General features: G+C 41.0%; 4 protein-coding genes and 1 pseudogene across 4 annotated transcripts; 3 read left to right on the forward strand and 2 right to left on the reverse strand.

The window, feature by feature from the left end:
• The first annotated feature begins 23,103 nt into the window (after positions 1–23,103).
• Positions 23,104–36,752, forward strand: LOC135499625 (beta-mannosidase-like; annotated as a pseudogene).
• A 5,451-nt stretch (positions 36,753–42,203) lies between these two features.
• On the forward strand, positions 42,204–44,669 carry LOC135499855 (uncharacterized). The gene is made up of 3 exons (XM_064790839.1): positions 42,204–43,249; positions 43,724–43,893; positions 44,354–44,669. The coding sequence occupies exons 1-3, from the start codon at positions 42,217–42,219 to the stop codon at positions 44,363–44,365; spliced, it is 1,215 nt and encodes a 404-aa protein (XP_064646909.1). The 5' UTR covers positions 42,204–42,216; the 3' UTR covers positions 44,366–44,669.
• Positions 44,670–47,399: 2,730 nt separating this feature from the next.
• On the forward strand, positions 47,400–68,845 carry LOC135499949 (beta-mannosidase-like). Its single transcript, XM_064791020.1, has 17 exons — positions 47,400–47,514; positions 48,116–48,268; positions 48,424–48,572; positions 48,849–49,048; positions 57,862–57,929; positions 58,349–58,524; positions 59,410–59,569; positions 60,067–60,233; positions 61,395–61,532; positions 61,964–62,043; positions 63,539–63,729; positions 64,057–64,236; positions 64,836–64,933; positions 65,127–65,271; positions 65,668–66,152; positions 66,742–66,927; positions 67,455–68,845. The coding sequence occupies exons 1-17, from the start codon at positions 47,400–47,402 to the stop codon at positions 67,695–67,697; spliced, it is 2,934 nt and encodes a 977-aa protein (XP_064647090.1). The 3' UTR covers positions 67,698–68,845.
• Positions 68,846–94,208: 25,363 nt separating this feature from the next.
• LOC135499524 (serine/threonine-protein phosphatase 6 regulatory ankyrin repeat subunit B-like) lies at positions 94,209–106,837 on the reverse strand. The gene is made up of 4 exons (XM_064790331.1): positions 104,380–106,837; positions 103,168–104,214; positions 101,672–102,684; positions 94,209–94,226 (listed from the first exon to the last, which is right to left on the reverse strand). The coding sequence occupies exons 1-4, from the start codon at positions 106,835–106,837 to the stop codon at positions 94,209–94,211; spliced, it is 4,536 nt and encodes a 1,511-aa protein (XP_064646401.1).
• A 20,881-nt stretch (positions 106,838–127,718) lies between these two features.
• On the reverse strand, positions 127,719–139,874 carry LOC135499896 (serine beta-lactamase-like protein LACTB, mitochondrial). Its single transcript, XM_064790930.1, has 6 exons — positions 139,837–139,874; positions 137,229–137,367; positions 133,363–133,620; positions 132,327–132,561; positions 129,162–129,327; positions 127,719–128,631 (listed from the first exon to the last, which is right to left on the reverse strand). The coding sequence occupies exons 1-6, from the start codon at positions 139,872–139,874 to the stop codon at positions 128,028–128,030; spliced, it is 1,440 nt and encodes a 479-aa protein (XP_064647000.1). The 3' UTR covers positions 127,719–128,027.
• Positions 139,875–144,179: the final 4,305 nt, after the last annotated feature.

Raw genomic sequence — 144,179 nt, forward strand, 5'->3', positions numbered from 1 at the left:
ACAGTTGTACCACTCTTTGAAATGTCTCTCATTTCTCCAAAAATGTCCAGATATGACTTTCCTTTGTTGGAGAGTTGTGGGATGTCATGTACATTAGTTTGAAAAAAATCTCAAAATGTTAACCCCTGAAATGTACCTTCATTTACACTACATTTTGGGTCAATATAGTGAAAAATTTGAATGTGCTCAAATCACTCTAATTCATTTAGAATATTGTATTGCTGATGATTTAAGGTCAAAACAAGCTAAAATAATGAGAAAAAAACTTAATTTGACCCAAATAAGAGTCAACCTGACCCCGGTCTAAGTTCGGTTTCATTTTTACAAGTCTTGTTGTGTTGCCATTCATTTTGTAATTTCTTTGAAACTACTTAGGCCTTGATTCTGAAAGTTGTGCCCTGAGCAGCAAATATATTCCTAAATCACATCCTAAATTTTCAGCTCCATAGCTTGCTTATTCTGGCCAGGGCAGGTCTTTGAATTTGGTGCTGTTGGCTGCAAAATCATGACTTTTTGTCGATTTTGTCCTCTTTCGTCGCTTTGGCACAGTTGTACCACTCTTTGAAATGTCTCTCATTTCTCCAAAAATGTCCAGATATGACTTTCCTTTGTTGGAGAGTTGTGGGATGTCATGTACATTAGTTTGAAAAAAATCTCAAAATGTTAACCCCTGAAATGTACCTTCATTACACTACATTTTGGGTCAATATAGTGAAAAATTTGAATGTGCTCAAATCACTCTAATTCATTTAGAATATTGTATTGCTGATGATTTAAGGTCAAAACAAGCTAAAATAATGAGAAAAAAACTTAATTTGACCCAAATAAGAGTCAACCTGACCCCGGTCTAAGTTCGGTTTCATTTTTACAAGTCTTGTTGTGTTGCCATTCATTTTGTAATTTCTTTGAAACTACTTAGGCCTTGATTCTGAAAGTTGTGCCCTAAGCAGCAAATATATTCCTAAATCACATCCTAAATTTTCAGCTCCATAGCTTGCTTATTCTGGCCAGGGCAGGTCTTTGAATTTGGTGCTGTTGGCTGCAAAATCATGACTTTTTGTCGATTTTGTCCTCTTTCGTCGCTTTGGCACAGTTGTACCACTCTTTGAAATGTCTCTCATTTCTCCAAAAATGTCCAGATATGACTTTCCTTTGTTGGAGAGTTGTGGGATGTCATGTACATTAGTTTGAAAAAAATCTCAAAATGTTAACCCCTGAAATGTACCTTATTTACACTACATTTTGGGTCAATATAGTGAAAAATTTGAATGTGCTCAAATCACTCTAATTCATTTAGAATATTGTATTGCTGATGATTTAAGGTCAAAACAAGCTAAAATAATGAGAAAAAAGCTTGTTTTGACCTAAATAAGAGTCAACCTGACCCCGGTCTAAGTTCGGTTTCATTTTTACAAGTCTTGTTGTGTTGCCATTCATTTTGTAATTTCTTTGAAACTACTTAGGCCTTGATTCTGAAAGTTGTGCCCTAAGCAGCAAATATATTCCTAAATCACATCCTAAATTTTCAGCTCCATAGCTTGCTTATTCTGGCCAGGGCAGGTCTTTGAATTTGGTGCTGTTGGCTGCAAAATCATGACTTTTTGTCGATTTTGTCCTCTTTCGTCGCTTTGGCACAGTTGTACCACTCTTTGAAATGTCTCTCATTTCTCCAAAAATGTCCAGATATGACTTTCCTTTGTTGGAGAGTTGTGGGATGTCATGTACATTAGTTTGAAAAAAATCTCAAAATGTTAACCCCTGAAATGTACCTTCATTGAGACAAGACCACTAATGAATATTCATAGGTTGGAGGGTCGAGGCCTATCAATTAGACGAGTGCATGTTTTTTACTCTCAAGTACATATTTGGAGAGGTATTGAAAAAATATTTGCTGTGGCAAGTCTACAGATATAAAGAAATTATTTGATGAAAAAATTAATTTCGAATTTTGCTAATTGGGTAATAGGGGGCGTGTTTTGAGTTTTTTCTGCCAGTTGGCTGAAAACAGTGGAAATATCAAAGTCTGTCTAATTTGTCGATTATAAAAAAATTTCCGTGGTCAATCACCAATTTCCATCGCACCAGTTACTCGCAAGACTAACCCGTATATCATATCCGAATTTCAGTTTCACTACTTGACGCGTTTGTTGATGCGTCGCGGTCAAACATTGACAATTTAACTGCTAAAAGGCTTAAAAAATCAATTGTGGTCTTGTCTCTATTTACACTACATTTTGGGTCAATATAGTGAAAAATTTGAATGTGCTCAAATCACTCTAATTCATTTAGAATATTGTATTGCTGATGATTTAAGGTCAAAACAAGCTAAAATAATGAGAAAAAAACTTAATTTGACCCAAATAAGAGTCAACCTGACCCCGGTCTAAGTTCGGTTTCATTTTTACAAGTCTTGTTGTGTTGCCATTCATTTTGTAATTTCTTTGAAACTACTTAGGCCTTGATTCTGAAAGTTGTGCCCTGAGCAGCAAATATATTCCTAAATCACATCCTAAATTTTCAGCTCCATAGCTTGCTTATTCTGGCCAGGGCAGGTCTTTGAATTTGGTGCTGTTGGCTGCAAAATCATGACTTTTTGTCGATTTTGTCCTCTTTCGTCGCTTTGGCACAGTTGTACCACTCTTTGAAATGTCTCTCATTTCTCCAAAAATGTCCAGATATGACTTTCCTTTGTTGGAGAGTTGTGGGATGTCATGTACATTAGTTTGAAAAAAATCTCAAAATGTTAACCCCTGAAATGTACCTTATTTACACTACATTTTGGGTCAATATAGTGAAAAATTTGAATGTGCTCAAATCACTCTAATTCATTTAGAATATTGTATTGCTGATGATTTAAGGTCAAAACAAGCTAAAATAATGAGAAAAAAACTTATTTTGACCCAAATAAGAGTCAACCTGACCCCGGTCTAAGTTCGGTTTCATTTTTACAAGTCTTGTTGTGTTGCCATTCATTTTGTAATTTCTTTGAAACTACTTAGGCCTTGATTCTGAAAGTTGTGCCCTAAGCAGCAAATATATTCCTAAATCACATCCTAAATTTTCAGCTCCATAGCTTGCTTATTCTGGCCAGGGCAGGTCTTTGAATTTGGTGCTGTTGGCTGCAAAATCATGACTTTTTGTCGATTTTGTCCTCTTTCGTCGCTTTGGCACAGTTGTACCACTCTTTGAAATGTCTCTCATTTCTCCAAAAATGTCCAGATATGACTTTCCTTTGTTGGAGAGTTGTGGGATGTCATGTACATTAGTTTGAAAAAAATCTCAAAATGTTAACCCCTGAAATGTACCTTCATTGAGACAAGACCACTAATGAATATTCATAGGTTGGAGGGTCGAGGCCTATCAATTAGACGAGTGCATGTTTTTTACTCTCAAGTACATATTTGGAGAGGTATTGAAAAAATATTTGCTGTGGCAAGTCTACAGATATAAAGAAATTATTTGATGAAAAAATTAATTTCGAATTTTGCTAATTGGGTAATAGGGGGCGTGTTTTGAGTTTTTTCTGCCAGTTGGCTGAAAACAGTGGAAATATCAAAGTCTGTCTAATTTGTCGATTATAAAAAAATTTCCGTGGTCAATCACCAATTTCCATCGCACCAGTTACTCGCAAGACTAACCCGTATATCATATCCGAATTTCAGTTTCACTACTTGACGCGTTTGTTGATGCGTCGCGGTCAAACATTGACAATTTAACTGCTAAAAGGCTTAAAAAATCAATTGTGGTCTTGTCTCTATTTACACTACATTTTGGGTCAATATAGTGAAAAATTTGAATGTGCTCAAATCACTCTAATTCATTTAGAATATTGTATTGCTGATGATTTAAGGTCAAAACAAGCTAAAATAATGAGAAAAAAACTTAATTTGACCCAAATAAGAGTCAACCTGACCCCGGTCTAAGTTCGGTTTCATTTTTACAAGTCTTGTTGTGTTGCCATTCATTTTGTAATTTCTTTGAAACTACTTAGGCCTTGATTCTGAAAGTTGTGCCCTAAGCAGCAAATATATTCCTAAATCACATCCTAAATTTTCAGCTCCATAGCTTGCTTATTCTGGCCAGGGCAGGTCTTTGAATTTGGTGCTGTTGGCTGCAAAATCATGACTTTTTGTCGATTTTGTCCTCTTTCGTCGCTTTGGCACAGTTGTACCACTCTTTGAAATGTCTCTCATTTCTCCAAAAATGTCCAGATATGACTTTCCTTTGTTGGAGAGTTGTGGGATGTCATGTACATTAGTTTGAAAAAAATCTCAAAATGTTAACCCCTGAAATGTACCTTTATTTACACTACATTTTGGGTCAATATAGTGAAAAATTTGAATGTGCTCAAATCACTCTAATTCATTTAGAATATTGTATTGCTGATGATTTAAGGTCAAAACAAGCTAAAATAATGAGAAAAAAACTTAATTTGACCCAAATAAGAGTCAACCTGACCCCGGTCTAAGTTCGGTTTCATTTTTACAAGTCTTGTTGTGTTGCCATTCATTTTGTAATTTCTTTGAAACTACTTAGGCCTTGATTCTGAAAGTTGTGCCCTAAGCAGCAAATATATTCCTAAATCACATCCTAAATTTTCAGCTCCATAGCTTGCTTATTCTGGCCAGGGCAGGTCTTTGAATTTGGTGCTGTTGGCTGCAAAATCATGACTTTTTGTCGATTTTGTCCTCTTTCGTCGCTTTGGCACAGTTGTACCACTCTTTGAAATGTCTCTCATTTCTCCAAAAATGTCCAGATATGACTTTCCTTTGTTGGAGAGTTGTGGGATGTCATGTACATTAGTTTGAAAAAAATCTCAAAATGTTAACCCCTGAAATGTACCTTCATTACACTACATTTTGGGTCAATATAGTGAAAAATTTGAATGTGCTCAAATCACTCTAATTCATTTAGAATATTGTATTGCTGATGATTTAAGGTCAAAACAAGCTAAAATAATGAGAAAAAAACTTAATTTGACCCAAATAAGAGTCAACCTGACCCCGGTCTAAGTTCGGTTTCATTTTTACAAGTCTTGTTGTGTTGCCATTCATTTTGTAATTTCTTTGAAACTACTTAGGCCTTGATTCTGAAAGTTGTGCCCTAAGCAGCAAATATATTCCTAAATCACATCCTAAATTTTCAGCTCCATAGCTTGCTTATTCTGGCCAGGGCAGGTCTTTGAATTTGGTGCTGTTGGCTGCAAAATCATGACTTTTTGTCGATTTTGTCCTCTTTCGTCGCTTTGGCACAGTTGTACCACTCTTTGAAATGTCTCTCATTTCTCCAAAAATGTCCAGATATGACTTTCCTTTGTTGGAGAGTTGTGGGATGTCATGTACATTAGTTTGAAAAAAATCTCAAAATGTTAACCCCTGACCACTAATGAATATTCATAGGTTGGAGGGTCGAGGCCTATCAATTAGACGAGTGCATGTTTTTTACTCTCAAGTACATATTTGGAGAGGTATTGAAAAAATATTTGCTGTGGCAAGTCTACAGATATAAAGAAATTATTTGATGAAAAAATTAATTTCGAATTTTGCTAATTGGGTAATAGGGGGCGTGTTTTGAGTTTTTTCTGCCAGTTGGCTGAAAACAGTGGAAATATCAAAGTCTGTCTAATTTGTCGATTATAAAAAAATTTCCGTGGTCAATCACCAATTTCCATCGCACCAGTTACTCGCAAGACTAACCCGTATATCATATCCGAATTTCAGTTTCACTACTTGACGCGTTTGTTGATGCGTCGCGGTCAAACATTGACAATTTAACTGCTAAAAGGCTTAAAAAATCAATTGTGGTCTTGTCTCTACACTACATTTTGGGTCAATATAGTGAAAAATTTGAATGTGCTCAAATCACTCTAATTCATTTAGAATATTGTATTGCTGATGATTTAAGGTCAAAACAAGCTAAAATAATGAGAAAAAAACTTAATTTGACCCAAATAAGAGTCAACCTGACCCCGGTCTAAGTTCGGTTTCATTTTTACAAGTCTTGTTGTGTTGCCATTCATTTTGTAATTTCTTTGAAACTACTTAGGCCTTGATTCTGAAAGTTGTGCCCTAAGCAGCAAATATATTCCTAAATCACATCCTAAATTTTCAGCTCCATAGCTTGCTTATTCTGGCCAGGGCAGGTCTTTGAATTTGGTGCTGTTGGCTGCAAAATCATGACTTTTTGTCGATTTTGTCCTCTTTCGTCGCTTTGGCACAGTTGTACCACTCTTTGAAATGTCTCTCATTTCTCCAAAAATGTCCAGATATGACTTTCCTTTGTTGGAGAGTTGTGGGATGTCATGTACATTAGTTTGAAAAAAATCTCAAAATGTTAACCCCTGAAATGTACCTTCATTGAGACAAGACCACTAATGAATATTCATAGGTTGGAGGGTCGAGGCCTATCAATTAGACGAGTGCATGTTTTTTACTCTCAAGTACATATTTGGAGAGGTATTGAAAAAATATTTGCTGTGGCAAGTCTACAGATATAAAGAAATTATTTGATGAAAAAATTAATTTCGAATTTTGCTAATTGGGTAATAGGGGGCGTGTTTTGAGTTTTTTCTGCCAGTTGGCTGAAAACAGTGGAAATATCAAAGTCTGTCTAATTTGTCGATTATAAAAAAATTTCCGTGGTCAATCACCAATTTCCATCGCACCAGTTACTCGCAAGACTAACCCGTATATCATATCCGAATTTCAGTTTCACTACTTGACGCGTTTGTTGATGCGTCGCGGTCAAACATTGACAATTTAACTGCTAAAAGGCTTAAAAAATCAATTGTGGTCTTGTCTCTATTTACACTACATTTTGGGTCAATATAGTGAAAAATTTGAATGTGCTCAAATCACTCTAATTCATTTAGAATATTGTATTGCTGATGATTTAAGGTCAAAACAAGCTAAAATAATGAGAAAAAAACTTAATTTGACCCAAATAAGAGTCAACCTGACCCCGGTCTAAGTTCGGTTTCATTTTTACAAGTCTTGTTGTGTTGCCATTCATTTTGTAATTTCTTTGAAACTACTTAGGCCTTGATTCTGAAAGTTGTGCCCTAAGCAGCAAATATATTCCTAAATCACATCCTAAATTTTCAGCTCCATAGCTTGCTTATTCTGGCCAGGGCAGGTCTTTGAATTTGGTGCTGTTGGCTGCAAAATCATGACTTTTTGTCGATTTTGTCCTCTTTCGTCGCTTTGGCACAGTTGTACCACTCTTTGAAATGTCTCTCATTTCTCCAAAAATGTCCAGATATGACTTTCCTTTGTTGGAGAGTTGTGGGATGTCATGTACATTAGTTTGAAAAAAATCTCAAAATGTTAACCCCTGAAATGTACCTTCATTACACTACATTTTGGGTCAATATAGTGAAAAATTTGAATGTGCTCAAATCACTCTAATTCATTTAGAATATTGTATTGCTGATGATTTAAGGTCAAAACAAGCTAAAATAATGAGAAAAAAACTTAATTTGACCCAAATAAGAGTCAACCTGACCCCGGTCTAAGTTCGGTTTCATTTTTACAAGTCTTGTTGTGTTGCCATTCATTTTGTAATTTCTTTGAAACTACTTAGGCCTTGATTCTGAAAGTTGTGCCCTAAGCAGCAAATATATTCCTAAATCACATCCTAAATTTTCAGCTCCATAGCTTGCTTATTCTGGCCAGGGCAGGTCTTTGAATTTGGTGCTGTTGGCTGCAAAATCATGACTTTTTGTCGATTTTGTCCTCTTTCGTCGCTTTGGCACAGTTGTACCACTCTTTGAAATGTCTCTCATTTCTCCAAAAATGTCCAGATATGACTTTCCTTTGTTGGAGAGTTGTGGGATGTCATGTACATTAGTTTGAAAAAAATCTCAAAATGTTAACCCCTGAAATGTACCTTCATTACACTACATTTTGGGTCAATATAGTGAAAAATTTGAATGTGCTCAAATCACTCTAATTCATTTAGAATATTGTATTGCTGATGATTTAAGGTCAAAACAAGCTAAAATAATGAGAAAAAAACTTAATTTGACCCAAATAAGAGTCAACCTGACCCCGGTCTAAGTTCGGTTTCATTTTTACAAGTCTTGTTGTGTTGCCATTCATTTTGTAATTTCTTTGAAACTACTTAGGCCTTGATTCTGAAAGTTGTGCCCTGAGCAGCAAATATATTCCTAAATCACATCCTAAATTTTCAGCTCCATAGCTTGCTTATTCTGGCCAGGGCAGGTCTTTGAATTTGGTGCTGTTGGCTGCAAAATCATGACTTTTTGTCGATTTTGTCCTCTTTCGTCGCTTTGGCACAGTTGTACCACTCTTTGAAATGTCTCTCATTTCTCCAAAAATGTCCAGATATGACTTTCCTTTGTTGGAGAGTTGTGGGATGTCATGTACATTAGTTTGAAAAAAATCTCAAAATGTTAACCCCTGAAATGTACCTTATTTACACTACATTTTGGGTCAATATAGTGAAAAATTTGAATGTGCTCAAATCACTCTAATTCATTTAGAATATTGTATTGCTGATGATTTAAGGTCAAAACAAGCTAAAATAATGAGAAAAAAACTTAATTTGACCCAAATAAGAGTCAACCTGACCCCGGTCTAAGTTCGGTTTCATTTTTACAAGTCTTGTTGTGTTGCCATTCATTTTGTAATTTCTTTGAAACTACTTAGGCCTTGATTCTGAAAGTTGTGCCCTAAGCAGCAAATATATTCCTAAATCACATCCTAAATTTTCAGCTCCATAGCTTGCTTATTCTGGCCAGGGCAGGTCTTTGAATTTGGTGCTGTTGGCTGCAAAATCATGACTTTTTGTCGATTTTGTCCTCTTTCGTCGCTTTGGCACAGTTGTACCACTCTTTGAAATGTCTCTCATTTCTCCAAAAATGTCCAGATATGACTTTCCTTTGTTGGAGAGTTGTGGGATGTCATGTACATTAGTTTGAAAAAAAATCTCAAAATGTTAACCCCTGAAATGTACCTTATTTACACTACATTTTGGGTCAATATAGTGAAAAATTTGAATGTGCTCAAATCACTCTAATTCATTTAGAATATTGTATTGCTGATGATTTAAGGTCAAAACAAGCTAAAATAATGAGAAAAAAACTTAATTTGACCCAAATAAGAGTCAACCTGACCCCGGTCTAAGTTCGGTTTCATTTTTACAAGTCTTGTTGTGTTGCCATTCATTTTGTAATTTCTTTGAAACTACTTAGGCCTTGATTCTGAAAGTTGTGCCCTAAGCAGCAAATATATTCCTAAATCACATCCTAAATTTTCAGCTCCATAGCTTGCTTATTCTGGCCAGGGCAGGTCTTTGAATTTGGTGCTGTTGGCTGCAAAATCATGACTTTTTGTCGATTTTGTCCTCTTTCGTCGCTTTGGGCACAGTTGTACCACTCTTTGAAATGTCTCTCATTTCTCCAAAAATGTCCAGATATGACTTTCCTTTGTTGGAGAGTTGTGGGATGTCATGTACATTAGTTTGAAAAAAATCTCAAATGTTAACCCCTGAAATGTACCTTCATTACACTACATTTTGGGTCAATATAGTGAAAAATTTGAATGTGCTCAAATCACTCTAATTCATTTAGAATATTGTATTGCTGATGATTTAAGGTCAAAACAAGCTAAAATAATGAGAAAAAAACTTAATTTGACCTTAAATAAGAGTCAACCTGACCCCGGTCTAAGTTCGGTTTCATTTTTACAAGTCTTGTTGTGTTGCCATTCATTTTGTAATTTCTTTGAAACTACTTAGGCCTTGATTCTGAAAGTTGTGCCCTAAGCAGCAAATATATTCCTAAATCACATCCTAAATTTTCAGCTCCATAGCTTGCTTATTCTGGCCAGGGCAGGTCTTTGAATTTGGTGCTGTTGGCTGCAAAATCATGACTTTTTGTCGATTTTGTCCTCTTTCGTCGCTTTGGCACAGTTGTACCACTCTTTGAAATGTCTCTCATTTCTCCAAAAATGTCCAGATATGACTTTCCTTTGTTGGAGAGTTGTGGGATGTCATGTACATTAGTTTGAAAAAAATCTCAAAATGTTAACCCCTGAAATGTACCTTATTTACACTACATTTTGGGTCAATATAGTGAAAAATTTGAATGTGCTCAAATCACTCTAATTCATTTAGAATATTGTATTGCTGATGATTTAAGGTCAAAACAAGCTAAAATAATGAGAAAAAAACTTAATTTGACCCAAATAAGAGTCAACCTGACCCCGGTCTAAGTTCGGTTTCATTTTTACAAGTCTTGTTGTGTTGCCATTCATTTTGTAATTTCTTTGAAACTACTTAGGCCTTGATTCTGAAAGTTGTGCCCTGAGCAGCAAATATATTCCTAAATCACATCCTAAATTTTCAGCTCCATAGCTTGCTTATTCTGGCCAGGGCAGGTCTTTGAATTTGGTGCTGTTGGCTGCAAAATCATGACTTTTTGTCGATTTTGTCCTCTTTCGTCGCTTTGGCACAGTTGTACCACTCTTTGAAATGTCTCTCATTTCTCCAAAAATGTCCAGATATGACTTTCCTTTGTTGGAGAGTTGTGGGATGTCATGTACATTAGTTTGAAAAAAATCTCAAAATGTTAACCCCTGAAATGTACCTTTATTTACACTACATTTTGGGTCAATATAGTGAAAAATTTGAATGTGCTCAAATCACTCTAATTCATTTAGAATATTGTATTGCTGATGATTAGGTCAAAACAAGCTAAAATAATGAGAAAAAAACTTAATTTGACCCAAATAAGAGTCAACCTGACCCCGGTCTAAGTTCGGTTTCATTTTTACAAGTCTTGTTGTGTTGCCATTCATTTTGTAATTTCTTTGAAACTACTTAGGCCTTGATTCTGAAAGTTGTGCCCTGAGCAGCAAATATATTCCTAAATCACATCCTAAATTTTCAGCTCCATAGCTTGCTTATTCTGGCCAGGGCAGGTCTTTGAATTTGGTGCTGTTGGCTGCAAAATCATGACTTTTTGTCGATTTTGTCCTCTTTCGTCGCTTTGGCACAGTTGTACCACTCTTTGAAATGTCTCTCATTTCTCCAAAAATGTCCAGATATGACTTTCCTTTGTTGGAGAGTTGTGGGATGTCATGTACATTAGTTTGAAAAAATCTCAAAATGTTAACCCCTGAAATGTACCTTCATTGAGACAAGACCACTAATGAATATTCATAGGTTGGAGGGTCGAGGCCTATCAATTAGACGAGTGCATGTTTTTTACTCTCAAGTACATATTTGGAGAGGTATTGAAAAAATATTTGCTGTGGCAAGTCTACAGATATAAAGAAATTATTTGATGAAAAAATTAATTTCGAATTTTGCTAATTGGGTAATAGGGGGCGTGTTTTGAGTTTTTTTCTGCCAGTTGGCTGAAAACAGTGGAAATATCAAAGTCTGTCTAATTTGTCGATTATAAAAAAATTTCCGTGGTCAATCACCAATTTCCATCGCACCAGTTACTCGCAAGACTAACCCGTATATCATATCCGAATTTCAGTTTCACTACTTGACGCGTTTGTTGATGCGTCGCGGTCAAACATTGACAATTTAACTGCTAAAAGGCTTAAAAAATCAATTGTGGTCTTGTCTCTATTTACACTACATTTTGGGTCAATATAGTGAAAAATTTGAATGTGCTCAAATCACTCTAATTCATTTAGAATATTGTATTGCTGATGATTTAAGGTCAAAACAAGCTAAAATAATGAGAAAAAAACTTAATTTGACCCAAATAAGAGTCAACCTGACCCCGGTCTAAGTTCGGTTTCATTTTTACAAGTCTTGTTGTGTTGCCATTCATTTTGTAATTTCTTTGAAACTACTTAGGCCTTGATTCTGAAAGTTGTGCCCTAAGCAGCAAATATATTCCTAAATCACATCCTAAATTTTCAGCTCCATAGCTTGCTTATTCTGGCCAGGGCAGGTCTTTGAATTTGGTGCTGTTGGCTGCAAAATCATGACTTTTTGTCGATTTTGTCCTCTTTCGTCGCTTTGGCACAGTTGTACCACTCTTTGAAATGTCTCTCATTTCTCCAAAAATGTCCAGATATGACTTTCCTTTGTTGGAGAGTTGTGGGATGTCATGTACATTAGTTTGAAAAAAATCTCAAAATGTTAACCCCTGAAATGTACCTTCATTACACTACATTTTGGGTCAAATATAGTGAAAAATTTGAATGTGCTCAAATCACTCTAATTCATTTAGAATATTGTATTGCTGATGATTTAAGGTCAAAACAAGCTAAAATAATGAGAAAAAAACTTAATTTGACCCAAATAAGAGTCAACCTGACCCCGGTCTAAGTTCGGTTTCATTTTTACAAGTCTTGTTGTGTTGCCATTCATTTTGTAATTTCTTTGAAACTACTTAGGCCTTGATTCTGAAAGTTGTGCCCTAAGCAGCAAATATATTCCTAAATCACATCCTAAATTTTCAGCTCCATAGCTTGCTTATTCTGGCCAGGGCAGGTCTTTGAATTTGGTGCTGTTGGCTGCAAAATCATGACTTTTTGTCGATTTTGTCCTCTTTCGTCGCTTTGGCACAGTTGTACCACTCTTTGAAATGTCTCTCATTTCTCCAAAAATGTCCAGATATGACTTTCCTTTGTTGGAGAGTTGTGGGATGTCATGTACATTAGTTTGAAAAAAATCTCAAAATGTTAACCCCTGAAATGTACCTTCATTACACTACATTTTGGGTCAATATAGTGAAAAATTTGAATGTGCTCAAATCACTCTAATTCATTTAGAATATTGTATTGCTGATGATTTAAGGTCAAAACAAGCTAAAATAATGAGAAAAAAACTTAATTTGACCCAAATAAGAGTCAACCTGACCCCGGTCTAAGTTCGGTTTCATTTTTACAAGTCTTGTTGTGTTGCCATTCATTTTGTAATTTCTTTGAAACTACTTAGGCCTTGATTCTGAAAGTTGTGCCCTAAGCAGCAAATATATTCCTAAATCACATCCTAAATTTTCAGCTCCATAGCTTGCTTATTCTGGCCAGGGCAGGTCTTTGAATTTGGTGCTGTTGGCTGCAAAATCATGACTTTTTGTCGATTTTGTCCTCTTTCGTCGCTTTGGCACAGTTGTACCACTCTTTGAAATGTCTCTCATTTCTCCAAAAATGTCCAGATATGACTTTCCTTTGTTGGAGAGTTGTGGGATGTCATGTACATTAGTTTGAAAAAAATCTCAAAATGTTAACCCCTGAAATGTACCTTCATTGAGACAAGACCACTAATGAATATTCATAGGTTGGAGGGTCGAGGCCTATCAATTAGACGAGTGCATGTTTTTTACTCTCAAGTACATATTTGGAGAGGTATTGAAAAAATATTTGCTGTGGCAAGTCTACAGATATAAAGAAATTATTTGATGAAAAAATTAATTTCGAATTTTGCTAATTGGGTAATAGGGGGCGTGTTTTGAGTTTTTTCTGCCAGTTGGCTGAAAACAGTGGAAATATCAAAGTCTGTCTAATTTGTCGATTATAAAAAAATTTCCGTGGTCAATCACCAATTTCCATCGCACCAGTTACTCGCAAGACTAACCCGTATATCATATCCGAATTTCAGTTTCACTACTTGACGCGTTTGTTGATGCGTCGCGGTCAAACATTGACAATTTAACTGCTAAAAGGCTTAAAAAATCAATTGTGGTCTTGTCTCTATTTACACTACATTTTGGGTCAATATAGTGAAAAATTTGAATGTGCTCAAATCACTCTAATTCATTTAGAATATTGTATTGCTGATGATTTAAGGTCAAAACAAGCTAAAATAATGAGAAAAAAACTTAATTTGACCCAAATAAGAGTCAACCTGACCCCGGTCTAAGTTCGGTTTCATTTTTACAAGTCTTGTTGTGTTGCCATTCATTTTGTAATTTCTTTGAAACTACTTAGGCCTTGATTCTGAAAGTTGTGCCCTAAGCAGCAAATATATTCCTAAATCACATCCTAAATTTTCAGCTCCATAGCTTGCTTATTCTGGCCAGGGCAGGTCTTTGAATTTGGTGCTGTTGGCTGCAAAATCATGACTTTTTGTCGATTTTGTCCTCTTTCGTCGCTTTGGCACAGTTGTACCACTCTTTGAAATGTCTCTCATTTCTCCAAAAATGTCCAGATATGACTTTCCTTTGTTGGAGAGTTGTGGGATGTCATGTACATTAGTTTGAAAAAAATCTCAAAATGTTAACCCCTGAAATGTACCTTCATTACACTACATTTTGGGTCAATATAGTGAAAAATTTGAATGTGCTCAAATCACTCTAATTCATTTAGAATATTGTATTGCTGATGATTTAAGGTCAAAACAAGCTAAAATAATGAGAAAAAAACTTAATTTGACCCAAATAAGAGTCAACCTGACCCCGGTCTAAGTTCGGTTTCATTTTTACAAGTCTTGTTGTGTTGCCATTCATTTTGTAATTTCTTTGAAACTACTTAGGCCTTGATTCTGAAAGTTGTGCCCTGAGCAGCAAATATATTCCTAAATCACATCCTAAATTTTCAGCTCCATAGCTTGCTTATTCTGGCCAGGGCAGGTCTTTGAATTTGGTGCTGTTGGCTGCAAAATCATGACTTTTTGTCGATTTTGTCCTCTTTCGTCGCTTTGGCACAGTTGTACCACTCTTTGAAATGTCTCTCATTTCTCCAAAAATGTCCAGATATGACTTTCCTTTGTTGGAGAGTTGTGGGATGTCATGTACATTAGTTTGAAAAAAAATCTCAAATGTTAACCCCTGAAATGTACCTTCATTACACTACATTTTGGGTCAATATAGTGAAAAATTTGAATGTGCTCAAATCACTCTAATTCATTTAGAATATTGTATTGCTGATGATTTAAGGTCAAAACAAGCTAAAATAATGAGAAAAAAACTTAATTTGACCCAAATAAGAGTCAACCTGACCCCGGTCTAAGTTCGGTTTCATTTTTACAAGTCTTGTTGTGTTGCCATTCATTTTGTAATTTCTTTGAAACTACTTAGGCCTTGATTCTGAAAGTTGTGCCCTAAGCAGCAAATATATTCCTAAATCACATCCTAAATTTTCAGCTCCATAGCTTGCTTATTCTGGCCAGGGCAGGTCTTTGAATTTGGTGCTGTTGGCTGCAAAATCATGACTTTTTGTCGATTTTGTCCTCTTTCGTCGCTTTGGCACAGTTGTACCACTCTTTGAAATGTCTCTCATTTCTCCAAAAATGTCCAGATATGACTTTCCTTTGTTGGAGAGTTGTGGGATGTCATGTACATTAGTTTGAAAAAAATCTCAAAATGTTAACCCCTGAAATGTACCTTTATTTACACTACATTTTGGGTCAATATAGTGAAAAATTTGAATGTGCTCAAATCACTCTAATTCATTTAGAATATTGTATTGCTGATGATTTAAGGTCAAAACAAGCTAAAATAATGAGAAAAAAACTTAATTTGACCCAAATAAGAGTCAACCTGACCCCGGTCTAAGTTCGGTTTCATTTTTACAAGTCTTGTTGTGTTGCCATTCATTTTGTAATTTCTTTGAAACTACTTAGGCCTTGATTCTGAAAGTTGTGCCCTAAGCAGCAAATATATTCCTAAATCACATCCTAAATTTTCAGCTCCATAGCTTGCTTATTCTGGCCAGGGCAGGTCTTTGAATTTGGTGCTGTTGGCTGCAAAATCATGACTTTTTGTCGATTTTGTCCTCTTTCGTCGCTTTGGCACAGTTGTACCACTCTTTGAAATGTCTCTCATTTCTCCAAAAATGTCCAGATATGACTTTCCTTTGTTGGAGAGTTGTGGGATGTCATGTACATTAGTTTGAAAAAAATCTCAAAATGTTAACCCCTGAAATGTACCTTCATTACACTACATTTTGGGTCAATATAGTGAAAAATTTGAATGTGCTCAAATCACTCTAATTCATTTAGAATATTGTATTGCTGATGATTTAAGGTCAAAACAAGCTAAAATAATGAGAAAAAAACTTAATTTGACCCAAATAAGAGTCAACCTGACCCCGGTCTAAGTTCGGTTTCATTTTTACAAGTCTTGTTGTGTTGCCATTCATTTTGTAATTTCTTTGAAACTACTTAGGCCTTGATTCTGAAAGTTGTGCCCTAAGCAGCAAATATATTCCTAAATCACATCCTAAATTTTCAGCTCCATAGCTTGCTTATTCTGGCCAGGGCAGGTCTTTGAATTTGGTGCTGTTGGCTGCAAAATCATGACTTTTTGTCGATTTTGTCCTCTTTCGTCGCTTTGGCACAGTTGTACCACTCTTTGAAATGTCTCTCATTTCTCCAAAAATGTCCAGATATGACTTTCCTTTGTTGGAGAGTTGTGGGATGTCATGTACATTAGTTTGAAAAAAATCTCAAAATGTTAACCCCTGAAATGTACCTTTATTTACACTACATTTTGGGTCAATATAGTGAAAAATTTGAATGTGCTCAAATCACTCTAATTCATTTAGAATATTGTATTGCTGATGATTTAAGGTCAAAACAAGCTAAAATAATGAGAAAAAAACTTAATTTGACCCAAATAAGAGTCAACCTGACCCCGGTCTAAGTTCGGTTTCATTTTTACAAGTCTTGTTGTGTTGCCATTCATTTTGTAATTTCTTTGAAACTACTTAGGCCTTGATTCTGAAAGTTGTGCCCTAAGCAGCAAATATATTCCTAAATCACATCCTAAATTTTCAGCTCCATAGCTTGCTTATTCTGGCCAGGGCAGGTCTTTGAATTTGGTGCTGTTGGCTGCAAAATCATGACTTTTTGTCGATTTTGTCCTCTTTCGTCGCTTTGGCACAGTTGTACCACTCTTTGAAATGTCTCTCATTTCTCCAAAAATGTCCAGATATGACTTTCCTTTGTTGGAGAGTTGTGGGATGTCATGTACATTAGTTTGAAAAAAATCTCAAAATGTTAACCCCTGAAATGTACCTTCATTGAGACAAGACCACTAATGAATATTCATAGGTTGGAGGGTCGAGGCCTATCAATTAGACGAGTGCATGTTTTTTACTCTCAAGTACATATTTGGAGAGGTATTGAAAAAATATTTGCTGTGGCAAGTCTACAGATATAAAGAAATTATTTGATGAAAAAATTAATTTCGAATTTTGCTAATTGGGTAATAGGGGGCGTGTTTTGAGTTTTTTCTGCCAGTTGGCTGAAAACAGTGGAAATATCAAAGTCTGTCTAATTTGTCGATTATAAAAAAATTTCCGTGGTCAATCACCAATTTCCATCGCACCAGTTACTCGCAAGACTAACCCGTATATCATATCCGAATTTCAGTTTCACTACTTGACGCGTTTGTTGATGCGTCGCGGTCAAACATTGACAATTTAACTGCTAAAAGGCTTAAAAAATCAATTGTGGTCTTGTCTCTATTTACACTACATTTTGGGTCAATATAGTGAAAAATTTGAATGTGCTCAAATCACTCTAATTCATTTAGAATATTGTATTGCTGATGATTTAAGGTCAAAACAAGCTAAAATAATGAGAAAAAAACTTAATTTGACCCAAATAAGAGTCAACCTGACCCCGGTCTAAGTTCGGTTTCATTTTTACAAGTCTTGTTGTGTTGCCATTCATTTTGTAATTTCTTTGAAACTACTTAGGCCTTGATTCTGAAAGTTGTGCCCTAAGCAGCAAATATATTCCTAAATCACATCCTAAATTTTCAGCTCCATAGCTTGCTTATTCTGGCCAGGGCAGGTCTTTGAATTTGGTGCTGTTGGCTGCAAAATCATGACTTTTTGTCGATTTTGTCCTCTTTCGTCGCTTTGGCACAGTTGTACCACTCTTTGAAATGTCTCTCATTTCTCCAAAAATGTCCAGATATGACTTTCCTTTGTTGGAGAGTTGTGGGATGTCATGTACATTAGTTTGAAAAAAGTCTCAAAATGTTAACCCCTGAAATGTACCTTATTTACACTACATTTTGGGTCAATATAGTGAAAAATTTGAATGTGCTCAAATCACTCTAATTCATTTAGAATATTGTATTGCTGATGATTTAAGGTCAAAACAAGCTAAAATAATGAGAAAAAAACTTAATTTGACCCAAATAAGAGTCAACCTGACCCCGGTCTAAGTTCGGTTTCATTTTTACAAGTCTTGTTGTGTTGCCATTCATTTTGTAATTTCTTTGAAACTACTTAGGCCTTGATTCTGAAAGTTGTGCCCTAAGCAGCAAATATATTCCTAAATCACATCCTAAATTTTCAGCTCCATAGCTTGCTTATTCTGGCCAGGGCAGGTCTTTGAATTTGGTGCTGTTGGCTGCAAAATCATGACTTTTTGTCGATTTTGTCCTCTTTCGTCGCTTTGGCACAGTTGTACCACTCTTTGAAATGTCTCTCATTTCTCCAAAAATGTCCAGATATGACTTTCCTTTGTTGGAGAGTTGTGGGATGTCATGTACATTAGTTTGAAAAAAATCTCAAAATGTTAACCCCTGAAATGTACCTATATTTACACTACATTTTGGGTCAATATAGTGAAAAATTTGAATGTGCTCAAATCACTCTAATTCATTTAGAATATTGTATTGCTGATGATTTAAGGTCAAAACAAGCTAAAATAATGAGAAAAAAACTTAATTTGACCCAAATAAGAGTCAACCTGACCCCGGTCTAAGTTCGGTTTCATTTTTACAAGTCTTGTTGTGTTGCCATTCATTTTGTAATTTCTTTGAAACTACTTAGGCCTTGATTCTGAAAGTTGTGCCCTAAGCAGCAAATATATTCCTAAATCACATCCTAAATTTTCAGCTCCATAGCTTGCTTATTCTGGCCAGGGCAGGTCTTTGAATTTGGTGCTGTTGGCTGCAAAATCATGACTTTTTGTCGATTTTGTCCTCTTTCGTCGCTTTGGCACAGTTGTACCACTCTTTGAAATGTCTCTCATTTCTCCAAAAATGTCCAGATATGACTTTCCTTTGTTGGAGAGTTGTGGGATGTCATGTACATTAGTTTGAAAAAAATCTCAAAATGTTAACCCCTGAAATGTACCTTTATTTACACTACATTTTGGGTCAATATAGTGAAAAATTTGAATGTGCTCAAATCACTCTAATTCATTTAGAATATTGTATTGCTGATGATTTAAGGTCAAAACAAGCTAAAATAATGAGAAAAAAACTTAATTTGACCCAAATAAGAGTCAACCTGACCCCGGTCTAAGTTCGGTTTCATTTTTACAAGTCTTGTTGTGTTGCCATTCATTTTGTAATTTCTTTGAAACTACTTAGGCCTTGATTCTGAAAGTTGTGCCCTAAGCAGCAAATATATTCCTAAATCACATCCTAAATTTTCAGCTCCATAGCTTGCTTATTCTGGCCAGGGCAGGTCTTTGAATTTGGTGCTGTTGGCTGCAAAATCATGACTTTTTGTCGATTTTGTCCTCTTTCGTCGCTTTGGCACAGTTGTACCACTCTTTGAAATGTCTCTCATTTCTCCAAAAATGTCCAGATATGACTTTCCTTTGTTGGAGAGTTGTGGGATGTCATATACATTAGTTTGAAAAAAATCTCAAAATGTTAACCCCTGAAATGTACCTTCATTGAGACAAGACCACTAATGAATATTCATAGGTTGGAGGGTCGAGGCCTATCAATTAGACGAGTGCATGTTTTTTACTCTCAAGTACATATTTGGAGAGGTATTGAAAAAATATTTGCTGTGGCAAGTCTACAGATATAAAGAAATTATTTGATGAAAAAATTAATTTCGAATTTTGCTAATTGGGTAATAGGGGGCGTGTTTTGAGTTTTTTTCTGCCAGTTGGCTGAAAACAGTGGAAATATCAAAGTCTGTCTAATTTGTCGATTATAAAAAAATTTCCGTGGTCAATCACCAATTTCCATCGCACCAGTTACTCGCAAGACTAACCCGTATATCATATCCGAATTTCAGTTTCACTACTTGACGCGTTTGTTGATGCGTCGCGGTCAAACATTGACAATTTAACTGCTAAAAGGCTTAAAAAATCAATTGTGGTCTTGTCTCTATTTACACTACATTTTGGGTCAATATAGTGAAAAATTTGAATGTGCTCAAATCACTCTAATTCATTTAGAATATTGTATTGCTGATGATTTAAGGTCAAAACAAGCTAAAATAATGAGAAAAAAACTTAATTTGACCCAAATAAGAGTCAACCTAACCCCGGTCTAAGTTCGGTTTCATTTTTACAAGTCTTGTTGTGTTGCCATTCATTTTGTAATTTCTTTGAAACTACTTAGGCCTTGATTCTGAAAGTTGTGCCCTAAGCAGCAAATATATTCCTAAATCACATCCTAAATTTTCAGCTCCATAGCTTGCTTATTCTGGCCAGGGCAGGTCTTTGAATTTGGTGATGTTGGCTGCAAAATCATGACTTTTTGTCGATTTTGTCCTCTTTCGTCGCTTTGGCACAGTTGTACCACTCTTTGAAATGTCTCTCATTTCTCCAAAAATGTCCAGATATGACTTTCCTTTGTTGGAGAGTTGTGGGATGTCATGTACATTAGTTTGAAAAAAATCTCAAAATGTTAACCCCTGAAATGTACCTTCATTACACTACATTTTGGGTCAATATAGTGAAAAATTTGAATGTGCTCAAATCACTCTAATTCATTTAGAATATTGTATTGCTGATGATTTAAGGTCAAAACAAGCTAAAATAATGAGAAAAAAACTTAATTTGACCCAAATAAGAGTCAACCTGACCCCGGTCTAAGTTCGGTTTCATTTTTACAAGTCTTGTTGTGTTGCCATTCATTTTGTAATTTCTTTGAAACTACTTAGGCCTTGATTCTGAAAGTTGTGCCCTAAGCAGCAAATATATTCCTAAATCACATCCTAAATTTTCAGCTCCATAGCTTGCTTATTCTGGCCAGGGCAGGTCTTTGAATTTGGTGCTGTTGGCTGCAAAATCATGACTTTTTGTCGATTTTGTCCTCTTTCGTCGCTTTGGCACAGTTGTACCACTCTTTGAAATGTCTCTCATTTCTCCAAAAATGTCCAGATATGACTTTCCTTTGTTGGAGAGTTGTGGGATGTCATGTACATTAGTTTGAAAAAAATCTCAAAATGTTAACCCCTGAAATGTACCTTCATTACACTACATTTTGGGTCAATATAGTGAAAAATTTGAATGTGCTCAAATCACTCTAATTCATTTAGAATATTGTATTGCTGATGATTTAAGGTCAAAACAAGCTAAAATAATGAGAAAAAAACTTAATTTGACCCAAATAAGAGTCAACCTAACCCCGGTCTAAGTTCGGTTTCATTTTTACAAGTCTTGTTGTGTTGCCATTCATTTTGTAATTTCTTTGAAACTACTTAGGCCTTGATTCTGAAAGTTGTGCCCTAAGCAGCAAATATATTCCTAAATCACATCCTAAATTTTCAGCTCCATAGCTTGCTTATTCTGGCCAGGGCAGGTCTTTGAATTTGGTGCTGTTGGCTGCAAAATCATGACTTTTTGTCGATTTTGTCCTCTTTCGTCGCTTTGGCACAGTTGTACCACTCTTTGAAATGTCTCTCATTTCTCCAAAAATGTCCAGATATGACTTTCCTTTGTTGGAGAGTTGTGGGATGTCATGTACATTAGTTTGAAAAAAATCTCAAAATGTTAACCCCTGAAATGTACCTTCATTGAGACAAGACCACTAATGAATATTCATAGGTTGGAGGGTCGAGGCCTATCAATTAGACGAGTGCATGTTTTTTACTCTCAAGTACATATTTGGAGAGGTATTGAAAAAATATTTGCTGTGGCAAGTCTACAGATATAAAGAAATTATTTGATGAAAAAATTAATTTCGAATTTTGCTAATTGGGTAATAGGGGGCGTGTTTTGAGTTTTTTCTGCCAGTTGGCTGAAAACAGTGGAAATATCAAAGTCTGTCTAATTTGTCGATTATAAAAAAATTTCCGTGGTCAATCACCAATTTCCATCGCACCAGTTACTCGCATGACTAACCCGTATATCATATCCGAATTTCAGTTTCACTACTTGACGCGTTTGTTGATGCGTCGCGGTCAAACATTGACAATTTAACTGCTAAAAGGCTTAAAAAATCAATTGTGGTCTTGTCTCTATTTACACTACATTTTGGGTCAATATAGTGAAAAATTTGAATGTGCTCAAATCACTCTAATTCATTTAGAATATTGTATTGCTGATGATTTAAGGTCAAAACAAGCTAAAATAATGAGAAAAAAACTTAATTTGACCCAAATAAGAGTCAACCTGACCCCGGTCTAAGTTCGGTTTCATTTTTACAAGTCTTGTTGTGTTGCCATTCATTTTGTAATTTCTTTGAAACTACTTAGGCCTTGATTCTGAAAGTTGTGCCCTAAGCAGCAAATATATTCCTAAATCACATCCTAAATTTTCAGCTCCATAGCTTGCTTATTCTGGCCAGGGCAGGTCTTTGAATTTGGTGCTGTTGGCTGCAAAATCATGACTTTTTGTCGATTTTGTCCTCTTTCGTCGCTTTGGCACAGTTGTACCACTCTTTGAAATGTCTCTCATTTCTCCAAAAATGTCCAGATATGACTTTCCTTTGTTGGAGAGTTGTGGGATGTCATGTACATTAGTTTGAAAAAAATCTCAAAATGTTAACCCCTGAAATGTACCTTCATTGAGACAAGACCACTAATGAATATTCATAGGTTGGAGGGTCGAGGCCTATCAATTAGACGAGTGCATGTTTTTTACTCTCAAGTACATATTTGGAGAGGTATTGAAAAAATATTTGCTGTGGCAAGTCTACAGATATAAAGAAATTATTTGATGAAAAAATTAATTTCGAATTTTGCTAATTGGGTAATAGGGGGCGTGTTTTGAGTTTTTTCTGCCAGTTGGCTGAAAACAGTGGAAATATCAAAGTCTGTCTAATTTGTCGATTATAAAAAAATTTCCGTGGTCAATCACCAATTTCCATCGCACCAGTTACTCGCAAGACTAACCCGTATATCATATCCGAATTTCAGTTTCACTACTTGACGCGTTTGTTGATGCGTCGCGGTCAAACATTGACAATTTAACTGCTAAAAGGCTTAAAAAATCAATTGTGGTCTTGTCTCATTTTGTTGTTTTCCTTGTTATTTTGGCAATAACTCTTATTTCTGGCGTAAAAATCAACCTTGGTGGTAGCTGGGCTGTCGAAGATGAAGGTGGGTAGGTTGTTCATAGAACTGCCAGTCACTCATTGTGAGTAACCGGTGGGTAATTGCCAAGTTTGTGCTTACTATATGTAAACAGTCGTCCAAGACCAAGAAGAAAGTAGTAAAAAAAGTAAAACTATCTGCATGCCTGAGCTGGCTGTACTGTGGCACGCCCTTGGCTTTACCCATGACGTCATGATCATAATGTTGCCGGCTTTCATGGCTTTGGCTTTATGAATATATGTCACTTTCACCCTCAAGGAGAATAAGACGTTATAGCTAGGAGAAGGAGAACTTGTGCAATCTTGGGGTTCATCATGTTGATTGGAAACTTAACTGTGCAGTGTGCTGGCCTACCTACGTATAGAATCGCCCCGACTCAATGTATGATTTCTCTGACCAATCCAGTCTCCAGCTAAAGGAGAACAGTAAGCTGGAAGCATGCTGGTTAGTTTGCCTTGGTGCACAGCATAATACGCTCATGTCAGTGTCATGTTTTCAAAAGTATTGAGTTGATGAAGAACATGCTTATGACAAGTGATATATGACATGTGAATCGTATGTTAATGCAGCTCAAGGTTCTAATATCTGTCATCTAATCTGTTCATTTTTCAGCACGTGAGATTGTCACACTTGCCACAGTGCCTGGAGAAATCTTTATGGATCTGGTCAATGGCGGCTTCCTAGACGACCCCTATTATCGATCCAATTACATTAAGTATCGTTGGGTGTCATACAGGAACTGGACGTATTCAAGATCTTTTCTAGGTATGTAGTCGCAATCCAGGTGACTTTATTTGCTAAATCCAGTTGATCTTAGTGGTCCTATCCAGTCTCACTTTGAGGGCCATAATAACTCTTCTTGAAATGCTCTTGAAACTCGAATCAGTTTTCCTTAATTTGAAGCATATCCTTGTATTATTTCAGTATCTCAGGATGTGTACGACCGCCCCCACCTTGACCTGGTCTGTGAGGGCTTGGACACGGTCGCAGCTGTTTACATCAACGATAAACTTCTCGCCAGAACAAAAAACATGTTCATCAAGCATCGCTTTGATGTCAAAGGCCTCCTTGTGGTAAGTTGATTGACTAAAATCCTTGTCATTTCATCCAGATTCTTGATAAGGAATCAAATTCTTTTTGTTGGAAATGATGGCCATCATGTTTTCTTTACTTCAGAAGGCGGAATTGAAACTTAGCACAGAGTGTGATTTAGAAAAATTAAAAAATAGTGCGGAGTGAAAATAAGGAAAATCTTTTTCAGGATTTTGGTATGGAATCCTTCCTTTCTGTTGTTGGATCCCTTGCCAAGTTGTTACCAGCAAATATACTTGTGTCCTCTTTTTTTGTAGCCTGGCAAAAATATAGTGAAAGTTGTGTTTACATCGGCCGTCCTGTATGCGGCTGAGCAGGCTAAAGCTCATGCGTATCCAATCCCTCCTGCTGACAGGAATCCATGTGAACATAGCGAGAAGTATCATCAATTCATACGCACTCGGCAGTCAGTGTTTTCTTGGGATTGGGGTCCTGCTTTCCCGACAGTCGGGATTTGGTGAGTTTTAAACTTTGGGTTCATTCCTAGAGTGAGGTGGTGTACTGGTGAAGGTTTTATACTGTCAAACCAGCAGTGGCAGATCCAGAAATTCCAGGATCCAGGATCTTGGAAATGTGCAGGGTCTGATGGTTCTCCCTCCACGAGGCGTCTTGAAAAAGAATTGCTCTCCGACCAAAGGGGGAGGCGCGTCTCTTCAACTATCCCTCAAATCCCCCAGTGGTCACAGGATCTGGTTGCCACTTTGTGCCTTTGACTGAGTTTTCGTTTACTTAATTGAATAACCCCCCCCCCCCCCCCCCCCTCCCCGCGACTGAAGTGATGAAAATTGAAATAGGAAAATGTGCTTTAATAGATTGACAAATAGACAGATGACCTGCTTATTTGTTCATTAAATTTGTCTGTTGGACTTTTAATTATGCCTGAAAATTATATCTTTGCTGTATATAAAAACTATTCATGTGATCTCTCTAATTCCCTTCCATTCAGCAATTCAAGTGAATGGCTAGCAGTTAGGCCTTGAATAGGTTATGAAGATGAGTTTACTCTCTAGTAACACATAAGGGGCAGTACAATCCTTCAATTCCAGGAAGCCTATCTACATCGATGGCTACACAGAGGCAAGAATTGGTGAAGTCACTGTCGCTACCTCAAAAAGTAAGTAGCCTATAGACGGTAGCGATATTATTGTAGACAAAAACTATAACACACGTACACAAAAATTCAAAAGAAAAATGAAAATAAGGATGATTTCAGTTCTTAATTTGCATATTTTATACTCTACAACAGTGTCAAAGCACTTTGAATTCATTCACCAGTCACTCCAGTCAAATCCAGGAGCCTGTCTAAAGAAACCAAGGGGTGTCCATACAGTGTTACATGTGGCGGTGCATGGTGGCAGGTCATTACATTATCCTCCTGGTCACCTTAATCCCATGTCTGGCTGGCCCTTTAATAAAAGGAGAAACTTATCTGTTACAAATGTAGCACATACACTATAAAAGAACCAGACTCAATAGTCATAATTCTAAAGTGCATGCCTTGCCAAAAGTGATTATAATATGACGTCATTTCAGCGACCAACTCCAGTTGGGTCGTGAGCGGGAAGGTGCACTTCCACGTCTTGTCTGACGTCACCATCGATCTTGTGATCAGTATCCCGGGGCTGAAGAAAATTGAGACGTTCAAGGTCAAACTCTCGCCAAAGGTCACGGGAGGTCAGGAGTTTAAGTATCGTCTGTCTATTACAACTGTGAGTATACATTAGTACCTCTCTATTAAGGACATCCCCTGCACTGATGTTCCTGCTGTTGAAATTCACATTGATGCGATGTGTCCATTTGAAACAGGATTCTACAAATATTAATCACTTCAGTACTGATCTTTCTGTTGTGTGCCACTACAGTTGGACCCCCCATTTACAGGGTAACTGGGTAAAGGAGTCAATCTCAGGCTACTGTCCACTTAGACAGAGTCGTTTACTTTCCCTAGCATATTGGTACATGAGCAGTGAATCTCAGTTTCATGTAACGTCTCATTAAAAAGCCAACACAATCAAAATAAAGTGACTTGCCCATGATCACAAGCAGCATTACAGTGTGTGGTGTCAAACCCACCGTGTTTGCCCACTGCCATCCTCTTAATGATAATCTATCAGACTAATAGACGCTTTATTACACAAAATTAGAAAAGAGCTCTCATTGTCTTTCAGCCAGTTGAACTCTGGTGGCCAAACGGACATGGAAATCAGAAACTCTATAATATAAACGTACAAATTACAGACGATAGTTTGGACCCGGTTGATAAGAAGTCGTTACGGTTTGGATTCCGTACAATCAAGTTGATCGAGAATGATATACAAGGTGGCAAAGGTTAGTGGTCGAGGAGAGATCTTCTATTGGCCGATCATAGGCCAATGAAGATATCTTATAGTACTCCCCCAAACCACCGGTCCATCAAGCTATATTGTTTGTGTCTACTGAGGCTTGATCCATGCGTAGCTCCTTGATCAGCCGGTGGGTGATAGCCTGATTGGGCACGGTCCACCAAGGATCTTTTCTCGTCCGGTCAAAGTTAGGTGACCACTAATGGAGGTTTCACTCTAGTTCCTCGATGAAGGTTGATTGCTATGAAGAACTTGCATCCAGAATATGAACAAAATGAGGTTCGTTTACGCGATTACCTAAACCTCTGTCTGCGATCAGTGATGTTCTGGAGCCCATTTCAAGTCTGCAACTTCTCAATGAAAATCTATACAAACCTTACTGATCATACTTATTCCTTGTCTCTGCGAGGAAAAACTGTTGATGAGTTGTTGGAGACCTATGCATGCTTGAATATCTATCATAACTTTCTGGCTTTATTTCAGCGACCACATTTTACTTCATGATCAACGACAAGCCGATCTTCATGAAGGGCTCCAACTGGATCCCTGGTGATGCGTTCCAAGAGAGAATGACCCCTGAGAGGACGAGGAACCTGCTGCAATCAGCTGCTGATGCTGGCATGTGTATGATGAGGGTCTTGGGAGGAGGGGTAGGTTGAATGTGATAGATAGTCAGCTGCTGATGCTGGCATGTGTATGATGAGGGTCTTGGGAGGAGGGGTAGGTTGAATGTGATAGATAGTCAGCTGTTGATGCTGGCATGTGTATGATGAGGGTCTGGGGAGGAGGGGTAGGTTGAATGTGATAGATAGTCAGCTGCTGATGCTGGCATGTGTATGATGAGGGTCTGGGGTGGAGGGGTAGGTTGAATGTGATAGATAGTCAGCTGCTGATGCTGGCATGTGTATGATGAGGGTCTTGGGAGGAGGGGTAGGTTGAATGTGATAGATAGTCAGCTGCTGATGCTGGCATGTGTATGATGAGGGTCTTGGGAGGAGGGGTAGGTTGAATGTGATAGATAGTCAGCTGTTGATGCTGGCACGTGTATGATGAGGGTCTGGGGAGGAGGGGAAGGTTGAATGTGATAGATAGTCAGCTGCTGATGCTGGCACGTGTATGATGAGGGTCTGGGGAGGAGGGGAAGGTTGAATGTGATAGATAGTCAGCTGCTGATGCTGGCACGTGTATGATGAGGGTCTGGGGAGGAGGGGTAGGTTGAATGTGATAGATAGTCAGCTGCTGATGCTGGCATGTGTATGATGAGGGTCTGGGGAGGAGAGGTAGGTTGAATGTGATAGATAGTCAGCTGCTGATGCTGGCATGTGTATGATGAGGGTCTGGAGAGGAGGGGTAGGTTGAATGTGATAGATAGTCAGCTGTTGATGCTGGCATGTGTATGATGAGGGTCTGGGGTGGAGGGGTAGGTTGAATGTGATAGATAGTCAGCTGCTGATGCTGGCATGTGTATGATGAGGGTCTGGAGAGGAGGGGTAGGTTGAATGTGATAGATAGTCAGCTGTTGATGCTGGCATGTGTATGATGAGGGTCTGGAGAGGAGGGGTAGGTTGAATGTGATAGATAGTCAGCTGCTGATGCTGGCATGTGTATGATGAGGGTCTGGAGAGGAAGGGTAGGTTGAATGTGATAGATAGTCAGCTGTTGATGCTGGCATGTGTATGATGAGGGTCTGGGGAGGAGGGGTAGGTTGAATGTGATAGATAGTCAGCTGCTGATGCTGGCATGTGTATGATGAGGGTCTGGGGTGGAGGGGTAGGTTGAATGTGATAGATAGTCAGCTGCTGATGCTGGCATGTCTATGATGAGGGTCTTGGGTGGAAGGGTAGATTTGATCAATAAGCAGAGTTATGATGCTTCCAAACTTGTAGTTTCCTCACGTTTTCCAGTTGTAAAAAGGCCCAAAAAATCAATTTTCTAAAAATGTTGAAATGCGCTGTATGCCGTTTGCTATGCGAGGGCGCACAACTTTCACTTTTCAACTTAAAAATCTCCATCTGATTCTAGATCTATGAAACGGATGTATTCTATGACCTGATGGATGAGCTGGGCATCATGGTCTGGCAGGACTTTATGTTTGCTGTAGCCATGTACCCGGCCGACCAGGAATATCTTGATACGGTCCGTGAAGAAACCACATACCAAGTAAGCTGTATTCATGAGTTTACAAATAGTATCGTAGTACATGAGAAGTAGTATTCATCTGCTAATACCTTACCACAAGGTCCATGGAAGTGCTTAGTCAATGTACTGCTGCAGTAATATCTACTCCATGAGAGGTGTGGTAAGCCGCCATTTTGAAACATTTTAACACTGACGCCTGGAAGATTATACTCCTCGTATCGCCTGTGATGCCCTGAAATTCAACAGCACTCAGCTGAAAGAGAGATTGAAGCTGCTCACTGCCGGTGCCTGCCTGCTGTAAGGGGCTTTAATAATCTCCATGGACATAGATGTGCATACCTCTCCTTGGCGAGTGACCCCCCCCCCCCACTGTTTATACTTGGACGCCACTGAGAGGTCTATTTATGATTCCAACTTGATTGTCATCTCTCTCCGTCTTCATCGCAGGTGCGTCGTCTGCAGCATCATGCCAGTATCGCCATCTGGAGTGGTAACAATGAATGTGCTGGTTGTCTCGCTAGTAACCGGTAAGTCACTCTCATTGGCCAGGTAACCGGTAAGTCACTCTCCTTGGCCAGGTAACCGGTAAGTCACTCTCATTGGCCAGATAACCGGTAAGTCACTCTCATTGGTCAGGTAACTATCAAGTCACTCTCATTGGTCAGGTTACTGATAAGTCACTCTCATTGGCCAGGTAACTGATAAGTCACTCTCATTGGCCAGGTAACTGATAAGTCACTCTCATTGGCCAGGTAACTGATAAGTCACTCTCATTGGCCAGGTAACTGATAAGTCACTCTCATTGGCAAGGTAACTGATAAGTCGCTCTCATTGGCCAGGTAACTGATAAGTCACTCTCATTGGTCAGGTAACTGATAAGTCACTCTCATTGGCCAGGTAACTGATAAGTCGCTCTCATTGGCTAGGTAACTGATAAGTCGCTCTCATTGGCTAGGTAACCAGTAAGTCACTCTCATTGGCCAGGTAGCTGGTAAGTCGCTGTCATTGGCCAGGTAGCTGGTAAGTCGCTGTCATTGGTCAGGTAGCTGGTAAGTCGCTGTCATTGGCCAGGTAGCTGGTAAGTCACTCTCATTGGCCTTTAGCTTGTACGCTTTATATTGTACAACTTTCTCAAACTCATCACATTTTTTCCCCAGTCTTCCCTGAAACCTTTCAGCAACCCGACCGCACTTTAAGATCTTCAGATGGTTTGCTTTTTGACCAGCCAAGGGCTAGGTTGGTGACCTTTGGCGACAGAGCCTGTCTTGCGTCGTTCCCAAGCTGTGGAACCGACTGCCAATCAGCTTGCGGACACTGACCAGCACCCCTCTCTTCGCGGGTCACTGAAAAACCTATCTCTTTTCTCGGTATAATGTAAAGTGTCACTGATCCCTTCAGTGGATACTGGCACTATAAACACCCTCATTTGGTTGATATGATTGATTGATCTCCGCTGCTCAATCAACGCTACAAGCTCGCATTTCCCTCCTTCAAACTAAGAAATAATCATTGAATGTCTTACTTTCCAGTTTTGGGACGGCGGCCCATTACAAACGTTACTATAACGACTATGTCGCCCTCTATATTGGCGTGGTGTTGAATGTGACGGCCCAGGAGGACCAGAGTCGGCCTATCGTCAGTACGTCACCCAGTAATGGCAAGCTGACGCCTGGAGCTGGTTGGATCGATAAGAATGTTTATGACACTCACGACATTACAAACGTTACTATAACGACTATGTCGCCCTCTATATTGACGTGGTGTTGATTGTGACGGCCCAGGAGGACCAGAGTCGGCCTATCGTCAGTACGTCACCCAGTAATGGCAAGCTGACGCCTGGAGCTGGTTGGATCGATAAGAATGTTTATGACACTCACCATGGTGACGGTAAGCCAGTGTTTACAGTTTCAAAACAGAAGACCCGGTCAGTGTGCAAGGGTTAAAATCAATGTTCAGAATTAACCATGGTAACCGAGCGGTAAAGTTATCAATGTGCATGCGTAACATGATGCCAAAACCTGGAAATTTTGTACAATTTTGACAAAGTGATCTTTTTAGATACTTGAGATTTTGATTTTTTTTGTGTGTAATAATACATTTTGTTCAACTGTGGTTTTCTGTGGGATATTACCCAAAATTAGAGTGCCAGTTTCGTGTGAAATCAACAATCCACTCATCATAACTCATGACAGATCTTCTCTTCATTTTGGTTCAGTCCACTTCTACACGTACTCGGGGAATCTCTGGGACTGGCGTCGCTTTCCCAAACCCAAGTTCTGCTCGGAATACGGCATCCAATCGTACCCGTCATTTGAGGTGTTGAAACAAGTCTCTCAGCCCGAGGATTGGTACTTCAACAGTACGTTTATTGCAGACAGGCAGCATCATTGTGGCGGTAGGTCAAATCTGAATATCATGATCCGGTCCATTTTGCATTGCATCATGGTTAGGCACCAGGCGCGCTGGGTTCAGACATCCTGTGTTAACCCTGTTCAACCAGTTGAAGGGTAAGTCCTATATAACGTGTGATAGGCCTATGTAAAAAAGATGCCTTAAGACCGGCTAAATAGCTTCTACAGTGTCAGTATCTGATAAACTGTCCTGGTAGGTACACATGCTTGATAGTGAAAAGACACGAGCAATATCAGGGGAGGCATGTTGATGTCTTGGTCTCACTTTTGTAAATATACGAGGGGGGGGGGGGGGGTGGATGATATCCAAAAACTACCACGGCAATATTCCTGAAACTTACATGGATGACACCATGGCCAAAGACGTTAATTATGATAAACAATGGATTGACTTTGATCTAATTAATTTCAGGCCCTTTGTGGTCAAAATTTATGAGACATTTCATGAGTTATGAAGAATTCTGAAAATCATCAAATATTTGAGAATGGTGATTTAGTTTCTTATTCCCTTACTACAAGAATATCGCACACTTTCTTGCGTTGAACTTCATCTATTTTCTCGAAATTTACATTTTCTGGTAATTTCAGGTGACAAACAACTTTTTGATATGGTGAAAGCTGTGATGCATCTCCCCAACTCGACAGACCACATCAAACTATTCAGTGATCTTCTCTATGTCTTCCAGGTAGGTATTATAGGCACTTGTGTCACATAGAACCTCAAGTGACATTTTGTTGACAGAGCGTTACATTATTCTTTGGGTTTTCTAGAACAGAACACATTATCACTTGCTGAAAACAACATCAGCTGCTGGCTGGTGCATGCGAATTGGACATTCTGTGATGATGTTAAAGTTCATCTTGCCTTGTCACTTTCAGATTAATCAAGCAATGTCCATCAAAACAGAGAGCGAAGTCTATAGAAGGATGCAGGGTGTCATGAATGGTCTTGGTGGTTACACGATGGGATCACTCATCTGGCAGCTCAATGATAACTGGCAGGGGCCTTCTTGGGCGACGTTAGGAAAGTTTCAGTGTCGACAGTCTCGTTTCTCATTCTTTAGGACTTTCTTTAACCAAATCCTCCACAGACACCCAGGTAAATGCCTTCACTGTTCGTTTGATATTTGAAATTTGTAATTGAATTAGAAAATTTCAAACTGTGTAGATGTACACAGGATTATGTGGACAGATAAACAAATACAAATAAACATTTGAGCAAAACTCATCTGCATCTGAACTGGACTACTGAATTGTGTGGAACTGCATTTCTATTCTGTTTATTTTTTTCATGTATTTTAAGTTCGACCAGAGCACAGATGTGATTGTTTTGTGAGCTATTCTCACTCAAAAAACTAGCAAGATTTTGTGCCTCTATTCGCTTTTGAAATTTCTCAAATGTCTAATTATCAATTTTCAGAGTACACTGGCAAATGGAAGATGCTGCATTACTATATCAAAGACTTCTACAATAAGACTGTGGTCGTCCCGTGGGAGGATGGGGATACATTCAAGATCAGCTTCGTCCAGGAGGATGTTCAGCTGCCGGCACCAGGGGAATCGGTGGAAATCCTCAAAAGTAAGACGGGTATCCCTCTTGGGTCGTCTTACAGAAGTTCTGGGCAGGACCAGTACTCACAAGAGACGTTTGAATGGCAGCAGTCATCGGCTGAAGAGGGCAAAGATCTGAAGTGGGTTAGGAGTGTGGTCACAGAGGAGGCGGAGGGTCAGAGTCCAGGGGTGGTCCACATGGGGCAGCAGAAACTACTTGTCGTGGAGAAGGCTGCCGGTGATAAGGATTCGTCGTGGTATTGCTCAACTGCCAAGCCGTGTGTTCTAGTCCTCACATTCAGGCCGTGGGATCTCACAAAATCTCCACTTAGAATTCAAACAATTATCAAACAGGTTTGTAAACAGTTTAAAATTGAGCAGTTTCATGAGAACTAGGCCTGGTGATTATCGTCTCATCTTGATTATCATGTTGCATGTATCATACACAGGGCCGCAGTGCCTATTGTTTTGTTTGTGGTGCACACATTTTCCCAGGTCTCCCCCAGGGCAGGCTGCTCAGGAAGTTGGAATGCCTGTCTGGAATACACAGAATTCTCAGTCAGTTGGGGGACTGAAGCTTTAGGGAGAATCAATAATTTCTGGGGTGTCTTATTTTTCAAATGCATTTTTTCAGTCCACCATCTTACCATCCATGGTTATATTCAATAATAAGTTGGGAAACAATCATTTCTGAAGAGAAGGGATGTTATATTTTCCAACTGCACCTATTTTTTCAGTCCACCATCTTACCATCCATTGTTATACTCAATAATAAGTTGGGAAACAATCATTTCTGAAGAGAAGGGATGTTACATTTTCCAACTGCACCTATTTTTTCAGTCCACCATCTTACCATCCATGGTTATACTCAATAATAAGTTGGGAAACAATCATTTCTGAAGAGAAGGGATGTTATATTTTCCAACTGCACCTATTTTTTCAGTCCACCATCTTACCGTCCATGGTTATATTCGAAGCGGAGACATCCACGATGTTGGGTCAGTTGAAGAGAGAAGATTACATGATCGAGATTACCGTCCAAGACGAGGCCAGCGTGACACTGGCCTCAAACTTTTACTTCCTGACCGTTCCTAAAGCTGCCTGGGGGATGAGAAAGGCTAACATCAAGGTAGGTTGGTTTATTGCGAACGTCCACCCAATGGTCAATACGATTAAAGGACATTGAGTTGGCACCATGATTGGGTGAAATTGAGACTATTGCAGATTTGGTGTTTGTCCTTCAAAATCCACGGCATACGACATTCAGAAAACTAAAGAGGTGGATGTCACAATAACTAAGCACATCATGGCTACAATGCTGTTGCTCTCTACCGTAAATTCATCTTGATGTATTCGAGGTACACGATGGCCCCACTGTCTGTGAGTCACTGGAATCTCTCTCCTCTCTCAAGCATTCCCAAGGCGGTCGGGGCTTGAGTAACATGGGACCTGCTAATCACCACAGAAACCACAACACCTCTGCTTCTGAGAATTCTGGTTCATACGTATGATGCTGTGAACTTTGATAAGAAATGTGAAAAATAATTCCCATTCCTTTCGGGAACAGTGCCAAAACTGGTTTTGATGAGATCTAAATTGTTCATGTTTTCACCCAAAACGGGGTTGCTTAACTTATAATAAGCCAACTGTGATAATTAGCCCCGCTGATCAGTCACTGAGGTCCTCAGGCAGGATTAGTTTCATGAAGTCGGAGGGATCTGAGTGGTTCATAGGAAATGCATGGTGAGTAATCCCCCATTCATGACAATTGGACAACAATGACGGGGGGGGGGGGGTTGATGTAAGAATATGGATTAGGTCTGTTATTGATAAGCTGCTCAAAACACCTCATAAAGGCCATCATAATAGCTACTATAGGCAATTTAGATGATGTCACTAGTCTTGGCTGACTGAATACAGGCCTTAGTTGTCTGTTTGGTCTGAAGGAAATGTGAAATTATTTTCTCACTATCTTTAGGAAGGGTGTCGCAGTACTTATTGTGTTTGTTTATCTGTCCACATGATGGCATATTTGAAATTTATGTCCAGTACGCATTAACACTATATGAATTTTCAAATTCAATTACAAATTTCAAATATTCAACTAACAACGTAGGCCTTTAATAGTTCTATTAACATGTGCGTCTCAATATGCCATTCTTTTCGGTGAAAAATGTGGCAGCAGAGGACAAGTGATGATCACAGGCTCTGCAGCGACCTGCTGGCTTCATCTTCAAACTGTGAATTCTCCCCTTCAGTTAAAGGGAACTGGAACCGCTGAGCGATTTATTCAACTTTTCGACTTTCACCGCCCGAGAAAGTCAAACTTCCAACTTCCTATTCGAGTTCAGATTTGTAGCTCCGCCCCCAGTGCCCGAGCATGCGCAGTTCAATTTGTTATTATTGAGAATCATGTGAGAATCACGTGAGTCATGCGATCTTTCATTCATGAGTTTTCGTAGTAAATTCCATAGTAGTGACGTCACTCAATGATTGACAGCGAGGCACCATGTTTCATTCATGCCTCGTTCTGATCACCCGATACGCGGGAAATGAAAACAAGGTCATACGAACTGGCTCGGCGGTTTCAGTTCCCTTTAAAAGGAATAACACAGGCCAATCTACCTGCAGTTTGGGCAAAAATAAATAACTTGACCAGCCTACCATTCGTCTAACAAGGATCAATATGTGACTACTAACAGTCATATTCTGCCCTTCAGGTTAAAAGCGTCACAGCTCGGGACAAGAACTTCATGATCACACTCTCCAGTGACCAGCCGGCGTTGTTCGTCTTTGTGGAGGCATGGGGGATCAAGGGACGATTCTCTCAAAATGGCTTCCATATGATGTCTGGACCAAGCAAGGCTCTAACGCTGGTCTTCTATCCGTGGGAGGTGACGACCGTCAGGGTGTTACAGGATTCACTCAGGATCACATCTCTTATGGACGTTTATCAGTTTTGATTAATCTCGAAATGATAGGGCAAGTTAGGGTGATATGAAAGATTCCATATAAGGGTATTCTATAGAAAAGACCACTCAAAACAAAGGCTTTCTTCAGATGAGATTCATAATAAAGGAACCCAAATTAGAATATTTTTAGTTATAGTGTATATAGATGAAGTATTAAGCTATACATTGTACTTGTAGTTTGTGATAAATTTAAACACATTTAAAGTGTTATAGTGTTAAAATATGTCGATGAAATCACTTGCATCATTTTCAGCTGATATGTACTTACATGCAATGCACACCCGTCCAAATCCCCAGGAATTGGATTCCAAAAATGGTTGGTACTCAAACTTCTCAAACTTCTATTCCGCTGAGATACATGTGACTTTGAACGCATACACATAAGCCAGTATTGAATGTTCAGTGCAGACCGCAGTATGATAGATAGTGCAATGGTTTGGGGCCTGTTCTCCTATGACCATAGTGTAGTTCACTGATGAATTCATGGGAAATGTCATTCAGTGAAGATTTTGGTTCCAATTTGGCCATTTTGATGCTGTTCATCACAAGCCATCATTTTCTCCGCCGGGAGTATCTTGTATCCCTCATATGTGTCATCAGATTCTACATTTGGACCGGTGTGCAATGTTATTGAGTTGGTATGGCCTGCCAATGAGGAAATGAATCTTTTAGAACCTTTTCTTTTGATCCATTTTGCAATTGCAAGAATATCATTTTGAATAACAATGTAGTAATTCACATGGCCGTTGTGCACTGATACCGTAATCTTTGCAATGAAACTTGACTATTGAAAGGGGGTTATCGGCAGAAGCTGGGGGCAGGGGGAGGTCAACAGGTGATTAGAGAACTGCGTCTTGTGTCATCTTTTTCTCATTGTTCCGTATATGGTATAAAGAACAGTGAAATAGTAGTAGTGGCACCTATCAGCAGCTTCATGTAACTTAATCTGGCCCAACTGGCTCCTGCCTTTAGTCTGTGAAATTAGTAGATGTATCCAACTGATCTATATCATAATACTATAAGGCGGCTCGCTAAAGTGCCATTTGGGGGTCGTGTTTCGTCTCGAAATTTTGCACGTTTGCAGGTGATATGTTATCCTGATGCAACGTCATGTTTATTTTCGGAAATTTACTTCAGCGGAGCAGTAATGAGGGATTTTTAATCGGACACGGTCAATTCTCCTTATCACTCACGGAAGCCAAGCCATTGCTGTTCAGTTATGCAGGGGATTAATGAATCACCTGCACTCCCTGTGGGGTGAATAACACTACCTGTTGAACGGCTGGCTGTAGGGGGATGATTGGAACAGCCTGTACACGTGTTGACCTGCTGAACCAAGGTTAATGTTATTTTCAATCCACGATTGTAGGTCACCTGATCTTCGAGATTTCGCGGGAAAGAAATTGTAAACAAACGCATGTGTGCAGTTCAAATGTAAACAAAAATGTATTTTGATACTTTTGGTTGCTGGACTTGGGTTTTCCCGCAGTAAGGAGCTGGGGTCAAATTGATGGTCTATCGTATATTGGTACTGTATTAGCCAGAGCTAGCCCTTGATTATGAAGGGATTTCCAAATTAAAGGTTACAATGGTATGTTAATGTGCTCACCACAGCTTTCAAAACTTGATGTATCTGAAGAGGCACTCTGAACTTGGCATGGCCTTATCAAGGAGCTGCTCACGGTGCTGAACTTCTAGCTTGCCTGTCGACTAAGTGCCTTGCCCGAGATCATGCTACATGTAGGAGGAGCACGCATTTTAAAGTTTTAGTAGTGATAGTGCAATTGGTCCGAGCCATTTGGAGGCCGACATGTGAAGGCCTATATGGGTTCTCCTTCATCTCCGTATAAAAAGGGGCATATTGCTGACTAAGGAACGAGGCATTGCCTCATCATCTCATTCGGACCAATTGATTTACTTTTATATGCACGCATACAGCACGCCACAGGGTCCGAGTCTGTGGACAAATGGTTGGTTTAATTTGTCTCTTCGATATTGCTCCTTTGATATTGCATTATATTTTCATTGCAATTCAATCTATTCAAGGTATAGCCCATTTGAACCTGCCTGCGCCACGGGTACAATGCTAGTAGAATGAATAATACTCAAATGATAGTTGTAAGGGAACATCTCAAAAATACTCTTTGCCACAGTGGTTGAAATCTAAACATTGCTTTGGATACCTACAGAAAATTTGACCAATCGTTTTAATTGACAGAGAATATACTTTCCATGAGATGTAAATAGTGTGTTCGATTTGCACCGCACTTGGGTAAGCATCAGATCTTGCGGCCTGAAGGGCAGGCCCAGTGCGGCCTGAAGGGCAGGCCCAGTGCGGCCTGAAGGGCAGGCCCAGTGCGGCCTGAAGGGCAGGCCCAGTGCGGCCTGAAGGGCAGGCCCAGTGTGGCCTGAACGTGAATTCCCTCGTGCCAGGCCCGAGTAAAAGTAGTATTAACAATATGATTTGACACCGAACCGAAGATGTGGAAACTACAAAAATTAATACTAAATTGGCCACATTTTCAAACTTCAAAATCATTGGGAAAATTTTGATTGAATGATGGTGGAAGTTTGAAAAAAAACGCCATTTGACTGGGAAAAGACGGACCCCGTCCCCCCATGAAATTCTCTCAAGACATAGGCAATTTTGAGAAGATCCCTGCGTTCTGAGAACATTGTGATAGATTTTGAAAAAATAAAATTCCACGATTTTCCTATTTCTACTAGTTGTTTCTTATTGAGGTGTTCCATTTACTTCAGGGATGATCGCCTCTTTGTGCCTTCACACGCCTGTGACTCCACAGATTATCATGAAGTGTCCAGTTAGTGAGTCGTGCAGCTTCAGTAATGGCGGCATTTAGCATGCAACCAATCTTCCTTACAACGCCTCTGCCTCTGAAATGTTTTGATTTCGGCACTGGCACTGCAACAAGAATCGTTTATTTGTGGGGGCCATCGCAGATCGTTGTCAAGAAAGAATTGGACATAAAACCCAGCAAATAGCCAGTTTTAGCTGCATACAAGGGAGCTTTTCGGGGCTGTAGCAGTACTATAAGTCGCTGCAACAAAAATCGCGTTTGTGAGATGGTCCCCAAACACGACCATGTGCTGGTCTAAAAATAGCTCAACCAGAATTGTGGTCGTTTCGCTCCCTTGCCTTTTCGCCCCAGTCGTTTCGCTCCTGGGACCTCTGTAGTCATGTGGTTGAGAATGATCTTGGGCAAGTAACGTTTGTCTTGGTCATCAAATGTTTAATTGATCATCTGGAGTTTGTCTTTAAGCCACTGCCGCTATAAGCACCGATGATAGCTCCTTCCTTTGAGTCTTCACGATGGATTGTTCCCCCAATACGCCTCTGCCCAGAGCTGGCACTGATCTGTCTTCAAGATAGGGTGTTCCCCTGAAACAACATTGCCCAAAGCTTGCACTGAAGCGTCTTCAGGGTGGATTGTTCCGCCAGTTCACCATCGCCCAGAGCAAGCACTGATCTGTCTCCAAGAACGGTTTTTCCCCTGATAAACCATCACCTCGAGCTAGCCGTGGTGTGTCCTCTAATGGGTTGCCCCATGGATAAGTTAAGAGTATAGTGGGGATACGCTATATTGTGATGTTGGTCATGAATATGTTCACTATTTATAGTGTACTTGAATTCATTGGCGGTGGTCACAATCTACTCTCGAAATAACATATGTTCCACTGCAGCACCCGTCAGAATGCCGAAGCTCCGTGATGAAATGTCCCAATCTTGCCCCTGGTCAACAAGAAACTGGCCAGCAGTAGGTACCACAGAGCCCAAAGAAGAATGAGGAAAACGAATAAATGCTGTACCCTAAGTGTCCCAGCTGATAGCCCAGTTGATTGCGACAGTGCTCTGTACGTGCTAGACTATACAGAATACTTCTCATACCTACACTCTGAGTTATAGACCGACCATCAACATCGAGGTAAGATTGATTATAAAGCTGATCAATGTTGTCCGCAAGTGGAATACCAGTATTATCTCATCCAGGAAGACAAGAAACCTGATTTGTCTTAAGTGAGGACAGAATTCAGAGTGCAGCTGTCTCATTAGCCCATTAAAATAGGCTTTGGTCCGCTACGCTGTTCATAGTGAGAAGGGGCCAGGCCGGTACTGTCTCATTAGCAATAGTCATTTCTGAAGAACATGGTCCTCCTCAGCAGAAGTACAACAGAGGGCCACGGACGGTAAATCCGTATGACACTTGCCGAATCTTCACGAGTCCGTCACTCTCAAGTGCTGCCATCTGAACTAAATAATTCTAACTAGGCTTTACCTTAAATCAAAAAATCACGCCCGTTTTTAGGGCGGGGACGATTAACAGCATGAACCCCAAAATGCCTCTGTTGACCGTTAGATCTCACAGCTTATCTGAACTTAACTTACATAACACGACCCGGCTTTAAATAATATGTTGTGCCGATTCTCTCAGCATTACTCCTTTGGTACTGACCCCATGACGTATGTGAACATATAGAGTAAAGTATAAGTAAGTTCATTCACTCCAGACGACCACGTTTGTCGTATACAGGAAATCAAATATACATATATATAAATTACAAAGTGGTTCATTGAGAGTGTTGGCCTAAATAATATTCACGCATTCGGAAAAATTATATTTACTCGCTAAATCAGAGCTTACTAACATGTCCCGTCAATCGTCTGAGCTTCCTGCACTTGTTGTATTAATGCACCAGTAACAAAGGGTACTGACAGAACAGCCCGTTGTTCTGGTGGTACGATTATCGCTTAGGCTGCGAGAGATCCCGGTGTGGCGGGGATAGTAGTCCTAGGGCTGATTTTCCTTGTAACAATAGCCCGCATTGCTAAATGTTTTGGTTAGGGTTAGCGGTACAATAGATCATGCTGCTTAATTGGTCAAATACAATGCTACCGGACTATGACCTCAGGGGGACTATATCCGCTGTCACACCGGGTTCGTCTTCTGGGGAAGGCGTTTTGTTGACGAGTTGGCCAAACGTCTGTGCTGCCACCTGTTGTATCAATTTTACACTGCATGGCCGATCTGGAGAGGGAAGGTTGCTTGTTCCCCATTCTCCCTGAATGCAATCAATCTGCTAATGAAGGATGCTCTTTTTCACGTTTTTATTTCTACTGTTATCGACACGAGTTTGCCATTAATATCTCGATTATTCATCAGCGATTTACAAAAACTGTTTAAATTCATCGAGCCATAATAATTTGATATTGGAAGGCACATGTGCATGTAGGCCTATTGTATGTCTCCCTATAGAGACCATGTCACAACCAATCTGTCAGGTTGTCTACACAAGCACGATGAGATGATAGCTCAGTCTAAGGCAGTAAGCTCTGGTGTGCACTGTCGTCTAGAGCACCAGTGAGCTGTTCGGTCAGTCTAAGACAGTAGGCCTACAGGCCGAGGATGACTGTTTTGGAAGAGAAAAGGCTGTGAATTTCTTCCAGAAAATTGTGAGATGCTAGCTTGTAGATCAAGTCAGTACTGGAATGACGTCCAGCTTCGTGTCAGAGATGAGAGAAGTTGGCTCCAAGGAAAATGGTCAGGGTGACTGTTTTACGATGAAGCAAAAACAACTTGTAGGGTTGTGACTGTCTTCGGAGAGTACGAAACTGCGAGATGAGAAATCGCGAAGACGTTATAGTCCATTCTTAAATGTCATGTCCGCATCGTTTGGGGCTCAAGGGCGAATAGGCCAACTGTTTGGACTGTATAGTCGGTCAATTTGGCACATACCAGTACGGTACTTCCGATTCGTAGGATCCCTCTTCGATGCACATTTAATTAAGAGCACCCCATGTGACTTCATCGACGAGTGTGCGAAATCCTTTTGTTCGGCCTCATTCAGCCTTTTGCCCCGAGAGGGGAGGAGAATGGCTGCTCCCCAGCTGTCCCGTTCGAGGAGGCAAGACCACAATTGATTTTTAAGCCTTTAAGCAGTTAAATTGTCAATGTTTGACCGCGACGCATCAAATACTGCGTGGGGTTGTGAATCTGAAATTTAGATTATGTTATTTCGGAGAGTCGGGCAAGTAAATGGTGAAAAATAAACTGGTAGTTGACCACGGAAATTTTTTGATAATCGACAAATTAGACAGACTTTGATATTTCCACTGACTCTTTTCAGCCAACTGGCAGAAAAACTCAAAACACGCCCCCTATTACCCAATTAGCAAAATTCGAAATTAATTTTTTCATCAAATAATTTCTTTATATCGGTAGACTGCCACAGCTAATATTTTTCAAAACCTCTCCAAATATGTACTTGAGAGTTAAAAACATGCACTCGTCTAATTTTTCAAAACCTCTCCAAATATGTACTTGAGAGTTAAAAACATGCACTCGTCCAATTGATAGGCCTAGTTCATACATTAGAAATAGCGTCGTTAGCTTTCTTGAGACGTTTGCTTTGCCCACCCACCCACCCCAGTTCTCCGTCCTTTCGCTTTTCTGCTTTTGCAGATGTCGTGCTCAGTTCCTCCCAATATGTAATGTATGCTACCTGACGAGGAATGCCGAGTGGTTTCATGAATATGTATGAATGTGTAGCTGGTGAGTTTGTTACCTATTTTGTAGTCTTCAGTAATACAGTAACTATCACACGAATCACTTCGTTGCGTTATATCTTACATGGTGTCAGAGACGTCAGCTCTCGCCCGCAATCGGAAACACCTACAATGTCAGGACTAAAACCACCAGCGCAGTTAAGCCTTGAAGGCAATCTTCAAGCTAACTACCGAAATTGGATACGTTCATTCGAAGTCTACAGCATAGCATCGGGTGTCGCCGATAAAGCTGAGGTGGTCCAGTGTAACGTCTTCCTTCACGTTGCCGGACCGGAGGCCCAAAAGGTTCACGCCACGATGGAGTTCGCCGAGGCAGACGTGGACCAGATCGCGCCACTGAAGGCGAAATTCGCCGCATTCTGTGAAGGGAAACGGAACATTACAGTTATCCGGTACCAATTCAATTCTCGGACGCAGAAAGACGGCGAATCATTTGACTCATTTCTCACGGAGTTGAAACAACTTATCAAGGACTGTGAATTTGGCGACGCTCTACGAGACTCTCTACTCAGAGACCGGGTCGTTTGCGGCATCCGTGACGAGACCACGCGCGAGAAACTTCTGCAGACCGAGGACCTTACCCTGGAGAAGTGTGTCAATACGTGTCGCATTAGCGAATCAAGCGCTAATCAACTTAAGACGCTGACTGATACGAAAGAAAAAGACGTCGACGCCGTCGGAAGATCATTCCAAAATAGTACGGCATACGGTCGCGGCTCCCATGATCGCAGCCGAAACAAACATCGCGGAACATTTGACAAACGATCACAATCGGAAAAATGTGGAAACTGTGACGGACAAGCTCATGCTGACTACACACAATGTCCGGCATACGGCAAGGAATGCGGATATTGCCGCCGCATGAACCACTTCAAAGCATCTTGCCGCACACTGGCAAGATCAGAGAAACAACGCGTACGTCCTCAAGCTCCATCGTCATCGAGCATTCATGACGTAACCCTGGAATCACGTAATAACGGTAGGCCTACCACAGAATTCTATCATCGCAATTATGAGCCAGACTTTCATGGTCCCCACGTGGACACGCTATTCATCGGCGAGGTATCAGTTACACCAGCCAACTACGTCGGATGGCATGAAACATTTACCATTCAAGGACAATCCATATCGTTCAAACTCGATACCGGCAGCGAGGCCGACATTATACCGTTACAGTTTTTCAAGAAACTGAACGCAACACACACACCCCCAAAGTGCCGATTAGTATCATATTCGGGGCATAGGATTACGCCTGTCGGCGAAACTGTCTTGAATCTTAACGGATTGGACGTCACCTTTCAAATCCTTGACAATGCCCAACCAATTCTAGGCCGTGATACGTGCGATAAACTGAACTTAGTGAAGCGCATACATTCGATATCGCAAATCAAGGATTTCGAGGATGTCTTTCAAGGATTGGGATGTATTCAGAGCAACTACCATCTTTTCACAGATCCGACCGTTGAGCCGTCCGTCGATCCACCTCGTAAAATCCCGTACGCGATTGAGGACGTCGTCAAAACCGAACTGGATCGAATGGAGGACCTGAAAGTAGTGATCAAAGAAAACGAACCAACCCCATGGGTCAATAGTATGACTGTCGTTCGAAAACAAAACAATAAGGTGAGAATTTGCATTGATCCATCCAAACTGAACAAAGCGATTCGCAGAGCTCACCATCCGACGAAAACAGTTGAGGAAATCGCAGCACGCATGCCCGGCTCAAAGATATTTAGTACACTCGACGCTAAATCAGGTTTTTGGCAAATTGGCCTTGATGAGCAAAGTTCAAAGCTCTGTACCTTCAACACGCCGTGGGGACGCTACCGTTTCCTTCGGTTACCATTTGGTATATCCACGAGTGGTGACATTTTCAATAAAGTCATGTCGGATTTATTTGGTGACCTCGAAGGGGTTGAGATTGTCGTCGATGACATCGTCGTACACGGCCGCACACAAGCCGAGCACGATAATCGCCTACGCACCGTACTGGAGCGAGCACGCGCAGTAGGGTTAAAACTCAACCCCGCTAAAACGAAAATAGGCCTCAGCGAAGTTGACTACGTCGGACATATATTTTCAGGTGATGGCCTAAAGGTCAGCCAGGATCGCGTAAGTGACATCACCAACATGCCGACACCGTCATGTAAAGAGGACATTAGGAGATTCATCGCCATGGTGGGATATCTTGCGAAATTCATCCCCAACCTCTCACAAGAAACGAAACCACTACGTCAAGTCCTCGAAGAAAAAGTCGAATTTCATTGGGAGGATCTCCAAGACCGAGCATATAAGAGACTGAAACGTTTGATCACAAACACGCCCGTGCTGAGTTTCTATGACGTCAATAAACCCATCACGCTTCAGGTTGATGCCAGTAAATCTGGATTAGGCGCAGCCTTAATTCAAGACAGTCATCCAGTGGCGTTCGGATCTAAGGCCCTGGATGAAACGCAATCTATGTACGCCGTCATTGAGAAAGAATTGCTCGCGATTTGTTTCGGATGTAAGAAATTCCATGATTACGTCTACGGAAAAGGCCCGATAACAATAGAGACAGATCATAAGCCACTACTGGCAATCATGACAAAGCCCATACATAAACTCTCAGCCCGTATGCAACGCATGAGGTTACGCCTACAGCACTATGATCTGAAACTGGTATACCGCCCGGGACGCGAAATGTTTCTAGCTGACACTCTATCACGCGCATTCGTATCCGACACCAACCCGCAAGACCTATTCGATGACAAAATCGAGGTCAACTTGCTGAACATTGCCAGTCACATCAGCGATGCCAAATTAGAGGAGTTTAAATCTGCCACGGACGCAGACCCAACTCTACAGTCTCTAAAGAACACTGTGATGCAAGGCTGGCCAGATGACAAACAGGATGTACCACTTGAACTAACTCCATACTTCCCGTATCGCGACGAAATCACATTAGCGGACAACCTGTTGCTCAAAGGCGATCGTCTCGTAGTACCAGAGACATTGCGCGCAAACTTGCTCAAACGAATTCATGAAACTCATATGGGCATCGTTAAATCAAAACAATTGGCCCGAGACATTCTGTTCTGGCCCGGAATGGGTCAACAAATTGAGGATACCGTATCACGCTGTACCGCCTGCCAGACAGCGAGGAAATCCCAACCGGCTGAACCTATGATACCACATGACATTCCAGACCTCCCGTGGAGTAAAGTCGCAACTGATATGTTTGAATATCGGAGCAAGGAATATTTGCTGACTGTGGATTACTTCTCTAAGTTTCCGGAAGTGTGCATTCTTCCCACGCTGACAAGCCAGTCTGTTATTACGGCTCTCAAAGCATCGTTCAGCAGATTTGGCATCCCTAATGACGTCATCAGCGATAATGGGCCTCAATTTTCAAGCCGCGAGTTCTCCGATTTCTCCAAGGCCTGGGGATTCCGCCATACCACCAGCAGCCCTGGTTACCCCCAGTCTAATGGACAGGTTGAACGCGCTATTCAGTCAATAAAGGACATCTTCAAGAAATGCGAACAATCATGCGATGATCCCAGCATAGCGTTACTTAATTTCCGCAACACACCACTCGACGGGGTTGGACAATCTCCGGCGCAACTGTTAATGTCACGCCGATTGAATTCGAAATTGCCAATTCTCCCCAATCTCTTGAAACCAAAAGTGGTAGATAACGCTCATGAGAAGCTCACAGACCGTCAAAACCGCCAGAAACAGTATTATGACAAGCGTGTTAGTAATAGCACAAATGCTGACATCCATCCTGGAGATGCAGTTCGTTTCAGGACCTTGAGAGGACAGTGGAAATATGGGACGGTGCAAGACAAACTGCCTGATGTGCCGAGGAGCTATAACATTCAAACCCCCGAGGGTAAATCGTTCAAACGTAACCGCCGTCACATGTTTCAAACCCGCGAAAATAACATTCCCAACGAAGGGACTCGCCCACGTGTAATGTATACGTCTGGGGACCCGCCTCATGCGCCTGCGAATGATCACACTGATGTCAACGTGGCCCCACAGGCTGCAGTTGCTGAGCCCATTCCAACCATAAACAACACCCCGGGATATGTTACAAGGAGTGGGCGAACAAGCAAGCCACCTGATAAACTAGATCTCTAGCAAGACCAGCCATGAAACATAAACACTTCTTATAATTATCATAAACAAACACTTGTGTGCCGGTACAGGCATCTGGCATGTTATGCAAATTCGTGGAAGTTCCATTTTATTTGGTTTGTGAGTTATACTTAGATTTAGGTTAGAAGTTTATGTATTAGTCAGTGCTTCATTGGTAAAAGAACACTTTAGAAGGAAAGATGTAATGTATGCTACCTGACGAGGAATGCCGAGTGGTTTCATGAATATGTATGAATGTGTAGCTGGTGAGTTTGTTACCTATTTTGTAGTCTTCAGTAATACAGTAACTATCACACGAATCACTTCGTTGCGTTATATCTTACACAATACTCTTCCTCATGAGCACACGATTGGATGGAGTCACGTGGGGTGCTATCATAACCAGCCTATTCGAAGTGGCTGTCACTCATAGCCTCATAGTCTAGTGGTTAACACTGCTGGCTACCACGCAATAGGGCCCGGGTTCTGGATGAACCGGCGTGGCTTTCAAGGAACTAAAATTCCTGGCTCTCACAACACGTAGGCCTACATTGACGTATTATATACTCGAGGGTCTGTCGGATGAGACTAAAAGCCGTGGTCCCTTGTACCTTTACCTGAGTGTCTATGCCAGGGCAGGTAAGATCCCACATAGCCGGACAGTAGCCTATAAATGCTTCCCGAAATTGGTGGCTTGCATTGGAACTAACTTTTTCCCCCTTGTCCGTCATTAAAGGCATGTGTGTTGGTCAACCATCCCTCCAACATGAGGCCCAGTTTCCCCTTATGACATCACTATTTCGGACACTCAGCGCCCCATTTCTGGAAAGGTGTATAGTGGACTCCATACCTCATCGACGTCATACTCCAACTGGAGGTTTGTCGATTATCATCCAGATCCAGATCCAGATCTCTTCAAGTTGCGAGTGCGAAACGACTGGGGGCGAATAGGCCAGGGCGCGAAACGAACGAATACCTGTGACATCATGTGACATTTGAAGAAAATGGCCGCCACCATATTAAAGTCAGATTTTGTTGTTTTCCTTGTTATTTTGGCAATAACTCTTATTTCTGGCGTAAAAATCAACCTTAATGGTAGCTGGGCTGTCGAAGATGAAGGTGGGTGGGTTGTTCATAGAACTGCCAGTCACTCATTGTGAGTAACCGGTGGGTAATTGCCAAGTTTGTGCTTACTATGTGAACAGTCGTCCAAGAAGAAAGTAGTAAAAAAAGTAAAACTATCTGCATGCCTGAGCTGGCTGTACTATGGCACGCCCTTGGCTTTACCCATGTCATGATCATGATGTTGCAGGCTTTCATGGCTTTGGCTTTATGAATATATGTCACTTTCACCCTCAAGGAGAATAAGACGTCATAGGCATAGCTAGGAGAAGGAGAACTTGTGTAATCTTGGGGTTCATCATGTTGATTGGAAACTTAACTGTGCAGTGTGCTGGCCTACCTACGTATGGAATCGCCCCGACTCAATGTATGATTTCTCTGACCAATCCAGTCTCCAGCTAAAGGAGAACAGTAAGCTGGAAGCATGCTGGTTAGTTTGCCTTGGTGCACAGCATAATACGCTCATGTCAGTGTCATGTTTTCAAAAGTATTGAGTTGATGAAGAACATGCTTATGACAAGTGATATATGACATGTGAATCCTATTTTAATGCAGCCCAAGGTTCTAATATCTGTCATCTAATCTGTTCATTTTTCAGGACGTGAGATTGTCACACTTGCCACAGTGCCTGGAGAAATCTTTATGGATCTGGTTAATGGCGGCTTCCTAGACGACCCCTATTATCGATCCAATTACATTAAGTATCGTTGGGTGTCATACAGGAACTGGACGTATTCAAGATCTTTTCTAGGTATGTAGTCGGAATCCTGGTGACTTTATTTGCTAAATCCAGTTGATCTTAGTGGTCCTATCCAGTCTCACTTTGAGGGCCATACTCTTCTTGAAATGCTCTTGAAACTCGAATCAGTTTTCCTTAATTTGAAGCATATCCTTGTATTATTTCAGTATCTCAGGATGTGTACGACCGCCCCCACCTTGACCTGGTCTGTGAGGGCTTGGACACGGTCGCAGCTGTTTACATCAACGATAAACTTCTCGCCAGAACAAAAAACATGTTCATCAAGCATCGCTTTGATGTCAAAGGCCTCCTTGTGGTAAGTTGATTGACTAAAATCCTTTGCATTTCATCCAGATTCTTGATAAGGAATCAAATTCTTTTTGTTGGAAATGATGGCCATCATGTTTTCTTTACTTCAGAAGGCGGAATTGAAACTTAGCACAGAGTGTGATTTAGAAAAATTAAAAAATAGTGCGGAGTGAAAATAAGGAAAATCTTTTTCAGGATTTTGGTATGGAATCCTTCTTTTCTGTTGTTGGATCCCTTGCCAAGTTGTTACCAGCAAAGATACTTGTGTCCCCTTTTTTTGTAGCCTGGCAAAAATATAGTGAAAGTTGTGTTTACATCGGCCATCCTGTATGCGGCTGAGCAGGCTAAAGCTCATGCGTATCCAATCCCTCCTGCTGACAGGAATCCATGTGAACATAGCGAGAAGTATCATCAATTCATACGCACTCGGCAGTCGGCGTTTTCTTGGGATTGGGGCCCTGCTTTCCCGACAGTTGGGATTTGGTGAGTTTTAAACTTTGCGTTCATTCCTAGAGTGAGGTGGTGTACTGGTGTTCGGTTGTTGGTCAAATAGGACCTGAGTTAATTATTTTGTTACAACATGTATGGTGCTGGCTTGTGGTGGACGCCATCAAGAGACTTGTTTACAAACACAGTTTATTTTAGGCCTATGCACTTACCTTCTTACGTAAGTGCATAGGTTCATTTTCTATCAGTTTTCTTATACTCGCCCCATTCGTGTGCAGAGCTCTGTGGTGTGGAGACCAGAAGAACGTTTGCTCCTGTTTCTCCTTCTTGGACAATTTACTCCAAGGTTCGACGTTTGTGATTAATTCTTTCCAAGCCTATAAATGGAAAGAATGCTTTTCTAACTGTGTGTCGGGCTGTGTGTCTCGAGGGATATTTCAAACTATGTATTGGCACAGACCGACATAGACTCGTGCACATGTGATACAGCTATTTCGTAAAGTCGTTTAAAACAAGTCTCTGTGGCGGCCGCAAGGAGGGGCACTTTACGTTTACGTGTACGTGTACGTGTTGTCGTACTTCCTGTTGGATATATGTACTTCCTGTTGGATGTGTACTTCCTGTTTGTCATTCAAGGCCTTCGTAAACCGTGACTTCTCTTTGTCACTCACTTCCGTTACCGGACTTGCACTCATCCTGTTCTTTTTCGTGACGTCATCTCTACATGTACATGACTGTGATTCTACTGGCGGATGTGTCTTCAGTTACAGACGGAGCGAACTTCTCCTAGCATTCAATGAGCTCTGGTGGTGTTGACACTTATAATATGTTTATGTTTACCTGGCTTGTTCCTGTTATTGTGAATAAAGTGTGTTTGTGTATTTGTGTAAAACAGCTTCAGGGTTTGTGTTTCTTCTGGTAATTTAGTAGTGTTTTTTCATGTAGCTATGGTACATTGGTCTCTCCGACCGGATTTTTTCATCCAGATCACATTCTTCGAGGCTGTTTTGCTAATAAATTTTTCTTTCCAGGAGCATATTTCATTGGTGATTGTTTGTTGTCTTTGTAGAGATCTATGTCACAAGTTCATGCATTTCTGACATCAATTTTCATGCCTACATGTATTTCATAGCGTACCGGTTGTGTGAATGCGTCATGTGCGTGCAACGTTACGTTTGCGTCATTGTAAATGAGTCATGTGCGAATGCGTCTTGTGTGTGTCACTGTGATTGAGATGTGAATGAGGTGTTTCTTGTTTCTTACATTTTCATTTACAATTCTGGTGTGGTCGTTTTGTGCGTGTCATCACTATTCACACGGCATATTTCATTCGGTACGACATTTTGGTATCATGTTCTATTCAATGAAATAGAGTTGTGTATTGCAAAATGGGCCAAATGCATATAAGTGCATTTGTTATTTTCAGTTGTTTGAGCAACGGTGCTCTGGTCATATAATTTGATGATGTGTTGCATATACATGTACTCTTATAGTGATCAGTTACGTTACGTGTGTTTCATTCATTCACTGGTATTAAATTGTTACGTGACATATTTGTGCATAAGGTAGTGTTGAGCCGAGGACTATCGGGTGTAGAGATTCTAAATAAGAATCTAAGCATTTCGTCGTGGGTTTTAAGTGGAGAACCTTTGGAGCATACTTGTCGAGATTGGCACTAGCTGATTAGAAACGGTGCGTGCCAATTGCGACCGGTCATCTCGTATAAAGCATTTATTGTGCGGTGTAAAACATCCTCCCCTCAGTGTGTCTTTATTTTCATACTCGAGTACAATAGTACAATATGGCGGCAAGTTTAAATGAGTTGCTTGAGAAGAGGCGAATCACCAGAGGTCGCTTCACAAAATATATCACTGTGACAGATACAGCTGCTAAGGAAGCTGAAACACTTGTTGCTGATGATGAGTCTAATGAAAAAGATGTGCATATAGCGATACGTACAGCTCTTTCTTCATTCAAAAGGGTTGAGGAAGTTTATGGGGAGTTATCAGGAGTGCAGGATCAAATAGATTATCATGCAGACAATGATGCTCGCCTAAAAGCGGTGAAAGATGATGATGGTGAGGTGAGATACCTCAAAGCGTACAATCATATGTGTGCTTCGATACAAGGGTTAGAGGCATGTTTATCACCTGTGCAGGAAGCAAGTGAAGCATCCGGAAAATCTGCTAAATCTGAGTTCAGCCCAGAAATGTTTGCAGAAAGCTTGTCAAAGGCTCTCGCCGGAGTGAACACTGGCGTTTCTAAGACACAACTAGAAGAAATTCTTTCTACGCTGACGCACAAGAAGCGAGTGATTCAGATCCCAAAATTCAAGGGCGATACTGAGCTATTTGATCAATGGCGAGATCTTGTGGGTGCAGAGGTTAGAAAACCTGGGTACAGTGACGTCGAGAAGACTCATGTTGTAATTTCATTACTCGATGGAGAGGTAGCAAAGTTGGTGTCTGGTTTGAAAGACCCAAGCTACGAAGAAATAATCGAGTTCTTAGAGAATCGTTACGGAGATGTGTTAGCTCGCATTGAGAAGGCTGTCAATGAGATAGCTAGTGTTCCAGTTGTAAAAAGTCCCACAGTTCGAGAGTTGGATCCTGTGCTGAACACACTGGTGGCAAACTGGAATTACATTAAGAAGAGGACACACGATGACCCAGAGCTCATCCGATCTAGTTGGATTCTCACTGCGTTAGTAAGGAGGAAGATGCCGAAGAGTTTGGTGAGAAAGTGGGACAGCGAACGAATCAAAGAAGAAAAGAGAACGACAGCTCCGTCCAACCTTCCAATTCGAATTGACGACTTGATCGAGAAGATCCAAGATGCAGTGAAGGTTGCTAGAAGGTCAGAGTCCCTTCCAAACGATCCAAAAAAGGAAAGATCATTTGAAAGGCGTCCATCTGGCCACGCCTTGAATGTGATCCCACAAACACAGGAGAGTACCGAAAGTCGGTGTGTCTTTTGTGATAATGCACACCAATCCTATTCGTGTCCGTCCGTTTCCAAGATGCGTGTTGAGGAGAGATGCGAGCGTGTGAAAGCAGCAAGGGCTTGCTTCAATTGCTTGTCGAGATTCCACATGGTAAAAACATGTCGATCTAGGGGATGCAAATCGTGTAAGAAGAATCACCATACTTTGCTCCACTTCGAGAAAAGAAGTGGAAGTGACAACGCTGCGAGAAGTAATGTATCAGGTTCTTCTAACCTTACATCAAAGGTACCACATCAGAACAAAGTTGAATCGACTGCAGGACTGGTCAAGTCTACTGGTTCAACGAATGTCGTCATGCAGAGCGGCATAGTCAAACTTGAGTCAAAGTCTAGGGTTGCGGAAGGTCGCGTGTTACTGGACACCGGGAGTGGTGTTACGTTCATTAGCCGTTCAATGGCAAAAAGATTGAATTTGAGAGGCCCCAAGGTTGAAGGTGAGTTCATCTTGGCAGGTGGAGAGGTGATGGCTACCACTACTGAGAAGGTCAAGTTCTATCTATCGGGAATTCTTCCTGGCTGGAAGGGAGAAGTTTTCGAAATTTCTGCGTACATTTTGGACAAGCCAAGTGCTCCGATAAATGCTGTCAACGTGGATTTCACCAAGATGAGTCATTTGAGGGGTCTACAGCTCGCGGAAAGATTTCCTGTCCAGGCAAACTCTGAAGTGGATGTTCTTCTGGGCATTGAAGACACTCTCAACATCTTAAAAGAGAAGAGAATCAGAGGGCCTCCAGGAACGCCCATGGCACAGAAGACTCACATAGGCTGGATCCTATGTGGGCCGTACTCAACCCAGACCGAAGTCAACTGTACTTATTGTGTCCACCGCGTCAGCTTCCAAGAACAAAATGAAACTGAGATGGCAACCCGTTATTGGGACCTTGAACACCTGGGCATTCGTCCTAATGAGAGTAAGAACTCGACTGAACTTGAGACTTCGGCCTTGGAGCAACACCGAATGATGACAACACGAGTAGGAGACCATTATGTGACTGGATTACCACGTCATCCAAGTTACAAGGATAGGATCCTCAAAAGCAACAGAGCCTTAGCTACAAATCGTCTAATAGGACTCGAGAAGAGACTGAAGAGAGACCCCAGATTAGCATCCGAGTATGAAGCTCAGATTCAAGACCTGCTCTCAGCTGGAAGAGCCGAAAAGGTATTGGAGGATAGAGAGCCTGACAATCATCAGGTTTGGTACCTTCCTCACCATCCAGTCGTGCGAAGAGATAAGACGACGACCAAAGTGCGTGTTGTTTTTGATGGGTCCATGATTGGATATGAAGGTGTATCGTTAAATGAGACATTGCTGCCAGGGCCAGCATTGCAGCCGGATCTCCCAGGGGTTTTGTTGCGATTTAGACGCCACAGAGTGGCATTAGTGGCTGACATCGAGAAGATGTTCCTTCAAGTTAAAATGAGAAAAGAGGATCAGGATTCTCAGAGGTTCTTATGGAGAGGTTTGGACAAGTCCAAGGAACCGGAGGTTTATCGTTTAACAACGGTGACTTTTGGTCTCACTTCATCACCATTCTCAAGTATACAGACGATTCTTGACCACGTGAAGACAAAGAAGGAATCATATCCAAAAGCTGTCGCTGAGATCGAAGACAACATCTTCGTTGATGATGTTCTTACTGGTGAGGAATTAGTAGAAGACGCGGCAACTTTAACAACTGATTTGAAGACTGTTTTGTATGACGGAGGGTTTTCTTTGCGAAAATTTATTTCGAACAAGCCAGAGGCGCTATCTCATTTAGAAGAGAGAGACTTAGCTTCATTTCACAAGGTTGCAACATTTGCCGAGGAAAGCACAAAGACGCTGGGCGTGAAATACTCACCACGTGAAGATGTCCTCATGTTTTCCTTCCTTGAGAGAATGGACGATAGGCCGGTGGAGACTCGTCGTTCTGTTCTACAGCAGTTACACAGAGTATACGATCCGTTAGGAATGCTTTCTCCGTTCACCATAAAGGCAAAACAGATTTTCCAGAGAACATGGCTGACACAAGGGACATGGGACGACCCTTTACCCGAGGAGCTAGATCATGAATGGAGGACTTGGAAGGAACAAGTTGAGATCCTCGATGAAATCAAAGTTCCTCGATGCCTCAAACCTGAAGATTTCCAGAATCCAATTTACTCCCTCCATGGTTTTGGCGATGCGTGCGAAGCTTCCTACGGCAGTGCAATCTATCTCTTGGCTGAAGATAGACCATCTGGAAGGAAGTATTCTACACTGCTCTTTTCAAAGACTCGTCTGTCTCCTATTGGGAAGAGACGTAGCATTCCTGAGCTGGAACTCATTGCCGCGCTCATCAATGCTAGACTGGTGACATACGTCAGAAATGAACTCAAGCTGCTGATAGAGAAGACAATCTGTTGGACTGACTCTCAGGTCGTGTTGCACTGGATTTCAAAGCCAGCGTATACATGGCAAGTTTTCGTTGCTAATCGGGTGTCAGAGATTCAACAGCTTGTTAGACCACTGAATTGGAGATACGTGCCCGGCAAACTTAATCCTGCGGACCTATGCTCACGAGGTGTCACAGCGAGAGCAGTGGTCGACTCCGCTCTGTGGTGGGATGGACCACTGTTTCTGAGGCAAAAGGAAACGGAGTGGCCCCCAATAATTGTGGTCTCTAATGAAGCCGAGAAGGCTAACGAGAAGAAGAAGACAACAAGTACCTCGTTGGCGGTTTTGCCCAGTCAAAGAATCAAGGACTCCGAGGTAGAACAATATGTGGAGAAATTTTCAGACTATGAGAAATTCATCAGAGTCATGATGAGATTGAGGAGTTGGATCACACTATACCGAAGAGACAAAGCAAACAAAGATGTAGACACTGTCCGAGATGAGGGGAGTGATCGATTGAGTGAGAGGAGGAAGGAAGAACTTCATTGGATACAATGGGCCCAAGAGAAGCATTTCCAGAAGGAGATACAGAAGCTTAAAGCTGGAGAGAGTGTAGAGAAGACAAGTGTCATCGTCCAATTGAACCCATATTGGGATAAGCGATCACGAGTTATCCGCGTAGGTGGTCGCCTCAACAATGCCCCACTGCCAGAAGAAGTGAAGCACCCAATCGTTCTTCCGACTCACAATTCGTTCGTGAAGATGCTTGTGATGCATTACCACAAGATTACCTTGCATCCTGGAGCGGCTCAGACTCTAGCAAGTCTACGAAACAGATATTGGATTGTCCATGGGAAACAAGAGGTGCGGCGGATACTCAATACGTGCAAAACCTGTCGAGAACCTCTCAAGATCGACCAACGAATGGCACCTTTGCCAGAGGAGCGTATATCAATCGCACCAGCATTCACTAATGTCGGTGTCGATTTTGCTGGGCCACTCTTCGTGAGGGTCACAGTTGGAGGTGAATCAACAAGCAAAGTGTACATTTGTCTGTTTTCCTGTATGGTGACTAGGGCCATACACCTTGAGCTTGTCGAAACACTGACTACTGAGCAGTTTATGTTGGCCTTGCGGAGAATGATGAGCCGAAGAGGACGATGTCGGATGATGCTGTCGGACAACGCTAAAACTTTTAAGAAGGCTTCAGACATAGTCCAGAAGATTTTCAAGAAGCAGGATGATGTTAGAGACAAGTTAGAACAAGAGGGCATACGCTGGAAGTTCATCACTGAACGTGCTCCATGGCACGGTGGGTTTTACGAGAGAATGGTTGGATCGGTAAAGAGACCATTGAAGAAGGTTCTCGGGAAATCGAAGCTCACCCAGATTGAGCTGATGACTGTTTTAACGGAAGTAGAGGCAATGGTGAACTCGCGTCCATTGACCATGGTGTCGAGTGATACAGAGGATTGGTTGCCCCTCACTCCGGGGCACCTTGCCATAGGACGAAGCCCCCAGTCTCTTCCGGAGGTTGACAAGGTTACAGCACAGACCACACTTGGCAAGCGTTGGCGGTACCAACAGTCTCTTATGAAGCAATTTTGGAACAGATGGACAACAGAGTACCTTCTCCAACTCCAGCAGATGCGGAAGTGGACCGATGTAAGGGACAACCTTCAAGTTGGGGACGTTGTATTTTTGGCAGAAGAAGGGATGCGAAAGGGAGACTGGACGTTGGCCAAAGTGGAAGAGTTGCACCCAGGCAGGGACAACTTAGTGAGGTCCGTGACAGTGAGGACAGCTGCTGGTCTGAGACGGCGACCAGTACAGAAGTTAAGGTTACTTGAACCAGTAGATAATCAGTAGATTATCGCGTACGATTATTACTTATAGATTAGGACATGATGAAGTCATTGCAATTTCCGATGATAATGTTTGCACCACTAGTATACTTTGTTCAAACGATTCATATAGTAAAATGCTACAAGCGTAGCGCGCGCAAGCAACATAGAGATTTTGTTTTTAGTTTGTAGTGAAAATCTTTATACTTGGGTTAATTCGATTTTCAGAGGGGAGGATGTTCGGTTGTTGGTCAAATAGGACCTGAGTTAATTATTTTGTTACAACATGTATGGTGCTGGCTTGTGGTGGACGCCATCAAGAGACTTGTTTACAAACACAGTTTATTTTAGGCCTATGCACTTACCTTCTTACGTAAGTGCATAGGTTCATTTTCTATCAGTTTTCTTATACTCGCCCCATTCGTGTGCAGAGCTCTGTGGTGTGGAGACCAGAAGAACGTTTGCTCCTGTTTCTCCTTCTTGGACAATTTACTCCAAGGTTCGACGTTTGTGATTAATTCTTTCCAAGCCTATAAATGGAAAGAATGCTTTTCTAACTGTGTGTCGGGCTGTGTGTCTCGAGGGATATTTCAAACTATGTATTGGCACAGACCGACATAGACTCGTGCACATGTGATACAGCTATTTCGTAAAGTCGTTTAAAACAAGTCTCTGTGGCGGCCGCAAGGAGGGGCACTTTACGTTTACGTGTACGTGTACGTGTTGTCGTACTTCCTGTTGGATATATGTACTTCCTGTTGGATGTGTACTTCCTGTTTGTCATTCAAGGCCTTCGTAAACCGTGACTTCTCTTTGTCACTCACTTCCGTTACCGGACTTGCACTCATCCTGTTCTTTTTCGTGACGTCATCTCTACATGTACATGACTGTGATTCTACTGGCGGATGTGTCTTCAGTTACAGACGGAGCGAACTTCTCCTAGCATTCAATGAGCTCTGGTGGTGTTGACACTTATAATATGTTTATGTTTACCTGGCTTGTTCCTGTTATTGTGAATAAAGTGTGTTTGTGTATTTGTGTAAAACAGCTTCAGGGTTTGTGTTTCTTCTGGTAATTTAGTAGTGTTTTTTCATGTAGCTATGGTACAACTGGTGAAGGTTTTATACTGTCAAACCAGCAGTGGCAGATCCAGAAATTCGGGAAGGGGATCTTGGAAATGTGAAGGGTCTGATAGTTCTCCCTCCACGAGGCATCTTGAAAAAGAATTGCTCTCCGACCAAAGGGGGAGGCGCGTCTCTTCAACTATCCCTCAAATCCCCCAGTTGTCACAGGATCTGGTTGCCACTTTGTGCCTTTGACTGAGTATTCATTTACTTAATTGAATAACCCCCCCCCCCTCCCCGCGACTGAAGTGATGAAAATTGAAATAGGAAAATGTGCTTTAATAGATTGACAAATAGACAGATGACCTGCTTATTTGTTCATTAAATTTGTCTGTTAGACTTTTAATTATGCCCGAAAATTATGACTTGGCTGTATATAAAAACTATTCATGTGATCTCTCTAATTCCCTTCCATTCAGCAATTCAAGTGAATGGCTAGCAGTTAGGCCTTGAATAGGTTATGAAGATGAGTTTACTCTCTAGGTACACATAAGGGGCAGTACAATCCTTCCATTCCAGGAAGCCCATCTACATCGATGGCTACACAGAGGCAAGAATTGGTGAAGTCACTGTCGCTACCTCAAAAAGTAAGTAGCCTATAAACGGTACCGATATTATTGTAGACAAAAACTATAACACACGTACACAAAAATTCGAAAGAAAAATGAAAATAAGGATGATTTCAGTTCTTAATTTGCATATTTTATCCACTACAACAGTGTCAAAGCACTTTGAATTCATTCACCAGTCACTCCAGTCAAATCCAGGAGCCTGTCTAAAGAAACCAAGGGGTGTCCATACAGTGCTACATGTAGCGGTGCATGGTGGCAGGTCATTACATTATCCTCCTGGTCACCTTAATCCCATGTCTGGCTGGCCCTTTAATAAAAGGAGAAACTTATCTGTTACAAATGTAGTACGTACATTATAAAAGAACCAGACTCAATAGTCATAATTCTAAAGTGCATGCCTTGCCAAAAGTGATTATAATATGACGTCATTTCAGCGACCAACTCCAGTTGGGTCGTGAGCGGGAAGGTGCACTTCCATGTCTTGTCTGACGTCACCATCGATCTTGTGATCAGTATCCCGGGGCTGAAGAAAGTTGAGATGTTCAAGGTCAAACTCTCACCAAAGGTCACGGGAGGTCAGGAGTTTAAGTATCGTCTGTCTATTACAACTGTGAGTATACATTAGTACCTCTCTATTAAGGACATCCCCTGCACTGATGTTCCTGCTGTTGAAATTCACATTGATGCGATGTGTCCATTTGAAACAGGATTCTACAAATATTAACCACTTCAGTACTGATCTTTCTGTTGTGTGCCACTACAGTTGGACCCCCCATTTACAGGGTAACTGGGTAAAGGAGTCCATCTCCAGCTACTGTCCACTTAGACAGAGTCGTTTACTTTCCCTAGCATATTGGTACATGAGCAGTGAATCTCAGTTTCATGTAACGTCTCATTAAAAAGCCAACGCAATCAAAATAAAGTGACTTGCCCATGATCACAAGCAGCATTACAGTGTGTGGTGTCAAACCCACCGTGTTTGGAATAGTAGAAGTAAAACTGGATACCGTCACTGTAGTTTACAACAATGTCCATCGGTCCCTATTGTTGGGCTGTTGTGTTGCTCCACCGACGCGCGTTTCTGCCCCTCTAGGCTTCATCAGGGTGGCTGGGGTTGACTTGCATCTGTCTTGTTCCAAGTTCACAGTTTGAATGACATCATGACTCAGGGGTGGTTTCTCAATGACGTTGTGACGTTATAGACTTTGTTGCGACTCTGTTGTTGAAACATTCTGTTGTAGTCAAGCAGGTGGGCTGTCCAAATGGCACATGTTGAGGAGTACAGGATCAACCGATGATACACACGGACCAGACAATAAAATCGGAATAGTAGAAGTAAAACTGGATACCGTCACTGTAGTTTACAACAATGTCCATCGGTCCCTATTTTATAAACCCACCGTGTTTGCCCACTGCCATCCTCTTAATGATAATCTATCAGACTAATAGACACTTTATTACACAAAATTAGAAAAGAGCTCTCATTGTCTTTCAGCCAGTTGAACTCTGGTGGCCAAACGGACATGGGAATCAGAAACTCTATGATATAAACGTACAAATTACAGACGATAGTTTGGACCCGGTTGATAAGAAGTCGTTACGGTTTGGAGTCCGTACAATCAAGTTGATCGAGAATGATATACAAGGTGGCAAAGGTTAGTGGTCGAGCAGAGATCTTCGATTGGCCGATCATAGGCCAATGAAGATATCTTATAGTACTCCCCCAAACCGCCGGTCTATCGGGCTATATTGTTTGGGTCTACTGAGGCTTGATCCATGCGTAGCTCCTTGATCAGCCAGTGGGTGATAGCCTGATTGGGCACGGTCCACCAAGGATCTTTTCTCGTCCGGTCAAAGTTAGGTGACCACTAATGGAGGTTTCACTCTAGTTCCTCGATGAAGGTTGATTGCTATGAAGAACTTGCATCCAGAATATGAACAAAATGAGGTTCGTTTACTCGCTTACCTAAACCTCTGTCTGCGATCAGTGATGTTCTGGAGCCCATTTCAAGTCTGCAACTTCTCAATGAAAATCTATTCAAACCTTACTGATCATACTTATTCCTTGTCTCTGCGAGGAAAAACTGTTGATGAGTTGTTGGAGACCTATGCATGCTTGAATATCTATCATAACTTTCTGGCTTTATTTCAGCGACCACATTTTACTTCATGATCAACGACAAGCCGATCTTCATGAAGGGCTCCAACTGGATCCCTGGTGATGCGTTCCAAGAGAGAATGACCCCTGAGAGGACGAGGAACCTGCTGCAGTCAGCTGCTGATGCTGGCATGTGTATGATGAGGGTCTGGGGCGGAGGGGTAGGTTGAATGTGATAGATAGTCAGCTGCTGATGCTGGCATGTGTATGATGAGGATCTGGGGTGGAGGGGTAGGTTGAATGTGATAGATAGTCAGCTGCTGATGCTGGCATGTGTATGATGAGGGTCTGGGGAGGAGGGGTAGGTTGAATGTGATAGATAGTCAGCTGCTGATGCTGGCATGTGTATGATGAGGGTCTGGGGAGGTGGGGTAGGTTGAATGTGATAGATAGTCAGCTGTTGATGCTGGCATGTGTATGATGAGGGTCTGGGGTGGAGGGGTAGGTTGAATGTGATAGATAGTCAGCTGCTGATGCTGGCATGTGTATGATGAGGGTCTGGGGAGGAGGGGTAGGTTGAATGTGATAGATAGTCAGCTGCTGATGCTGGCATGTGTATGATGAGGGTCTGGGGTGGAGGGGTAGGTTGAATGTGATAGATAGTCAGCTGCTGATGCTGGCATGTGTATGATGAGGATCTGGGGAGGAGGGGTAGGTTGGATGTGATAGATAGTCAGCTGCTGATGCTGGCATGTGTATGATGAGGGTCTGGGGTGGAGGGGTAGGTTGAATGTGATAGATAGTCAGCTGCTGATGTTGGCATGTGTATGATGAGGGTCTGGGGTGGAGGGGTAGGTTGAATGTGATAGATAGTCAGCTGCTGATGTTGGCATGTGTATGATTAGGGTCTGGGGAGGAGGGGTAGGTTGAATGTGATAGATAGTCAGCTGCTGATGCTGGCATGTGTATGATGAGGGTCTGGGGAGGAGGGGTAGGTTGAATGTGATAGATAGTCAGCTGCTGATGCTGGCATGTGTATGATGAGGGTCTGGGGAGGAGGAGTAGGTTGAATGTGATAGATAGTCAGCTGCTGATGCTGGCATGTGTATGATGAGGGTCTGGGGTGGAGGGGTAGGTTGAATGTGATAGATAGTCAGCTGCTGATGCTGGCATGTGTATGATGAGGGTCTGGGGTGGAGGGGTAGATTTGATCAATAAGCAGAGTTATGATGCTGCCAACTTGTAGTTTCCTCACGTTTTCCAGTTGTAAAAAGGCCCAAAACATCAATTTTCTAAAAATGTTGAAATGCGCTGTATGCCGTTTGCTATGCGAGGGCGCACAACTTTCACTTTTCAACCTAAAAATCTCCATCTGATTCTAGATCTATGAAACGGATGTATTCTACGACCTGATGGATGAGCTGGGCATCATGGTCTGGCAGGACTTTATGTTCGCTGTAGCCATGTACCCGGCCGACCAGGAATATCTTGATACGGTCCGTGAAGAAACCACATACCAAGTAAGCTGTATTCATGAGTTTACAAATAGTATCGTAGTACATGAGAAGTAGTATTCATCTGCTAATACCTTACCACAAGGTCCATGGAAGTGCTTAGCCAATGTACTGCTGCAGTAATATCTACTCCATGAGAGGTGTGGTAAGCCACCATTTTGAAACATTTTAACACTGACGCCTGGAAGATTATACTCCTCATATCACCTGTGATGCCCTGAAATTCAATTCGCACGCTGCTGAAAGGGGTGTGGATTGAAGCTGCTCATTGCCGGTGCCTGCCTGCTGTAAGGGGCTTTAATAATCTCCATGGACATAGATGTGCATACCTCTCCTTGGCGAGTGACCCCCCCCCCCCACTGTTTATACTTGGACGCCACTGAGAGGTCAATTTATGATTCCAACTTGATTGTCATCTCTCTCCGTCTTCATCGCAGGTGCGTCGTCTGCAGCATCATGCCAGTATCGCCATCTGGAGTGGTAACAATGAATGTGCTGGTTGTCTCGCTAGTAACCGGTAAGTCACTCTCATTGGCCAGGTAACCGGTAAGTCTCTCTCATTGGTCAGGTAACCGGTAAGTCACTCTCATTGGCCAGGTAACCGGTAAGTCACTCTCATTGGCCAGGTAACCGGTAAGTCACTCTCATTGGCCAGGTAACCGGTAAGTCACTCTCATTGGCCAGGTAACTGATAAGTCACTCTCATTGGCCAGGTAACTGATAAGTCACTCTCATTGGCTAGGTAACTGATAAGTCACTCTCATTGGCCAGGTAACTGATAAGTCACTCTCATTGGCCAGGTAGCTGGTAAGTCACTCTCATTGGCTAGGTAACTGATAAGTCACTCTCATTGGCGAGGTAACCTGTAAGTCACTCTCATTGGCCAGGTAGCTGGTAAGTCACTCTCATTGGCCAGGTAACTGATAAGTCACTCTCATTGGCCAGGTAACTGGTAAGTCACTCTCATTGGCCAGGTAACTGATAAGTCACTCTCATTGGCCAGGTAGCTGGTAAGTCACTCTCATTGACCAGGTAACTGATAAGTCACTCTCATTGGCCAGGTAGCTGGTAAGTCACTCTCATTGGCTAGGTAACCAGTAAGTCACTCTCATTGGCCAGGTAGCTGGTAAGTCACTCTCATTGGCCAGGTAGCTGGTAAATCACTCTCATTGGCCAGGTAGCTGGTAAGTCACTCTCATTGGCCAGGTAACTGATAAGTCACTCTCATTGGCTAGGTAACTGATAAGTCACTCTCATTGGCCAGGTAACTGATAAGTCGCTCTCATTGGCCAGGTAACTGATAAGTCACTCTCATTGGCCAGGTAACTGATAAGTCACTCTCATTGGCCAGGTAACTGATAAGTCGCTGTCATTGGCCAGGTAGCTGGTAAGTCGCTGTCATTGGTCAGGTAGCTGGTAAGTCGCTGTCATTGGCCAGGTAGCTGGTAAGTCGCTGTCATTGGCCAGGTAGCTGGTAAGTCACTCTCATTGGCCAGGTAGCTGGTAAGTCGCTGTCATTGGCCAGGTAGCTGGTAAGTCGCTGTCATTGGCCAGGTAGCTGGTAAGTCACTCTCATTGGCCTTTAGCTTGTACGCTTTATATTGTACAACTTTCTCAAACTCATCACATTTTTTCCCCAGTCTTCCCTGAAACCTTTCAGCAACCCGACCGCACTTTAAGATCTTCAGATGGTTTGCTTTTTGACCAGCCAAGGGCTAGGTTGGTGACCTTTGGCGACAGAGCCTGTCTTGCGTCGTTCCCAAGCTGTGGAACCGACTGCCAATCAGCTTGCAGACACTGACCAGCACCCCTCTCTTCGCGGGTCACTGAAAAACCTATCTCTTTTCCCGGTATAATGTAAAGTGTCACTGATCACTTCAGTGGATGCTGGCACTATAAACACCCTCATTTGGTTGATATGATTGATTGATCTCCGCTGCTCAATCAACGCTACAAGCTCGCATTTCCCTCCTTCAAACTAAGAAATAATCATTGAATGTCTTACTTTCCAGTTTTGGGACGGCGGCCCATTACAAACGTTACTATAACGACTATGTCGCCCTCTATATTGGCGTGGTGTTGAATGTGACGGCCCAGGAGGACCAGAGTCGGCCTATCGTCAGTACGTCACCCAGTAATGGCAAGCTGACGCCTGGAGCTGGTTGGATCGATAAGAATGTTTATGACACTCACCATGGTGACGGTAAGCCAGTGTTTACAGTTTCAAAACAGAAGACCCGGTCAGTGTGCAAGGGTTAAAATCAATGTTCAGAATTAACCATGGTAACCGAGCGGTAAAGTTATCAATGTGCATGCGTAACATGATGCCAAAACCTGGAAATTTTGTACAATTTTGGCAAAGTGATCTTTTTAGATACTTGAGATTTTGATTTTTTTGTGCGTAATAATACATTTTGTTCAACTGTGGTTTTCTGTGGGACATTACCCAAAATTAAAGTGCCAGTTTCGTGTGAAATCAACAATCCACTCATCATAACTCATGACAGATCTTCTCTTCATTTTGGTTCAGTCCACTTCTACACGTACTCGGGGAATCTCTGGGACTGGCGTCGCTTTCCCAAACCCAAGTTCTGCTCGGAATACGGCATCCAATCGTACCCGTCATTTGAGGTGTTGAAACAAGTCTCTCAGCCCGAGGATTGGTACTTCAACAGTACGTTTATTGCAGACAGGCAGCATCATTGTGGCGGTAGGTCAAATCTGAATATCATGATCCGGTCCATTTTGCATTGCATCATGGTTAGGCACCAGGCGCGCTGGGTTCAGACATCCTGTGTTGACCCTGTTCAACCAGTTGAAGGGTAAGTCCTATATAACGTGTGATAGGCCTATGTAAAAAAGATGCCTTAAAACCGGCTAAATAGCTTCTACAGTGTCAGTATCTGATAAACTGTCCTGGTAGGTACACATGCTTGATAGTGAAAAAACACTAGCAATATCAGGGGAGGCATGTTGATGTCTTGGTCTCACTTTTGTAAATATACGAGGGGGGGGGTTGGATGATATCCAAAAACTACCAGGGCAATATTCCTGAAACTTACATGGATGACACCATGGCCAAAGACGTTAATTATGATAAACAATGGATTGACTTTGATCTAATTAATTTCAGGCCCTTTGTGGTCAAAATTTGTGAGACATTTCATGAGTTATGAAGAATTCTGAAAATCATCAAATGTTTGAGAATGGTGATTTAGTTTCTTATTCGCTGACTACAAGAATATCGCACACTTTCTTGCGTTTAACTTCATCTATTTTCTCGAAATTTACATTTTCTGGTAATTTCAGGTGACAAACAACTTTTTGATATGGTGAAAGCTGTGATGCATCTCCCCAACTCGACAGACCACATCAAACTATTCAGTGATCTTCTCTATGTCTTCCAGGTAGGTATTATAGGCACTTGTGTCACATAGAACCTCAAGTGACATTTTGTTGACAGAGCGTTACATTATTCTTTGGGTTTTCTAGAACGGAACACATTATCACTTGCTGAAAACAACATCAGCTGCTGGCTGGTGCATGCGAATTGGACATTCTGTGATGATGTTTAAGTTCATCTTGCCTTGTCACTTTCAGATTAATCAAGCAATGTCCATCAAAACAGAGAGCGAAGTCTATAGAAGGATGCAGGGTGTCATGAATGGTCTTGGTGGTTACACGATGGGATCACTCATCTGGCAGCTCAATGATAACTGGCAGGGGCCTTCTTGGGCAACGTTAGGTAAGTTTCAGTGTCGACAGTCTCGTTTCTCATTCTTTAGGACTTTCTTTAACCAAATCCTCCACAGACACCCAGGTAAATGCCTTCACTGTTCGTTTGATATTTGAAATTTGTAATTGAATTAGAAAATTTCAAACTGTGTAGATGTACACAGGATTATGTGGACAGATAAACAAATACAAATAAACATTTGAGCAAAACTCATCTGCATCTGAACTGGACTACTGAATTGTGTGGAACTGCATTTCTATTCTGTTTATTTTTTTCATGTATTTTAAGTTCGACCAGAGCACAGTTGTGATTGTTTTGCGAGCTATTCTCACTCAAAAAACTAGCAAGATTTTGTGCCTCTATTCACTTTTGAAATTTCTCAAATGTCTAATTATCAATTTTCAGAGTACACTGGCAAATGGAAGATGCTGCATTACTATATCAAAGACTTCTACAATAAGACTGTGGTCGTCCCGTGGGAGGATGGGGATACATTCAAGATCAGCTTCGTCCAGGAGGACGTTCAGCTGCCGGCACCAGGGGAATCGGTGGAAATCCTCAAAAGTAAGACGGGTGTCCCTCTTGGATCGTCTTACAGAAGTTCTGGGCAGGACCAGTACTCACAAGAGACATTTGAATGGCAGCAGTCATCGGCTGAAGAGGGCAAAGATCTGAAGTGGTCTAGGAGTGCGGTCACAGAGGAGGCGGAGGGTCAGAGTCCAGGGGTGGTCCACATGGGGCAGCAGAAACTACTTGTCGTGGAGAAGGCTGCCGGTGATAAGGATTCGTCGTGGTATTGCTCAACTGCCAAGCCGTGTGTTCTAGTCCTCACATTCAGGCCGTGGGATCTCACAAAATCTCCACTTAGAATTCAAACAATTATCAAACAGGTTTGTAAACAGTTTAAAATTGAGCAGTTTCATGAGAACTAGGCCTGGTGATTATCGTCTCATCTTGATTATCATGTTGCATGTATCATACACAGGGCCGCTGTGCCTATTGTTTTGTTTGTGGTGCACACATTTTCCCAGGTCTCCCCCAGGGCAGGCTGCTCAGGAAGTTGGAATGCCTGTCTGGAATACACAGAATTCTCAGTCAGTTGGGGGACTGAAGCTTTAGGGAGAATCAATAATTTCTGGGTTGTCTTATTTTTCAAATGCATTTTTTCAGTCCACCATCTTACCGTCCATGGTTATATTCAATAATAAGTTGGGAAACAATCATTTCTGAAGAGAAGGGATGTTACATTTTCCAACTGCACTTATTTTTTCAGTCCACCATCTTACCGTCCATGGTTATATTCAATAATAAGTTGGGAAACAATCATTTCTAAAGAGAAGGGATGTTACATTTTCCAACTGCACCTATTTTTTCAGTCCACCATCTTACCGTCCATGGTTATATTCAATAATAAGTTGGGAAACAATCATTTCTAAAGAGAAGGGATGTTACATTTTCCAACTGCACCTATTTTTTCAGTCCACCATCTTACCGTCCATGGTTATATTTGAAGCGGAGACATCCACGATGTTGGGTCAGTTGAAGAGAGAAGATTACATGATCGAGATTACCGTCCAAGACGAGGCCAGCGTGACACTGGCCTCAAACTTTTACTTCCTGACCGTTCCTAAAGCTGCCTGGGGGATGAGAAAGGCTAACATCAAGGTAGGTCTTCTGTGACATCACAATGAAACGTGTGGCCGCTGCAGCCAATCTGGTATCTTGGCAATTTGAGACAAATGCCTCTTTTGACACAAAGACAGTTTTGATCCTTCCACAATTGGAACCCACAACCTCCTGATTTAGAGCCTAGTGCTCTAGCCACTATGTCGCTATATCCCTCAATAAGTTATCAGTTCATGGATTAGCATTAAGCAACTAGGAATATCATTCCCCTGGATAGAATGCTGGCCATGAGATCCCCTGGACAGGATGCTGGCCATGAGATCCCCTGGACAGGATGCTGGCCATGAGATCCCCTGGACAGGATGCTGGCCATGAGATCCCCTGGACAGGATGCTGGCCATGAGATCCCCTGGACAGGATGCTGGCCATGAGATCCCCTGGACAGGATGCTGGCCATGAGATCCCCTGGACAGGATGCTGGCCATGAGATCCCCTGGACAGGATGCTGGCCATGAGATACTCTTCATTGCCAGACTGTACATCATTGTGATTTTTTTCTCCTTCAGGTTAAAAGCGTCACAGCTCGGGACAAGAACTTCGTGATCACACTCTCCAGTGACCAGCCGGCGTTGTTCGTCTTTGTGGAGGCATGGGGGATCAAGGGACGATTCTCTCAAAATGGCTTCCATATGATGTCTGGCCCAAGCAAGGCTCTAACGCTGGTCTTCTATCCGTGGGAGGTGACGACCGTCAGGGTGTTACAGGATTCACTCAGGATCACATCTCTTATGGACGTTTATCAGTTTTAATTATGGAACATAAACTTGTTTTAATAGCTCTAATATAATCTAAAATAACTCGTATTACGATCATGTCTTAACATTTAACTGAGATCTGAATATGTGTTAGATTTATAACTAAATGAGAAAAATCTCAAACCTACGGCTAGTATGACATCTGAATGTCAATCAGACATTTTGTTTGCCCAACACAACTTACCGGTAATCAGATTGTATCACTTGGCACATATCTTACATTACCAGGTATGTGTTTAACCATTCCAGTTGATCAGATTGTATCACTTGGCACATATCTTACATTACCAGGTATGTGTTTAACCATTCCAGTTGATCAGATTGTATCACTTGACACATATCTTACATTACCAGGTATGTGTTTAACCATTCCAGTTGATCAGATTGTATCACTTGGCACATATCTTACATTACCAGGTATGTGTTTAACCATTCCAGTTGATCAGATTGTATCACTTGGCACATATCTTACATTACCAGGTATGTGTTTAACCATTCCAGTTGATCAGATTGTATCACTTGGCACATATCTTACATTGCCAGGTATGTGTTTAACCATTCCAGTTGATCAGAAGACTGACATGCACAAGAGTTATTCTGTTTTTGGGAGTCAATATGGTCTAGTGTATCACACTTGGCTAGCTGTCAAGAGGTCTCCGGTTCAAAGCTTACAGTTGGCATAAGATGCTAAGCAGTTGTCATAGTCTAACTTCCCATCCTCCACCCAGGACCCGGTTGTTCAAAGTTCTGTTATCTGGTTTGGCAGCGCTAAACCACTGTTATCTTAGCAGGCCGCCAAATTCGCGTTAAGGTTAGCGGCCGCTATACAACTGCTAAGTAAGCGGTACCTCAAGGGTTTTGTCTTTGGCTGCTGCCAAGTGAAGCAGCGGTCGCTAAACTAACCAGGCTTTGAACAACCGGACCCAGGTGTCTAAATGGGGACCAGTCAGAAACGCTCAGGTTGTAGTGCTGATTATCGACAATCTTTTTTCAATGTTGTTTTCTTTAAAAGACCGAGTGTCACTTGCTGGTCTTGTGCACTCACCCTTAATATTACAGAAGAATATCATATATTTGTAGTTTGTGATAATTTTTCACATGTTTTGGTAATAAAATCACTGATTATTCAGCAATATTCATTAGATTTAGGTTTGTTTTTGGCGGGTATCTCCTTATCTTCATTAACTGGCTTAAGGATTCACTGTGGCAAGACCATGTGCTGAGAGTGAAGGCTACTGGAAACACTGATACTTCTCTTGGTGAAATCATCGACAAGGAGGGCTGTCCAGAGTCAACCAGTTGGGGCCTGGCCATGTAAAAGGCACCAATCATTGAAGCTGGGTCAATAATGACAGAATCTGGTCATCTGAGGGACACCACTCATCACAACCTGTCCACTGTCAACAGTGACAGGACCTGGTCATCTAAGGGGACACCAATCATCACAACCTGTCCAGGGTCAACAGTGACAGGACCTGGCCATCTAAGGGGACACCAATCATCACAACCTGTCCAGGGTCAACAGTGACAGGACCTGGTCATCTAAGGGGACACCAATTATCACAACCTGTCCAGGGTCAACAGTGACAGGACCTGGCCATCTAAGGGGACACCAATCATCACAACCTGTCCAGGGTCAACAGTGACAGGACCTGACCATCTAAGGGGACACCAATTATCACAACCTGTCCAGGGTCAACAGTGACAGGACCTGGTCATCTAAGGGGACACCAATGATCACAACCTGTCCAGGGTCAACAGTGACAGGACCTGGTCATCTAAGGGGACACCAATCATCACAACCTGTCCACTGTCAACAGTGACAGGACCTGGCCATCTAAGGGGACACCAATTATCACAACAACCTGTCCAGGATCAACAGTGACAGGACCTGTCCATCTATAAGGGGACACCAATCATCACAACCTGTCCAGGGTCAACAATGACAGAATCTGGCCATCTAAGGGGACACCAATTATCACAACCTATCCAGGGTCAAGAGTGACAGGACCTGGTCATCTAAGGGGACACCACTCATCATACCTGTCCAGGATCAACAGTGACAGGACCTGTCCATCTAAGGGGACACCAATTATCACAACCTATCCAGGGTCAAGAGTGACAGGACCTGGTCATCTAAGGGACACCACTCATCATACCTGTCCAGGATCAACAGTGACAGGACCTGTCCATCTAAGGGGACACCAATTATCACAACCTATCCAGGGTCAAGAGTGACAGGACCTGGTCATCTAAGGGGACACCACTCATCACAACCTGTCCACTGTCAACAGTGACAGGACCTGTCCATCTAAGGGGACACCACTCATCACAACCTGTCCAGGATCAACAGTGACAGGACCTGTCCATCTAAGGGGACACCAATCATCACAACCTGTCCAGGGTCAACAGTGACAGGACCTGGCCATCTAAGGGGACACCACTCATCACAACCTGTCCAGGGTCAACAGTGACAGTACCTGTCCATCTAAGGGGACACCAATTATCACAACCTGTCCAGGGTCAACAGTGACAGGACCTGGCCATCTAAGGGGACACCAATTATCACAACCTGTCCAGGGTCAACAGTGACAGGACCTGGACATCTAAGGGGACACCAATTATCACAACCTGTCCAGGGTCAACAGTGACAGGACCTGTCCATCTAAGGGGACACCAATTATCACAACCTGTCCACTGTCAACAGTGACAGGACCTGGACATCTAAGGGGACACCAATTATCGCAACCTGTCCAGGGTCAACAGTGACAGGACCTGGTCATCTAAGGGGACACCAATTATCACAACCTGTCCAGGGTCAACAGTGACAGGACCTGGTCATCTAAGGGAACACCAATTATCACAACCTGTCCAGGGTCAACAGTGACAGAATCTGGTCATCTAAGGGGACACCAATTATCACAACCTGTCCAAGTAGTGTAATATGGACAGTTGTAACTCAGAGTCAAATCCCAGTCAAACTTATCTCAGTCATTTCTCAGTATAAACTTATCTGAGTCAAATCCTAGTCTAAATTCTCCCCAGTCATTTCTCAGTCAAGTCACTAAATCGTCCAAATCGTCCAAAATTATCAAAATTTCATAATTTTCAAAAAAATAAAAAATCAAAAAAACTTTTCTTATAATAAATGAACACCTTTCCATCAAATTCAGAACTTGATTCAAGAGTGACAGAATATACAAAATTTAAAGATCTTCCCGTGAACAATTGGTATAAAATTAAATCATTCAGAACAATAACAACAAAAGTAGGAGAATCAACCCTCCTTGAACTAGTGGACGCAGAATCTAAAGAAGTGACCGTATGGGCCACGTCGATCATCAAACAAAAACTAAATGGTCACCACAATTACATAAGATTTACAGGAGTCAAGGAAACGAAACGAGGTAAAAAGTTCTATGGATTTAATCTTTTAGACTAATTTTATACTCATCTTATATTTAACTAAAATTATTATAAATAAAATGAAAGAAGTATATGCCAATTGGAGAAATCTTCCTGATCATACTTGGTTTAAAATTGATAGATTGGACTATTTATCAATCACAGATAAATATGATTTTTTACTATTTGTATATCCAAGAGATGATAAAAAAACGTTATATATTGTAAGATGTCCAAAACGAATCAAGGATAAACTTTTATACCTAGGTGATATAAGTCCTATTCTACACGATGATGTCTTCTTTTACAAAAAAGACAATGAAATCTCACAACATTGGATTTTTTAAAAAATCAAAACAACTTTTTATATAATAAATGATGACCTCATCCATAACAATTCTTTAATTGTTATAGGTGTGGTGAGCCTTAAGTTCTAGATTTTCGCTCAATTGAGGATTAACTAGAATTTTAAAATTCACTTTGATAAAGAACCATACTTCTTTATTTTATTTCTGAAGGCTAGTATTTTTAGCTCATCGTTGATAGACCCTCAATATTTGTAGACACTCTCTCCATTTGGAATCTTATACTCATGTTTATGATTATAAAATGACTTATTGAAACCGAAACTAAAAAAAAGGGGAATCCCCAATGCTTATATTTAATAACAAACTTTTTCATCATATAAATGGAGCGAGCATCAAAGAAAAAATCAAAAAACTTTTTATATAATAAAGACATGAACACAACTACAAATATTGAGGGATTGTCGAGCGACGAACTCAAAATTTTAGCTTACAGAAACAAGATGAAAAACTATGGATCTCTATCAAGAGAAAAGTTACTTGAGGGACTTGAACAGATCCCAAATAGTTTCAACGATGTTGAAGTGAAAATTGACAAGCCAGTTTCTGACTTGTCACAAATTGAAAAAAGAGTTCTAGCTCAAAGACTAGGTTTAAATCCAAGAAAATTCAAAAAAGAACAACTGGATTCAATTTTAGAAAACAAAATTTCACAGGAAAATTTGATTGACATCAAACCAAGACCTGTGAAGCCAAAAATTTCAATCAGAAAACCTCTTTTAGAAAAAGTCAAGGCTCTTGGCCATAAAAATTTTCAGAATCTCAATATTAAGAAATTGAAAGAACTCTTAACCAAAGAACCCATTAAACGTATTTTAAAATCAGATCTTTTCAAAAAGGCGAAGGAACTTGACATTAATGTTAAAAATTCCATGACTAAGAGAGTCATCCAGGAATTGATTGAAAAACATGTGGAGTTAAAAACATTAAAAAAATTCAACTCCGCTTTCAGAGGATATGTTAATCATTTCCAAATGGAAGGTTTGCCTCATATTGACATTGAAAACTATCTCATTAAAATTAAGTCAGTTGTACAAGATAAATTGAATGAGGAAAATAAAGTAGGATTAAAAATTTCAATCATTCTACATATTCTAATGAAAAGGAAGAATGACGTGAAAGAGTTTCAACTTCGTTCTAGACACATCCTTTATGTGGGTCAAGAGCTAGATTATTCCAAGTTGATTGAAGACTTCCTTAAAGAACTGGAAAATTTAGTTCAGGAAGGTTCTGGTTGGAAATTTTTAGAAGTCATCAAGATTGAATTACACACAGTCAATTACACACCACTTTCAGGATCAAGCTATATTACTTTACCAGATAAGATTAAAAATAAAAGAGCAGTGATTAATGTACAAAATTCTGATCAAAAATGCTTCAGATACTCAGTTGAAGCCGCATTATTAAATATCCCAAAGAACACAGAACGAGTGTCAAATTATAACAAATCTGAATTTGATTACATGTTCAAAGATTTAGAATATCCAGTCAAAATCAAGGATATTGAGAAATTTGAGAAGAATAATCCTGACTTAGCAGTCAATGTATTTACATTTATTCCAAGACAGAAAGTATGCTTTGGAAATGAAACAGTAGTTTACCCAATTTCTCCAGTTAGACTATCTGAGAGAATTCTAGCAGAAGACAAGACTATTAATCTTCTGCACTACAAAGATGAGAACGATGTTCCAGAAGGTGAAAAGGTTGAAAATGTCAAAGATAATGCAAATTATCATTATGCTTGGATCAAGAACTTTTCTAGGCTGGTTTCTTCCTCACATTCTAAACATGATGGACAGATCAAAGTATGCTTCAGATGTATGAAAATTACTTCAGGTGGAACGAAAGAGTCACGTGAAAGAAGGCATAGACAACATGTTGAGAACTGTAAGCAGTTTGAATGTGTCAGAGTGAGTATGCCCAAGGAGCATGAAAAAATCCTGGAATTTAAACATAAAAAATTCGAACAAAAACATCCTGTCTTTATCGTCGCTGACTTTGAATCATCTTTGAAAACAGTTGACAAATCCTTAGGCGAAAAAACTGTTCAAATTCAAGAACATATTCCTAACTCATTCAGCTTCTATGTGTGTTTTGACAAGGATCAAATCAAGGCTGAAAATCTCTTAGTGGAATTTAGTGTCAACAATCCTGATGAAAATATTGGAGAAAGGTTCTGTGAAGAGATTGAAAAAGCTGTCTATAATATTCATGACAAGCATTTCAAACCTAAAGCTATGTTAGCCTTAACACAAGAACAACAGGTTAAGCACAAGACAGCTAAAAAATGTTATGTCTGTGACAAAATGTTCACAGAAAAAAATTATAAAGTTCGTGATCACAACCATTTTAATGGAAAATACAGAGGACCAGCTTGTAATAAGTGTAACCTTCAATTACAAGCACCTGATTTCATACCAGTTTACTTTCACAATTTGTCAGGCTATGATGCACATCTGTTTGTGAAAAATCTGAAAGGGAGACTGAATGTCATCGCGAAAAATTCTGAAAACTATATTTCATTCAGCAAGGAATTACAGGTGGGTGAGCATAAGACTCTATCGATCAGATTTCTTGACTTCTATAGACTCATGCAGTCATCTCTAGCAAATTTAGCTAAGAATTTGCCTAATCCTGAAAAGAAAAACCTTGCACAATTTTTCAAAGGTGAACAATTTGATCTAGTCACTAGAAAAGGAATCTATCCGTATGAATGGGTTGACTCACACAATAAATTTGAAGAAAAAGAATTACCTCCGATTGAAGCATTTGACTCAAAATTTAATGATACAAAAATTTCACAAGAGGAATACTTACACGCTCAACATGTGTGGGATAGGTTCAATTGTCACACCTTTAGAGATTATCACGAAATTTATTTGAGAACTGATGTTCTTTTACTAGCAGACATTTTAGAAAATTTCAGACAGACATGCATGGAGATTTATAATTTAGATCCAATTTGGGCTTATTCGGCTTCAGGATTGTCTTGGCAAGCCATGTTGAAAAAGACTGATGTTAACATTGAACTTTTAACAGATGTTGACATGTACAACTTCTTTGAATGTGGCATTAGAGGAGGAATCTGTCAAGCAAGTCACAGATATGCAAAAGCAAATAATCCCTATTTGAAAGACCACGATCCTAATCAACCTACAAGTTATATCACCTATGTTGATGCGAATAATTTGTATGGATTATCCATGAGTGAAAAATTACCTCATTCTAATTTTAAATGGATGACTCCATCAGAATTATTAAAGTGGCAAAGCATGCCATGTACTTTAGAAGTGGACTTAGAATATCCTCAAGAATTACATGATTTACACAATGCCTATCCATTAGCACCTGAACATGTGAATGATAAGTTGATTCCTAATTTACAAGACAAGAAAAAATATATTGTACATCACAAGGCTTTGAAGTTCTATGTGAGTCAAGGTTTAAAATTGACTAAAATTCACAGAGGAATTTCTTTTACAGAATCATACTTTTTGAAAGAGTACATTGACTTAAACACAAGTCAACGAGCCAAAGCGAAAAATAACTTTGAAAAGGACTTCTTCAAATTGATGAACAATTCATGCTTTGGAAAGACAATGGAATCTGTCAGAGACAGAAAAAACATAAAATTGACTACAAATGTTCCTCAGCTTCGAAAAGTAGTCAATTCAAACAACTATAAAGATCATAAAATTTTCAGCGAAGATCTAGTCATGGTAGAATCTCAAAAATCAGAAGTGTGTCTCAATAAACCTATATTTATGGGGCAGGCCATTCTAGACTTGTCAAAAATTCATATGTATGATTTCCACTATAATCATATGATGAAAAAGTTTGACAAAGCACAACTGTTGTACACTGATACTGACTCACTAGTCTATCATATAGAAACTGATGATATCTACAAAGACATGAAACAAGATGCTGAATTATTTGACTTCTCTAATTTTCCAAAAGACCATCCACTGTTTTCAGAAGCGAATAAAAAAGTCATTGGTAAGTTTAAAGATGAAGAAGCTGGTCATGTCATCACTGAATTCATCGCTTTACGTTCTAAGTTATATGCCTATACAACTGATAAAGACAATCAAGTGAAAAAATGTAAAGGTGTCAAGAAGAATGTAGTCAAAAATGAGATTTCCTTTGAAGATTACAAGTCTGTACTTCTCGATAAAATTCCAATTGAAAAACAGATGAATGTGTTTAGGTCAAGACATCATCAAATTTACACTGAGCAAGTGAGCAAAGTAGCATTGAATGCGAATGATGATAAACGTACAATATTGGACGATGGAATCTCCACTAAAGCTCTTTGATTCGCAGAGCTAGCATTTTGCTAGCTCTGATTAAAAAATAAACAAGGCCTACCAAATTGGTAGACCTCTTAATGGCAACAGGCCTAGCATTTTGCTAGACCTCGTTCGTAGAAGTAAAATAAATTATAAATAAATGACATTTCCTTCATATCTACAATTTAAACCGAATGTCAACTATCCTGTGACTTATAAGAATAACTCTTTAAGCAAGGATCCTTTCATTCACCAAAAAATTTATGTCACTCCAACTGAATTTTTCTACTTCAATACAATTGATATTTTCCCGAGTAAAGTGACTCCACGACAATTTACCACCTATGCTCAAGTGAAAGATTATATTAAAAATGCAAGTATGGATAACTGGGAAAACCAATTTAAATTTGCACTCTATTGTGCGACATCAGGTTCAGGTGTAAGCTGGCATAATCATATTAATCATGCTGGTCCTTTAGTACAAAGTATTTTTAGATTTCATGTCTATTTTACCATCAGAAAGATATTACACCAGCTAAAAATTCCATTACCAGGAAATCCTGATTTTAATCCATCAAAAAATCCTTACAATAAACAAGCCTATGAAAATTTAAAGCTTGAATTTGGCTCTGTTGACTTCAACTATTTTCACAAAGGGAAAATACAAGCGCTAGACATTGTCATGGACAATGGTAACTATTATTTGAATGATCCTAGTAAGTTTCCGTTTAATGCAGATAAAAAAGGATATGTCTATGCAGACCATCATAGACTCTACATTGACACTTTATCCTTCATTTACTCAGACGATTGGACAAATTTTATCGTCCTAGACAGTCAAGGATTGACTAAAGCAGGCATGAGTAGAATCAATGAATCGATTAGAACCTATGTTTATTGTATTCTAGGTTCACAAACCATGATTCGACAGGATATTCTTGATTCATTGGATACACAGAAACAATTTGGAATTTTAGTGGAAGATGCGATTCAAGGTCAAACATTAGTCGATTCTATCAAAACATTTCAGTCAGCGAGTATACTCATTCACTCAAAACAAGCGTATGCCTATGCTTTAGAAAAAGCAGGTTCACGATTAGATTTTGCCGTAGGTTTAGGATTAAAACTTGTTCCTAGTCATATGCGATTACATATTGGCACAATTGAAGGGTATAATAACTCTCTGTTAACCGCTACAGAAAATACAACTTTTGGCATCAATTCACATATCAATGTCAGAAAAAAGCGACAAGTGACTCAGTCTTCAAATTTGAAGACCGAACAACCGCAAACTAATTCATCAAATTTGATGAATGAACAAACTACTTCTACGAGCGAAGCGAGTCATTTACCTTTTACAATAGGATTAATTGTTGTAGGATTTTTAGTTCAAACTATTCTTTAAAATAAACACACCATGAACAGCGTGAATGTGCAAGAAGCATATGCAAGTTACAAATATCCTTCTGCTTTAAAATTTTATAAAATCATGAAAAAGAAGGATCCTAGTATAAAATTTGATGACATTGACCAATTTGTAAAATCTCAGAAAAGCTATCAGCTTCACAAAAAGCAGTTCAATAAAATCCAAGGTCACATTATAGCTTATCGTGAAAATGCTCTTTGGTTCATGGATTTGTTGGACATGAGTAATTACTCAAGGCAAAATAAAGGGTATAAATGGATTTTACTTGCTATTGATACATTTACAAGAAAAGCTTATGCTGAAGCTTTAAAAAATAAAACTAAGTTTGAAGTGAAAAATGGCTTTGAAAAAATTTATAATGATACTTCTAGTATTACACTTATTATTACAGATTCAGGCAATGAATTTTTAAACAAACCACTACAAGATTTATTCAAAGAATTAAACATTAGACATGGAACAGTGGATATTGGTGATCATCATGCATTAGGCTTAATTGATAGACTATCTAGAACTATTAAAGAAATGGTCTTCAAAGATTTCACAGAGAAAAATACAGTCAAATGGGTTGATCATTTGCAAGATTACATTAGTGCATACAATGAAAGACCTCATTCTGGCATTTTAGACTATAGTCCAAATGAAGCTAACCTTCATGCTACTGAATTAGTTGAATTAAATGCAGAAAAATCTATGCCCGTTGTACACAAGTTTAACATTGGAGAATTAGTTAGAAAAAAATTGAAGAGACCACTATTTACCAAAGGTTACAAACAGATTTGGAGCAATAGAACTTACACTATCAAAAATATTGAAGGTGTTCATGCTATCTTAAATAATGATGAAAGAGTTAGACTTGATGCTTTGCAGCAAGTGCTAGCTACAATTGATGAAGAAGCTGATTCTTCAGAGGTTGAGAAAGCAGATAAAGAAGCTAAAATTGAGTCAACAATTAAACACAAAGAAGGCTTAGATTCTAAAAATAGTGTTGACTCACGGTTGAGAAAGAAGTAAGATATTTATAATGTAAAATCACACTATAAATATCTTACTCAATTTGCAACGAAGGAAGTTCTTTCAGCTCCTTGGGTACATTTTTCCATCTTCTACGGGTCAACATATAGTCTAAATAAGTTCCAACGATAGCCCACCATGTTTCCAATTTGATGAAGGAGTCATTCACTGATATCTCAAGTTGATCCACTTTAGTGTTGACTTTACTCGCTGTTATAACGTCTGCACCCCACGAACTGTTTTTAACCTTGAGGATCTCTTCTTTAATTTCAACTAGTACTTTGTCAATCTCATAATCCCACAAATTAAATCTATCTTTAACCTTGAGGATGTCTGCATTGAATTTGTCTTGAATGTCTTGAATTTGATCAAAGTTAGAATATAAATTACTCATTTATTTATAGTAAAATTAATTTCAATATGCCATTTTCGGCACATTGATTGAGTAAGATTAAATTCAATATGCCATTTTTGGCTAAAAAATTTTACTATAAATAAATGGACACATCGTTTGGTAAATATCTTGATCCTTATAGATCAAACAAAATAGCCAAGGGGCTCAAAGCTAAAAGAAATTATGAAGTCATTACCCATAATCCTAATTCTGTGAATCCTGGAGAAACACTGTATGTGAAAATTCCTCAGCTTGAAAAAGGACAAGTGATTGTTCCTAAAAGTTTGAAACTTACATTTAAGTTGTCTACCTCATCAAAAGCAAGTAATGCAGCCAATGCTGCAGCAGCTGGATTTGTGGCGAATGTAGGTCGAAATATTGTTGAAAGAATTACAACTAAATTGGGTGGAAAAACAATGAGTGAAGTGGACAAATCTTACATCTATAATACATTCAAGGATTTTTGGTTGACAGAAAAACAAAGGAAAAATCGTGTTCAACAAGGTATTGACAAGGAGCAACGAAAAGATGCACTTAAAACAGCATTTGGTGACAGATATTGTATTCCTATTGAGTCAGAACTTTTTGATGATCATCTACCTTTTTACCCATCAGCTATTTTAGAATCCATTGAATATAACATCAAATTTAATGACGCAAAATATGTTGTGACAGGAACTGCAACGTCAAAAACATATGCTGTGAAAGATATTCAACTTGAGTATGAAACAGTCTTTTCCACAGAACTTAGTGAGGAAATCGAAGCAATATATGCTGATACTAGATTTAGATATGAAGACGTGCATCTTTTGAGGACAGATTCAATTGGAAAGAATAAACGCATGAATATCAATGTAGATGTCAATCGTGCATCAACAAAGGGTATTCTGATATTTTTCCAGAAAAATTACGCTGAGTATGATGCTGAAAATACAAGTTTTCAAAATCCAGACATCACTAATGTGACCATTACTTCAGAAGGAATTTCTCACTGTATATACAAGTCAGGAATGAAAGCCTATAATCAATTTGATGAAGTCAAACGACTTTATATGTCAGAAGATCTTAAGCAAACTGAAGACTGCATGATGGATGTCGAGAAATTCTACGAAAATCATAAATATGCTCTGTGGATTGATCTGAGAAGTACAGAGGACAACTATTTACATGGATCTGGAACTGCCATGAGCAATATTAAACATGGTTTACAACTTGAACTTACCAGAAGTACTGAAACAGAATATGACATGCTAGTCTATATTGTAGCTGATGGATTAGTAGGGCTTGAGAATAAACGAGTAAAGGGCATTGTACACTAAAATAAATGAGTGAATTTTATTGTGATCCACCGTTCAATATGCTAATTGTCGGAATGACTGACTGTGGTAAGACCTACTTTATACTAGATTTACTTGAAAAAGAATTTCGTAAAAAATTTGATGACATTGTGCTTTTTTGTCCAACGATTGACATGAATAAAACTTACCAAGATAGAGCATGGATTACACAAGATAAAAACAGTCACATTTATCCTCCAAAATTAGTACTTACAGATTTAAACAGTTGTTTAGAAGATGCGATTGAAAATTTAAAAAGTCAAGATCATCAAACATTATTTATCATTGATGATTGTGCTAATTTGTGGGAATCAAAGAATAAGTGTACAAAATTGACTGAACTAGCTTTCTCAGGAAGACATTATGGCATTTCTGTTTGGCTTTTGACTCAAAAATATAATGCAGTTGTCAAAGATTTTAGAGAAAATTGTAAACACATGGTGATTCATACCATGAATGATCAACTCTCTATGGATCAGATTTTCAAAGAAAATCGCTGTATTCCACAAAGCGAAAAAGACACAGTTCTGGCACAGATTGATGCAGGAAAGAAGCTTATACTGCGCAGAACGATGCCTTTTGATTACTCACTTAAGTAAAAAAATTTGTAATAAATAAATGAATAACAATGATGTTGAAGAAGAACAAAACGAGTGTGACATGCGAAGTGAATTACTTTCACACTATCAATCAGGATTACTCAATAAACTAGGAATAAAATCATCTGAGGCTACGATTAAAAAAGCGTCACAAAAAAATATTGAAAAATTACATAATGAGTATAAAATTAAATATAATACTCAGATTGCTGATGATTTAGTGTCTAACTTACTATTTGGTTATACACAAGCAGTAAAAATGGTATTTCCAAATTTGGATCAAAAAAAATTACATGAAAAATTAAATGACAATGTCATAGTCAACCATGAAATAAAGAAACAACTGGGTCACTATATGAACCCAACACTTTTAGCTGCAGGTACAATTGTAGTCAATACGGCTGAAACTGCAATTGAAAAAAGCGAAGCAAAGGATACATGCGAGTAGGCCTAAATTTTATAGAGTCTAACTGTATAAAGTTTAAGGCCAATGTAATGTTTTAAAATCGTCATACACCTTTTCTAAAGAAGATGTGAGTACACTCGCTGATGCAGCTGCTTGTTTGTCTACTTTTTTCAATTCTTTTCTCGTCGCTGCGCTTATACTTGCTGGTGCTAAAAGATAGTGTTCATTTAATTTTCTCAAAATATGTTTGTTAAAAAAGAAGGACTTTCTGGTTAGTTTATCCCTATTCTTTTCAAACAGGTCTTCTAACCTTTTCACATCCTTGGCAATTAAATGATTGTCCACTTTCTTGAACAATAGTTCATCCTTATACTGCTCTTTAAATTTTTGAAATTTAGATATCACATACGTATGAGTTTTTTCCATGCCATAGTGTGAACCAGATATATATGTTTTTTGAATAGAATTTGTCCACAAATCTGGTGTCTCATTATATGGATCAAAAGCATTGTCTATATCACCACAATCATTACACACGACTTCATTCTCTAATATAGTACAATCGGTTGAATAACAGCCTTGGCACACCCAATGATTACAATATAAATGAACATATTTTCTAGCTATTTTAAGATGCTCTCGCAAATTATATGGCACACATGACATGTCATGTTGATAGTGTCTTGCGTCATTTTTTTCTAATACGTCAACCACTTTGTCATAAATTTCTTCAAAGTTGTCAAATCTAACATTTGGACGAATTTTTACGGCGTGAAACATGTTTTATTTATGACAACATAATTTTTTATTAAAATGAGACATCACCACATTTTAAATCAACTATCACCACATTTTAAATCAACTATCACCACATTTTAAATCATAATAATAGTCATAATAATATTCGCTAATAGTCATAATAATAGTCATAATAATAGTCATAATAATAGTCGCTAATAGTCATAATAATAGTCGCTAATATTTTTCATAAAATAAACAGATATGAGCGAAGAAAAAGATAACACAACAACTGAAATTACAACAACAGAAAAGCCAAAGAATCCTAAGAGAGTTGAATGGGGTAAAAAATTAGGTCAGTTGAATAAAGGAAAGAAAAAAAGTAAAACAGATGATGACATTAAGCAAAATTATTATTTGCCTTATCCTTTCATAGTGATAGGTGGCATCACTTTAGCAGGTTTTGTTTGGTTCTACTCCAAAAAGGAGTCACCGATTGAAAAATTAGAGAAAAAAATTAAACCTAAACAAAAATCTGACAATCTGATCTTATAAATTTTCAAAAAACTTTACTATAAATAAATGAGCACCATGATCGACACGAAAAATATTGGAAACACCATTTACCATTCTGCAGTTTTAGCAGCACTTGTTGTTGGCTATGGCATGGCTGCTAAAAAGCTACTCAAGTCAAATATTGGAGATCCTAGTAAACCTGACCTAATGGAGGCAGTGAAGCTCACTGGAGCTGTGTCACTAGCTATCATAACCAAAGGCTATTTGGAAAAGCAAGGATTGCCGAAGAACATCACTAATTAAGAGAGCTAGCAAAATGCTAGCTCTCTTAATGGCAACAGGGCTACCAAATTGGTAGTCCTTGATTACTCACTTCGTTCGTAGAAGTAAAAAAATTATAAAATAAATGGCTGGCATGATTTTAACAACAATTTTTGGAGCAGTAGCTAATGCGACTGCTTTTGTTGGAGGTAATGCCATGTTCCACGCATTTGATGCTAAGAATGCTGCAGAAGAGCGTAAAAGACACGATTTAGCAAGTGAAAAATTACAAAAGGAATCAGCAACTTGGTCTCACAATAGAATTAAACATCTTGACTTCCTAGCAGAACAACGACAGAAAAAACATCAGGCACAATCAGACATGTTAGACATGAAAGATTCTATCCGCTATTATGACAACATCCATCCTGAGCCAACTTTAAATTATAAACCTAGTCAGAGTCAGAAAAATTATGAACAAGCCTATATTGCAGGGAGTGTGATTGGATCAGCTGTTTTGTCAAAATTTATTTAAAATAAATGGCTGGTAATGATGATCTAGCATTTGAAGATAAAGTCAATGATCCAAATAAAGATGACTTGGTGGATGCGGAAGAGCAACAAAGAGAGGATAATGGTAATCTTATAGATGAATTGACTGGAGATGTTCCACGACCTGTAAGGAAAAGTTTAATGGACAAAGAGATCATCATTGATAGAAAAGATGAATTTATTAACAAATATATGGAAAAAAATGAATTATATTTAAGAAGGGACATAAAAGAATTACGTAACAAACTGACAATTACTCCAAGCGGAACTGTATTTTTCCACCCAATAGATGGAGATAAAATTAAACTAACACGAGCTGATAAAGATCCTTATACTGTTAGCTCTATAAAAGGAAAAGGAAAAACAGAATTCATGAGCTTTTTTAAAAAAATTAATATAAACACTCCAATACTTGAAAATGTTGGAGAAAAAACAGGTAGAAGACAATTGAATTTCGACAATGAAGCAGGATCTAGTAATATTCCTCTGAAACCTGACATTATTGACACCAATGAACAAGCTAGAGTACAGGATACAAATGAGGAAGCGAGAGTACAGGATACAAATATTGACACGGGTGAATCAACGATTGTTGAATCTAATAATGTTGATGACATTCAAGATGCCACTTTGAGCTCAAACGAACCTATAAAAACAAAGAATTCTAAATTAGATGAAGTCATTGACTATTTCAGGCGTAAATTTAAAGCGATTAAAGAAAAATATAGGCAAGCACGTGACAGAATAAAAGATAAGATAACCACATTGAGACAAAGCGATGATTTTGAAATGGAAAATTTGATTGATAATGAAGAACAAAATTATCAAGAAATAGATGAAGCAGAAGCTGATGAATTAGATTCAATCAAAGAAACGTCAAGACCTTATTTTGAACAAGTAGCTGAAGGCTATAGAAAAACTGTCAATGATACAAGTAAATCCTTAGGAGACAGACTTGACGCTTTATTCAAATTGAAGGGCTTTAAACTTGCTACTATTGTGACTGCTGTGCTGATGGCGATTTCTGCCATTGGTGCAAGCTTTGTATATGGCATTGGCTCTTTAGTCAAACCAAGTACTCCTTCTAAGATTACACCGGGAGGATCTGGAAGACCTAGTCAACCTATAGGACCTAGCAAACCTCCTAGTAAAATAACACAAGGTTTGATCAAATTTAAAAATTGGCTACTCTCCTTAGGTAAAAAAGCTTTAGTCGCTTTGCCTGGAATTTTAGGCTCTATTGTGTCTACTCTCTTAAAAGCAGCTGCTAATGTTGTAGGATTTTTAGCAGAACATGTGATTATTATGGTCGCTGTCACTATTTTAGTGATTATTCAAGTATTATCAACCAATATAGGAACCATTAAACAAAAAGCACATAAAATTTCTTCTAAAATAAATGAACGTTAGATTTCATGATGTATTAAGGATGCTACTTCCAGCGAGTATTCAGTCCTATGACACAATACAGGTTGAAAAGGCTATTATTCCTATGACTTACTATAATTTTTCAAGGACATTGGGAAATAGTCATCTACGATTAGCGACGGTCGTCAATGATGAATATACAGCACAGGATATCATTGTTATTCCTGATGGATTTTATACGCCAGCGACGTATAATAAAGCAGTCAAGGAAGCGTTGAAAGAAAAAGGACATGCTGATGACTTTGAGTTGACTTATATACCTTCATTAGGGAAAATAAACATTAAAGTTAAGCCACCATTTGGTGTCATTCTCCATCAAGAACTAGGTGACATATTAGGAATGACTCATGAAGAGATTACCTTCATAAGCTCAGAAATTACTGGAAATAAACCTTGTAAACTTCTACCTTATCATGAGTATAGAATTTCTTGCAGTATTTTGGATGGACATAAAAATTTAGTGAATGGAAAACGCAGTGATCTTCTGACATCATTTGTTCCCAAAGGTAAATATTATGGTGATATTCATGAATATACCTCTCTTCAAAAAGTGAAAATCGCAAAGCACGATCATACTAGTATTGAACTACACATCAAGGATCAGAATGATGATCCTATTGAATTTTTAACGCCAGTTTCCATTGATTTACGATTAGAATAAATGGATGACGCTGAACAATTTAGACTTGAAAAAATTAAAGAAAACATTACAGAATTAGAGTTGACTATTGAAAAAAGAAAAAAATTACATAAACATTATAAAAAAGCGAGTCAAATCTTACACGGTTGTGAAATTGGTATGTATATTACCAGTGTCACAGTCGCATCAATTGGAGCGGCGACTGTGATTGGAAATGTCATCAGCATTCCAATTTCTGCCATTTGTACACTCCTAGGCTTAGTTGGAAAAATTGTCGTTCCTAAGTTGAGGAAAAAGGAGAAAAAACATTTAGCTATTTTAATTGAGAAAAAAGCATGCTTGCGAGGTGTTGATAATTTACTTTCCAGATATTTGGATAATGGTACTATTTCTGCAAGTGAATTTGAGCTCATCCTAGAATCCGAAATGACATGACTTTCATCTGAGATAATCAGTTTGGGCTGTAAAAGCAAGTCAGACAAAAGTAGTGTAGATGAGTAAATTTATAGGCTTTTTAGCTTATAAAATTACATCGGTCAGATTTACAGATCCATCTTTATAATACCTTAGGTCAATGATAGAAATATCAAGCCATGGGTTATAACACACATGACCATATATGTGATTTTTAATCAACATTCTTTTGTGCTCCATGAGACATGTGACATTCATTGGAAAGTCTGTGATGTTCATGATTGGAGCGAGAGTATATCTAGGTAAAAAATTAATTCCGGTTAAAATGACATTTCCTGAAATTGACAAGATTAGAACACCAATGAGAGCTTTCGCAGTTTTGTTCATTTTATTTACAATAAAATAATTTTAGTTAAATATAAGATGAGTATAAAATTAGTCTAAAAGATTAAATCCATAGAACTTTTTACCTTGTTTCGTTTCCTTGACTCCTGTAAATCTTATGTAATTGTGGTGACCATTTAGTTTTTGTTTGATGATCGACGTGGCCCATACGGTCACTTCTTTAGATTCTGCGTCCACTAGTTCAAGGAGGGTTGATTCTCCTACTTTTGTTGTTATTGTTCTGAATGATTTAATTTTATACCAATTGTTCACGGGAAGATCTTTAAATTTTGTATATTCTGTCACTCTTGAATCAAGTTCTGAATTTGATGGAAAGGTGTTCATTTATTATAAGAAAAGTTTTTTTGATTTTTTATTTTTTTGAAAATTATGAAATTTTGATAATTTTGGACGATTTGGACGATTTAGTGACTTGACTGAGAAATGACTGGGGAGAATTTAGACTAGGATTTGACTCAGATAAGTTTATACTGAGAAATGACTGAGATAAGTTTGACTGGGATTTGACTCTGAGTTACAACTGTCCATATTACACTACTTGTCCAGGGTCAACAGTGACAGGACCTGGTCATCTAAGGGGACACCAATTATCACAACCTGTCCAGGGTCAACAGTGACAGAATCTGGTCATCTAAGGGGACACCAATTATCACAACCTGTCCAGGGTCAACAGTGACAGGACCTGGGCATCTAAGGGGACACCAATTATCAAAACCTGTCCAGGGTCAACAGTGACAGAATCTGGTCATCTAAGGGACACCAATTATCACAACCTGTCCAGGGTCAACAGTGACAGAATCTGGTCATCTAAGGGACACCAATTATCACAACCTGTCCAGGGTCAACAGTGACAGGACCTGGTCATCTAAGGGGACACCAATTATCACAACCTGTCCAGGGTCAACAGTGACAGAATCTGGTCATCTAAGGGACACCAATTATCACAACCTGTCCAGGGTCAACAGTGACAGGACCTGGTCATCTAAGGGGACACCAATTATCACAACCTGTCCAGGGTCAACTGTGACAGGACCTGGCCATCTAAGGGGACACCAATTATCACAACCTGTCCAGGGTCAACAGTGACAGGACCTGGTCATCTAAGGGGACACCAATTATCACAACCTGTCCAGGGTCAACTGTGACAGGACCTGGCCATCTAAGGGGACACCAATTATCACAACCTGTCCAGGGTCAACAGTGACAGGACCTGGCCATCTAAGGGGACACCAATTATCACAACCTGTCCAGGGTCAACAGTGACAGGACCTGGTCATCTAAGGGGACACCAATTATCACAACCTGTCCAGGGTCAACAGTGACAGGACCTGTCCATCTAAGGGGACACCAATTATCACAACCTGTCCAGGGTCAACAGTGACAGGACCTGGTCATCTAAGGGGACACCAATTATCACAACCTGTCCAGGGTCAACAGTGACAGAATCTGGTCATCTAAGGGACACCAATTATCACAACCTGTCCAGGGTCAACAGTGACAGAATCTGGTCATCTAAGGGACACCAATTATCACAACCTGTCCAGGGTCAACAGTGACAGGACCTGGTCATCTAAGGGGACACCAATTATCACAACCTGTCCAGGGTCAACTGTGACAGGACCTGACCATCTAAGGGGACACCAATTATCACAACCTGTCCAGGGTCAACAGTGACAGGACCTGGCCATCTAAGGGGACACCAATTATCACAACCTGTCCAGGGTCAACAGTGAGAGGACCTGGTCATCTAAGGGGACACCAATTATCACAACCTGTCCAGGGTCAACAGTGACAGGACCTGTCCATCTAAGGGGACACCAATTATCACAACCTGTCCAGGGTCAACAGTGACAGGACCTGGTCATCTAAGGGGACACCAATTATCACAACCTGTCCAGGGTCAACAGTGACAGAATCTGGTCATCTAAGGGACACCAATTATCACAACCTGTCCAGGGTCAACAGTGACAGAATCTGGTCATCTAAGGGACACCAATTATCACAACCTGTCCAGGGTCAACAGTGACAGGACCTGGTCATCTAAGGGGACACCAATTATCACAACCTGTCCAGGGTCAACTGTGACAGGACCTGACCATCTAAGGGGACACCAATTATCACAACCTGTCCAGGGTCAACAGTGACAGGACCTGGCCATCTAAGGGGACACCAATTATCACAACCTGTCCAGGGTCAACAGTGACAGGACAGTGTCAATGTCATCTGAGGGGACACCAATTATCACAACCTGCATGACCGTGGTCAACAGTGACAGGACTTGGTTATCTAAGGGGACACCAATTCATGAGTTACCAGTCCTGTAACAGGGCCATAGTTTCACAGACTTACACGAGATGGCGTGGCAGTACTTGGCTACCTGCTTCTCGTCTCGTTGTAAATAATGCCATGTGCTAATCTATAAATAGACACCAAGTGTATTTACTTTTTGAGGTCAAGGTCATAAGTGGTACGGTAATTTTAGCATTCACGAAAATGTCAGCAACACCATCTCCAAAAAATCCTATTTTTGCACAATATTTTGGCTTCAACAACAACGAGGTTTGTAATTAGCCACAGTATTTTACGATGGAAATGTAGAAAGTGACGTTGACCATCAATGAAATGTCAAGTCACAGTGTTGGATAGTTTGAAAAGCAGATGTCAAGACGAAGTCTAAACGACGTGTAAACTGCATGCACTAGGACTATGACTATGACTATGAGTATGTGATACTCACTATGCAGCAATGAATGAGCAAGCCTTGTAAGCTCCTCTGACTCCGAGGCCTCTCTCTGACTGTCTCTGACCATGCTGACTACTCTCTCTCTATCTGAGTAGCTCTGTGCTCAGCAGCTAACGCTTACTTCTGTCTCGTGTGTGTGAGATTAGACGCCAGTGACATTACTTTCAACAACAGCAACAACAACATCATGACATCAATAAAGTGTCTTTGTCATAATTCTGCAGATTTCTGGTCCTGGGATTCTGGTATGCATAGGCGTAGACTTTGTATATTATATGATGACAGAAATATATTCGAAATGTCACTGATCAGTCAATTGGTGAATTATCATTAATTGCCACAGTCATTCTACTTCTACTTCTAGTTAAATAATTAACATTAACAGTTACCAGTTGTTTGAAAGAAATGTCCATGACCCAGATCAGTGATGAAGATTAGCCGATAACCGAATGAATGTTTACTTGACAAGAAGAGTAAAATACGTCATTTCTTTTTCGTAATTCTTCCAAAAATGACGAGCACATAATTCAAACCTAGAATTATTCCATTCCAGCTACAGCATGGGAAGAAGCATGGACAATGTTCCAATAGATATTCATTACAATAAGTCACTTGATAATTCTAGTAATTATAGTTACTGGGTAAGTCCAGTCATTATAGTTAGTGGGTAAGTCCAGTCATTATAGTTACTTTTTAAGTCCCTTCATATAGTTACTTGGTGAGTCCAGTCATTATAGTTACTTTGTAAGTCTAGTAATTAAAAGTACTGGGTAAGTGAAGTCCAGTCATTATAGTTACTTGTTGAGTCTAGTAATTATAGTTACCTGGTAAGTCCAGTCATTATAGTTACTTGGTAAGTCTTGTCATTATAGTTACTTGGTGAGTCTAGTAATTATAGTTACTGGGTGAGTCCAGTCATTATAGTTCGTGGGTGGTAAGTCCAGTCATTACAGTTACTTGGTGAGTCTAGTAATCATAGTTACTTGGTAAGTCCAGTCATGATAGTTACTTGGTGAGTCTAGTAATTAAAGTTCCTGGGTAAGTCCAGTCATATTCATACCACCGACAAAAATCAGGGGTATTCTGTCGTGGCTCATGCGTCAGTGTCATCTGCATCAGTGTCAGTGTCGGGGTCCGTTAACTTTCCACTTTCCATCAGTCATTTATTGTTACTTGATATGTCACATCATTCTCACATGCATAACATTCCCTCATAGGATCATTGATTGGCACATGGATGGATCTATGATGATTAATAACAAACCGTGTTTTACACTCGGATCTCATCATAGATTCTATGATGGTCCATGGTAGATCCCATCATCGATCCAATGACGGTGGGTCGCATGTCGACATCATACATGTCATATGTCAGCGGCAGTAGTCTTGTGAGGAGGGATTAAGATTAAGCAACCTTGACCATTCTGTTTCAGATTGGTTAATCAATCGTCATCACTGCCACCAGCTATGGCAGGTGAGAACACTCGTCATCACTGCCACCAGCTATGGCAGGTGAGAACACTCGTCATCACTGCCACCAGCTATGGCAGGTGAGAACACTCGTCATCACTGCCACCAGCTATGGCAGGTGAGAACACTCTCCGGTGGAGGAGATAACAACCATGCTGCAGGGAACGTGTAAGTCTTCAACTGCATCAGATTCCTTCGTTATGTTGACATCTCCTTCCAAATGCTCTTAAAGAAGCTGTACTGCTTTTCATTACTGTAACCATGATGGGAATTTAAAAACCCGAGAAACTTCCGAGTGGATATCAGGCCTCATATAGCTACAATGGGTCCACTTTTGTCTTGGCTGGTCATTCCCTACCAAAAAATGCACGCTGCTGGTCCACCGGGTGATGTCACAAGATTATATATGTCATCATAATCACCTCTGTTGCGATGAGGTGTGTCATTTTTGCAGGTGCCCAGCCATTGGCAGATGTTTTTCTCAAACTTTATATGGTAAGACGTTATTTTCGTCAACATGGCCGACGTTTGGATTCGGTGCTGAGACATTTGTCCCTTGAACAGCCGATTTAAACACCTGCTGTGTTGCAGGTCTCTCACAGGTGAAATGTATTTCAAACGGTTTTAAATGCTATTTAATACTGACACTGATTCCCGCAAACAGGCAATTTTTGTTGCTGCAATTGGCAACATATTCATGACAACAGGACAATCATGCCTGGACCAAAACATCCATAGGATTAGAAAATTTCAGCGAATTTAACATAAAATTCATTTTATCTTTCATTCAGACATCAACTACTTTCATTGTCTGAGAATCGTTGATCTGCTCAAGGAGACAGAAGCGGGAAGTAAAAACATGTTTGGGAGATCGCAGCGCATGAAGGTGGGTATAGTTGGTGATGTTCAACAAGTGGTATGATAAAGTGCCCTGCAGAAAAGTGATTTCGTCATTGCGACCAGTGATCATGAATGCATGCGACAAAAAATTTTTTTGCCGTGGTCATCGCAACCTGCGACAAGAATTGGTGATCGCTGGGACCTACGACGACATCAAACCCAGGAATTACTGGTTGTACCTATATTGTTCATTGTAGCGATAACTGTTGCAGGTCACAGTGATAAAAATCACCTGTTTGCACCATGGTTTGGCCAACATTTAGCATCTTCTGTTCCTTGGAGAAAAAGTGATTGACCCTGGAACAGTCCTGGCAAACGCTCACCTCTAGCTACAGAAGAGTTTTGGTGGCAGCAGTTGCTCCGGCCTTCCATCCTCCATCAATCGTCTCAGCATCTTTTGGCTGGGCTCTCCCAGTTCCATCTTGGTTTTAAACATGAAAAAATGGCTCAAAAAAGGCTCACAACTATTTATGGGTTTGCAGTGTGCATGTCTGGGAAATAATGTTCAAAGTAATTTCCACGGTAGAGTTTGTGTCTTTGTTGTTTAAGGATTGGTATGAGATTCTCAAACTACATGAAAAGGATGGCGTTTATTTAGGTTAGTCGATTGTGAAATAAGGTTGACGATTGGGTAGGGAATTTATACCACTCAAATTCACCCTTCCAGTCTAACTTTGCATAAGGATTGACCATAGGGCACCACCATTTTGGCCAGAACTTGAAGTCCTAAAGCAATTAGAACACTTTCAACACGCAGTGAATGCCAGTTTCAAGGGATGGAAGTCTGTTCATTGTTTTCCACAGAACAGACTCACACCCTTCAAATTGGTATTCACTTCATTTTAAAGGCGTTCCAATTATTTTAGGATTTCAAGTTCTAGCCAAAATAGTGGCGCCTGTGGTCGTTCCTTAACATGTGCCACCACGGTTAGGTGCCAGTTGGATTTATTATCCAAGCGACTCCATCTTCACCCAGAGGTTGAGTCCACGCAGGCTACTCATGTTTTTCACTTGGTGTCATCTTTTGCCTGCCCTGGCAGAGATATCAGATACAAGGAACATCGGTTTACATCTCATTCAAAAGACTGTGATGAGCCAGGAATTTAGTTTCTTTAAAGCCTTGTGGTTCATCGAGAAATACAGTCCCGGGTTGTTCTCATCAGGATCGAAGGAAGGCTTGATGCAGGGTAGCCAGCACTGATGACCTTCAGGCTATGACACTCCTTGACTATACGAGGAAGAGGGCTTTCAGTAAACTCTGAAAATGTTTTTTCAGCTGAAGTCGCGCAAATCTTGATGAGGAATGTTAATTATGAGGTAACTGCACTGAAGAAACAGATCGTGAAATGTAAACAGATTCAGAAGGATATGGTGAGGAAGGAGTCTGAGTACAGGAGCGGGGAGGCTGAGTATCTTGATAAATATAATGCAGCGTGTCGATAGATGGACATCAGGGTATCAGGGTAAGATACATTGAGCATTGCCATCCGAGTGGTTAATCTCAGTGACAAATTTTCTGCAAATTTTCATTGGGTAAGAGTTTTGCTTTCAGGGACAATCGCAAGCAATAGTGTTAAACCAAGAAATATAGCCTCAGAAGTGAAAGTAGGGCTGATTTGTGTTTCTCATTTTTCAGGGCAATAAGATAAAATCAGAGCTGTTATCGTTAGTGAAACATCTTCCTGCTGAGTTTGATAGAATAGCAACAGCTACCAGGGACCTCAAGGAACCAGTCAACTTGTATGAAATGTTCATCGAGTTCACATTAAAAAAGGTGAGTACTGGTTTGACTGACATAAAGCCTGTTATTGTCGGAGACTGATATTGCATATGACGTATTATTGGCTGCCAAATCCCCCTATTAGAAGAGCTAAGTCTCCTTATCTAATATCATGACCATTTCCTGATCATTGTAAGCTAAATCTTGGAGATACTTACCTTGGAACATTCCAGCCTCTTCTGATCCTTGCTGCTCAAAGTTGCTGTTCTGAAAGTTTCCTGATCGGATATAATAACATACTACCAGACTAGTTACCTGCATCACTTGTGACCCATGAAACCATGAGAGGCTGACAAGATGAATCTGTGGTGTCGACATTAAGTCTCTCAGCTGCAAATACCTTGGTAAGGTGCAGAGACTTCAACTCGCTGAAGATGGGAGGGTGGTTAACCGTGTATGCTAACCGCAGCTTCGCTAGATGTCACAATGAAAAACCAACACATACTCAGCTCTCCCTCCAAGGGACAGGGGACTGTGGCTATATTTGGGTCCACTCAGACAGTTGTGGGTCTGTTAGTACAAGTTTCCAACGTAAGATGGCATTACCATGTTATGGTCAGGTCCTTGCCTGTGACAAGAATCTGTCAGCTCTGTGACATGTGTTATGCCATAGAAGTTTGGTGAGCTTCCCCAGTGTTGTCCTGGTAACAGAGCATCATCCATGACATCATCACTGACAGCGTCCAATCCAGGGGCGTATCCAGGTGACAGAAAAAAGTAGGCATGCGCTGCATTTCTCATCCAAATTTCCGGTTTGTTCCTAAATTTCATAATCTATTTCAAAGATTATGATTAATTGGGGAGGGGGTGCATGTGTCCAGTGCGCCCCCTTTTGGTCTGTGCCTGCAATCGGCCAGTCAGCAATCTACTTTCTGATGATGCCTCATTGGTGAGAGGAATTCACTCTGTTGACTTCATGTGGCCCATCAAACCAAAATGGGTAGCATATTGCTTTAGGGGCCATTGGAGTTATCCACGTGTTCGTATAGCGAATCAGCTATGTACATTTTGATAAGAAATCCATATGTGGATCTTTCCTGATGCTTGAGAGATTCATAAATATGTTCAGAGGAAACAACAAGCTTTTATGGACTTTGTTTGGAGAAATCAAAGTTTTCTGACAAAACATGAGACATTTTCCTTTGGGTGAACTTCATGAAACTTCCTTTCAAATGTATTTTGGATTCTATTTTTGCCAAATTGACTAGTGGAAGACAGGTTTGCTGTTCATGAGACATATGAGGTCCTAATCTAAAAGTGGATCAACATCTTAATTTCAATATAATTTCATATCATCAGTGCTTCTGGCAGCCTATGACCCGATTGGGTGTGATGGGGTCAAAAATAAAGAACAAAAACACTCACATTCAAATAATATATGTTACATTTTGGATATAAAGGCATTCTACCCAAGACAAGATTAATCTGAGCTCATAATCTAAAAGTGGATCAACATCTATATAATTTCATATCATCAGTGCTTCTGGCAGCCTACGACCCGATTGGATGTGATGGGGTCACAAATAAAGAACAAAAACTCTCACATTAAACTTACATTTTGGATATAAAGGCATTCTACCCAAGACAAGGTTAATCTGAGCTTGTATCAACTCATTATTTCAAGATTACCTTTTTACAGACACCCTGTACACTGGGGATGTCAATCAATGCTATAAACCAGGAATGATTGCATAATTGATCGGCTAACTCACAATCAGGTGTACAGCACCTGACATATTTAACCCTTTTGCTACTAACTGCCTGATTTCACCTGCTGTATTTATGTCAGAATATTCCTGTAGAAATCAAGCTTTATATTTCATACAGCGCTGTATTGAAAATCCGTCGTTGTATGATTGACAGTTGAAGGCAAAAGTAAGTAGTAAAGAGCCTGAACGGCAACTTGGACCCCCTGCAGAAATCTGCTTCCATATTTTGTCCCATTCAAAGCAGTTATACTAATAGTAGCGACACAAAACACTGCTTCAACCAAAAGGAGGCTGTTTATATTTTACATTGAAAACATTACTAAGTTGTAACCAAGGTGTTTTAGAATATGTTTGTACAATACAGCTAACATACACACTGTTACCAGTCCAGGATGAGGTGAATTCTGAAACATTTCTTTTAAATTCCAATATGCTAACATACAGACTGTTACCAGTCCAGGATGAGGTGAATTCTGAAACATTTCTTTTAAATTCCAATATGCTAACATACAGACTGTTTCCAGTCCAGGATGAGGTCAATTCTGAAACATTTCTTTTAAATTCCAATACAGCTAACATACAGACTGTTACCAGTCCAGGATGAGGTGAATTCTGAAACATTTCTTTTAAATTCCAATATGCTAACATACAGACTGTTACCAGTCCAGGATGAGGTCAATTCTGAAACATTTCTTTTAAATTCCAATATGCTAACATACAGACTGTTACCAGTCCAGGATGAGGTGAATTCTGAAACATTTCTTTTAAATTCCAATACAGCTAACATACAGACTGTTACCAGTCCAGGATGAGGTGAATTCTGAAACATTTCTTTTAAATTCCAATATGCTAACATACAGACTGTTACCAGTCCAGGATGAGGTGAATTCTGAAACATTTCTTTTAAATTCCAATATGCTAACATACAGACTGTTACCAGTCCAGGATGAGGTGAATTCTGAAACATTTCTTTTAAATTCCAATATGCTAACATACAGACTGTTACCAGTCCAGGATGAGGTGAATTCTGAAACATTTCTTTTAAATTCCAATATGCTAACATACACACTGTTACCAGTCCAGGATGAACATACAGACTGTTACCAGTCCAGGATGAGGTTGAATTCTGAAACATTTCTTTTAAATTCCAATATGCTAACATACAGACTGTTACCAGTCCAGGATGAGGTTGAATTCTGAAACATTTCTTTTAAATTCCAATACAGCTAACATACAGACTGTTACCAGTCCAGGATGAGGTGAATTCTGAAACATTTCTTTTAAATTCCAATATGCTAACATACAGACTGTTACCAGTCCAGGATGAGGTTGAATTCTGAAACATTTCTTTTAAATTCCAATATGCTAACATACAGACTGTTACCAGTCCAGGATGAGGTGAATTCTGAAACATTTCTTTTAAATTCCAATACAGCTAACATACACACTGTTACCAGTCCAGGATGAGGTTGAATTCTGAAACATTTCTTTTTAAATTCCAATACAGCTAACATACACACTGTTACCAGTCCAGGATGAGGTTGAATTCTGAAACATTTCTTTTTAAATTCCAATACAGCTAACATACACACTGTTACCAGTCCAGGAAGAGGTTGAATTCTGAAACATTTCTTTTAAATTCCAATATGCTAACATACACACTGTTACCAGTCCAGGAAGAGGTGAATTCTGAAACATTTCTTTTAAATTCCAATATGCTAACATACAGACTGTTATCAGTCCAGGATGAGGTGAATTCTGAAACATTTCTTTTAAATTCCAATACAGCTAACATACAGACTGTTACCAGTCCAGGATGAGGTGAATTCTGAAACATTTCTTTTAAACTCCAATACAGCTAACATACAGACTGTTACCAGTCCAGGATGAGGTGAATTCTGAAACATTTCTTTTAAACTCCAATACAGCTAACATACAGACTGTTACCAGTCCAGGATGAGGTTGAATTCTGAAACATTTCTTTTTAAATTCCAATATGCTAACATACAGACTGTTACCAGTCCAGGATGAGGTTGAATTCTGAAACATTTCTTTTTAAATTCCAATATGCTAACATACAGACTGTTACCAGTCCAGGATGAGGTTGAATTCTGAAACATTTCTTTTAAACTCCAATATGCTAACATACAGACTGTTACCAGTCCAGGATGAGGTTGAATTCTGAAACATTTCTTTTTAAATTCCAATATGCTAACATACACACTGTTACCAGTCCAGGATGAGGTGAATTCTGAAACATTTCTTTTTAAATTCCAATACAGCTAACATACAGACTGTTACCAGTCCAGGATGAGGTGAATTCTGAAACATTTCTTATAAATTCCAATATGCTAACATACAGACTGTTACCAGTCCAGGATGAGGTGAATTTGAGATGACGCGGCAAGTAATAAATGCATAATGGAATACATTTAGAGTGCACTGTTGGGCGCCTCGCCTGGGAAATTAATGGTGCGTCGTGACCTTGTTTGGGAGTGTTCCCGACTAAGGACGAAGGCTTAGACATGGATAACAAACTCCGACGCTGTCCAAGGACATGATGTATGAAACTGGAAATGTTTCCAAATTAAACCTCATCCCAAACCTTTTACAGAACTATGAGATATAAGCATGTCTTATGACAGATATCTTTGAAGTGAGTTGAGTGAAAAGCTAAAGTACCAAAATGCACATCCTTATAAACCAGTTATTAGGAAGCTTTAGAGGTTCAAACAAAATTCGACCAGCTTTCCTGCCTTTCTTCATTATAAGATTACTTCTTATAGCCAACAATTTATTGTTACAGTTTATGTAGTAAACGACCTGCAGCAGTGTAAATAGTTCACACAGTTTATAGTTCATGTGGTTTATATTGTTTTCAATAGTTCTATTTATCGATGTGGATTATATAATCTATTACTAGGATAAGTCTACAATACTCAACATCATTCCCTGTTGTCTAGATAATACAGGGTTCCCAATTTTAAACTCTTCACATATTTCTCCTCTGAGTCTGAAATCATTGAAATGAACTCTGCAAAGTCTACTTTCACTAAACGGAATCTGTGAAATAAGAGGTTATGGTTTACCTTGTAATAGCAGAGAAAATACTCATAGTTTCATCGATATAAGACTCTTTCTCAATACTGTGAACCCTGAAATTTTCGAAACTGCACCATAAAATGCAAATTTAAAAAGCCAGAAAATGTCAACCTCAATGCATTAACCCTTTCAGCGGCAAACATGATATTTAGTCGATCGCCAAGTGAAAATGCAAATTCGTCAAATTTAAGCATCGTGATTTACAGTCTTCAAGTCAGACCCCAAAACATACAGTTACACTTTATTGTTACAGTACCTAAAGTGTAAATAGTTGATACAGTTTATATAGTTCATATAGTTTATATACTTCACATAAACCAGTTGTTAGAAAGCTTAAGCTTCAAACAAAATTCTACTACTCTCCTTGTCTTTCTTCAGAATATTTCATTCAGTTTAAAGTTTATTGTTACAGTTTATATAGTAAATGTACATACAGTTTAAATAGTTAACACAGTTGATTATAATCTTTTATTAGTATAAGTCAACAACATTTGTTGTCATCCAGATAAGACGGGTCTCGATTTCAAACTCTTTACCTGTTTTCTCCTGAATTAATTGAACATGTTAAATGAAATTTGCAATCTCCACTTTCACTGAACTGAGGTTGGTGAAAAGTACTTTTGGTTTACCCAGTAGTTGCAGAGAGAACTCTGGTTTCACAAACTGTTTCATACAGTTTGAAGTTTATTGTGACAGTACTGACAGTTTAAATAGTTGATAGTTTATGTAGTTTATATAGTTCAATGTGGTTCATAATCATATGGTTCATATAACCTATTGCTAGTACAAGTCTACTCAACTAAGCAACATTCCCTGTCATCTAGATGAAACAGGGATATCGGTTTCAAACTCTTCACCTCTCTTTCACCTGAATTCTGCCATTTCCACAGTCGCGTCCCAAAACATACAGTTAACAGTTTATCATGACAGTTTATATAGTTAATGTACCTACAGTTTAAATAGTTGATACAGCTTTTATAGTTTTGTGTATCTATTATATAATCTATTACCAGTCTACAGTCCAGATAAAACAGAGTTATATAGATTTCTCTCTGAGCAACAGTGTCCTGAAATGAACACTGCGATGTCCTCTTTCACTGAACATTTAATTGGTTTTACACATTAATTGCACAGAGCACTCAAGTTTGAACAATCTAAGACCTTTTCTATCCACATTACAGACAAGTCCCTGTGAATTATTTACTAGGTCATTTCTCATAGCAAAAACCTCTGTAGGGCAGAACTGTTGAGATAGTGACTTTTTGGACCAATCATCAACCCCCCCCCCGCAAATACGGACTGTAAACTAAAATAGTAGCTTCTGCTTTTAGACCAGTAAGCCGGCACCTCGTGAGAAATTCAGTTCAGTTTGTAGCTAAATTAAAAAGACCTTCATTTAGACTTCCACTAAGTTACACAAGAATGCTTTGGGATCAAAGGAAAGGTGCCGAGACTTATCTGTGTATTCTAGTGTCAGATATTTAAATAGGCAAGTTCTCATTGGTCATTATTTTCTAAATTGTAGGATTTTTCCAAAACTAGATGGTGATGTACATGTACAGTGAGATGATATTACACTTTGATCAACAAAGGAGGCTCTCTGCTAATGATTTCCCCCAAGATTTCCTGATCATAGATTCAGTCAGTTCCTGTTCTTACGTTACTAGAACATTGGGTGATTTCAAAGTCAATTTTTAGATTTAGCTTTAAAACTAAATGGAACACTAAAACCCTTGATTAAGCCAGCATTGAAATGAAGTGGGTTTAGGTTTCATCCTATTTCAAAGTCGGTGTTTGTTGGTTTTAGCATTATGTCCGGATTTAGCTTAAAACTAAGGGATGGTTTTAGTGTCAAAAACTAACACCGGGATTAAAACTAAAACTCTCCACAACACCATAAATGAAATCAGTTCTGGTGTTAGTTTTGACACTCAGTTTTAGCATTATCCTATTTCAAATTAGGTTTTAGTTTCACACTGAAACCAATTGGAACACCAAGGTCTGATCTTAATCCCAGCTCGGTGTTATAATTGGAAGATTTGTAGTGCATTTTGTATTACAAATAAAACTAACACCTTGTTGTTCGTACCATTTCAAGGAGTGGTTGCTGGTATTTTGAACGCTGATGGGAATGATGATGGACGTGAAAGAAGACGACCAAATTTGTATTTCTGACAATGTTTTCAATGTTTTGACAATTTTTATTTGAGGCGTCTGCTATAATTCTTGTCAGGCAAGATCAGAAGCGGTTACAATAGGGAAAGAACAGTAACAACGACAACAACATGCATGTTTGGTTTTTCCAAGGTTTTATCTCTGTCCATCTTGGCGTTAGTTTTACCTGCAGAATAAAACATCTTCTTAGTTTCAGCCCAGGTTTTAGGTGTTTAGATAAAACCAGGTGTTGGTGTTAAACTAAAACCTCGAATTGGTCTTATCCAGACATAGGTTTTTATATATAGGGGTAGAAAATAAGAATAAAACTGACACTAATACCCAACACTAAAAGGAAAACCAACTTTGAAATCACCCGTTGAGTAGCACATGAAAACCTCTGCAGTCTCTTGTGAACTTGTCGGCAAAAGCGTTGCCATGGAGATTCAGCCATTGTTTGAGAAGTTGGAATGTTTTTCATCTTCCATCTAGTCATTTGGCCACTGATGATGTCAACAGCAAGGTATGTCCCTTTCTCATCTATAGATTCCAATTCTCGGATAATGGCCCCAGTATCTATGGTGTCCTTGGTCTGTCCAAGGCAACTCCTGGCATGGTCTCTCCCCTCCACTTCTGTGGACTCAGTTTCGAGTGGAACTGTCCCAGGGACTCTGGTGTCCTTGGTCTGTCCAAGGCAACTCCTGGTATGGTCTCTCCCCTCCACTTCTGTGGATTCAGTTTCCAGTGGAACTGTCCCAGGAACTCTGGTGTCCTTGGTCTGTCCAAGGCAACTCCTGGCATGGTCTCTTCTCGCCACTTCTGTGGATATAGTTTCCACTTGAACTTCCCCAGGGTCTATGGTGTCCTTGGTCTGTCCAAGGCAACTCCTGGCATGGTCTCTCCCCTCCACTTCTGTGGATTCAGTTTCCAGTGGAACTGTCCCTGGGACTCTGGTGTCCTTGGTCTGTCCAAGGCAACTGCTGGCATGGTCTCTCCCCTCCACTACTGTGGATTCACTTTCCATTGGAACTGTCCCAGGGACTCTGGTGTCCTTGGTCTGTCCAAGGCAACTCCTGGCATGGTCTCTCCCCTCCACTTCTGTGGATTCAGTTTCCAGTGGAACTGTCCGAGGGACTCTGGTGTCCTTGGTCTGTCCAAGGCAACTCCTGGCATGGTCTCTTCCCGCCACTTCTGTGGATATTGTTTCCATTTGAACTTCCCCGGGGTCTATGGTGTCCTTGGTCTGTCCAACGCAACTTCTGGCATGGTCTCTCCCCTCCACTTCTGTGGATTCAGTTTCCATTGGAACTGTCCCAGGGTCTATGGTGTCCTTGGTCTGTCCAAGGCAACTCCTGGCATGGTCTGTCCCCTCCACTTCTGTGGATTCAGTTTCCATTGGAACTGTCCCAGTGACTCTGGTGTCCTTGGTCTGTCCAAGGCAACTCCGGGCATGGTCTCTCCCCTCCACTTCTGTGGATTCAGTTTCCATTGGAACTGTCCCAGGGTCTATGGTGTCCTTGGTCTGTCCAAGGCAACTCATGGCATGGTCTCTCCCCTCCACTTCTGTGGATATAGTTTCCACTTGAACTGTCCCAGGGTCTCTGGTGTCCTTGGTCTGTCCAAGGCAACTCCGGGCATGGTCTCTCCCCTCCACTTCTGTGGATTCAGTTTCCATTGGAACTGTCCCAGGGTCTCTGGTGTCCTTGGTCTGTCCAAGGCAACTCCGGGCATGGTCTCTCCCCTCCACTTCTGTGGATTCAGTTTCCATTGGAACTGTCCCAGGGTCTCTGGTGTCCTTGGTCTGTCCAAGGCAACTCCTGGCATGGTCTCTCCCCTCCACTTCTGTGGTGGATTCATCCTCCATTGAAACAGCCGCAGGGTTTGCAGCGTCCTCAATCTTTTCATGTGAGGTCCTTACATTGTCTTTCACCGTTGCTGTTTGACATTTAATATCAACACCAACATCTTTGGTTTCTTCTCCCTTTCTGCACAGTCTTCTCACAAAGGCTTTCATTATGCTGGCCACTTTTGCACTCTTGGCAACATCAAGTTTGAGTCCCGCCAAGACATTGTGACCTGGTGCAAAGAATGTAGGGATGAAACCCTTGTGGAGGGCGTCAGCAAGGTCCTCATACACCTTACACACCATCTCACCAAGACTCTGCTCTGACTTACGGAAATCCTCAGCATTCATCAGAAACATGGACTTCAGCTGGTAACTGCTGATGTAGTCATCAACATTCTTAGGAAGACCTTCACCTTCAGCAATCATGATGCGGCACACATCTGGATTCTTCAGACATTTGGCTGTGATATACACATTCTTGATCCTGTTTTCTAGGCTATTGATATGTTCCACCTCAAGATGTGAAAACGATATCCGCCAGAGTCCCTCTAATTGTTGTTCCGTCAACTGCTTGGCTAGTTTGCTCTTTTTATAAGGTGGCTTAGGTACCAGGAGGTATCCCCACTTCTTGAGTTCATTGTGGTCCATCAACCAGGTGCTTTGTTTGAATTCCTCCCGCCAGTCATCAAAGTGAACACAAGGCACAGCATCAACTGATACACGCAGTTTGTTTGATTCCCAATCAAGTAAAATGGGAGAACAGGCTTTTCGATTTTTGTCAATATCAGGCCCAGCTAAATCTCCAGGTTGGTAATATTTCAATCCATATCCAGATGGTTTTGATTCAATAGTAGTCTCCAATTCATCGAAAAAGTATCGATGGAAGTCTCTGCTGCCACTTGGCAAATATATTTTGCCTCCAGAATATTGCGCATATCCTGAATGCACTGGAATGGGATGAGTTGACCTCTCCTCATATAGGAACAGTATGTCCATTTCATTAGGGAGACCAACCCTACATCTCTCTGCAACACTACCACAAACCTTCCGATTCTGGCTGGTATCAAATAGCTTTAACATTTCACCTGTGTGCAGGGAATCAGGCATAAATTTCAAAACTGCATCATGCACCTTCTGTGTCGTCGCATTAGGTATTTTCAAGACACTTCCTATCCCTGGAACTTGGCTGAAGTTTTCCACTGGCATTTTGAGTATCTCTGCTGGACTAATTGAGAACCATTTGAAATAATCAATGCAATCAGAAAATGACAAGCAAGATAATGCAGGAGATGCTTCCTCGAATCCTTTCAGTAATGGTAGCCTAACAATATCAATAAATCCATGAGTGCAACTCAACTTAAGACAATTTTGAAGTAGTGGAGTTGCAAGGTCATTACTATCTTCCACTGCATCCAAAATCATTCTTGCACACGAGGTGTATCCAAGTCTAACACATGTACGAATTGAAGATTTAGGGTGAGCCTGGTTGGTTTTGATCCAACGTGATACCATGTCCTCATCTCTTCTATAGATAGAAATATCAATAGGAGTAAAACTAGATTGTCTACCTTTAGGATTCACACCAAGACTACCCAGGTAATCTACAAGATCAGTACTGGATGATAGAGCTGCCATGTGCAACACATTGAGCCCTTTCTTATCAGTGGTGTTCACATCAGCCCCGAGACTGATGAGATGTTTGAACATGTCCAGGTTACCCTTCGATGATGAGATCAGTAGCGGGGTGCTATCATCACCAGCCCTACAGTTCACATCCAAGCGGAGGCTATTAACCAGGTAATCTACAAGATCAGTATTGGATGATCGAGACGCCATGTGCATCACACTGAGCCCATTCTTATCAGTGGCGTTCACATCAGCCCCGAGACTGATGAGATGTTTGAACATGTCCAGGTTACCCTTCAATGATGAGAACAGTAGCGGGGTTCTATTATCACCAGTCCTACAGTTCACATCCAAGCCGAGGCTATTAACCAGGTAATCTACAAGATCAGTATTGGATGATTGAGACGCCATGTGCATCACATTGAGCCCATTCTTATCAGTGGCTTTCACATCAGCCCCGAGACTGATGAGATGTTTGAACATGTCCAGGTTACCCTTCAATGATGAGAACAGTAGCGGGGTTCTATTATCACCAGTCCTACAGTTCACATCCAAGCCGAGGCTATTAACCAGGTAATCTACAAGATCAGTATTAGATGATCGGGCTGCCCAGTGCATCACATTGAGCCCATTCTTATCAGTGGCTTTCACATCAGCCCCGAGACTGATGAGATGTTTGAACATGTCCAGGTTACTCTCCCATGATGAGAACAGTAGCGGGGTGCTATCATTACCAATCCTACAGTTCACATCCAAGCCGAGGCTATTAACCAGGTAATCTACAAGATCAGTATTGGATGATAGAGCTGCCATGTGCATCACATTGAGCCCATTCTCATCAGTGGCGTTCACATCAGCCCCGAGACTGATGAGATGTTTGAACATGTCCAGGTTACCCTTCAATGATAGGAGCAGTAGTGCCAGTAGTGAGATGCTATCATCACCAGTCCTACAGTTCACATCCAAGCCGAGGCTATGAACCAGGTAATCTACAAGATCAGTATTGGATGATAGAGCTGCCATGTGCATCACATTGAGCCCATTCTTATCAGTGGCGTTCACATCAGCCCTGAGACTGATGAGATGTTTGAACATGTCCAGGTTACCCTTCCGTGATGAGAACAGTAGCGGGGTGCTATCATTACCAGTCCTACAGTTCACATCCAAGCCGAGGCTATTAACCAGGTAATCTACAAGATCAGTACTGGATGATTGAGCTGCCACGTGCATCACATTGAGCCCTTTCTTATCAGTGGCGTTCACATCAGCCCCGAGACTGATGAGATGTTTGAACATGTCCAGGTTACCCTTCAATAATAGGAGCAGTAGCGGGGTGCTATCATCACCAGTCCTACAGTTCACATCCAAGCGGATGCTATTAACCAGGTAATCGACAAGATCAGTATTGGATGATAGAGACGCCATCCGCATCACATTGAGCCCATTCTTATCAGTGGCGTTCACATCAGCCCCGAGACTGATGAGATGTTTGAACATGTCCAGGTTATCCTCCGTTGATGAGATCAGTAGCGGGGTGCTATCATCACCAGTCCTACAGTTCACATCCAAGCCGAGGCTATTAACCAGGTAATCTACAAGATCAGTACGGGATGATAGAGCTGCCAGGTGCATCACATTCCACCCATTCTTATCAGTGGCGTTCACATCAGCCCCGAGACTGATGAGATGTTTGAACATGTCCAGGTTAACCTCCGTTGATGAGAACAGTAGCGGGGTGCTATCATCACCAGTCCTACAGTTCACATCCAAGCCGAGGCTATTAACCAGGTAATCTACAAGATCAGTACTGGATGATTGAGCTGCCACGTGCATCACATTGAGCCCTTTCTTATCAGTGGCGTTCACATCAGCCCCGAGACTGATGAGATGTTTGAACATGTCCAGGTTACCCTTCAATGATGAGAACAGTAGCGGGGTGCTATCATCACCAGTCCTACAGTTCACATCCAAGCGGAGGCTATTAACCAGGTAATCGACAAGATCAGTATTGGATGATAGAGACGCCATCCGCATCACATTGAGCCCATTCTTATCAGTGGCGTTCACATCAGCCCCGAGACTGATGAGATGTTTGAACATGTCCAGGTTATCCTCCGTTGATGAGATCAGTAGCGGGGTGCTATCATCACCAGTCCTACAGTTCACATCCAAGCCGAGGCTATTAACCAGGTAATCTACAAGATCAGTACTGGATGATTGAGACGCCATGTGCATCACATTCCACCCATTCTTATCAGTGGCGTTCACATCAGCCCCGAGACTGATGAGATGTTTGAACATGTCCAGGTTAACCTCCGTTGATGAGAACAGTAGCGGGGTGCTATCATCACCAGTCCTACAGTTCACATCCAAGCTGAGGCTATTAACCAGGTAATCTACAAGATCAGTATTGGATATAAACTGAGACGCCATCTGCATCACATTCCACCCATTCTTATTAGTGGCGTTCACATCAGCCCCGAGACTGATGAGATGTTTGAACATGTCCAGGTTACCCTTCAATGATGAGAACAGTAGCGGGGTGCTATCATCACCAGCCCTACAGTTCACATCCAAGCCGAGGCTATTAACCAGGTAATCTACAAGATCAGTATTGGATGATAGAGCTGCCTTGTGCATCACATTGAGCCCATTCTTATCAGTGGCGTTCACATCAGCCCCGAGACTGATGAGATGTTTGAACATGTCCAGGTTACCCTCCGTTGATGAGAACAGTAACGGGGTTCTATTATCACCAGTCCTACAGTTCACATCCAAGCCGAGGCTATTAACCAGGTAATCTACAAGATCAGTATTGGATGATAGAGCTGCCTTGTGCATCACATTGAGCCCATTCTTATCAGTGGCGTTCACATCAGCCCCGAGACTGATGAGATGTTTGAACATGTCCAGGTTACCCTCCATTGATGAGAACAGTAACGGGGTTCTATCACCACCAGTCTTACAGTTCACATCCAAGCCGAGGCTATTAACCAGGTAATCTACAAGATCAGTATTGGATGATAGAGCTGCCTTGTGCATCACATTGAGCCCATTCTTATCAGTGGCGTTCACATCAGCCCCGAGACTGATGAGATGTTTGAACATGTCCAGGTTACCCTCCGTTGATGAGAACAGTAACGGGGTTCTATCACCACCAGTCTTACAGTTCACATCCAAGCCGAGGCTATTAACCAGGTAATCTACAAGATCAGTATTGGATGATCGAGCTGCCCAGTGCAATGCATTGCATCCTAATTTGTTTACAGCGAAGACATCAGCCCCAAGGCTTATGAAGTATTTCACCATGTCCATGTTACCCGTTAATGAGCAGTTTGCCAAGGGATTACTGCCACCCTCTGTTTTACAGTTGACATCAGCTCCTTGACTGACTAGGTACTCAACAACTTTCTGTTCACTTGACATTGCCGCACAATGCAGCACCATCTCCCCCTCGTCATTCTTGGCGGTGATATCTTCCCCCTGGTGGACAAGAGACTGAACTTGATCCAAGTTGCCATCTTTGGCCGCTTTGTGTAAAGGATACTTTTCAGGTTTCTCACCAGGTGGCATTTCACCACTACTCTTTTGTGAAGTTATCGCCGCGGCCATTTTGATAAAATGGAAGTTAAATATATTTATCGTTGATATGATACAGAATTGTTTAATCCTGAAAGTGAAACTATTTGACTTGTCTGAAGAAGAAGTAGTTGTTTCGTGATTGTTTACCTTTGTCTGTGCACTGAATCTTACTTTGTATTATTTTCTGCGTTCCAAGCAAATGGTTAATGTATTACAGATTTTGATGTTCTTTTATGCAATCCTTTCTGTTATAGTGGGTTAGGGTATTGTATTGGCTTGCATTAGGATGATAACTAAGAGGTCAATTTGTTAGTTCAACTCTAAACTAGAACTTTTTGAGAAATGAAAATAATCACTGATTGATATGTTCCTTGGTGCAATGGAGAGAGGCTTTGGATACCTTTCAAATTGTGTAGTTTTTTTTTCAGTTGGCTTTGAAAAAAATGCCTATTTATGACGTTGTCTGATATAAGACTACTTTAAGATTCCTTTTGCAAGTTTCTATTCCAACTGGTTGTAAGAATGCACACATTGATCATGTCAATCTTATAGCAATGTATTATGATCAATACTGGAAAGACAAATTTGCAAATGTTTTTTTCTTCTGACTAAAGAAATTTGTAGGAAAAATACTGGTCAGTTAAAATGAAATGAACCTGTGAATGTCAATGCCTTTTAAGGCCAAAATAAGTAGAAATATAATTGCTTTACCTGTTTTTGGCGTAGACTTGAAGACTGTTAAACCTCAGGTTGATTGTGATTAAAAAAATCACAACCAAAGAGTCCATCACTCGTGTCTTTAAAATGTTCTTGTGAGTTTTGTTACCATATTCAAGTTGTCTAGCGGCTCCACAATCCTCCTCACTACTTGCGCTGGTCCAAAATATCACCGTCAGTTTGGATAAAATCAAGTCTGCAGCTATTTGAATTGAAACTGAGTGAATTAATCCAAAATCAGGTTTTGAATAATCACATGTGAATGTACAGTACCTTAATCCAAAGCAAATTTCCGTCCTGTTCTATTCAAAACACTGTGTCAATTGTATAATCCAAACTTAGAAATATTGTGCCTCGAACTGGTTTCGTGAGCCAATATTCTCTGCTGGATGCTGGTCCTGGCCTGGAGCTGGTTTGGTGAGCCAAACTGTGTTGCTGGATGCTGGTTCTGGCTTGGAGCTGGTTTGGTGAGCCAAACTGTGTTGCTGGATGCTGGTCCTGGCCTGGAGCTGGTTTGGTGAGCCAAACTGTGTTGCTGGATGCTGATCCTGGCCTGGAGCTGGTTTGGTGAGCCAAACTGTGTTGCTGGATGCTGGTCCTGGCCTGGAGCTGGTTTGGAGAGCCAAACTGTGTTGCTGGATGCTGGTCCTGGCCTGGAGCTGGTTTGGTGAGCCAAACTGTGTTGCTGGATGCTGGTTCTGGCTTGGAGCTGGTTTGGTGAGCCAAACTGTGTTGCTGGATGCTGGTCCTGGCCTGGAGCTGGTTTGGTGAGCCAAACTGTGTTGCTGGATGCTGATCCTGGCCTGAAGCTGGTTTGGTGAGCCAAACTGTGTTGCTGGATGCTGGTTCTGGCTTGGAGCTGGTTTGGTGAGCCAAACTGTGTTGCTGGATGCTGGTCCTGGCCTGGAGCTGGTTTGGTGAGCCAAACTGTGTTGCTGGATGCTGATCCTGGCCTGGAGCTGGTTTGGTGAGCCAAACTGTGTTGCTGGATGCTGATCCTGGCCTGGAGCTGGTTTGGTGAGCCAAACTGTGTTGCTGGATGCTGATCCTGGCCTGGAGCTGGTTTGGTGAGCCAAACTGTGTTGCTGGATGCCGATCCTGGCCTGGATCTGGTTTGGAGAGCCAAACTGTGTTGCTGGATGCTGATCCTGGCGTGGAGCTGGTTTGGTGAGCCAAACTGTGTTGCTGGATGCTGATCCTGGCGTGGAGCTGGTTTGGTGAGCCAAACTGTGTTGCTGGATGCTGGTCCTGGCCTGGAGCTGGTTTGGTGAGCCAAACTGTGTTGCTGGATGCTGGTCCTGGCTTGGAGCTGGTTTGATGAGCAAAACTGTGTTGCAGGATGCTGGTCCTGGCCTGGATCTGGTTTGGTGAGCCAAACTGTGTTGCTGGATGCTGATCCTGGCGTGGAGCTGGTTTGGTGAGCCAAACTGTGTTGCTGGATGCTGGTCCTGGCCTGGAGCTGGTTTGGTGAGCCAAACTGTGTTGCTGGATGCTGGTCCTGGCTTGGAGCTGGTTTGATGAGCAAAACTGTGTTGCTGGATGCTGGTCCTGGCCTGGATCTGGTTTGGAGAGCCAAACTGTGTTGCTGGATGCTGATCCTGGCGTGGAGCTGGTTTGGTGAGCCAAACTGTGTTGCTGGATGCTGATCCTGGCGTGGAGCTGGTTTGGTGAGCCAAACTGTGTTGCTGGATGCTGGTCCTGGCCTGGAGCTGGTTTGGTGAGCCAAACTGTGTTGCTGGATGCTGGTCCTGGCTTGGAGCTGGTTTGATGAGCAAAACTGTGTTGCTGGATGCTGATCCTGGCCTGGATCTGGTTTGGTGAGCCAAACTGTGTTGCTGGATGCTGATCCTGGCCTGGAGCTGGTTTGGTGAGCCAAACTGTGTTGCTGGATGCTGGTCCTGGCTTGGAGCTGGTTTGATGAGCAAAACTGTGTTGCTGGATGCTGATCCTGGCCTGGAGCTTTTTTGATGAGCAAAACTGTGTTGCTGGATGCTGATCCTGGCCTGGATCTGGTTTGGAGAGCCAAACTGTGTTGCTGGATGCCGATCCTGGCCTGGAGCTGGTTTGGTGAGCCAAACTGTGTTGCTGGATGCTGATCCTGGCCTGGAGCTGGTTTGGTGAGCCAAACTGTGTTGCTGGATGCTGATCCTGGCCTGGAGAAACAAATACATGTAACTTCACATATTTTTGGAAAAACAAACCATGAAATAACAGATTTGTCATGGACAAAAACACTTAAAATGTTCAAAACTTATAGATAACATTAAAAAAAAAATCAGTCAACAAGATTTTGAAAAGGTCACATTGGCAAAGAATTCTGTACCAACCGATTGGTTCACTTTATAAGTACCAGTATCATCTCATTGACATTTCAAATTTTAATAAGGCTGAGTTTTGAGTTTCACTTTATATCAACTTTCTACATGATCTAGATTTAAAGGGACAATATAGGCAGCAGCTAGGCAGGCAAGATAAAGTTACACGAAGTCGCCAATAGGGGTCTTTAACATCTCACAGTATGTCAAAATGATTCATGCTTGTATGAGGAATAGTGCTGAATCAGACATGACCCGGGGCCCTTACTCTGTATATTAGTCAGCTGAGGATGGCCAAATAAGCCCCTCTGCTCCTGCCTATAGTCCCCCTTTAAGGCCATGGTTCGTTCATATTATTGTTCTAGTATGTCCCAATTGAAAAATCTCAAATTCGATATCTAGTTTCTAGTTTTTATGGAACAAACAAATCTTGCCTTTAATCTCTGTCAAATGAGTTTGGTGTGGTTTTTTGTCATTTCTTTGCAATGCTATATTTTTGTGTCAGACTTTCTCTCTGACAAACTTCCAGCAATCTTAGACTGCTTTGTTAATTACTACAAAATCGACCCAAAAACCAGGACGTCATGACTATCAGATAAGGGATGTTCCCAACCAATTGTTTTTGGACAAAAATCATGTTGTTGAAGGCATCCAAGGTCCATGTGCTCATTTGGGGCTGGACATGAATAGAGAAACTGTCTTTGATCAGTGAAACTTGGGTGTATCATGAGAAAGATTTCAAGTGAGAAAGAGTAAAAAGTGTGGGGGATACCCCCCCCCCCTCAAAAAAAACACCTGTGGCCATGTCTTCAAAACGACTTTATTGCCACCTAAACTTTTTATTGGGCCGTTCAAAATTCCCACTTTTGTGAATGAATCCTGGTGCAGGAATTGCTTTTAAAACTGGCGGATAATTCTGTGATGTCATTTCGATTTCACCCTGCCAACAGGGCAGTGAAGGTCGCATTGTTTTACCGAGATTTCGGGGGCTGAAGCCTTGCAAATAACACATTTTCATTCACATTTTTCGAAGCCATTTTAGGAAAAGATGTCGATTGTAGAAAGTGTACTTTTTAGTTTGATTGGGGAAATCCCTGATTTGTTAAGCACTAAGGAAGTATCGATATCTACAGCATCACGTCGTAATGCCAAGGTGTCAAACCTTGGATCCAGGCTGTGCCTTACTAGTGCATCGGCCCACATGGAGAGGATCAACGCATGGAGGGCTAACTCGCCTCAAATCGCTGTCAACATCGGAATATCATTATAATGAAGTCAGATTTTGAATTTTTTCTTTTTAGTGCAAATTTTTGACAGGGGTTTGGGTTAGTTGTTGATGGAAATGACTTATGTAGAATAGGTGGTGAATGGGCTGCCAAAAGCTTGGTAATATTGCCCATAATTTTACCAATGGTCCTTTAATAATCCCATTGGTCCTTTTAGTCATAGAGCATGGGCCGAAATGGCAGCGGACCGAACTTGTCTTGGTGGTGGGAAGGAACACAAGCCAGTTCACCTGATTGAGCTTGGCATTATTTTGAGTAATCTTCTATAAGGTATTGGTATATTCCCTCCACTGTTTCTACTTGCCGAGATAAACAGTGTGCCTGATATTAGGTCTGACCTTCTCAAAAACTTATTGATGGAATTATTTTTAAAGTTCTCAAGTGTTATGTCTCGTGATAGATCAGACCATTTGTTGAGTGGATTCTTTCTATTTCGAACTCAGTTGAAGTGACGATATCCTGCTAGTCAACATTCTATTTAACCCGTTTTCTACTCTGACTGCCCTGTGACATTGGGTTTTTTTTAATCAAAACATAAGTCTGAAAATTAGCCTACTTCCTCCATAAATACCCTTCATCATGTTCATAATGATATTTGATGAATAAAGTGTGCCATCAGTTAGAAGAATACAGTAGAACCTCCCCTTGCGGACACCTCTACCATGCGGATGCCTCTGTATTACAGACAAGTCTGTTCAGTCCCGATCTACTTGGAATTGCAGAGATGGCGATGGTGACTTTTTGGTCAAATTACCTTGCAATTACAGACAGTGAACAAAAGCAATGGCTTCCCGTGTGCACTTAGGGAGTTGATTAGGCCCGGGTCTTTCAAACAACTCTGATTAGGCCTAACAAGTGAGAAGTTTCCATAATTGATGAATTAGACATTGTGTTCAGTTAATAAGGGTGGAGTGAATTCAATGTTTGTTGCTTCTCTAGTTACATCCTGAGCAAATCAGGGGTTAATGTTTGCTTCTCTGGCCGTGCCCACAAACCCAAGAGACATTCGCCCGCATTTGGTGAAGTAGCCAGCGCAGAAGTAAGTGCACCCAATCAGAGCGTTGCTTACATTTGAGTCTGGGAATGTCACACACTTAGAAGCTACGATATCCAAACTCACATGTTCCCTGTTTGTTTGATCTGATGAATAGAGAGCACTGTCTCCTTCATGGTGCACACTGTAACCTCGATCTGAGATTTCTTATTGTGATTTCCATTCATACAAATCATTAGAAGTACGGTACTAGGATCGAGGTTGACAGATATATTTGTCAGGATGCCCTAATTAGAATGACTTAAGTACTAACACTACAATGTAATAGCAATGTTGGTAATTATAAATTGCCTCCAGTAGAATAGTCATAAGGTATAAGGTATCATAATGAAATACTATCGAATGTGCCTCTCAATGATGTTGAAATAATCAATAATTAAGACTATTTCTTTTCATCAAAGTGCATATAAAGGACCCAAGACCCCCCATGAAACATACATATGAATCCACTATTGGACAATAATGGCATAACCTCCCTACTTAGGACACCTCTCTATCAGTGTTAATAGTTAATCAGCTATTGGATAATAAAGCGGATCCGAAGGCGAAAGGCATAAGCATTGAACAAATTATTATTACCCACTCACTGTTCATCCTGATTGAGTTGAATGTTGGATGGCATCCAACGACAATGCGCATGATATCTACAGGGGGCTTGGCTTACATATCTAGAAACAGTCTTAGATCGGAGAGTTTAGAGTATTGACCAAAAGCACAAAAAGTGCTGTATCACGGTAACTTGGGACTCGATTATCACCAAGTTTTTATTACAGGTAGATGTAATAACATTATATCATCTTCAAAAATCATTATTCCCCATCAACCTGATCAATGAAATGAATGTAAAGTGAAACTCAAACTTCAGCCTGATCAAATATGAAAATGTTATTGTGTCAGTGATAATATGTACAGTCCTTCAAAAAAGTAAATGGACACACAAAAATCAAATTTTCTTGAAAACGGCTGGTGATAAATCGATTCGGTTTGCTGCATTTGATAGGACATTTAGTTGTGCATCATGGTATCTACCACATAAAAATTAGCCATTTTATCTAATACCGACTTTTATTGATTTACAAAAGGCCCCAAAATCAACTTTTTCGTTTCCGATTTTTTTCGTACTTTTTCTTGATAGGATGAATCACCATGATGAAAAACCCACGTCCCCATCAAGGTGATGAAAATATCTTGTGTTAATTGGTGGGAAAACAGCATTTTATGTCAAAATTTTGCACCTTGTTTATTGACTTTGGAATTACTTTGGAGAAGTCGACCATAGCCAATTATGTCAGTTTCAACATGCAGCCCGAGTGTTAATTCCTTATTGGCTGAGGTTTTGAATGGGGGTGGAAATGTTGTTAACATTGATGTATTGTAAACGCGAGGGTAAAGTAATATTGGTGAACCCATTGTCCAGCTGCCAAATCCAGGCCTGGGAGAGCTATTCATAGGCATATTAAACAAGGCCATTGAAATGGTGACATGATTCCGGTTGTCTGGGCCAGGTGAATAATATCAAGGGGGCATCTCCGCAGTAGAAGACCGGGTAACAAAACCCTTTTGCACAAATGGGTTAATCAGTTGCAGATTCAAGTGAAAACTGTGGAATTTCTTAGATATTCACTCATAACTCAACAGAAGCTTCCAGTCAATATAAAATTTGCCCCCAAAAAATGTGTGATAAAAAAGTTGATTTTGGGACCTTTCATAAATCGAAAAAATTGACTTATAGGTAAAATAGCAAATTTCCAAGTGGTAGATATCATGATGAACAACTAAATGCCCTATCAAATGCAGCAAACCGCATCGATTTATCACCAGCCGTTTTCAAGAAAATTTGATTTTTGTGTGTCCATTTACTTTTTTGAAGGACTGTGCATGTGTACTGAGACATGCCTGAGTTTGTGTGATCTGATGTTTTCAAACTCATCTTGGCTGGCTTGTTCTAAAATAGGCATCTATCTGGCCAGAGACTATTAACACGACAAAGCCTAGATCCACCCAAGCGGCCTTTGATCGCCAATTGAGACGTGTCTCACTTTCTCTTCACTCATGTTGGACCCATTTTATGTGGGACATTTCCTGATCATTATTACTTTTTCTTCTTGTTAGCGTTTGCTCTGCACTTACGTCAATCGTAAAATTCTTCATCAAAATGTCACGAAAAAATCTATCTTTTCAAATCATGAAATTATTAATCTTAAAATAGAGTGGAATCATGCTCTGGTCACTTCTCTGACTTAAAGAAAGTTCAACAAAAGTTGTGTCTGCTTTCTTGATAATCGCAAAATATCAAACATCTGAGATTTTCAATTTTCGATGATTTTTGTGAGATTTTCTTATCCCCTCAAAATCATAAATGACATTAGGATAATTTAAAGTGATACTATGATGTGATTTACAACTTTGCGGAAATATGTCCGTTTTTAATGTTGATCACAAATGTAAAGCTCAAATTTTCCATTTTTAGCTCACCTCTTAGCAGAGGTGAGCTTATCCCATACCGTGGCGTCCGTCGTCCGTCTTCGTCGTCGTCGTCGTCGTCCGTCGTCCGTTAGCAGGGCACGTTTCGTAACTGTTAGAGCTATTGAGTTGAAACTTGGTACACATGTACCCTTATGTAATGACACCTTGGAGACCAAGTTTCGGTCCGATTCGTTTCATGGTTTGGCCACCAGGGGGCCAAACGTTAAAAGTGAAAATATGCAATATCTCCCTTAATAGTAGTCGGGAAATTTTGAAAAAAATATGGTAGGTACTTCTAGCAAAGGTGCATCATATATCCTCCGGGTTTTTGATTTGCCCTCCTTTTCAAGGTCACAGAGGTCAAGTGGTGTAAATTGGCTGTTAGGATGTAACGATGGCTTGTTTCTAAACTGCAATGACTATTGATCCCAAATTTGGTACACATTTACCCCTTAGTCAGGTGATCTCAGGGACCGAAGTTTGGTCCAATATGATTCACCACTTGACCACCAGGGGGCAAAATCCAAAAACCTTAAAAATGTGATTATTCCTTAACTTCTTGCCCGATTGCCACCAATTTGATATCATGGGTACATCTAACCACCATACAGTATATGTCACACAGGTTTTTAATTTGACCTTCTTGTCAAGGTCACAAGGTCAAATGGCGTAAATTGGCCGTCAGGCCGTAACTATGGCACGTTTCTTAACTGCAATGACTATTGATCACAAATTAAGTACACATGTACCCCTTGGTCAGGTGGTCTCAGGTACCGAAGTTTGGTGCGATCTGATTTGCCGTTTGGCCTCCAGGGAGGGGGCCAAATCCTAAATTCTTCAAAATGCCATTATTCCTAGTATTACTTGCCCGATTGGCACCAATTTTATATCATAGGTACATCTAATTCTAACAACCATTCAATGTGTCACCCGGGTCTTCTTTGATTTGACCTACTTTTCAAGGTCACAGAGGTGTACTGTAAATTGGCCATTTTGGGGAAATTGTAATTGCTTGGACCTACATCAAACCTAACACTACATGACACAATACCATGCTCTTTATCCATCTTTCCTCCACATGAGGTGAGCACAATGGTCCTGGCCATTTCATTGATTAGATTTATTATAAAATCGCTGAATGTAAACCACCGCGACCGCTAAAATTTTCATGTTGTGACGTCATCAACGAAAACGGCATTGAAGCGAGCCGTCCGGGTGGGATTAAACCATCAATTTCTAGAAAATGTGCATTTCGATTCGAAAACCTTACTGATTTATGAGAAAGTGACGTAGTCATTTGTCAAAAACAGCTTAAACATTATATGGTGAAATTTGACACGAGTTACCCTTTAAGGTTCAGAAGACGTCGGGTTGGCTGTGGAAGTGGGAAATGTTCAATGTTAAGATTTGCGAAATTCACAAAATGCTTTCGAAACATTCAAAGTGAAGACTTGAAAGGGAGGGTATGTTTGATCTCCCCACAGAATTAGTGTTTCAGAAGCCTGCAGTGAGTTTTCTGATGATTGTTTGGAAGAAGAATGTTGTGGAATCAGAAACAGCTTTGAGAGCTGCCAGAATATCAGCGGCCGCCTGGATGCCACCCAACTAATTCTGGATGCCGTCATTGGACGTCCTGCATGCTTGTTGATAATCTATAGACCTGCCCATACAAAGAACTATACACCTAAGTAAATAAAACATGAAAACTTTATGTCCTCTTACCTTTTTAAAGTAATTTCAAACTGTGAGCTTCATCTTGCCTGACATTGATCACTCTCAAATATTATGTTTGGTGATACTTTGTACTTAACCATTGGAAATCCCAGCATTTCTCTTTGATAATATTTCAAGTGGTGATATCCTAAGTGAACTATGCGTCGTGACAGGATGTCTGTCAGGGCATGACAAGAACTCCAAGAGCCAGAATCATGACATTTCACTGTGGATACTTCTGATAAGACTTCATGACATTATTAAAGGTTAAACACGAAATTAACTGCATTTAGGGACTTATTGCTGCTATCTACATGCAACCCCCAATAGATTGATTGGAGTACGCTATTTTGCACAATGCATTGAGACCAGTGACAGCAGGTCCTGTTCCAAATAAGGCCCTCACATATTAGGCATATCACCTACCCACTCCCGTACCCAATGCCACTGTCGGACCAAAGCCAGGCGCATGGAGAGATGCAGAACGCAATTCAAACTGACAACATCAGTCAGTAAAGAATAAATCAAAGAGCAAGCGCTGGCCACTGTACATATTTTGTCCATCCTGGCACAACTGTTTATTGATACCCTGACTGCATGTTCCGGTAGGCCACTCTGCAGAATTTGCCTTATCACTCAGGTCAGTGTTTCTCGAATAGAACTAAAATAGAACAGGCTTATCATTAATCTCCCTTGGTTTTGTAGGTCTTGGGTCTTGGGTCTTGGGTCTTGGTTTTGTAGACACAAGACCTACAAAACCAAGACCCCCACCTACAAAACCAAGATCTACAAAACCAAGACCCATCAACAAACCTACTCCAAACTAGTACCTAGTACCATAGTACCTGCCCAAGAAGTAATTACATTGTTCTTTTTTTTCGTTCACCCTAACCCTTTAGAAAGCTAGGCTATATTATCACGAATACCCTCGAGAGGACTATTTAAGGTATTTTAGCTTTTGTATTATATCCTTACCCCGAGATCCTTATTTTCTTGGAAAAGCTTAACCAGTGTTAAATGTTCTGAACAGAATCTGAGTACAAAGCATCAAAGAGCTTGTTTATATAGGAGCTTCTGTTTTATTGATAAATTGCAACTTCCTGCTGAAAAAAGGAGAGATGTAGATGGGGTCTTGGTTTTGTAGGTCTTGGTTTTGTAGATGGGGGTCTTGGTTTTGTAGGTCTTGGTTTTGTAGGTGGGGGTCTTGGTTTTGTAGGTCTTGGTTTTGTAGATGGGGGTCTTGGTTTTGTAGGTCTTGGGTCTTGGGTCTTGGGTCTTGGTTTTGTAGACACCCGTGCTGGAAGCTAATACTGATGTGGCAGGGAGAATATGCGTGAAGTTTGTGTATGCTTTTGAGAATGAGCGGAGCTCTCCAGTCGACGTGCTCTCTGAAAAGTTGTTATTTATTCTAAAACCACCAAGATATTCGACGTATGACACCCTCAGTGACACTCTTACTTATGATCCACACCTACGAAGCCAAAAGTTGCAAGAATTCGACGCATTTCCAAGGCCCAATTTTGAAACAAAAATTACCTCCTAAATAGCGGCCACAACGCGCATTATAGTATATATAGATATAGATGTACTTTTCACGGTCACAGAGGTCATTTTCATTCAAATGTGCCATGAGTTAAAAAGAAATTGGCACAGGGATTAGGCTGTTTGTGTTTATACATATGTGGCCCATCACGTCAATACCAGGCGCATATCGCTCTGAGTTTGGCAGGTTGAGACGGAGTTCATTTCTCTGTTGTCTACCTGTCTACCTAAAATCTGAGCACATCAATTTCTTCCTGGTGTCATTTAGGCTCATCTTCTGTGAGACCTGCACCAGGTTTTGCTGTGATGGGTCACATACAGTAGAACTTCCCATAGCGGACACCTCTCCATTAAGGACACCCTCTATATCAAAGTCACTAGTTTTGGTCCCAAATTGGGTGTTTCCATTCAATTTGAGCTCTCTAATCAGGACACCTCTTTATTAGGGACAGCACTTGTCAGTCCCTAGGTTGTCCTTAATAGAGAGGTTATACTGCATATCCTATTGACTACCAACCAACACAAGTTCTGAATTGTTTTTCCAGTTCTGATATAACATCACGTCGCTCCCCGATCATCAGCTACCTCCAGCAGAGAGGTAACACCACCATCTATGAATACCTTCTATATCAACTAACACAAGCCTTTAACATGGTTTTTCCAGTTCTGATATAACATCAAGTCGCTCCCTGATCATCAGATACCTCCAGCAGAGAGGTAACACCACCATCTTTGAATACCGCATGAGTGAGAAGCCGACCGTGATCCACCTGGCTGAGTATGCGGTCAGTTTGGAGGAGAGAGATTACACGGAGGAGGCTGGAGAGTTAAGGGTTAAAGTGGTGTTGAGCAACACATCATCAACATCATTATTCTGGATGGCAATTTAGGATAGAAGTGTGAAATATAGGGAAATGAAATAATACAGGACTCAGGATAGGTTGTTTTCTTTAAGACCAAAAGAGTGCACCTCTAGCTAACTTACTCAACTTTAAAGAGGACTTTAGGCTAGGTTGGAGCTTGGGGGTGAAACTGGTGGTCTTCCTGTTGGGTAATGACCAATTAGCGGACTGGGTCATGATTGATTCCTCGTACAAGCACAACAGTTTTGATGTAGTGAGAGATAGGAGAGACCCCTATAGGCAACTTTGTGTAACTGTCAAAGAAAAGAAAGATTCTTAATTTTTAATTCTGTACACATTGTATAATAATAAATATTTTAACGTATAAGGATGGTCGTTGTCTCAATTATGTATTTGCTCTTCATATTAAAATGAAACAGAATGTATAATTTACATGACCTGTAGGCCTATCTAAACAATGAGGTCCCAGTGTAATGTGAGTCTTCTCCTATGGAGCCCCGCCCATAGGAAGCCTCATCGGTTTGGCCGCCGCACATGCGCACCTCCGAGTTAGATAAGAGTACGAGGTGACGACGACCACACCAATATGAGGACAATTCTGTATTACAATCTACATGTATATCCTAGGAGTTCATGAATAAAGCTAACAGCAGGATTTCATTCTTAACGACCTAATTTTTCAAAGACGAAGTCCCCCGCCTTTTAAAAATAACAAGAACTAATAAAGATAAAGAATACGTCATTTATCTTGCACTAGCTACCAATTTCTGACCATAGGGGGCTTTTACAAGAAAAAATCGGCTCCTATTCAGAAGCTATCGCTCCTATTGGCTGAGAGTCGCTTGATTTCTGTCGTATAATGCCTCGAAAGGTTTAACTTGTGCCTAATAAATTCATGTTTTAAGAAAATGGTATCTCAATGAGGTCGTTAACCCCCTATAAGACATGCAGGCACCCATTATCGCGCCGTAGCACATCTTGACAGACAAGACCTCGAGACCCCCTACCCCCCCCCCCCCCGATCCGCGCCTGATGAAACAAGTTCGATCAAATGCAATAGCATACTTATGAGTTTGAAAGGCAGTCAGTTGGTGTGTTAACTGCGAAGAATATCACAGGAACACTTAAGATATCGGAAATTATCAGACGGTCATCGCCTCTTTGAACAATACCTTAGAATACAATAGGGCCGGACGCGTTTTACAGAGGACATTTTCTATTTCTACGCCGGGGATGAACTGCGCAGTTAGAAATTTGACAAGCATTTCAAAATATGGGCCTATCGATGGTCTATAGCACAACCACGCTCGATGATTGGCGAGTGGTCCTTTACCGCGAAGATCAGAGCCCTGATAGATGTCAATTACTTCAGCAAAGCCATGATTATTCATACAAAGTTTGAGAGCTGACACTGTCAGTGTCAAGTGTGTCGAGGGCGTTGATGGGTGTAACAAGCCCCATACTGAACTTCCAGGACCGCCTCCCCCACACATTGAGGGTAAAGATGATCAAGCCCGGCTTGGCATGCCAAGGACCAAGCAAGTCCATTATTTGTTTTTCGAAGAACCAAAGTTTATGGGTTAGTGCAGGGAGTTGTAATAAGAATGTCATATCATCATGCGTTACATGTTTACCAGGCGCAACAGTCGGCTTGGCACCAGCAGTGTCACGTCGGAGTGACAGTATTGTTTATCATTATCATGATATCAAATTACAAAAGGTTGAAAATGGCAGATCGTCTTTAATTCATTAAGCCGCAAGCCTGAGAAATCTTGGTTATAACCAATGAAGTTGTCATTGATGCCATATCACCTGGTTGCTGCCATATCGCCTGGTTGCTGCCACATTGCTGCCATATCACCTGGTTGCTGCCACATTGCTGCCATATCGCCTGATTGCTGCTACATTGCTGCCATATCGCTTGATTGCTGCCACATTGCTGCCATATCGCCTGGTTGCTGCCACATTGCTGCCATATCGCCTGGTTGCTGCCACATTGCTGCCATATCGCCTGGTTGCTGCCATATCACCTGGTTGCTGCCACATTGCTGCCATATCGCCTGATTGCTGCCACATTGCTGCCATATCGCTTGGTTGCTGCCACATTGCTGCCATATCGCCTGGTTGCTGCCACATTGCTGCCATATCGCCTGGTTGCTGCCATATCACCTGGTTGCTGCCACATTGCTGCCATATCGCCTGATTGCTGCCACATTGCTGCCATATCGCTTGGTTGCTGCCACATTGCTGCCATATCGCCTGGTTGCTGCCACATTGCTGCCATATCGCCTGGTTGCTGCCATATCGCCTGGTTGCTGCCACATTGCTGCCATATCGCCTGGTTGCTGCCACATTGCTGCCATATCGCCTGGTAGAAGCAGGGTGGTTAAAAAGGGACAACTTGGGGAGTGGATTTACCTTGTCAGGAGGATGATACCCCTGTGTTGCCATGTGGCACAACTTGTTGCATCACACTGATGCTGTCTTTTATAATGCGTTTTGCCAGTGTTGCCGAGGCAGTTTTGGACCTGGCTTGTCATATTCAGGCACGGCTATGGTTATACCTCGTTCCCGTCATTGTTAATTGTAGTTCACTGATTTTTATCTCACATGGGTGAGCTTCTGTCATCACGTCTTGTCCGTCGTCTGTCGGTCCGTCGTCTGTCAGCAATAGGGACATTTTTGCTCACTATTGAGTCCAGAAAGTTGAAACTTGGTGTGAGGATGTCTTATGACAACATGACTTGACACAAAAAAATCATCACCATTTGACCTTCTTTCTGGGCCTACTTTTCAGGTGTAAGTAGGTCAGGTCGTAAAACTCAATGTCAGTTATATCAAGAAACCTTCACAGTGTGATCCTCAAAGATGGACATAGAGCGTATAACATTTTGACTTTCACCTAATTTCCAAGGTGAGAAAGGTCAAACTCTGAAATTCCACTTAAATCGACACATTTAACTACTATTTGTCTGAGATTCTTCAACTTTTATATGGAGACACATATTGGGCAGCTGTACAAGTTGACTCAATTTAGGTCAATTGTGACCTAGTTTATCAAGTTCAAGGAGGTCAAACTCTAAAAGTGTCATTGACAGTGCCACATTTTGTCATATCAAACAGTCAATTTAACCTCCATATGTCATTTCATCTGCAACTGAATTATTCCCAGGTGAGCACAATATCCCCAGGACGTTTCATTTCCTTTTTTGCTTTATGGAGAGGTCACAGACGGCGCTGCTGGAAGCAAGTTTTGTATAAAAATCAAACATATGTCGTATTCATGTTCATGATGTCTTTATGTCAGATGAGACTGCATGGATTTTCCGATTTAAAACAAGCACAATTTTTGCAAAACAATTTATTTTCATGAGGCAATACATCTCAAGTAGATAATAATAATAATAATAATAATTTATTATTTTTATAGCGCCACTTAAAAATTAATTGCCAGTAGCGCTTTACAAAAGTACATTCATACAGTAATAATAGGAAAGACATTTAAAACATGATTAAAACAATTACAGGACAGTTTAAAACATAGTTAAAACAATCAGTGATAAAAGGCTTCCTTAAACAAATATGTCTTGATGCATTGTTTAAAACTTTTAAAACATACAATCTGCCTAAGATGTGTGGGCAATGCATTCCAAAGCCGCGGAGCACAGACCCCAAAAGCTCTATCACCAGCAGTGACTTTTTTGGAACGTTTCCACTCCAGGGCAGGAGCCGAGTGAGCTCTGGTTCCCTGCCTAAGACGCTGGAGTGGAAGCTGAAGATAGTTGGGGCCGGTGCCCTGCACGGCTTTGAAAGCGAAGGTTAAAATTTTGAACTTAATACGTTGTTGAACGGGGAGCCAATGAAGGTCATATAAAACAGGCGTGATGTGATCATATTTTCTAGTACCCGTCAAGAGTCTGGCTGCTTGGTTTTGAAGTTTCTGGAGGCGGTTAATTTCACAGAGAGGGAGACCATAGTACAATGAGTTACCAAAATCGAGTCTAGATGTAATAAAAGCATGTACAAGATTACCTAAAAGGTCTTCAGGTAGATATTTCTTGACTGACGCAATCTTGCGCAGGTAAAAGAACCCGGACGAAACAACCTGTGATATTTGTTTGTGAAAAGTAAGGTTATTGTCAAAAAGCACCCCGAGATTGCGCGCCGACTCGCTTGAACGAATTTCTGCATCACCGATTTTAAGACAGACATCACTGAACAGTAACTTGTCATTTTGATAAGGAGAACGAAGCAGTAAAAACTCTGTTTTTAAGTCGTTTAGTTTGAGCTTATTCTCCATCATCCAAAGGCGCACATCGCTTAGACAGTGTTCGATTTTAGTGATCACTTGGGCTAGTGAGGTAGAGTCATAAAAGCTGAACGCGTGCCAGCTCTGTGTGTCGTCAGCGTAAAAATGGCCGCTAATATCGTGATTGGCAATGATCTCATCCAATGGGTAGGTGTAGCATGAAAAAAGTAATGGCCCCAGAACACTTCCTTGGGGTACACCAGACTGCAACTTGTAGGTGTCGGACAAACTAGAGCCGACCTTGACCCTAAATTGACGATCAGACAGGTATGATTCAAACCATGAGAGCGCACTGCCCTGGATACCAAAAACAGTTTGTAGACGTGATATCATGATCTTGTGATCGATTGTGTCGAAGGCAGCGGATAAGTCCAAGAGAACCATTGCGACACCGTCTCTTTTGTCGAAGCTCTCAAGAACGCTGTTGGTAATGGATAGCAGCGCAGTCTCCACACTATGGCCTGGGCGGTAAGCAGATTGATTTGGGTTGTACATATTGCTTGCCGCCAGATGGCTGTGGAGCCTGGCTGCTACCACACGTTCGAGGAGCTTTGAAAAGTACGACAAATTGGAGACGGGTCGATAGTTCTTAAGCTCGGACTCGTCCGCTCCCTTCTTTTTCAAAATAGGAGTTATGATTGCAAGTTTCATATTGTCAGGAAATTCCCCGGTTGACAAAGAGTAGTTGATAAGCTGGACCAAGGATGGTAGTATATTCGGCAATACATCCTTCAAAAGTGTGGAAGGAATGGGGTCCAGTGTAGATGTTTTAACTGGGGTGGACCTTATAATCTTTTCCAATAGATCAGTTGCCCTCAAAATCATTCACATTGGACATTACAACTTTTGACAAGCAAAACAAAACTTGGCAGAAAACAATGCTTGTCGACTGATTGCTGATTGATTAACACAGTGGCACAGTTGGCATAAGCCGTAGTTCCACCTATCATAAAACCTAGTGTTTTTTCAAGACCCGTGTCTTCGCCGTGTGTCAAAAAACCCAGGGCGCACTTACACCTATCAGTTGTGTTAGATAATGGTTAATAGCCCCGGCGACAGGTGCGCTGTAGGTTGGGAGCTCTCCTGTGTTTCTTTCCCGTTGGAGGGGGCGCAATACCGAGGCAACTAAACCGCGCCATCTGTCGCCGGATCTTAGAACTTGCAATTGCCGTGTCTATTCAGATTCCACCTATAACAAGAGGCCCAAGGGCCTGGCGCTCAGCTGAGTTGTTGCTGCGTTGTTCGTATATATTACATTACTCGTCAAACTCTACTAAACTAAGGACTCAAAGCCTTAGGATATTAGCTTCTGGATGTGTAACAGTGAATTACGGTAGACTGGCGCAATCTACTTCAAGCAAGCTCCACCCTTGCAATGTGTGCGCAAACAGATAACCTAACCTATATTGGACCATCAATTCTACACACAGCAACATGATTCATCCTCAGCTGTTACCATGATGATGATGATGATGATCCTTTTCGCAAATTGGTCGTCTTCTGTCTTTCTTCCATACCTCAGTGCCACCGAATGTAGTCTGCCCTTGTGGAGGGATCCTTTCAGCACCGGGACACAAGAATCCATGCGAATTGGATCACATGGAGAGACTAGCCCAATCACCCGCTTTTGGCTGGGTAGAAATGGGTAAATCTCGCAGACTTAAACTCTACTGCCGACGTGTGAGGCCGGTCTGACAGATGAGTAAGTGGGGTCCACCTAATGCAGAAGGCACCAGTTTCCCTAACTAAAAGGGTAACATTAACAAAATGCTCTACCCAACTCTATTATTGCCTAAAGGCCCGTGTACACTAGTAAAATATTAGCAACATTTTTACATTTCCAGTTGCAACAAATGTTGCAAAAATGTTGCGTAGTGTGTACAGAGCAAAACGCGTCTTACAACATGTTGTAAAATTGTTGCAAATTAAATGCAATGCAATTCCTTGTTGCATGTTGTAAAAATGTTGCAAACTCTTCAGCCAATCAGAAATAGGATTTGCGTCATGTGATCTACCGGAGTTCATGTGACTTGAACAAGAAGCAGGTATAGCAACTCTCAAGTGAGTGTCTTGCTTCGTAGGGTGATGAAACCTTTTCTAGAAGTTTTTGTATGACGGCTTGTCAGTCAGCCGCAACTCCTTTAGGCTGCGTATCCATAGGCTGTTCCGTGCCCTGCACAACATTCCCTTTTTACCAACTAGCGCGCCACACGGACAATGAACCTTCGTTGGTGTTATTGATCGTTCCCATATGTTATGCCGTGTCACATTGCGGGCATATATGCACTGTGGATTGGGAATATAGGCCCATATTGGGATTGAACATGTCCATTCTTTTGCGAGTGAACAACACGGAAGCAATGTCTGGGGCGAAATTAATTCAAGAGGTTCATCAACGGGAACTACTCTGGGACCCCGAAACTGATGATTATCATAACAAGCACAAACCTGTAATTTGTTGCTTAAAAGTCAGGTTTTATATACATGTACATGTCAATTTGATGTTGCAAGTGAAAATACAAGTTACTTGTATTTTCATTTTCAATATTCATAAGAAATTGTCTTCTGAAATAATGACAGCGTGCGGATAAACGCGATTGACCGCTGCGAAATGAGGACTACAAAGGCCTACATGACCAAAAAGGAATATCCAATGGAGACTCAGGGCATAGTGCCAGGTCACAAGGCTGTTACGCCATAACGCCACACTACACAAGGGCATACCCTATGGATACGCGGCCTTAACAGGCAGTGGTATGCCCCATCATCCACCCTCATTTTGATCCAGGGCCTGGTCCATATTCTCTTTGGTTATTTCGCCGCCTCTTCCGTCTCTCAACAATGACAGCTAAAATTGCTGCAGAAGCACTCAAAACACATCTTCTCTCCTTGGAATCATCCATTTTCCCTCCAAAATACCTATTTCCCTTTGTTCCCACTAAAAAGTTTGCAACAATTTACCAACATGTTGTAAAAATGTTGCTAATTTGTTGCAATTTTGTTGCTAGTGAACACAGGGCCTTGAAGGGCTTGTTGCAAAATTGTTGTAAAAATGTTGGTAAAATGTTGGTAAAATGTTGCTAATATTTTACTAGTGTACACCCTGCTTAAGTCAAGTGAAACTCTTAACAAACCTTAGCAGAATGCCACCATTGAAATGTTGATAATAATGATAGCAAGTAAAAACTTTAAACAGATAGACTTGATTTTTTTAACCAACTGCCACATGCGGTTTTCTTTATTTAGTAAATTTTGAGGTAAGTATTACAGAATGAAATACTTGAATACTAGAATTGCCTGGCTCTTCTGATGATTGCACTGGTGAACACCGAAGTCGATGGGATGTGCAAAGTCATAGCTCGATCCTCTCTCTTGGTCATCTTTGAGATGTGGTCACCAAATATGTTCAAATGCAGCTGCAGATCATTCCTGTCCTGCAAAACATGATGAGGAGATAACATTTTAATTTTGATAGAATAGGTAAGCTAGCCAAGTTTTATATCAAATACAAGGCCAACAACAACTGATAAGGCGCTAGGGCCGAATGATCAAGGAAGTTCATTGATGATATGATTGGGAATACATTGTGATAAGAGTGATGAATCGGCCCCGTTTGAAGCATTGTGCCATGTACAGTGTGCAAGTGTCAGTGTGTATGGGTATCATAGCGCATTTATTGTTTGTTGACATTTCAAATCGCTGGAGTCGATCCTCAATTACACTGTTTATGTACATTGGCAACCTTACCCGATGATATCAGAACGATGTTTATTATTGTCTTGTTTATTCACATTAGTTCTGCTATGTGACAAGAGTTATTTGTTGAGAAATCCATGATTTAAAGCCGGACTTTGACATCGTTTCTCAGACCAACCAAGCTGCATTTCGCAGATCGTTTTTCAACGATCGTCGACGAACTATTTCAAATTAATCACATCCAATTAAACAATCCAAGCCTTTCCTAATGTCATCAACATGCAATAACACAAGCAGCCAAATATTATCGCCTTTGAAATTGTGAATTTAATGAGAACTTACCTCTGAATTGACAGAACGCGATCTATTCCATAGCATGGTCTCCTTACGTCTGAACTGCGCAGACTCGAGACGTGACGTTCGCTGCACGTGTGATTGGACGTGGGATAACTCGCGCGAAATTTAAAATGCTCTTCTTGGGGGGTGCTCACTAAATTGCGCCAGTAACACCACCTGGTGAGAAATTCATGAACTACGCCTATTGATAATGAAAGAGAAAGCTTTGCCCTATAAAATTAGATTTGATTCATGATCCCCAACTGAGAAATCAGCTGCTGGAAAAGTTTTTGGAAAATTTCGCTCGGTGCCACCTAGTGGCCAAACCGCTCATCCTGCCGGACCCACATTTGGTCTATTCAGGAGTCCTGAAGGGTCTCAACGCCTCAGAGGGAAGATCTATCGCCTATCCGCCATAGTTTTGAAACGTGCCTGTTTAACGGACAGACAGACAGACAGACAGACAGACAGACAGACAGACAGACAGACAGACGGACACTCATTCTACCATTTACTCATATGAATAGCTCAGCTTTTCAGCTGAGCTAAAAAAACCCGTGTTAAACACGGGTCTAAATTAGCCCCCGATTAGCCCCATCGAGCTCGATGGGGCTAATATACACGGGGATTTGACACACGGGTCTATTTAGACACGGCAATTCATAGGTGTAAGCGCAAAAAACACGGGGATTTGATAGGTGGAAGTACGACTATAGAAGTGTTAAGTTACAGGAGTGAGTGATGAGTGGTCAAATTAAACCTCCCTGCAATGTGACTCACTTTTTTATTGGTGTCATGGTATGCGTGATTTTGCCAGGCAGTGACATCAACCTGCATGCTTACGTGCTTAACAAACAAGGTGACTAGAAATAAGTTGTTCACGCTAATTTTGGTGTGCGACATGAAAATTGGCATGGAAGAAGTTACTTGCCTTGAATCGGCATGGGAACATCTTCAAATAAAGCAGCTATCTCCATGGCAACCTTAGCAAGTCCAACACTACTCAGATTTGTTATTATACCAACAACCACACCACTAGGGGGCACTGTATGACTGCCTTCACCCTCACGCGGAAGGATAACCAAGGCACTGGAAGCACCAACAGCTCCACCTGTATGTGAGATATAGAAACGCTGCTCCTGACAACAACCATTCGTCTTCTTCTCAGGAACAACAGCCCAGCCTAAAGCAAAGTGACCATTCTTATCCCATGAGCACTTGGCCTTCTCATTCACGTCCCAAGTCTTTACTATAGTCTGCCGACTTAAATATCCTGGAAGGCCTTTTGCTTTGATTATGTCTTTTTCATGATTTACAACCAACTCCTCTGATTTATTAGACATATGAATTCCGGTAGACAGCTCAGAAGAAAAGTTGTTTGGATGCCATTGGTAACTGTATAAAATAACATTGCCAAACTTTAACAAGTCTCCAACAGTTGAAAGTAATCCACCTCCAGCCCACTTGTAAGAGTTGTCCACGTATGGTGTATTCATTATTTTACCTTTATTGTTCCTTTCATAAAACCTGAAAAAAGACAATCAGTTCATTATTGAAAAAGTTTAATGTAGGCTTTATTCGGGAGCTTTTGGAGATAAAAGTGAAAGGAGACAATCTTGGTAATGATTGCGTGCAGCACTTGCATACATATCATGTATACCATGATGACAGTCTAGAGCTTCTACACGGTAAGTGCTTGAATACTGGGTCATGTGGGCAAAGGAATTGAATTCTGAGCCTCAATCAGGGGCCAGTAAGGGTTTAAAACAATGTAGAGGGTATAACTAGAAGAGGGAGCATAAAGAAATTTACAGAGGAACTTCTGTGAATTCATTCTCCTTCAACTTTAACCCTTCATGGACATTATTTACCACCATCCTGAGCCTTGATTCAGAGGGCTGTGATGTGACCTTATACCAGAAGAAACTACAGCGAAGCCTGGTAAAGATTTTCTTTCGAAAATAGATGTAGACTGGCACCCCCAAAGGGGGAGGGGCAAGGTACGAACGACCCCCTTTTGGAAAGAAGTCATTGAAATTTTGAGAAGAACAACTTGCCTTGATCTTCCATAAATCAGCGGCTCGTTTTCATCCAGATACGTCCTCGTCATGCCAAGCTCTTTGAATAAACTACGCAGCATGTCCGGGAATTCCTTCTTAGTGGCGCCCTCTAACACAGCACTAACAAGCGTCCAAGCATGAGTTGAGTAGAGGAACTCAGTGCCTGGAAATAAAAAGACAGTCCAGCTCATATTCATATGAACACGTCAAGCAAAACATGTGTCTCCAATGAAATGGTCCAGGGACCATGTGCTCACCTGTTGTCCAAGGACACAAAGGAGACAGATGTACCCATGGACAACATCATCTGTGATGTGTGGGTTCAGGGGTACATTTGTACCAAGATCTGTAGCGAATACAAAACGTGCCATTATTGCCGAACGTTGATCCTGACGGTACACTTTGACCTCTGTGACCTTGAAAATACATCAAGTCAAGCATCCATATTATATAACACTTTAAATATTTCAGCCAGCTTTGACCATTATCAGAGGAGTTATCACACTTTTTGTGTTTTCGCATAACGCCCCTGGTAGCCAAATGAGGACTGGTATTGGGCGGCAATTTGGCACATAATTTCCCCTTACCTTAGGATTCATTTGTACTAAGTTTGGGGTCTGTAGCTAAAGCGGTAACACAACGTGCCACTATTGTCGAATGGTGGTGCCGACAACACAATTTGACCTCTGTGACCTTGAAAAATAGGTCGAATCAAAAATCTGTATGCCTTAAAAATGTCAGCGAGCTGTGACCATTATTACGGGAGATATAACACTTCTTGTGTTTTTGTCAACAGACCCCTGTTGGCCAAATTGGAAATCATAAGGGGCTACGATTTGGTGTCCAAGTAGCGGTCACCCAGGGGTATATGTGTACCTAGTTTAACTTCCGTAGCTTAAGGGGTTTAGAAACATGCCCCCGTCTAACGCCGGATGAATCGCTTTGACAAAGGGTCACAGGTGAGCCAAAACACAATGTACAGTCTCGCTCATATTGATATCAACACCTCCATCATACAATATCTCCCTGCCAAAACACACTGTACAGTCTCACTCATATTGATATCAACACCTCCATCATACAATATCTCCCTGCCAAAACACACTGTACAGTCTCACTCATATTGATATCAACACCTCCATCATACAATATCTCCCTGCCAAAACACACTGTACAGTCACTCATATTGATATCAACACCTCCATCATACAATATCTCCCTGCCAAAACACACTGTACAGTCTCACTCATATTGATATCAACACCTCCATCATACAATATCTCCCTGCCAAAAAACACTGTACAGTCTCGCTCATATCAACAACACTGAAATTCTGAGACTCTAGGTTCTGCAAAAAGAGGGGACTAAGGTATCTCCATTGAAATACAGGGTGGATTGAGAGGTGACATTCGTTTGGAAGTTCCTATCTCAAACCTGCTTAAACCTAGGCCGTTTTCAAGACAAAAATGGTGTGGAGTCATCTGTTGGTGCAAGGGTGATATAAAGACATCAATGGAAAGGGCCTTGCTCCTTCTTTATCATACATCCAATGAAATATTCATGGCATCATTAATTATCACATAAAAGCCGATTGTTTCAGGATTACCTTTTTATTGACCCACCCTCTATAACTCAAATTGATTATCTTTTCACAAAAACCAAGGTAAACACATTTTGAGTAAGGAGCAAAGACACATCATCATGCTACCTCAGTTCAAAGCTAGGAGTGAGGAGCAAAGACACATCATCATGCTACCTCAGTTCAAAGCTAGGAGTGAGGAGCAGACACATCATCATGCTACCTCAGTTCAAAGCTAGGAGTGAGGAGCAAAGGCACATCATCATGCTACCTCAGTTCAAAGCTAGGAGTAAGGAGCAAAGACACATCATCATGCTACCTCAGTTCAAAGCTAGGAGTGAGGAGCAAAGACACATCATCATGCTACCTCAGTTCAAAGCTAGGAGTGAGGAGCAAAGACACATCATCATGCTACCTCAGTTCAAAGCTAGGAGTGAGGAGCAGACACATCATCATGCTACCTCAGTTCAAAGCTAGGAGTGAGGAGCAAAGGCACATCATCATGCTACCTCAGTTCAAAGCTAGGAGTGAGGAGCAAAGACACATCATCATGCTACCTCAGTTCAAAGCTAGGAGTGAGGAGCAAAGACACATCATCATGCTACCTCAGTTCAAAGCTAGGAGTGAGGAGCAAAGACACATCATCATGCCACCTCAGTTCAAAGCTAGGAGTGAGGAGCAAAGACACATCATCATGCCACCTCAGTTCAAAGCTAGGAGTGTGGAGCAAAGACACATCATCATGCTACCTCAGTACAAAGCTAGGAGTGAGGAGCAAAGACACATCATCATGCTACCTCAGTACAAAGCTAGGAGTGAGGAGCAAAGACACATCATCATGCTACCTCAGTACAAAGCTAGGAGTGAGGAGCAAAGACACATCATCATGCTACCTCAGTTCAAAGCTAGGAGTGAGGAGCAGACACATCATCATGCTACCTCAGTACAAAGCTAGGAGTGAGGAGCAAAGACACATCATCATGCTACCTCAGTACAAAGCTGGGAGTGGGGAGCAAAGACACATCATCATGCCACCTCAGTTCAAAGCTAGGAGTGTGGAGCAAAGACACATCATCATGCTACCTCAGTTCAAAGCTAGGAGTGAGGAGCAGACACATCATCATGCTACCTCAGTTCAAAGCTAGGAGTGAGGAGCAAAGACACATCATCATGCTACCTCAGTTCAAAGCTAGGAGTGAGGAGCAAAGACACATCATCATGCTACCTCAGTTCAAAGCTAGGAGTGAGGAGCAAAGACACATCATCATGCTACCTCAGTTCAAAACTAGGAGTGAGGAGCAAAGACACATCATCATGCTACCTCAGTTCAAAGCTAGGAGTGTGGAGCAAAGACACATCATCATGCCACCTCAGTTCAAAGCTAGGAGTGAGGAGCAGACACATCATCATGCTACCTCAGTTCAAAGCTAGGAGTGAGGAGCAATGACACATCATCATGCCACCTCAGTTCAAAGCTAGGAGTGAGGAGCAAAGACACATCATCATGCTACCTCAGTTCAAAGCTAGGAGTGAGGAGCAAAGACATTGCACTGCAAAAAACTTTGTATTATTTTTCCTCTCACCTGGCTTATGTATCAACTCATCATCTTTAAAGATCATCAAGGCATCCTTCACACTCGCATATTTCTCCTTCAGATTATACTCCTTTATCTTTAACTCATTCTCGTTCTTGACCAACTTCTTGCCTTCTTTCTTCTCTCGTTCCTTTTCTTGCTTCTTCTTCTGAATCTCTTCAGCCGTCTCATAGTGTCTGATCCCGCTCACGTGTGACAATAGATGACGCGTTGTTATGGTAACCTGATACATGATGGAGACAATTTTACAGGGTGTGCCAACATAGTTGATAAACATGCCAAATAATCACTGGAAGGAAACGTAAGGATCGTATCAAAATGATGTGATGAAAACATGGTGGTCAACGTAGACCACCGATCTCGATGGCCTAGTGGTCAACCTCTTGACTACCGGGCCGTTTGATATTAGAGACTTTCAGCAAAGTCTAATCTCCTACCCATATAACGTATCCCTATCAATAGCCTGTCACCTTAAGATGGAATGAATGCCCTTGCCTCGTGAATCAAACAATGCATATATCTGATCAATCGACGGGTGAACCGGATGTTATAGATGGATATCTTTTAAGATGACATCATTACCGTTGGCTCCGTTACTCGTATCTCAAGAGGGCATGACGTGTCATAACAATATCAACTTCCACGATCATTGTTGGTTTCACTTGGATACGAGGAGTTTTTCTCGCCTATCTCGTGACTTACATGACATTTTAGAATAAAACTTGGGTACGATTTTGTTACAATGACAGTCGTACATCTTCGGTTAAAAGCATCATTATGTTATCGAGAGAAATCTCACCAGGACGACAGTTTATCGCCACTTTTCTTCATGAAAACCATGTTGAAGAGATACGAGAGTGCGCGCGCATGATGTTTACAAATTAGCTGTGACGCCAGCAGATATCCATCTATTATTGGCCGATATATGACATGTCATTTTGAATACGGACAAAGCCTTTTTGAGCTGATGTTTTGTGGGTTGTCCCAGATCATTTTTAGCATTATCCTGCAAGTAACTGGTTACCTTTTCCCCCTCAAAGGTTTTCTCTGGAAATTCCTTCACATATTCTTGAACCGGTTTATCAATATCAAGTTGATTGTTCTCCATCAGCTTGGCAACTATCGTCATGGTGATAACCTTGGAGATGCTGGCTATCCTCATGACTGTCTCCGAGTTGCAGTGGACACGATTCTCAACATCAGAATAGCCCGATCCTTCTTTCCAGACATGCTCACCATCAACACACACACCAACCACAATTCCTGGGGCACCAACCTCATCCTGAAAGAATACGATTCATTATTCAAATGTGCGGGATCAAGAGCTCAATATCAATCTCTTAGAACCTAGATGGTCATGACATATATACAGAACTATTTTACCAATAATCTGTCCAAATGATACGACCAGACACTTCTTCCAGCAGGAGATTTTCTACTTCCACACAAGCAAATCAGTCATCAATTGGCACAGTTAAAAACACATCGTGGAGATTCCACTTCCATACCCGGGTGGACATAACACTCAATTCAATCAATCAAGGAGATTCGTAGGTAAAAAACTTCCTTGTTCCAATTCAATTCACTCATTCTCAACTTGTTCACCCTCAACAACAAAGACCCACAGATACCTCTGCATTGGAGAGTGCCCGTATAATCATTTGCATGGAATAAGTGTTCACTTCAATCAACATCAAACAGCTCTCTATGGCAAAGCTCATCATTGTTCAAGTAACGGACATCGCTTGCTACATAATGGTGTTTTTTTAACCATCTACTTCATCACAGACACAAACTACACCACGTGACCATCTATCACTTCACCATGTGCTCTTCTAAACTTAGCATATGCTGCCTCCTTGAAAAACTCTTGATCTAGCCACACCCACGCACCCTACCTCCGATCTGAGACACCATGTGACTCAAAACCTTTAGTCTGAGACACCAAGCACCATACCTCCGATTTGAGACACCATGTGACTCAAAACCTTCAGTCTGAGACACCTCACACCCTACCTCCGATTTGAGACACCCTTCAGTCTGAGACACCAAGCACCCTACCTCCGATTTGAGACACCATGTGACTCAAAACCTTCAGTCTGAGACACCAAGCACCCTACCTCCGATCTGAGACACCATGTGACTCAAAACCTTCACTTCAGTCTGAGACACCTCACACCCTACCTCCGATTTGAGACACCATGTGACTCAAAACCTTTAGTCTGAGACACCAAGCACCATACCTCCGATTTGAGACACCATGTGACTCAAAACCTTCAGTCTGAGACACCAAGCACCACGCCTCCGATTTGAGACACAGTGTGATCCAAGACAACATGCACCCTACCTCGGATGTGAGACCACACCATTGGGCCCAAAACCTCTGATCTGTGGCACCATGGGATCCAAAATCTCCGATCTGAGACACAATGCACCCCACCTCTGCTCTGGTGTGAGACACCATGTGATCCAATACTTCCGATCTGAGACACCATGCACCCCACCTCTGATCTGGTGTGAGACACCATGTGATCCAATACTTCCGATCTGAGACACAATGCACCCCACCTCTGCTCTGGTGTGAGACACCATGTGATCCAATACTTCCGATCTGAGACACAATGCACCCCACCTCTGCTCTGGTGTGAGACACCATGTGATCCAATACTTCCGATCTGAGACACCATGCACCCTACCTCTGATCTGAGACATCATGGGATCCAAAACCTCTCATTGGAGGTACAACATGCCGCACCCTACCTCAGATGTGAGCCACCATTAATTGGGCCTAAAACCTCCGATTTGAGACACCATGCACCCTACCTAAATCGAATCCGTTTCAAAGCACTTCACCACCCCATGATAAGAATCGAACCCTTGGCTTGCCCAAAGCCCTTCACCACCCGACTGAGGAGTAAATGAGGAATGGAATCCATGACCAATCAAAGCACTATGTATCCCAGGTGCCAAGTGTCTACATGTATATGAGTTTGAAGAATCTTTGACAAGTGTTAATGTACCACCTTCAGCAAAATTTTAGAGTTTGACCTTTTTGACCTTGGAAACTAGGTTAAAATAGGTTAAAATAGTGTGACGTCACAAGGCTAGCCAATCAGCCCATTGTTTGTCAACCAATCATTTTCGCAATAAGCACCTCGCACTTCGTCCCTTTTGGAGACCAGGTATTGGTCTGAGTCGGTCTTACCCCTGACAGCAATATGTGTGGAGTCGACCAATAAAGATTAGATAAAACACAAGTAACATCAAATTTCTCAACAGTGTTATTTCATTGTTCTGTTGTTTGATAATTTGGATGGATGAGGAAATGAATCTTGATGCTCTTTTTTCTTCACAGCAATTTTGACAATCTTAAGAAATGCGAGGTTTTTATACAAAATGGCGCTGTTGATACCAGTGGTTTACACATGTTACACAATCGTGCAACATTGACATTTTCGCTAGGATATAATCTCCTAATGTGTTACCCATCTGTCTGGAGTTAGCCGTCTTCTAAATCAAGTTTGCTTTGAAACGGTCTCCAAATAGACCGTATGCGAAATAAATTTTGTCCATTTTGAAAAGACCTTTTCACAGGCAACGTAAGTTTACCTCAACATGAAAGTCATGTTTTAAATCAAATCACCACCAAAAGCATTCAAAATATCATGAATATTGGAAGACATGGACAATGATTCAAGTAAATTGCTTGAATAAGCTTGTATATTTTTACTTTTTGCCATGGTAAACAAACGTTGCCTGTGAAAAGGGTCGTTTCAAAATGGCCAAAGTTTGTTTTTGCAGGCCGTCTATTCACCTGGGATTTTAACCAATCATTCATCAATCTATCGGTTTGGCTTCATAGTTCCACCTATCATAAAACCCAGTGTTTTTTCAAGACCCGTGTCTTCGCCGTGTGTCAAAAAACCCGGGGCGCACTTAAACCTATCAGTGATGTTAGATAATGGTTAATAGCCCCGGCGACAGGTGCGCTGTAAGTAGGGAGCTCTCCTGTGTTTCTTTCCCATTGGAGGTGAATTTCACATGCGCAATACCGAGGCAACTACACCGCGCCATCTGTCGCCGGATCTTAGAACTTGCAATTGCCGTGTCTACTCAGATTCCACCTATCAAAAACCGTGTTGAACACAGGTCTAAATTAGCCCCCGATTAGCCCCATCGAGCTCGATGGGGCTAATAGACACAGGGATTTGACACACAGGTCCATTAAGACACGGCAATTCATAGGTGTAAGCGCAAAAGACACGGGGATTTGATAGGTGGAAGTACGACTTATGTTTTTCACCAACCGCTAAGGGTAGGCTACAAGTTTGTTAACATGGTAGTGTTTTAAAAGCAATGCATATTATGGTTTAAGCGCATGCACTCTGTATTTATTATCTATTCCATACGAATAGTGAATTTGGCAGTAATGGCCAATGCCGAGTTCTTAAAGATTCATGCACTTGATTGGGAACAACGTTTACGAGGACATTGCATTACGTCACGTCACAGTAATGTAAGACCGTTAGAGCTGCAATGCATCGTGACGTGACGACGGCCAACACTATGTAAACGTTGTTCCCAATCAAGTACATGAATCTATAGTTAAGATGAAAAAGGAAACCTTCTCTGAAGTATTTTTCTTTTATCGTCTTAAGTTTTGAGACTACCATGGCCTGACTTAGAGTAGACCACATTCAAAAGCCGGTTAGCAGTCAGATACAAGTAGGCAAATACAAGTGCATGCACTGTCATGTCAGAATGATCCACTGTCAAGATTTGCTGTGACCGACTGGCCGACTTTCCAATGTGGTATATTAGTAGAAGAACGACAGGTGACTCACCGGTGGCGAGGTGAAGCCGCCGCCGATGGAATCATTATGATTATACCTTTACTCTTTGGATAATATCTCTACTCTCTTGTATTGCATTTTCAAGTGTTCTTCTCTTCCGTGAGGCGTTCACCTGGTCCCCCTGTCCCAACACCAAGGAGGATACCGCGGTGACGTCACGGCTTTTCCAGATGGCGCTGCATATTGTAAACAAACTCGATCCACAGCCAAGGGAAAATCAAGTCATCAAAAAAGTTAGATTTTTCGCATCAAATCAGAGTTATTAGTACTTTTCTGCTATGAAATAAGTCTTCAGACAATAAGCTATCATTTGAATAATGAAAAGTGCTGTTTTGATGGGGAAAAATAGGGTTTTTTAAACCAAATAGCCGGCACCGATCTTCCAAAATTAGCGATGGTTTCAAAACAGTCTCCCAGATATGGGGCAATCTCTTCATTATCATAATGGGATTTGGAGGCATGTTTACAGATTTTACAAGTTCGAGACCTGTTATACCTAAAACTCGCATAGATCCCCATAGATCCCCTCTATTTGTCGAGTTAGCGCCCCTGTAAGATCATGCATTTTCGGACACTAGAACGAAATCTTCCTGCGGATATCGCGGTTTCGGTGATGATTTAAGGAGAAATTGACTGTTCTTCGAGTTGTATGGGACAGAAATGAGTTCATACTTCATGAATACATGAATATATTATGATATGGGCGGGCTTCTAAGTCAAAACAATAACAAACTCAACTGCATCTCTACCGTGTATCGCGTAGTGCATTGCCTAGTGTATTTCGTAGTGTATTTTAGCGGAGACATTATTTCCCATTATTTCCGCACTTTGGCCACGCCAAACGTCTTTTTTATTCGTGGAAGTTAATCTGCTCTGTAAATTTTATTCTACACAGGAAGAATCCATACTAGGTATTGCAATATTTCATGTCTATTGGTGTTTTTGTGTACAGGAGCGCACCAGACAGTGAGACGTGGAGACGTGTTCAGTGCTGGTGCTGTCAGTAGACTGAATCTGATTGGCCATAGCGATCACTAATATGGGTCGGGATCACGTGATGTGACGTCACCGCGGTATCCTCCTTGTCCCAACACTGTATCTTTGCGCAGCCAGGCAAAAGCCCCAACACAACCACACAGCACAAGAGGTGCAGAAATGTACACCAGTGAATTCCACTTCCAGGATCGGAACTTTTGACCTCCATTATTTTCACAATAAGCCCTTTTTGGGAAGATTTTGGCACACTGAACTCTTGACAATAATAGAACCTTTGATGCAGATCGTAATGATATAAAATTCCAGTGCATTTTATTTCATAAAGTATGTTTTGATTCTAAATTTCTTGCTATTTTATCAAATCCAGAATCAGCTGATGTAATAAACGTCACCAGATCGTGTGTTGTTTCAAAGATTGATGATGTAAACTACGTCATCGTACTTGTGGTTTGACCTGAATTTTTAGCAGTCTCCAAGCGTCGTCAACGGTGACCATAACCGTCTAGTCTCACTCGATCTACTGTCTCTGCCACAGTTGGTTACCAAGCCGCTTTGAACAATGGGAACAATCGACGGCTATTCGAACCGCCACGGTGCATGGGGCCATTGTTTCCGGTCTTATTCGCACCGTCAGAAACACCATTACGGTGAAAGGTACCGTATCGTGATGGTGCGAATAATACGGAGTGAATAAATAGATCGCACCGTGGTGACATGGGTGATGGTGGGTAAGGAAAGTAGGCCTAATTCATGATTGAGGTGGTGTTTGTTTGTGACGAGTGTTGGAAGTGCCTTTACTCCTGGCTCCGGGTGTGGGTAGGGTCCTTGACTTCCAGCCAGGCCAGCGCCGGCCCTGTCACGGTACGAATAGCCACGGCCTTTCCATTTTCACCAGTTTTATCTATGTACTATGAGCCGTACTGTGGACCATCCTGTGGACGGGTACTAATTTCCTTGTGGACGGGCATTCCAATTTGGGAAGTGGTGTCAGTGATTTCCTGCGGCTTACTGGACTTTGCGCAATATTTCGCCAAAAAAGTATTCTACGCAACGGTCCCTAGGTGACTTTTCCTATTCATAATACACAGCCTGTCCATCCTAGATCGTGGTTACATGGGGAGTAATCGTTGTAAAATTAGGTCAAACGCAAAGACAGTTAACCCGGGTACCACTATGTTCACGATGCGAACAAGCCGTGTAAGTCATTATCAGCATTTTTTTCATTGAACATTTGCGGGTACAGCGTCACATGGAGCAGCATTGAACGGTAAACATGTTCACATCATATTCAGACAACGGCTTGTAACGGCCATACAGGAAACGATTCGTATCAACAAAACTACGGGCCGTATCGTCTGTTTCATGTTTTTTTGCATTACACCCCCTGGTGCTAAACAAAGAATAATTTTGAAACGAAATTTGGTGTTAATTTGTAAACAAAGTTAAAGTCCAGACCTCAAGCGGTTACGGGTACACACTACATTTATTATAAAATTGCTAATGCATTAAAAAGTTGAATTGGTCAAGTTTAGCGCCCCATAGATTTTTCCCAGACGTGCCGATGAAAGTCAATTTCCGGCAGATAATACAGCCCGGGGTTAGATCTTCAAACCATAGAAATTTTGTTGAGGGCTGACCGTGATAATTACCAGGCTGGGGGTCTGATGTTTTGGGGGTCATCGACCATTTGTGACCGGTGAATCGACTTTTCAGCCAACGAGGGGTTAATTTGGCCATTGGGACCACAAAACTTAGGCTCCTAAACTGAAACGTCGTCATCGTTTTCTTCTAATGGAAAGGAAATTCATGATTTTGATTTTTAAAAACACGTATTCATAATGGAAAACACATCCATACTGGTGACTGACACCATATCGAACTTGACGTACCGGGGTAAAACATAATGGTCGCTCCCCCATTTCGCTCGTTTCGTTTCGTTTCGTTGCGCAAAGTCCAGTAAGCCATTTCCTGCTGCAGGGCCACACAGCGGGTTCCATTGGTAATGTTTGGTGGTTCGAGTGATCTGAGGATGATTACTGGACAGCCTTTTCAAGAATGAGGCGGTGTGGTGGTAAGCCTTGGATGTGCAATGTGTTGAGGAATTCGACTGGGAAGTGGCAAGGGGGAAGTGGATTGCTTCTTCTGGGGTGAGAGTGGTGTCATATGAGTGGTAGAAGTGTTGTGTACCCATTTCACAATCCCAAGAGAACCATGTACAGTGTCCTCGCGGCCCCTTCGGAGAAATTCCCGGCAGCGACGGATTTTAACAGCCTGACGAAAACGGGGAATCCCCATTTCACATTCCCCGATACCACTGACGGTCACGCACCTGTATTAAACCAATCAGCATGAGGTTGTACCCGAAAATAGTTCAGTTTGAGATCAATGCGTGGTCTCATCATACCAGTTGAATGGTATTTTCCATTTAAGATATAATTTTTCTAAAATTGAGAATAAAGTATGTTTAAAATGAAGAAAATGATGAAGTTTCAGTCCAATTTGCTTACTTATGTGGTTTTGAGGCTCCATTTAACCCGTCGTGGTGAAAAAGCTGACTCGCTGGTTAAAAGCCATCAAAATCCCCCCCCCCCCCCCCCCCCCCTATGTCCAGACCCCCAAACCCTGAAATTATCATGCAAAACGTGTTTTTCGTTGTGTAACACACAACGAAAATTTCATGGTTTGACAGGCTAGGATAGGTCTATTTGGCTTTGAAAGCGTTCCTCCCAGATTACATCTTGGAAAAAGTTATGAGCATGTAGAAAGTAATGTTTTAAAGGGAAAACGGCTTAAAACTTTATTACAGGTACGTGGCCTGACGAAATGCAATGTATTGATGTATACATCTTGGCTCGGATTTCCCCGTCAAATTCGTTTTTCCAGCAATTCCAAGTTTACCTATTATCAAAACAACATTCCGCATAATGTGTAAAGAGGAAGCTCTAGTGAACTCACACAACTGTATGTCCTAGCAGACGATAGAGCAAGCTCTAGTGAACTCACACAACTGTATGTCCTAGCAGACGATTTTTAAATACATGATGTCCAACACCCGCACTTAGTGGCGCCGGTGTGAATAAATCTACTTGTGTGAATGGTCAATGGCTCATGATGGCTAGCTGATCGCGGTGGGAAAAAAACACGATTTGACCAGCCATAACTCTCAGCTAGACAGACGGAGCAGCATAAGCTATCAATTCATCTGAGCGCACCCAACGTACGCGAAAACGGACCACTTTCAATCGCTCGGTGCGCAAACTTGAACTTGAATTAAAAAAAATTTGCCATGTGTGAATACTACTGGCTATAAATTTCAACAATCATGTTACGTCACGTAGACTCGTTTAAAAATACCACAAAGGCCAAGTTTCCGCGAAGTTATGTCACTTGTTGTCCGACTCCTGTTCATCCGACCGTGACCTCAGTATTTGACCAATCTGCTTTGTATCGTGAGCATTTTCGTGTATGGGTCAATGAATTTGATTGAAAATCACAATTTGAATAGAAGAGTGGTTTGGTAAGCTCTCTGACGTAACGTACTCAATACGAGGCGTTGAATTTGGCTGTGTTCCTGGTATGACAGACCGGTTTTGGGAGTTCAGCCTGATTTCTTCACAACTTTTCTCCCCAAATTTTGCGACTATTGTCTGATACAATGTACAATCTTATCTTATCTTTTCATTTTCATTTCTTGCAGACGCCAGACACGTTGTCCTGTCTAGCACACCCAATGCTGCCCAACCGGTTTATCACAAGATACGACGTGAACACCACAATGGTGAGTTATTTTACTCTATCGAAACTTCCTTGATCGCACATACATGTATTCTTTTGAAACTTCTCATCTCTGCAGCAGTGGCGGATCCAGAAATTTGGGAAAGACGCGGGGGGCCGGGGGGGGGGGGGGGGGGGGCGCTGCTCCACCAATGAGAACTCATGATAGAGCCGAAGGTGCAATCCTGAAAATGAGGGGAGGGTTCTTGAGGAGAGGTGCCCTAAAATATCAAAAAGGGATGACTCATGCGGGACCCCTAAATCCGCCACTGCTGTTCTGAATATTTCCACACTCGGTTCAGCAGACCTTAGAAAGGAGGACACTGTTAGCCCATACCCTATCTATGGTACTATATCGTTCTGGCAGCAAGAAAATGAGACGATCGGTCACATGTCTGCCATGTTTTATGACGTCACGCGCCACGTGCTTGGCGCAATGTGTCACGTGCTCATAACACATTCTACCTCTGAACCAATCAGCCCTTGATAATGTGACATGTGATATGTATGATGAGGACCTTGACCGGATCAGAAAGATAATTCAATCGAAGTAGTTCAGAGACATTTACATGAAGACATGGCAGAAATGACCAATCGTCTCGGTGATCACTAAATCCTACAGGCTAGAGGGAGGTAATTATAATATGATCTCCACCGCCCGACCCGATGACGTCATTACCGGAATTCCGGGTGGCAACTTCTAGCTCATCGATTACTTAACTGAAGTTGCCGCCATTGTGATGTAAATACTAGGGGTATTTCCCACCCTGAATTCCGGTAATGACGTCATCGGGTCGGGCGGTGGAGATCATATTATAATTACCTCCCTCTAGCCTTTAGGATTTAGTGATCACCAATCGTCTCATTTCACCTCTGTGCTGCCAACTGTGCGACGATCGAGGATCAGTCGGAGATCAGCATCCCAGAGCTTTGATAAACCTTCCATTTGTTCCCAGGCTTGTGTTATGAAATGACCATGGTTTAGTGATAGGCCTACCCCCACTTGTATTCAGTGGTATTAAATGGACAACTGTGGAATGAGATATGGTGGTTTTTCCTACAAAAATGGCTTCCAGTAGAACCGTGACTTCTCAGTCCAAACAGGAAAATTGAAATACATCATTGAACTGCAATAAACAGTGCACAAAAACTGGGTGTAACCTTAGGCCTGCCTGAATTTCACAGGTCATGTCCAAAACTGCCTCGCACACTGGCGAAAATCGTCATTTGAGATAAGTGGCGGTGCATGGTGACAAGCAGAGGTACTATCCTCCTGGCCAGGGAAATCCCACACCCAGGTTGTCCCTTTAAAGTTGACATGCATGCATAAAAACCCTAACGGCCAAATTAGAAAAGACGGAAAGGATGAAGTGGCGAGGGTTCCGAGTTCGAACCCGCTCGAGGAATAATTTTTTGTTTTTTCTTTCTCTGTGACCTGTCTCGTCAATGAACTTGTGTTTCTGCAGTCAAGTGAGACCTGTCGCTGGGTGTCTATCATGTTTCAAGTGCAGTTTGTCTTTTGGTGGTCGGGCGTTTGTGTTTTCTATCTTTGTCGTTTGGGTTTTTATGCATGCACGTCAGCTTAAAGTAGGTTTTTGCGTGGTCACGAAGATGATATGTGAATAATGACACCAATGCATTGGCCCTGCGGTCACGTGGTGGCTTTCAAAGATATCCTTGTGCCGTCGGTAGGAAGCTGCTGAAAGCCGCAGCAAACCAGCAGCAAACAAAAGACTTAGGCTACTTAAAATCTCGGGAGAAGTAATAATCTCGTCACCATTGAGTTTTACCTATAGCTCCTATACAAGTACATGTATAAAGATGGTGTGCGAAGATAAATTTCGGCCATTTTGTTACCATTTTAATAGCTAACTGTATGCGCATGTTTAATCGCCCGCCCGCGAAGTTTTTCCCTGAACCTTTCGGGCAGTACAGTGTACATTTGTACACAGGTTCTCAGCCAATCAGAATCCGATAAATCTGTGTCGTCTTCAGGGCGTCATCATGAAACTTAGAAGTAAGCTTGTATTGTTTTGTGCTTGTTGCTCAAATTGAAGCATACAGTATCAAAATATACTGGAGGAAGACCATACACACGAGGTAGTATCGAAAGACAAGTCTCATTGCAGAGAAACATATTCCTACTGGAGGAAGACCATTCGAATGAGACAAGTCTCATTGTATATTCATGCTCAATATGATATCTGAAGGACTATCC

This window comes from Lineus longissimus, chromosome 15, assembly GCF_910592395.1.
Source record: "Lineus longissimus chromosome 15, tnLinLong1.2, whole genome shotgun sequence".
In the NCBI taxonomy this organism is placed as follows: Eukaryota; Metazoa; Nemertea; class Pilidiophora; order Heteronemertea; family Lineidae; genus Lineus; species Lineus longissimus.

Excerpts from the sequence above, each read along its gene's own strand:
- LOC135499855 (XM_064790839.1), top strand. The coding sequence starts at position 42,217 with ATGCCGAGTGGTTTCATGAATATGTATGAATGTGTAGCTGGTGAGTTT. Across the intron at positions 43,250-43,723 it reads CCTGGAATCACGTAATAACG|ATCCGACCGTTGAGCCGTCC; the intron begins GTAGGCCTACCA and ends ATCTTTTCACAG.
- LOC135499949 (XM_064791020.1), top strand. The coding sequence starts at position 47,400 with ATGGCCGCCACCATATTAAAGTCAGATTTTGTTGTTTTCCTTGTTATT. Across the intron at positions 48,269-48,423 it reads GTATTCAAGATCTTTTCTAG|TATCTCAGGATGTGTACGAC; the intron begins GTATGTAGTCGG and ends GTATTATTTCAG. Across the intron at positions 65,272-65,667 it reads GCCTTCTTGGGCAACGTTAG|AGTACACTGGCAAATGGAAG; the intron begins GTAAGTTTCAGT and ends ATCAATTTTCAG.
- LOC135499524 (XM_064790331.1), bottom strand. The coding sequence starts at position 106,837 with ATGGCCGCGGCGATAACTTCACAAAAGAGTAGTGGTGAAATGCCACCT. Across the intron at positions 104,215-104,379 it reads CCTCGGCTTGGATGTGAACT|ATTACCTGGTTCATAGCCTC; the intron begins GTAGGACTGGTA and ends CTGATCTTGTAG. Across the intron at positions 102,685-103,167 it reads TCTTGGTGTGAATCCTAAAG|GTGAAATGTTAAAGCTATTT; the intron begins GTAGACAATCTA and ends CCCTGCACACAG.
- LOC135499896 (XM_064790930.1), bottom strand. The coding sequence starts at position 139,874 with ATGGTCGATGACCCCCAAAACATCAGACCCCCAGCCTG. Across the intron at positions 129,328-132,326 it reads TGAGTTGATACATAAGCCAG|GCACTGAGTTCCTCTACTCA; the intron begins GTGAGAGGAAAA and ends TTTTATTTCCAG. Across the intron at positions 128,632-129,161 it reads CTGATTTATGGAAGATCAAG|GTTTTATGAAAGGAACAATA; the intron begins GCAAGTTGTTCT and ends GTCTTTTTTCAG.